The sequence below is a fragment of the Gymnoscopelus braueri genome, assembly GCF_963280865.1.
Source record: "Gymnoscopelus braueri genome assembly, chromosome: 9".
Taxonomy (NCBI): domain Eukaryota; kingdom Metazoa; phylum Chordata; class Actinopteri; order Myctophiformes; family Myctophidae; genus Gymnoscopelus; species Gymnoscopelus braueri.
Genome location: NC_137610.1, coordinates 15,636,310 through 15,761,220, shown reverse-complemented (window position 1 = coordinate 15,761,220; position 124,911 = coordinate 15,636,310). Strand labels below are relative to the sequence as shown.

The 124,911-nt window shown below is 41.3% G+C and overlaps 3 protein-coding genes and 1 long non-coding RNA gene across 5 annotated transcripts in view; 3 read left to right on the top strand and 1 right to left on the bottom strand.

Annotated features, from left to right (window-relative positions):
• Window positions 1-20,358: 20,358 nt before the first annotated feature.
• Window positions 20,359-21,482, bottom strand: LOC308091526 (ras-related and estrogen-regulated growth inhibitor-like protein; the record flags this gene model as incomplete). Its single annotated transcript, XM_080437188.1, has 4 exons — window positions 21,348-21,482; window positions 21,173-21,226; window positions 20,990-21,066; window positions 20,359-20,784 (listed from the first exon to the last, which is right to left on the bottom strand). The coding sequence occupies exons 1-4, from the start codon at window positions 21,475-21,477 to the stop codon at window positions 20,359-20,361; spliced, it is 687 nt and encodes a 228-aa protein (XP_080293314.1). The 5' UTR covers window positions 21,478-21,482.
• Window positions 21,483-48,080: 26,598 nt separating this feature from the next.
• Window positions 48,081-96,260, top strand: slco3a1a (solute carrier organic anion transporter family member 3A1a). 2 transcript variants are annotated; one of them, XM_080438699.1, is made up of 10 exons: window positions 48,081-48,800; window positions 57,159-57,621; window positions 89,242-89,340; window positions 89,437-89,712; window positions 90,478-90,642; window positions 91,300-91,501; window positions 92,155-92,290; window positions 93,237-93,409; window positions 93,576-93,640; window positions 94,068-96,260. In XM_080438699.1, the coding sequence occupies exons 1-10, from the start codon at window positions 48,636-48,638 to the stop codon at window positions 94,424-94,426; spliced, it is 2,103 nt and encodes a 700-aa protein (XP_080294825.1). In that variant the 5' UTR covers window positions 48,081-48,635; the 3' UTR covers window positions 94,427-96,260. The 2 variants fall into 2 exon arrangements, with proteins under 2 accessions (XP_080294825.1, XP_080294824.1); XM_080438698.1 differs by having other exon boundaries at window positions 92,155-92,323.
• Window positions 96,261-103,681: 7,421 nt separating this feature from the next.
• Window positions 103,682-116,340, top strand: st8sia2 (ST8 alpha-N-acetyl-neuraminide alpha-2,8-sialyltransferase 2). The gene is made up of 6 exons (XM_080437480.1): window positions 103,682-104,012; window positions 107,738-107,794; window positions 109,733-109,876; window positions 110,010-110,267; window positions 112,276-112,569; window positions 114,179-116,340. The coding sequence occupies exons 1-6, from the start codon at window positions 103,918-103,920 to the stop codon at window positions 114,474-114,476; spliced, it is 1,146 nt and encodes a 381-aa protein (XP_080293606.1). The 5' UTR covers window positions 103,682-103,917; the 3' UTR covers window positions 114,477-116,340.
• A 5,368-nt stretch (window positions 116,341-121,708) lies between these two features.
• LOC308091885 overlaps window positions 121,709-124,911 on the top strand; it is a 19,539-nt gene continuing 16,336 nt past the window's right edge. The window contains exon 1 of the long non-coding RNA XR_013933753.1: window positions 121,709-121,838. This is a non-coding gene — a long non-coding RNA (uncharacterized lncRNA). The remainder of the gene's footprint in view (window positions 121,839-124,911) is intronic.

The following is a 124,911-nucleotide window of genomic DNA, read 5'->3' as shown; positions in this document are numbered from 1 at the left end:
CTACCTAGCAAACAGGTCATTTTCTGTTTCACTAGGTGATGCCTCCTCCTCTTCTTCTCCTCTGTTTTGCGGAGTTCCCCAAGGTTCGATCCTGGGTCCCATTTTATTTATTATATATATGCTACCCTTGGGGCAAATTATGCATAAACATAAAATATCTTTCCATTGCTATGCAGACGACACTCAATGGTATGTCCCCATAAAACCTGGCTACACTGATGTCGCATGCATTGAGTCCTGTTTCAATGACCTCAAACAATGGATGTCAAAGAACTTCCTTCAATTAAATGAATCAAAATCAGAAGTAATTACTATATTCACCCCCTCCTGCCCCAACACAGATATTGTTGATAACCTCACTTCAAGTCTCGGTTCCCTCTCCAAAGCTGTTAAAAAGAAGGCCCGTAACCTGGGTGTCATGTTTGACCCAGAGCTGTCTTTTGACATGCAGGTAGCAAAAGTAGTTCAGTCCTGCTTTGTCCAGCTGAGACAATTAGCAAGGGTCAGGCCTGTCCTTACAACTGCAGACCTAGAAAAGGTCATCTACGTTTTTATTTCCTCCAGACTTGACTATTGCAATGCACTTTATTCAGGGGTCAGTAAGAAAAATATTCATAGATTGCAACTGATACAAAATTCAGCTGCTAGGCTCCTGACCCGCACAACGAGAGGTGACCATACACCAGTCCTTGCGGCCCTTCATTGGTTACCTGTGAGTTTTAGAATTGATTTTAAGATTTTACTGCTTGTTTTTAAGGCCCTAAATGGTCAGGCTCCTGTGTATATATGTGATCTTTTAAATCCTTATAGTCCAGGCCACTGCCTGAGATCATCCAACAGGGCCTTGTTGACGGCACCAAAGTCTCGTCTTGTCACAAAGGGCGACCAGGCTTTTGCCGTTCGGGCCCCTCGGCTGTGGAACTCACTGCCTGGGGACCTCAGGCAGGCAAACTCAGTGTCCTCTTTTAATTCTCTTCTAAAAACTCACCTCTATTGCACAGCTTTTTCTTAGAGTATGAACTGTTGTACTATTTATGCAATTTAATGTGATTTGTACATTTGAACTGTTGTTATTGTAAAGCACTTTGTAACTTGTTTTTGAAAGGTGCTATATAAATAAGTTATTATAATAATGAACAATTTGTAAAGTGATATAGGCTACTGCAGTGACCAGTGTTGCCAGATGTACGATAATTATCGTATTTGTACGATAGTTGTACCCTCTGTACGATCAATAATTCAAAAAATGCCCAAATGTACGATAATTTCACCATATCACAAAAAATCACACCCAGTGTGAAGAGAGTGGTGCCTTTCATGAGTTCATTTCATTAAGCTATTATTAGCCTAAGACTGCTTTAAAATAACTTTATATTGGCAGAAACATCTTTAAATATTTTAACTCACTTAAGTTACCTTTAAATACTTAAAGTACGTTTACTCAAGTTGTAGATCGGTCGTTTTAGTGTGTGTGCGCGCGAATGTGCGTGCACATGTATTTTTACTCAATTTAGTAACTTTCAAGTGCTTTGACTTAAATTAGTTACTTTTTACAGACTTTGATGACTTTAAAGTATTTTTACTCATTTTAAGTACTTTAAAATGTTTTTACTGACTTTTACGTGTTTTTACTCATTTTAACATCTATTAAGTATTTTTACTCATTTTGAGTATTTGTACTAATATTAAGTATTTTTTACTCAGTTTAGGAACTTTAAAGTATTTTTACTCATATTTAAGTATTTTTACTCATATTTAAGTATTTTTACTCATATTTAAGAATTTTTACTCATTTTATGTATTTTTACTCAAAAGTGTGTGCGTGCGACGTGCGTGCGTGCGTGCGTGCGTTGCACTCCTATTTGTGTATAATTAGTGTAACTGGTTGCATCTTTGTGTTGCAATCAGCTGCAGCTGTTGAGGCCAGACACAAACATATTGAGGCCGTCCGCAAACATACGGACAGACATACACACAAATTCAGTCCTTGGAGTGGCTAGCACCACTCAAAAAGTGTGTGAATTTACTTAATTCCCTGACTGCTGATTCGGGATCCGATTGGGCTTTTCAAAATAAGTCAGGAAATCAGTAAATCTGACCCTAGATCTTGGAGGCATTAAAAACACTGGTCGTGTCTTTCCAGTCCAGTTCCAGGAAGGTCCAGGAAGTTGCCTGCTTCCACGCAGCATATGTGATGCATTTTTGTCACAGACACAGGAGTCTCAAACAAGGTTGTTTCTTACACTAAATACAATGTATTGTTTGTGAAATTACATACTTACACGTGTGATTTATCTTTTTTGGCTGTACGATAATTTGAAGCCTCCGGTACGATAATTCAACATTTCCTATCTGGCAACACTGGCAGTGACTGAGACAACAGTCTGAAAAATAAAGCCAAGTGAACGCACGTGAGCGAGTCTGCACGTCTGCAACTGATCGCGGCCCTCATCAAGTTGCCTTTCGCCCAAAGCGGCCCTTACCCCGAATTTGCTGCAGTGTCTCTATGTATTCTAGCGCAAGGGTGAGTAACATGTCTCATGAATGTCGTTTTACTCATGCTTCATTCTGTATCTAAACTATCTGTTGTAATCATGCAGGTTGATGATCATTCATGTGCCCTGTGCCCACCTCTTTCATGTGGCAGGAGGGAATGTATGAGCACAAACGGACAATTTAAGGTACGCAAACAAAATAACTTGATGAGATATAATTTGTGTTTGTATAGTGTACAGCGTTGCCTACTAAGTGTTTGTCATATATTCCTCCCTAAGATCTAGCCACTGCTGCTGCTTTTATGTTGATTTTAGTATTAGATTATTTGAGCTATTTATTACTGTGTATAATTCATGTTTTTGTCTTTTGTTTGTTCGCCCCCAATACTGAGTGTGCTGTCCATCCAGAGTCAGAGAGAGCCAAGTGGTTCAGCCAACCAGCTGAAGGGGTTCACAATAGTCCACACTCAGCCCAGGTTTGTTAATTAGTTTGGATGTGTGCACCTCTTTCCATGGTGGCACTCCTTCATCTTTTTGTTTGTTGTGTGTGCTGTGCTCCTGGGTTACATGGTTATAGTGTGTAGCCTATTCTGTAGCTTAGCTCCCCCCTAAAGGGGTTGTAGCCCACTGGCCAGCACATTTTCCCTTTTGTTTTTGTCTCATTCCTAAGACAATAATTTGATGACCGGCAGCGGTTCCGGTAGGAGACACAACGAGTCTCCGTTGTGTCTCCTACCGGAACCGCTGCCTACCGGTCCGCTGGTCATCAAATTATTGTCTTAGGAATGAGACAAAAACTAAAAAATATCCATGAATTCAAGTCTCCATGGGGTGACTAATCCATTGAAACAAAGTTTTTTTTGGGTGAAGTGTCCCTTTAACTGTGTTGCCACAGTAAATGAGGGGACTTTACTTCAATTATATACCATTTAGATACCATTTATTAGTGTAAAACTCAGTTAAAATGTACTATTTTCAAAGCAATCTGTAATTCAGCATCTCAAAGGTGATGGTGCTTACTTCGTTCCTCGTCAGGGGTGCATTTCAACCATCATCTCATGTATTTGTTAGATGATGGTACTTCTCCCCTCGTCGGCTTCCTAGGCTATATCTGAGGTGCCTCTTGTGTATTGCCTTGTGGTTCTAAGAAACCTAACAAATGATGCCATATTTGGCTGCTTAAATTCAAACAAACGATATTTATCTGCCAGGAGGCTAGTTCCCTTTGGATTCCAGAACCAAACAGTGCGCTGTTGAATTATTCATGTAAAGAGCGCACAAAGCATTTATTTGAAAATAGCATATCTACCAGCTCACAGCAACGCATCGTGATGTGACACGCTGTGAGCTTGTAGAGTGGCTATTTTCAAATGCCCCCCTCGTCAGGTGCACATTTCAAAGGTGGCGGTGCTTACTTTGCTCCTCGTCAGGTGCTCATTTCATCTTGCATTGACTGACAAAAGATGACCATCTGAGTAGCCATGTTCAAAGCAATCTGTTATTCAGCATCTCAAAGGAGATGGTACTTAAAGGTTTAATGACATTCACTTTTACACCACATTCAAAGTCTTTGTCCTGGTCCTTCAAAAGTGTACAAAAAGTTTAAAGTGAAAATTCCATTCCAGTGATCCATGGCAGGTGTTTTTCTCTCATATTTCTAAAGCCTTTTCAACTGCAATGAAAAAAGAAATCTTTGCCTGCGGGTGTCGCTGGTGAGGGATTTTGCCTGTCAATCATCGCCTCTGCTCCGCCCCCCCCAAAGGAAAGGATAGGGGAGGGGAGGGGCGAGGAGGAGAGTGGGCGGGATTAATCGACTGTGACCTCACTGTCGAAGGGCCAAGCTCAGATTACTTTTCAGCCTAATTATTCAGAAAACCCCAGACCACAGAAAATCCACTGAATGTTCTAAGTTCAGGTTTTTTGGGTGTAATTGAGGTCATAAAACCCCAAATAAAACATTGAAAATAAAAAAAGTGAAAATGAATGTCATGATACCTTTAAGTTACTGCGCTCCTCGTCAGGTGCTCATTTTAACTTGCATCTCATGTATTTGTTAAATCAAGTTTCCCTGATATACACTCTCTCTCTCTGTCTCTCTGTCTCTCTGTCTCTCTCTCTCTCTCTCTCTCTCTCTAAGAAAACTAACACTTATGCTGATTTAACGTTAGTACATGTGTTTTATTGTTGGGTTATATTATGGGCTTTTGACAACATTGCTTTCCCCTCTTCTTCCCGGTATGGCGGACTTGAACGCCGTACCGGCCCGTTCCGACCCACTTTCACCTCTGACCTGCCAGGCGAGTAGTAGAGGTGATGGCCCCATGAAGACAAAGCCACACATTTGCATTTAAATGGGCGAGGGACGATTCACTCAACGTGAATGGACTTGGTAGAGATTGGATGTGTGTCGCGATGGACGATGAGCCAATGGCTCAAGGCAGCGGCAGCCCACGACGTCACGTATCTATTGTTCCTGGGGGGGAGGGGGGTTGATTTCTTTCTTTTCATTCGAAATTTTACATGGCACACCTAGCAATGTCCAACGGAACACTAAAGGTCCGCGGCACGGTGGTTGGGAAACGCTTTGTTAGATGATGGTACTTCTCCTCCTCAGCTTCCCAGACTATGTCTGAGGTGCCTCTTACATATTACCTTGTGGTTCTAAGAAACCTCATTTACTGTGTTACCACAGTAAATGAGGGGACATTACTTCAATTATGATACCCTTTATTAATGTAAAACAAAATGTACTACATAATATACATTACGTTCATGAAAAACTCACAGTAAAAATGAATGTGCAGTTACAACTGGTGATACCAAAAGGGCAGTGTAGTAGTCAGTAAAGTGGCAGTAAAGAAGCAGTAGCATCAAACGTGCAAAAGGAGCAGATAGCACACCTAATATAAATTATATATTAGGTGTGAGTCTGTGTTCGGCTTCTCTCTGTATGGTATATATCTCTGCCACGCATTGCCCGATCCATCTTCTGTCCTTTACCAATAAATCCGTTGTAGTGTATGCGTTCAGTTCACGTTGTGAGTAACTGTCAATGTTGTTGTGGGCTACTTCCTTATTTAGACTGGAAAATAGCGACCGGAACTACGTCATTCTGAGCGAGTCTCCGCCCTACGCCTGTTCCCTATAATAACAGAAATTTAATATCCAGGAATTCACACCCCCAAAGACTATATACCAGGTTCTGGCCCAGTCTTGTGGGTAGCAGGGTCTGCCTGCTCCTGAGTGTTAATTTGACTCAGAGTTAAATTAATTGTGCTGTGTACATCTTCTGCTGCTTCAATTTAGGGCGGCGAGGGCAACATGTGAGTCATAAGAGATGCTTATTAATGCAGGCAAGCTTCAGGGACAGCAGCGGGGACTGGAGTCACCCCTGAGATTTAAGGCAAGATCTTAAATCTGCTTGTTTTTTAGTTTTTGTTATTATTCCTACTCCATGTACACATTATAACCTGTTTACTCCGTTCTTATCATTGTTTCTTACTCTTGAAGTTTAGATGTATCTTACTACCCCTATCTTTATCTATACTGTGTTTTCTATAGGCGGTGCTGCTATGACAACTGTATTTCCCTCTCGGGAATCGGGATCAATAATGGTCTGTCTACGTGTGTAATGTATCTATCATTAGTTACTTGCAGCTTACGGTTTGAGCACTCAGGTTCACACATCATTTTCATAATGATGTTGTCATCAGCATAAATGTTAAAGGTTCACAGGAGAGTAAATTAATTAATCATTCTGTGGTCTAAAGTGAATGTGTCCTACACCCACCCTGCCCACACACTGCATGCACACAATCCACGCACGCTCGCACACACATACACATACACATACACATTCACAAGTAAACCTGTGGGATTTTTCTCATTCCATAAGTAAACCTGTGGGATTTTTCACATTCCATATGGAGTTGTTAACAACAATTATTTTTAGACTGTTATTGCTGCTCCTTTGAACTTATTGAGTTTGTGGTAAAAATAAAACAAAAAAGCTGTGAGTGATTGTTGTTGAACAACAAAAAACAAAACAAACCAAAACACAACCAGATCTACACACTGACAAACCGTCAAAACGTTCCTTTGACCTGTGTTTGAATGGAAGCAATTATTTTGTTTTCACATTGGGCCGATTATGCTTAGAACACTGTGTGCCATAGAAAACGTTTCATTCCACACTTGACACTGGCACAACATTTGCAGCTATTTCTGTGAGTCAGTTGGACCAGGACAATTGTGTTAGCCGACAAGGACGTATAGTAGCCTACTGTAGCAACCTGGATATTAAAGTAGCCTTAATGCGTAGTTGTCATCTAGGGCTCCGATTGTCATACGAGAGAACCCCATATAAGTCTACGCTAAGGGAGTCAACACTATAATCCAAGGTGTGGATATACAGTAAGATTTATGTTTGGACTGAGAGAGCTCAGAGTCTAATTAGCTTGACTCAGGCCAGGTATCTCCACATATGGGCATAAAAGCTAATAATATTAATAATAAAGTTAATGATTATTATAATAATGTTAATATTACTGCTACTACCTCTACAAGGGGTAGCCATAGCTGAATGGTTAGTGAGCCCTAGAGGGAAGCCCTGGGAAGCCAAAGGTCCCAGGTTCTATTCTGGGCCTCAGCAATGTGTCAAATTGTCCCTTGACCCCTAACCTAATTGACCCTAAGACACTTACCCCCCTAACTGCTCCCTGAGGCGCTGCCCCAGTAGCGCCCACCGCTCCTGTTACTTAGGATGGTTTAAATGCAGATTCCTCATTTCACTGTATATGCAAATATACAGTGACAAATACCAAAATGGACTGTGGACTATATTAGATTATATTACTACTACTACTTATTATTATGACTTATTTATTTATGTATTTATATTATTGACATTTTTATTCAGAGCTGCGTTTCAATGTGGAGTGTAAAATATAAGGAGTCAACTAACCAGCTAATCATCTCTTCTGCTCTTTGGGTCTGACACAATTTGCTTAATCAGTAATTACTGTAGCAATTAGTTCAATTCATTTTTAAATTTAAATTTAAATATTCTGGTATTACACAATTCCAATTTTCAGCTAGAGCTAGAAAATCAATTGCCTCAATATGAATGTCCTGTAAATCATTAATATCATGGACACACCTGCCCCCCAGTGGGGATATACTGTACAAAACCTCACCAGCCTTCTGCCTGCCTAGAGGGCTTTGAAAGAGAAATGTTATAACTAATCATAAGTGAACGTTTTTTGGAAATATTGTGGCACTGGCAAGCAAGTATCCCTCCATGTGTTGCCAGTATTTTCTTCAAGGTCAGTTCGTTGAGCCATTGATGAGAGGTTAACAGAATTATTATGCACAAATAAATATATTCTTTGATTCCTGGTAAACTCCTATATGTGTGTGTGGGTGGGGGATTCATATCAGTGCGGTCGGTGATACAGTGAGTTTCTCTTACATGACACATAGGCCTAAAGCACTTGAGAAATTATGGTTGAAGGTCAGGTCAGGAAACATTGCACAAACTTTACTTGAACTTCAGCTAAGGCAGTTATGATACAGTATACAGTAAATACTGTATTTCACACTTAAATCATATTGTAATTACGGCTCATTATTCATTATTATTGTGATTTTTGTTCATGCTAAAGTAATTTCTCTCTGTTAAGATAGTTACTAGTTACTGTTGCGACCAATTGACGTCACGTTCCAGTTGAATGTTTGAACTTTGAACTTTCTTCTTGAAAGTAAACAAATGTTGTCTGTGTCACTCTGATGACTGGTGCAACTTCTTCTCCTCTTATACCCGTTTGACCAAGTAATTTGATTGGACAAGAGGAATTCCATGAGTGCTGATATAGCACTGCGACTTTTCACTCAGCTCCAGGTGATCTAATAAATAACCATTAATTTAGTGACAGTCAGGTGACAGTTGTTATCCATCTTAGCTACATTGTAACAAATGTTGCACTGCAAAGATGGAAATGTTTCCCCAAATAACTTTGAGCACAATTATAAGTGGTTGTCAGAACAGAAGAACGAAGGGAGTTGTCTTTGGCAGTGTCCTGCTTGTCTCATCGGTATCACACATGCCACCACTATGACAGCTGTTCTAATACTGCTTAATTAACCCATGTTAAATCTGCTCCACACAGTTGCAGTTCCATGACATTTATTCCCCCAAGCATTTCTCCTTTATTTCAGTTGAGACAATAATTACAGAGACGGGAAATGAGAGAGGGGGGGGGATGACATATGCAGGGGTCTTCAACAGGGGGTTCATGGCCCCTAGGGGGTCCTCAGAGTTACTACAGGGGGGCTGCCAAATCTTTGTGTAATAGGAATGTCACCTCCAGTCATTCCGTCTCTCCATACATCTGGCCAGCTTGTCAGTACTTTGCGCTCCTGCATCTTTCTTGAGTAGGTCCACATATGTTAATGTGGGACATCCTCATGACCGGTGACCTTGTGTTGGTTCTCACAGCACCAATTTGCTGGCTGGCAGTTCTTGATGTCTTTGGCAGTGTCCTGCTAGTCTCATTCTCCTGGCTGCGATTTTCTCGCTCACCCTTGGTATTCCCCCATACAGATTCTTGTTGGTAACATGTTCACTCTTGCTGATGTTAAGTACTGCATGCAACATTCTGGTGTTGCACCCGTCTAGAGACTTCTGCAGGGTTGGTTTCAGGGTCCAGCATTCGCTGCCATATAGGAGAACAGACTATAGGCTACCGTTGCAACGGCCATGCCGTTCAGGGCCCTCCATGCAAGTGCCTTCATCACTTTCATATTTTGCTCAGTTGAGTTGGCCCATGAGCCCAGGTATTGAAGTCCTTGACTTCCTTCAGAGCAGTACCTCCAGTTGTTGTTATAGGTGGATGTTCCAATAGGATGTTATAGGTGATAGCCTATACAGGAGCACCTGTGCTTGTTCCACGTGGTCAGAGAGCAGGCTGATGTCGTTCGCATAGTCCAGGTCTGTCAGGACTACTGTGGGGTGTCGTCTCGACCTTCTTGGTGTTAGAGTGAAGCCAAGATCCTGCTCTCGTCCACTGTACTGTTGGCCTTCCTGAACACATAGTCCTTGGCCTGAAAACGTTGAAGACCGCTGACATACAACAATGAGCCTTGGGTCAGATTTTAACCTGGACCGGCTGCGGGACTACCCCTGCAAACCACCCCTGCAAACTTTAGATGCCAATCTGAAGACGGTGGTGGCACTATAATAGGCCAATGTGAAAAGGGGGGCATTTCTTCCTCGGCCTGGTGGGAATGTGTTTCACTCATGATTTAAGGCATTTTGTTCAAAAGGAGCCACTCGTGCAAACTTTAGATGCCAATCTTAGCCAATCAGGATGGAATATGAAAAATCGGACAGATCCGTGGTGATCACATTACTGTAGAGATAATGTGTACCGATTTTTTTTGAATGGCTGTGGCAAGCACTACTACTAAAGATAAGATACGTAATGTTTTATAAGATAACATTATACAATGAGCATAACTAATTATGTAAATAATGAGATACTGACCTTTTCGAAATAGCTTATAAATAATAGTTATTGCATTTTCTTTATCTGTCTCCATATACAATGGAATTATTGCTGTGTTGCCTCTTGTGTTGGAACAAATCTGTAAGGAACATTCATAAGTGAACCTTGAACACCATTTTGATTAATTCCTTTGCCAATTTTTATCACTTTGTTTACACTCAGTTTTTCCATGCCTGATAAGGCACGCTACACTATATCTTTCTATTCTTGCGTGTTGGTTTTCTTAATTGTCATGAGAGGGGAGGCCATGCTCTTCAGTGTTTTCACCTGGTAATCTACAGATGATCAGATATTCATACTTCAATAACACAGTCTTGTGAAAGAACATGCCGTAAATGATTATTTACAGCATTTACATTAACTATACAATTATTATTTCTTAGGGAATTTCACTTGCGGGATTTTTCAAGGACCACGTAACAACAAAAACTCAAGACAATTTTAATGTACAACATTTAGATATTTGCATTAACAGAATTTCACATGGCAGATGACTATGAAGCTTAACTTACATTACTTACATAACGCATATTATTCCCCCACTCCATCAAACAAATTGGCATATATGTAGGCTGACATTAGCAATCTGTCTAACACCTATAACACCTGTGATCAGGAACTCAGCAGCCCAAGGAGGTGTCTGATCAAAATATTCCTGTTTTCGATTGCTTGAGAATCTAGCTTCAAGACACATTTTCATGGCTCTTGGATGGAATCTCCATCTATCATCATTAAAGTGAGCTAGGTAATATGTTTTATGTAACAACTAAAGAATGGAGGTCTGGTCTCCAAAAACGGTTGCATAACAGTGTTTGTTATGAGATGTTCAATTATCCATCATCAACTGTTGGAAGGTAGCTGGAAGGCAGACATGCCCTTAAATTCATTTTCCTTCCAGCAGCTGAGAGCTTGCCCTATGTTTCCACCAGAACTGGTCCATGGGAATAGTCATTTAATGTCAGTGTTCCTGGGCTACAGTCCAGCTCAAGAAGGATTTGAGGCCCTGTCCAGCACTGTGCAGAGTGGTACCAATTATCAGACAAGTAATCCAGTTCAAACACATGTCAGGACCCATTGTGTGTCACTCGTCGTCACTAGCAATAGACTCGAGAATGAAGAGGGGTTCATTTGTCATTCATACATACAGGTAGGCATACAGGCAGCGAAACCGGATAGGAGAATGTGCAAGAAGGCAGAAGGCATACATAGTATTTGACAGTAGTCTCAACTCAAATCCTTGGAAGTACGACATCTGTTGCTTTATTGCTCATATACGGTAACTTTATTAGTTTGCTGACATCTCATATAACATCACAGGAAATCACACATGATGTTAAATTGAAGATGGCACAAATCTTGATCATTCCACCACATAAAGTAGGCATGCATATAACCTGCATGAGTTACATTTTGGTAATATCCTAATTCAAATTGAATTATGACAGTTTCATGTTGTGTCAGTGCAATTCATTTCATAGTATTTGATTATATATACCCTAATTATTTATTTTCTACATATTTATTGCTGATGTATTATCTACTTTAATTTAAGAGGATATGGTCAAAATACTTGAACATTCCTGACCAACACTTGGTCAGGAATACTTGAACCAGCGACAATAAAACCTGCTAATCGTGACAAATGACAATAAAATATGTAGAGGTATCATTACAGTCATGGTATTTTAGTAGGAAAATAGTATGCTACTTTACTGTTGATGTACTGGCTGCGTGCCAGGAAGAATCTTGTGTCTTTGGGAAGCCTTGTCTGGTTTAGTGAGGAAAAGTGATGGTTAAATAAACGTCATTGTCTCTCAAGGTGTATCAGGGTGCTTGTACTTGTCTCCAGACATTTTGTCTTGTCACCAAAGGCTGTCAGATAGTCTCTTGGCATGAAGTTACCTCTCAGAGATGTTTTAAGAAAATGCAATCAATGGCATTCTTCACATTCAGCACGCATTCCCTTCAACTCCCTCTCCCTCATACAGAGGTTGGATATCGGACAAAGAGATTGAATGGGGATTGTTACACAACACTGCGCCCTGCGGTCGGGTCAGTCTGGCTTGTAGATGTACATTATGCATGCTGTGAAGAGTATGTGGTATATATGCACTCCACTGCAAAGTGGATTCAATGTTCAGCCGCTCAGGTTGTCCAGTGTTATGGGCACAATCCACCCTGACACCCATTGAGACTTGAAGCCGATTCTACATGTCTCCTAAATCTCAACAGTATTCTGAAAAACGTATGTTTCTATATCAGTCGTGCTCAATCTTTTTCATGTCAAGGACCCCCAAAATTATATGTATTTGGCCGCCGACCCCTATCAAAATATTTTGTTCCAGGGACCCCCAGAAGCAAAGATTTGAGTTAAAAATGTTCGCTTAAAAAATATATATATTCAAAGATTTGCACACATTTTCACGAATTTTAAAAAATAGCGAGTGCCGCGCTACAAGCTTGTATATCTGCTATTTTTGAATAGCTCAAAGTGTAAAATAATGCTTTTTAGCTCAAATCAAAAAATTACACAGTTCCAGGTCTTAATGGGTTAAATCGCTTGTTACTCCTTTGACATTTGAATCAATATTTGTGACAATGAAGTAACATTCCCATTTAATCAGAGACTGCATTTCTTTTTGAAGATTTACATCCAAATGAGCTCAGTTTGTAACGCTGACACATGATCCCTGTAAAATCAACTGGCCTCATAGTGGCAATTGTGTGCAATATGTTTACATGCACACAATACTACACTCAATAAACAGTTATGGTGATACAGTAGCCTGTATAACTACCGGTAATGATATCGCCAAGTAACCAAGTAGTCTGAAGAGGATGTTAAAGGAGTAACGAGGATGTTAAAGGTTTCATGACGTTCAGTTTTACCATACATTAAAAGTCTTTGTCATGGTCCTTCAAACGTGTATAGAAAGTTTTAACAAAAAATTCCACTCCATTGATCCATGGCAGGTGTTTTTCTCTCACATTTCTAAAGCCTTTTCAACTGCAATGAAAAAAGAAATCTTTGCGGGTGTCGCTGGTGAGGGATTTTGCCTGTCAATCATCGCCTCTGCTCCGCCCCCCCCCCCCCAAAGGAAAGGATAGGGGAGGGGAGGGGCGAGGAGGAGAGTGGGCGGGATTAATCGGCTGTGACCTCACTGCCGAAGGGCCAAGCTCAGATTACTTTGCAGCCTAATTATTCAGAAAACCCCAGACCACAGAAAATCCACTGAATGTTCAAAGTTCAGATTTTTTGGGGGTAATTGAGGTCATAAAACCCCAAAAAAAACATTTTAAAAAAAAGTGAAATGAATGTCATAGAACCTTTAAAGGGAGCTACAGTGTGCGGTTCTCTGCCTTTGATCCTTCTTTTTGGGACCAGCACCTGCCTTTTTAAAAGGTTTTTGGATGTGTGCAACCTTTTGATCTGTTTGGAATACTAATGACATCACCAAGTAACCTTTAAATTGATTTTTTTTAATGAAGATGATTCCTCCCAGCACCATCTTAACATCACAATGATTTTAATGGTATTCTTTAGTCGAAAACAAATTTCAGTCACCCCACCCCAGAAATTAGAGACCTGTGCAAAACTATTAATCATCAATCAATCCATGTTGTTTACATGGCCAAATATCAGTACATAGAAACACAGCAGAAATCTTCGTTAAAGGTTATTAGATATGACAAGTTATCAGCACTATGCTTGCAGCTAAGTAGGGAAGGAATTTAAAATATATATACGTTTCCCTTCCACTTTAAGAACTGTTTCTCCCGCCTTAGCTGAGTGGATTCAAACGGCCCTTATGCTAGGCAGGAGACTGGTGGTCAGGGCCTGGAAGGACCCATCTGCACCGGTTCCTTCTCTGTGGTTTACTTCCTTGGGTCAACTGGCCGCATACGAAAGATTGTCTTATAGATTGCTCAACAGGATGGATAAATAAAAAATGGGGACATTATCATCTACATGCTATGGGTCTAGGATGACGTTTCCGGCTCAGTGCGAGCTTCAATAACCAGAAAGTAACTTGGGTTAGATTTGTCTGGGGTAGGACTGGGGTAGACTGCGGGTGGTATGCTTTAGTGCAGTGTATTTTAGATTTTTCTTTTCTTTGATGTCTTTATGTCTTTATGTTTTCAAGGTTTGTTTATTTGTATTTTGAGTATGGTATGTCTTGTCTCGTTTAATTACCAGCAATGTCGCTATTTGAATATGATTGTTATTGTGTTGTTTATTGTATGTCTTGTCTAAATATCCTTGCATCAATGTGGAAAAAATTCTGTATGTTTGTCAAAAAAGAAGAAAAATAAAGTACAAATCGTAAAATAAAAATAAAAATATATATATACGTTTTATGTTTTTAAAGTTTTGGAAATTCCGAAAACACACTGGGTTATTCACATCCGTTGGTTATTCACATCCGTTGCACTAGGTTGGTTTCAGTTTATTGTTTTGAAAGGAACAAAATCTTGATCCTGTGTCCTTCTGAGGTAAAGTCAGATGAACTGTCACATACTGTATATCAATCTGTCTGTCCTTGGTTTGAAATGTGATTGATCTATGGACTGAGCGGATGAATAGACTTGTGTCAGAGGTGTTCAATTTGAAGAGAGGCCCTTTGGCCAAGAAATACAGAAATTAGGATGTTGGCTGTGACTGCGCGTAGCCAGGTAGTCACCTGGGAGCTGCCCCACAGAACAAACACCATCAATGGTTCGATGAATCACTCTCACTCATCTACTGCACCAGATTCAATTTACCAGACCACGTGCAGAGATCTGTCCCACTCACGTGAACCCCACATGTGAGGGAAAACTACTTACGGTCTCCCCAACACAATTACCCATTATGTCTGAGATCAAAGGCAGTATCAGCTCTGCCCTCAAGACAATCTGCCAATCTGCTTCAGTGGTAGAAGGGAAGCAAGGGCACATTTAAAGGAAATCGATTCCATGTTAAAGTCCAAAGAAATGCTTTTTTCATTTGTTATTCATTGTTTTATAAATGGGAGTTAAACATCTCTGTTTGACTAGTTACAATATACAGTATACTGCCCAGATCCAACAGGCCTACAGTATGATTTCACTCATAAACTAAAAGTAACATACATGTCTATGTTACAGGGAAATTGGCATTCCAGGGAAATTGAAAAAGGAGCGCTTGTTTTTACTACCCACCCAGGCAATTCTGTATAAACAACGCTAGAGGGCAATGAATGCAAGCTTTGCATTCATTGTGTGCATTCATTGTGTGCGTGTGCATGTGTGCGCACGCGTGTGCGTGTGTGCATGCGCACACATGCACACGCACACATGTGTGTCGTCGTGGACACTGGATAGTAACCATAGACTGTAACCCATGAAAAGATCTATTCTCCCCCTATCGGTTCACAACTCGGACGGCGCTGATTCGACTAGCAGACCTTCGGCCAGTCGGCGCGGGCACTCGCGCCTGGGCCTCAAGCTCTGCTGAGTCGGCGCGCTTCCGTCATGGACAATAACTATTATCACATGTGCGTGTGAACGGGGGTTCAGTGTTCCCCTAGCGTAGCTTCCTGGTTGCTGTGCAACAACAAAAACAACAAAAGCCAGGTCGGCCTCGCATCAAAGCCCCGCCTCGCGCCTCCTCCTCCTCCTCGTCTTCACGCCGCCTCGTATCAAAGCCCCGCTTCGCGCCGCCTCCTATCAAAGCCCCGCCTCGCGCCTCCTCCTCCTCCTCGCGAGCCTCGCGTTAAAAACCCTGTCTCGAAAAGCCCCTCCTCGCGCCGAAGCCCTGCGCCTAAAAGCGAGCGCTCCTCTTTCAATTTCCCTGGAATGCCAATTTCCCTGTGACATCTATACTACACACAACGCTATGCTGGCATTAACTCCTTGTACTAGCTTATGGAAGTTATTGTGTACATGATGTGTATCAAAATGAAACATTTTGAACTGAAACCAGCCAATTGTTATGTTTGATGTATAGTCAGTGTAAATGCATGGTTTCCATAATTGTCAGCATTTCTCTGAGATGTTGTGGTTCACACAATGAAGTCTCGGGTCAAGCCCTTAGCCCTGTCATTGTCCCCTTTCCCCCATTTCCTGGTCAGAATGTAACATTGCATCACACAGCTCTCACTGACAAACAGTTCAAAGTTCAAAGGATCTGTCCTCTCTCACAGAGCTGCAAAAATGTACAGTATAATGACAAAGAAAGGCTGATGATCAGTGTAACATTCATTTTCTCTTGAATGATGTGGATATGACAAAGCAATGTTTCTTGAGCATGGAAAAATCTTTTGTTGAACAAATTGAAGGCTTTAGATATGAAGCATAATACTATGAAGTGTTGATAGATCACATGACCACAAAACATGAGTTATGAACAATGACATTCTAATGGAAATAAAAAGCCCAACTGCTGTGTTGCGAGCGCCAAACGTGCACTATGCCCTGTGAGCTTCCACTGCTCTCTCTACTGGGGGTGAATTATAGTTATTGTGTGTGCAAAAGTGAGCCATATTGGGAGAGCACTCCAGCAGAACTGCTCTGCAGGGGGCTGTTAATTCTCCACTTGGAGTTTAGGAATGGCTAGGGCAAAAGGATACAGCCCAAGAGATGGCTGGCATTTTTGAACAGTTAACACATTTCTTAGTTAGACCTTCGTTTTTCCACATTTCACACATTCCAGACCCCCTGCAGAGCAGTATAAATCCTATATTGGTAGTTTGAAGGTCAATGTCAGCGTCAATGGTAGTCTACAATGTCACAAGTTACCATAGGATCAAACAAGAAACATCTGGTTTATTATACAACATTTTATTTACTTTTCAAAGTGATTGTTTATTGCAGTAGCAATATTAAAGTGTACCTGATTGAACACAATTATGATTGAGTTTGAAATGTGAAAAAGCTGCTGTCAGAACATAGGCAGCTAAATATTTCCCCCCTACAAAGAAATCCAGGGGTAAAAATGTGTGAAATGGTTTTCCTACTCATATTCAACAAGCCTATCGAAGTAGTACACCAACAATAATTCCAATACTGACTGGAAGCCAATACATCACCGTTTTTCATACAAAACTGAAGGGAACTGAACTGACTACAAAACTGAAAGGATGAATATTTTATGTCATAGGCCTACTTTAAATGATTAAGCTGATTAAGCATGTTTTGGAACTGTTGAGTCGATAACGGAGAGTTCTGAATGGGTTGTTTTGATTGTGACTGTCTTCATCTACAACCGTCAAAACAGGGGAGCATATGATTCAGCACAAGTTTGGTCAATCTTCTACTTGCCTCTACTAAAGTAATGTGATCCAGAGCCGGTCATGTAGAACAGGACTGTGTGTGTGTGTATCTATTTATTTACTTCATTCTGCCCACTGGTATAGACAGTAGACACCAGATACAGTGACAGATCTCATACATCTCATGCTTAAATGGAGCACTATACAGTAAATGTCCAGGTATTCATTTATGCATTATTAAACCCTAGACCTACAAGGTTACATTTTTGTCTAGTGTACCAGCGTTTTATTAATATTAATTTGAGTTTTTCTGGCTTGAAAATGGAAGCAGTCAAGCAGATACTGTAAATAATAATGGCTTGAGTAAAGCAGTGAGCATTTCTATTCTTGCAGGTAAAACTTTGTCTTTGTCTTGGTCAGGCTGGTGTTTAGCTGAGTCTTGCTGTGTCTGGCCCTGTGGGGTCAGAGAATGTAACGAAGAGCTGAGGGGGCCATAGACTGACTCGGTTTTTACATTGTTGACCCACGTGCCATGTTCCTGTCAGAAAGACTCACACACATGAAGACAAAGGGGGGGAGAGTCTGGCTGTCTGGCACCAGCTTACCTGACATCTACACACTGCAAAATCCTGAGTGTTAAAGGGTGTATACGTGTCATTGTTCGTTAAAATAAGCCCTATATTCTGATAGCAATCATTCCAGTCAGGAGAGAGCTACAAGATACAGGATAAACAAGTTGTAATTGTAAGTGATGAAACAAAACAAAAAATGAGCAGACAAAATTGGAACTGTAACACTATAAGTAGTAATGGTGAAACTCTTTATGGAGTTCTCTCTCCTGATTGGATAACATTGGTACCCCGACCTGACATTTAATATTTTGTTTACTAAAGACCTGGAGAGATGGGGGTGTTCAAATGTAATCAAATCATTACATTGTGTACACTCCCAGAGTTACAAATGGGGGCAATTAACAAAGGGATTCTACCGTTGCGCCTCAAGCCTTAGACGGCCGGTCCGGTGCGTCACAGGAGTAGGGACAGTAGATGCAGAAGAGAGAACACTGGAGCAACACGGACAGTTTAGGCCTTTTATTTAGATCGGTGCAAGTACAACAGAATGACTGACGTTTTGGTCTTTCGACCTTCCTCAGAGTCATGGGGGCAATTAACACTGAGAATGTTCTTTTTCTTTTTGTGTAACCTCCCAAGCTGCTACCCCTATTTCCCACTGAGATGGCCATCGTCCAGAGAGCTGTGGAAGTGCTCTGCCTGGTGAGGAGGCAAAGGCCAGGGAAGAAGTGAAAAAGAGGAGCGAGGCATGATGTCTGCCTCCACATCATGGAGGTCAATCCAAGTTCACTGGAGCAGGCCAGTGTCAATGAGGAGGAATTCTTTCAGTGGATATGGTGTCCTAGTAGCAGAGAGGAATTCCACCTCGAAGATGGGCAGTGGTGGAAAAAGTACTCAAATGTTTTACTTAAGTAAATGTATCAATACTGCAATGTAGATATACTCTGTTACAAGTAAAAGTCCGCAATTCAAAATCTACTTGAGTAAAAGTACAAAAGTATTGGTATCAAAATGTACTTCAAGTACCAAAAGTAGGAAGCACTCATTATGCCGAATGTCCCATTTCACAAGTTTTCAAATCTTTTGAAAATAGCAGATCTACAAGCTCACAACCCGTCGCAAAACGATGCATTGTGACCTTGTAGATCGGCTATTTTCCAATGGCCGAAATGTATATAGGGCTGAAGTGGTTAATGTATGTTTTGTAATAATCAAAATCTACAAAGTAAATAGTAACTAAACCTTTCAAATAATTATAGTAAAAGTAAAAGTACAATATTTGCCTTTGAGATGTAGTGGAGTAGAAGTAAAAGTATTGAAAATTGGAAATACTCCAGTCAAGTACAAATACCTAAAAAGTGTACTTAAGTAAATGTACTTAGTTACTTTCCACCACTGAAGATGGGCACTAACTTAAGGCATTCTAAAACAAGGAGAGAGCAAAACCACAAAGCAAAAGACTGCAAAATTGCCAAAGTGAAGTTAGTCAGCAACATTTCATCTTCACCTCTCTTTACTTGCAAACCATCATATAAATGCATTATTGAATGCAAACACTGAGTAAATCATATTTATATTCATGATTCATCACAATCAGCCATATAGAAAACAGGACATTAGACGTGATCTTGGGATCTCTATAAGTGGTAAGATACATTTGAATGCAAACATTGGATTGTACACATACATTGAAGAACTGGCAGGTTTATAAATATACAAAGCAATTAGCTAGCTCACTTTGATCTCTGCAGTGCTTGTACTTGAATAAATACATATTTTTCATTTCCCAGTGGACAAGCTGGTCTTTAACAAGTTAATTGCATCAACTTAATAGTGGAACATAGAAACGGTATTTATTCTTTTTCTGTCTTAACACATAAGTGTACTTTGGTGTATGAATCAGAAGGCACGCTTAGTTTGTGAGTAGAACAATATACCATCTAAATATGAATATATTATGATTATGTATAATTATACACAGCACAAGAAAGAGCAAATTAAATTTGCAATTTAATTGGGTTGCAGTTTAAAGACACTGTTATTTAATTTTCTACATACATTAAAGCACATGTCTAGCACAATTACCATGAATGTTTGCATCTTGTCCATCGTTCATGTACATGGCTACTTTGCATTTTTATGGAAATCTCACAATCCAGCATAGCTGCACGTGCAAGTCGCTCTTTGTAAAGCTTTAAAAATGGCTTTATGACATCACACAGCCTGAATAACCACTCTGTTCTCTTGCTCTTTTGGCTTTTAAAGTGGCACTTGGTCTGTCACAAGTCCCAGTCTCTCGACATCTTTAGTGCAAAGTAGCCCCCCCAACTTGCTGATGTTAAAGCCACAAAGCACTTCAAAGATCCCTGCAGCACAAACCGCATGACAACGCATGGACAGAACATGACATCCATTCAGTGGATTAGACACGATGTGTCCTATCCATTCTGTAGCTTCACAGACACTTTTCCTCTAAACCCCTTGTGTGATCCCGTTATAAGGAATCGGTCCGTCTTCTGCTGAACACCGCAGACATGCTTTTCACTATGCCCTTGAATCCCAGGGGCCTCTTTGTGGCACATTTCGAATCCCTCAACCTGTCCACAAGCCCATGGAACACCATCAGCACGCTGTGGTAGTTCTCAGCCGCTGACACCTCGCAGAAGTGACAGTCTGTGGCCAGCGCCAGGAGCCTGCCCTCCTCGCTTAGAACCGTCCGTCTGTGATCCAGATCTCTCTTGTTGCCCACAATCACTATGGGCACCTTGTCTATGTTTAGATAGTCCTTGGAGGCTTTAATGGCCTGGATGAGCCTGGTGACAGTGTTGAAACTGGCCCTGTCACAGATGCTATACACAAGAATAAAGCCATTCGCCCACTGGACCTGCTTCTCAAACAGTGATGTCTCCACAGAAAGGTCCTGGAATACAGTATGAAGTGTTGATTTAACTTGGTGTAAAAATAGACCGGAATGGACCCCTAAGGGTCCGTCCGTGTTCATTTATTCTCTATAGTGTAAAAATTGATCCATAAGGGTACATTTTTACACTAGAGTTAAATTCATACATTCTAACAGTATTAAAAAGAAAGCAGTCATTTGGAAAGCCACATTTATATTATCTTACTTGAGAATGAGGCGAATCCCAAATATTTAGGCCAATTTCTCTTCCATCTGCCACAATGTTGTGACTGTAGATGGATTCTGTAATACATTAGACAGGAGGTTAATGAAGGATCGATAGCACAGTTGTAGTTAATATACATTATTCAGGGTTAGTAAAAACTTACGGAAAGATATGGCTACTTACCAATTTCACCATATTCTCCAATAAATCTTCGTGTTAGGAGGCGCACTGTGAGTGCTGGGAGAAAAAAAAACATGACCTGCACAATTATTATCATCATCTTTGTTCATAAATGTAATAAATGTAGATGCTAATTCATGACCTGAATAGAAATTAATATGTTTATTTATTTTTTTACCTGATTTACCAACATTTTCTGTCCCCAGCACAACAATGTTGGCATCCATTTTCACCTGAAGAGCTGTCATGTCTCTGGAGCTGTTCTGGTTGTTGTGTTGGCTCTGTGCTGCTGACCCTCTCAGCTCCATCAGGCGTATAACCACAGACTTTAGACCAACACAGACATAGCAGAAACACTTCTGATCCCTCCCTATGCCCATGAGCTCAAGCATCAAGCATCAAGCCTACAACATCATTGGTAGAGTCTACATCCCATCGCCCGGAGGAACTGTAGCGCTGTGATTAGCTACTTTCTTGATTAGGCTACTTCGTTGCCAAGGAGACCAGCCTGAGCCCACCCTCACATGGAAATATGAAACTCAAGACACGAGCATCCACGGACACGAGGAGGCAACATTGTCCAAACAACGCCATATTGATACTACAATATTGGCCTGCACCCCCTAGTGCGTCCTGCACTTTCACCAGTAAGGCCCGTACTTCTCCGTAGATGTACAAAATAAATATATAAGGTGCTTACCCGGTTGCCCCAAATGTTAACTCGCGCGTCGGGGTCTTTGTGCATTGTATTAGTCAAATCTTTCAATAGATATGTGTTTTAATCCCGTCTGTGTCGGGTTCTGTCGGAAGTTCCCTGTATTCCTCAATTGGCGGTAGTGACGGGGCGCATCCGGTGAAAGCCGGAATTACACTCAATATAAACCGGAAGTAAACGAGAAGGGGAAATGGCGTTCGGCCACAAACGGGATTAAAACACTTATTTATTGAAATATATGGACTAATACATTGCACAAAGACTCCGAAGCGTGAGGTAACATTTGGGGCAAATGGGTAAGCACCTTATATAATTGTTTTGTACATGTACGGGCTTTACTGGTGAAAGTGCGGGACGCACTGGGGAGTGCTAGCCAAGACTATCGTAGATAGGAAAGTAAAAGTCAGACTCGATAAAAGTATCTATGCTCCAAGGCTACTACAATATCGTGGAGAGTGAGGTTCCAAACGGGGCTTATACTGCGTGGACAGCAACCACACTGACAGGTGTTTATAAACATATTTTATCAGAGATGTTTGATACAACTAGTTTAGATAGCTAAACTGTTACCTGAGAAACTCTGAGTTTTACGACCGATTTGCACCAAATAAAATATCCCCTCTAAACAAAATTGACTCAATTAGCTAAAAGTTCAGATACACTGTTTCATTCATATGTTCTTCAGTGAAACTGAAGCCGTTGGAAACGTTAACTGTAGAGAATTTCGCCCGTTCTACTTAGTTTAATAATCTGATTGTATGCATCCTCCTAGTTTTCATGCTACTACCCTTGACACCCCACCCCCAAATTATTGGTTGCGATATTATTGCTGACCACGAGGGGGGAGTAGAGTCCAAGGAAAGGCTTGATGTACCTCTAGTAAATCAGCAACACCCGCCCTGACACTGCCTACTGTTCCTTAGGAACCTGTCTATTATGGTCTATAGCATTGGTTCTCAAAGTAGGGTCTGGGGACCCCAGGGGTCCTTGAGGAGGTTCCAGGGGGTCCCCAGCTAAATATGTTAATACATTTAACCCCTTTAATCCATATTTTATATTATTGTATTATGTATATATTGTCTATTCAAAAATAGCAGATATACAAGCTTGCACCACTTCACTTCGTGCCACGCTGCAAGCTTGTACATCTGCTATTTTAGAAAATATTTTCAGAAATAGGGGTCCGCCGGCATATCAATTTGGGGGTCCTTGACATGAAAAAGTTTGAGAACCACTGGTCTATAGCGTTTTTTTCCTTTTTTTTAACTACACATTTCTTCTATATTTTTTCTTGTCTATGTTGTAGAGGTATTGTGGTTTTAAACCAACTTTGGAACTCATGGATAGATGACCAGATTAAAACTCTAGTCAACCTTACATTTTCAGATTCTTTGCAACATTTTGCTGGCATGTTCAAAATGTGTCCCAGACAGAATGTATCATGTGCTAAATGTGTAGCAGAAGACACAATTCATTAATATCTATGAATCCATCCACATGCATCTTCTACCTGTTATCCAGAGTTGGGTCTCAGTTCCAGGCAGCAGAGGATCCCAGACTTACCTTTTCTGGGCCATATTAGCTACTTGCTTCTAACTGGGGGAACCCGAGGCGTTCCAAGATGAGCGTGGAGCGATAATCTCCCCATCTGGCCCTTGCTCTGCCTTGTTGTCTCCTTCCAGCTAGATGTGGGTTCATAAGTGGTTAATAATATATATATATTTTGTTTTTAAAGTTCCTATCACACAAAGATTTGGCTACCCCCTATGTAGTAACTCTGAGGACCCCTTAGGGGCCCCTGGACCCCCTGTTGAAGACTTCTCAACCTTTTCAGGCCGTGACCCCCCAAAATAATCATATTTGAACTGGGGACCCCCCACCCTGACAACCAATGTAGGAGTTGAGGCATTACATTTAGTTTGACTCGGTTCCACAGATAAATAATGTGAAAACAGCCGATCTACAGGCTCACAACACCTGGCAATGCGAGGTCGTTGTGAGCTTGTAGATCGGCAATTTTCCCTTAGTTTTTGCCTCTGTCATAGATAATATTTGACAATTTGACCAATGTTTGGAATTTTTATAGTATAGTTTGTTAATTACTTTTGATGCAGTAATGGTCTCTTTAGAGGTATTACATTGTCACTTTAGAAATGAGCAGATACCCTTATAGTTCATGTTGGTTGGTTTACTGTTGAGAACTTGAGTGAGAAAACAATGTTGCACATTAAGCAAATCATCTGGAGAGCCACAGGTCTGTGCAATGGTATTGCACAGGCTTATGAAACTTATTTTTTCAGATGAGATAATAAAAAAATTAGAAGTATGACTAAGTTACGGAAGTGGTCAATTTGATCACCAACTTCTTGTCATGGGTGGACTGGAAACAAAAGTCAGCCTGGGAATATTAATTACAGCGGCCCTCATATTTGCCCTGTGGGCCCTGACTCCCAACCCACAGGTTGAGAACCACTGTTCTAAAGTAAGCCCGCCTCCACAGCATAACAGAGCCACCTTCACTGTAGGTGTCATGAGATCTTACATATCTCATGCACGAGCATCACAGTCAATTTGTAATACCCAGTATCGTCGCTGTCTGGCAGAAACCAGCTAACTAAATTTTTTCATAAGTAAGTGCTATTGAACACCCTTTTATGTCTGTGTGTTGGTTAAAACAATATTGAACCAATGAAAAGTATTAAAAAGCGCTTCTGACAAAACCAGCTAATTCCATTGGATGCTCAAACTGTCTGCTAAACCAGCTAACTCCTCCAAGTAAACTGGTATATTAGTACTAGGCAGAGTAGTGTGACACGAGGCTGGGAATATACTGAGGCTAATCATGAAATGGAAATGTGTGGAGACACGGTTTCATGTGTGAGCGTGACAAATTAGAGCTACCATTCCTCTGCTTCACTGTCTCAGCTTCAGCGGACCTGTGAGTGAGAGTTTAAAAAGAAATAAAGACCATTTCATAATAGTAGGGGGAATTAAGCTCAACAAATGGTCAAATCGTTACACGGTGGCTACAAGTACCACATTTGGTACACACATTCTTTATGGTGTATCTCACCATTTCAGAAGGGGTGCCCAACAATTCAGACCCATTAAAGGCTTTTTAAAAGGTGTGTGTGTGTGTGTGTGTGTGTGTGTGTGTGTGTGTGTGTGTGTGTGTGTGTGTGTGTGTGTGTGTGTGTGTGTGTGTGTGTGTGTGTGTGTGTGTGTGTGTGTGTGTGTGTGTGTGTGTGTGTGTGTGTGTGTGTGTGTGTGTGTGTGTGTGTGTGTGTGTGTGTGTGTGTGTGTGTGTGTGAGAATTTACCACTTCTGTAACTTGGTCACTTCTCTCTTATTTTATCTTTTTGTAAACTGTTTCCTCCCATAACGTGGGAAGTAGTGTCAAGATATGAGAATAGTTTCATAAGCCAAGGGCAGTACAATACTGGTTTGTAAAACAGACCGTAGGGGTCTTGCCCTATAGGTTATCATGCTGGGGCCCTTTAATTTGTATTTATTTTACTGTATTATTTGATCGCATTGCCAGGCGTTGTGAGCCTGTAGATCGTCTATTTTCACATTATTTATCTGTGGAACAGAGTCAAACAAAATGTAAGGCCTCAACTCCTACATTGCTTGTCCGGGTGGGGGGGAAAAGACAGGAAGATCAAAGTAGGCCTAGGCCTGTGAAAACAGAGGTATTTGTATAAGGAGGTTCAAGTGTAATTAATTGTAAACGCCTAATAGTCTCATAATAATCTTGCAGTAATGTACTACTGTGTCTTCATACCGCTATAGACCAGTGGTTCTCAAACTTTTTCATGTCAAAATTGATATGTATTTGGCCGCGGACCCCTATTTCTGAAAATGTTGTGCCAGGGACCCATATTATTTTCTCTTTAAAAAAAAAAACTAATATGAGGGCCGCTGTAATTAATATTCCCAGGCTGACTTTTGTTTCCAGTCCACCAAATTGACCACTTCTGTAACTTAGTCATACTTCTCTTTTTTTTCTTCTCGTCTTCAGCTTTCTCCAACAAAGTGAAAAAAGAAGTTGCATAAGCCTGTGCAGTACCATACTGTATGGTTTGCAAAACAGACCTACAATTTACAAATTTCCAGAGTGACTTAAGCAAGGTAAACACATACTGTACAATAGAGACAGTGCAGTGCGTCTGTAATCTACGATCACAGGTAAACCAAGAACCTAGCATCAATCTAAACAGTACAATATTTTTTAAAGAAGAAGATCTATACATTGAGACTAAACAAACTATAGGATGCCAGGTCAACAAATGAATCTGGCATCTATCTAAATAATATGCTATCTAAATTACATTTTAACCTTTGCATAAGACTGCATGATTGTCAAGGCTAGGTCAAGTGCTACTGGCTAAAGTGGAGTCTGAAGAGGTGGGTCTTCAGATTACGGCAGTGAGTGAGGCTGGGGAGTTTGTTCCACAGTTTGAGAGCCAGAAGTGAGAAGAGTTTTCTATTACTGTAATGTTAATACCACAAAAATTGACTGAAATACCAAATTCATTTGAGCTACGATAACCTTTTACAGTTTATAGATTAGATGCCGGTAGTTGCTGGAAGTACATCACATTGTCCTTTGGGCGGCCGTAGCTTAGTGGGTAGAGAGGCGGTCTAGTGAGAACATCACTGATACCAAATGGCACTCATGACTCAATACTAGACAGTAACAGTAAAATAAATAATATGTAGAAAGTAAAATAGATAAGAATATGCAGAGAGTAAGGTAAATAAGAAGATGCAGAGTGCAAATTAGTATGGATATGCAGACTGCAAACTGTTTAAACAGCCATTTGGAATTTCTTCAACAGGTCCCTTCCTTACTTCCTGTTTAATATGGGCACCCCTTATAGGATATCATTTATAATTATAAATTGTTATGATGTCCTTTGTGTGCTTTATGTTAATAGCTAAAGTGGCCATTTTGAATTTATTCTGCATTTCACTACCTGTTGTAAGATTTTTGTGTACCCCAATTTGGAAGGGACATTTGTGCCAAATTATTGAGCTGGGCAAGACCTACAGTAGTCTGTTGAGTTGAGTGTCTAAACGTAAGTACTGAAATTGGGTGGAAGTACCGCCCAAGGAAATGATACTGAGGCTTTACATTCCCGTGCATTAAACCAGTGCTGGAAAGAGACAACTACTGGGGGAATTGGATACATCCTGCCTTACAGACACTCTCTGCATTAGGTCCTTATACCAGGCTTTTCTCCAGGGGGATGAGAACAGGCTGGCCTGGGAATGAGGCTATGCTTTTATGAGATTCTTTGTGTCTTTTGAATCAACCGCTTTAAGACTTTTTGAGCACCCCTTCTTGGATGTGTTAAGATCACCCAAAGGACATTTGTGCCAAATTGCATCATTTTATGAGATTCTTTAGGTGTCTTTTGTTTTGAGTCACTCGCCAATACTGTAGCTAGGTGGCCATTTTGAATTTCTTCAATAACTCACTTCCTGTTTAGGATTTTTTGGGGGCACCCTTCTAGGATGTCTTAGGATCACCCAAGGGACCTGTGTGCCAAATGTCATGCTTGTATCCACCGCGTAAAGATTGTTCACATAATTCCCGCTACTATTTGAGATGCATTATCAGCTATTAAATGCTGTTAATAGCTAATTATTTGCAGATATGGCAAATGTATGAATGAGTATTCAGTAGCTAATCATCCTTTAAATATTGTGAATAAATACAAAAACAAAATGTATTCTAGGACAGGTAGGAATACATTAAAATGGATGCTTATTAAAGCTAGAATTGGCTAGCTTTAATTGGCAAGCTTTATGTCCGTTGTCTCCCTCTCCCGAACGAGAGAGGTAATTGCAATGATATCCAAACTAAATTACTATATCTGTTTCAAATAACTTCACTGATATTGTCAACCATTGGTGTCTTACCAGACAGCAGGGAGATGTCTCCAGGGAAGAGTAGGGAGATCACCTCCAACCACTGCAGATGTGTAAGTATAAGTAACACACTCTGCCACATTGAAGCCTCTCGAAGCAGTGTACCACAGTGCTTGCTTTACGTTTCATTACTGGTGATGGCTTTCATACTCATCATTGTATTTTTTATGAAAAACTGGGCTGGCCTTCTCTCGCCATTCGTAGAGAGCAACATTGTGTTTTATCCTCTATTAAAATGGGCCTGCCGCCCCAACCTCTAGTAACTAAAGGTCTACTTTAGACTAGTTTATTATAAGGCCCTGTGTGGCAAGCTCCCGCCCATTTAATTATCTTCATTTTAAAATTCAAACACTTTGGGATATCAAACAGTATCACAGACACACATTAGACTTCCCTGAATAAATAAAGGTTAATAATATAATAATTATAACATTTTATTCATTAAAATAACACTATTTTAGTTGTACAGTATCTATGACTGCCCTGATAAGCATCAAATAATAAGGCTTCATAAATCATAGACAAAATGCCTTTGAAATACTTCCTGCTGCAAACTGTTCAGAATCGATATCACATTGTTGCACCTCTTTGTGAAATACTACACAGATGTCAAAGCTTCTTTAGGGTTTAGTGTCAGTGAAGTGCCATATTCTTAGAAGTTAACCATCAAGTGCAGATCATATACAACAGTGAAAAACTATGGGATTTCAGTATACAGTAGCACTTTTTGTGTGATGTCCAAACAATGCATTTTAACCATCAAGTGCAGATCATATACAACAGTGAGAAACTATGGGGTTTCAGTATACAGTAGCACTTTTTGTGTGATGTTCAAACAATGCATTTTGGCACTGCCAAGAGATTTATAAGCACATTTTGTGTGCATATAATATAAACACACTTTAAATGTTTGACAACACTATACCAAGGCTCAAGGCTGTAGTAAACAAACAGTAAAACATTTTCTGGATGAAAGACATGATTTGGTGGCAGTCTTTTATCCAAATTTCCAGAATTCCAGTCCCTTAAAGATGTTGTACAGATGAATCAAATGTCACGGTTACACAGTTATTGAAAAACATACATGTAGACCAGCTACAGCTAAGTTGTGGATAATTCTAAAACTGTAAATAAAATTAAGAGTATAGGCTATGGTATAATATACAGTACATGCTTACTTTTAGTGAGAATTAAGTGAGTATAGGGAGCAGTATAGGGAGCCTTGATTTATGAGAACTTTCACACCCTTCCCAAACATTCTACATCTCTCTGAGAATAGAGAAGGAGAAGACTGATACAGGATTCTGTGTCCGTCTCTCACACAAATCAACCCACATGTATGGCAGCGACCATTGACCACGTTGTTTAATGGCTGCCGTGTGAATGGCCAATGTGTTTGCCTACCTATATTTACACAGAGATTGTTCCGTAACCAATCGTTACTAGTTACCACGGCACCATTGGACCTGCTTTGTGTCATGACAAGCCAAGACAAAGTGACCCTGGTTTTGCATTACACCTAGAGACCTTATCGATGTTACACATGTGTTCCCATTCACAGCCATAAACCAGCTTAACTACAGTACAGTGTCCTCCTTATCAGTATTGCCATGGTCCCATCTGTCTTGTGACATCGTGTTGCTGTCTTACACACATAGAAAACAGTCAATAATAGGCCTGCATACACAATACTACAAGCTCTAGTATCTCCAGGAGCTTGGTTTTAAACTCTTAAGTACATTTTTTAAGTCACATTTGAAAATTAGTTTATTTGACCATATATAGTAAAAGCTATGGTATAATAAATGATGTGAAGGCATGCGCCATCATACTGTATAATTAGTCTCGCAAGCCAGACTGTTGCCTCCCACAATTTTCAAATGCTTTCGTCATACATTCGGAGATTTGGAATAGTTGTCTGGCTACGCAAGTCTATGTATATATTGCATGTCAGGATACAGAGCAACAGGGAGGCTTGACTTGTTTATCCGATGCGCATGGGAATGTTTCCCCACAGCATTCTGCGAGTTTCGGTCCATCTCTTAAAGACCTACAGTATGCCTGACGAGGTGATCAGCCAATAAAGAGAAGAGATTCATATATTTCTCACCTTGCTGATTTCAAGCTGATCTCACTCAAGAGCAACAATCAGCACAACACGTTTCTCACTATGGGCTACTTCAGCAGAGAGCGAAATAATAATATTGGACCCTCACCAAAAAATAAATCGGTGTTATATCATAATCATCGCACACAGCTGGTGTGTCATGAATCGAAAGCACACTTGACAAACTGAACAAGTCTGTCTAAGAGATGTCCTGTATGTTCATCATCAACAGCACACATAGTTTATATTATGTAGGATAATATGTTCGTTAAAATAAAAATGTTCCATTACTTTGGAGGGTCATTTGCAACAATTGATAAAACATTTACACTAATGTCAAAACATCATTTATTTATATCACTTAGTGGCCGTGGTTAACACTGAAGGCGTCCCTCATCAACAGCCATTTATAAGCTGATGCACTCATCAGACAGCTGTGATGTGAGACTGTAAAAGAGGGACGAGCAGGCCATTAGCATGTAATTTCACGGGCAGGAAGGAAGCTTTCAAACTGGCAGCTTTGGAATTACAGGATGAGGACAAAAGACAGCAGCACCCCTTCTATAGTCTCAGACTAAAGATTCCTCTGGCTGATAATAGAGGAGGAAGGAGGCCCTCTCCAGCCAAAAACAAAACAAAAGTAATGTTGGTTTTCTCAGAGAACCCAAAACTGCATCCAAGCAGGTTGCCTGTCTCCTGGGGTGTCAATGCTGTGAGTAAACAATGCAGCTTTAGTCACAACAATATCTCCTGCTAAACTCAGTGCATGCCTTTATTGTGCTAATGTTTGAGTTATTCAGGGGTTTCTTTAATCCATCCAACATTACAATTATTATAGACAGGAGATGGCACAAGCTAAAACAATTTTGACTACTTTTTTTTCCTAGATAATTATTATGGCACTATTATCCTTAGGTAGTTATTGTTGACCAACATAATACCCAATGTAAAAATTATATTTATCATTGATCATTGGGGGATTTGAGATGAGAGGTAGGTCAAAGTCAAGGTCATCCATAGAACACACTCAGCGTACAGGTATATGGGAGCACATTATAATTTTCCCCATTGTGACATACATGAAAACAAAGACATCATTAAAACATCACTAACAGTTAAAAAGGTGTCATTAAAAAGCACTATAAAAGAGAGAGCGAATATAATAGATGATCACATGTAAAACTAGAAAAAGTGCTCCTCGGAGCACAGGTCTCCGCCAGGTCAGGTACGTTATTGTGGCCTCCTGGTGGCGCTATAATAGGCCAATGTGAAAAGGGTGCCATTTATTCTTAGGTCGTTCACGGCAATCGGACACTGCATTCATGATTTGAGGCATTTTGTTCCAAAAATTTGTTTTGCTAAATTAGACCTGCTGGTGGCGCTATAACAGGCCAATGTGAAAAAGGGTGGCATTTCTTCCTTGGCCTAGTGGGAATGTGTTTGTGAAATTTCACGGAAATCGCAAGCTGCGTTCATGATTTGAGGCATTTTGTTTAAAATGGACCACTCCTGCAAATTTTGGAAGCCAACCTTAGCCTATGAGGATGGAATATGGAAAATCGGACAGATCTGTGTTGATCACATGACTATAGAGATACTGTGTACCGATTTGCATGACGTTTGGATACAATCTGTAGGAGTAATATTTAAAAATGGGTTTTGCACAAATCGGCCTCCAGGTGGCGCTATAACAGGCCCATGTGAAAAACTTGAGGCAGAGGTTCTGAATTGGCATCCAGGGAGTGTGTGTGCACAGTTTCGCAGCGACCGGGCCAACGGTGCCGAAGATTAGCTGTTCACAGACGGACACACACACGGACACACGGACGGACGGACGGAGGGTAAAACATACTCTCTCGCCATGCCTTTCGGCCTGGTGGAGACAACAACATAAATATATACTGTCCAACATATGCTATACAATAACGTGCCATATTATTGCACTTTGCATATATTATTGCACTTTGCATGTGGCATGAGAGAGACAGAGGAAGCAAGAAGGTTAATTTCAGCAGATACCACCATTACAGTGCCAGCATATTCAGCTCCATAATTGAGTGGTGGCTTCCTGTTCATTTGCATATCCATTTAGTAAATTGGTTTTGAAATTGATTTTGTTGACAATTCTCTGGAGTTTTTTCTGATCTTGTGGAAAGAAAGAGACAAACAGATAAAAGAGAGACATAAAACAGCATTGCAGTAGGCAAGGTTTTAAAACACTTTCTCCACCAAGTCATGCGTAACCCTGGGACAGATAAACAGCCACTTCAGTCTCATATTATCTGAGCTGTGAATCTACAGAACTGAAGTAGCCCATAGTGAGAAACGTGTTGTGCTGATTGTTGCTCTTGAGTGAGATCAGCTTGAAATCAGCAAGGTGAGAAATATATGAATCTCTTCTCTTCTGTGTAAACCTCACATAGAAATCAGAGCATAAGACAGCCTCCAGTGACACTGAGCCTTTTGGTTCCAATTAGTCATCTTTTCAGCAAGAATTAATTGCACACCACATGCCAAACACACAGTCATAAATGTCACAGACTGAAATATCTCTGCTTCCCCTACAGTGCATTATCTCTCCAAAAGGTATGGTGAGAGCTGCCGAGATAAATGCGCGCCAGAACGCATGAATAGAAACCCGAAAAAGAATTGCCCCTCATTTCACAATTTGTATGCTGGATTTAGGTAAACTAATATAGAAACCAAAAGTAAAGCACTCCTTGTTTTTTTCACTATTTGATGATGACAAAGGAATGTGGACTGTGGTCCATGTTGACTGAATAAACATTTTGTCATTAAAACAAGACAGGTGTACCGACAGGAGTAGCCTTGAGGCCACCTGTGCAAGCAAGGTGCCCGCCCCGAGCGAGCAGTGTGATGGCTGTACTTTTGACTCAACGACTATCCGAGATGCATAACGATAGAATTAGTTATCATGTATTTTGACATCGCAAATGGTTAGTTTCCACGTGGAGTCAACATGGTTCACGAAAGGGTACGCTCAATGTTAGCACATGGATGTCGGAATTCCTGGCCAAGCAGCGAAATGACGTCTATAAGGGTATAATAATAACTATAAAAGTGTGCTAGGCAGAGCGCAGATCTCCGCCAGCCGTTGCTTTCAAAGCAAGCTTGTAAATTAATTGTACCACGGTGCTTGAAAACGTATTTGTAGTTGAAATGGGCTGTAGCACATTGTACATATAACATTCTATATTACAAACTTATTATAAAAAATATTATCTTGTTGTTATATTGTAATTGTTATTATTAGCAAAGTCTGCTGAGCATGCCACGCCAATTAGGCTGTGTGTACCTACAGTATGAGTGAGCGACAAATTAACTCTTGAATCTTGAATCTTGGCATTCTCTCGCTGGTTTAAAACTCCTGGCATGTGCACTTGTAGTTCACCTTCACCTATTATTGTTTCCTCTATATGCATTCACCAATGGCGCCCCGCTGCTACTGATATATGACCGCCGCTGCTGAATCTTTAGGATTTATGTTTAATGTCATTTTTTGTTTGCATTACATTACATTACATTACAGTCATTTAGCAGACGCTTTTATCCAAAGCGACTTACAACTAGAAAAAGTGCTCCTCGGAGCACAGGTCTCCGCCAGGTCAGGTAAGTTATTGTGGCCTCCTGGTGGCGCTATAATAGGCCAATGTGAAAAGGGTGGCATTTCTTCCTCGGCCTAGTGGGAATGTGCGTGCAAATTTTCACGGAAATCGCACGCCGCGTTCATGATTTCAGACATTTTGTTCAAAACGGACCAATCCTGCAAACTTTGGAAGTCAACCTTAGTCAATCAGGATGGAATATGAAATATCGGACAGATGCGTCTTGATCACATGACTATAGAGATACTGTGTACCGATTTGTGTGATGTTTGGATAAAATGTGAAGGATTAATATCCAAAAATGTATTTGACATAAGTCGGCCTCCTGGTGGCGCTGTAAAAAGCAGATGTGAAAAATGCAGTGCAGATGTTTTTCCTTGGCCTCTAGGGAGTAGGCGTGCAAAGTTTCACGCAGATCGGTGCAGTTATAGTTAAAAATGCAAATCGGCCTGTTATAGCGCCACCATGAGGCTGAAAGTTTTAAGTGCCATTTCTTCCTCGGCCTAGTGGGAATGTGCGTGTGCAATTTTATGCAAATGGCAAGCTGCGTTCATGATTTGAGGCAGTTTGTTCAAAACGGACCAATCCTGCAAACTTTGGATGGTAACCTTAGCCAATGAGGATGGAATATGGTAAATCGGACAGATCAGGGTTGATCACATGACTATAGAGATACTGTGTACCGATTTGCATGAGGTTTGGTTAAAAACTGTAGGAGTAATGGAAAAAAATGGGTTTTGCACAAATCGGCCTCCTGGTGGCGCTATAACAGGCCCATGTGAAACATTTGAGGCAGAGGTTCTGAATTGGCATCCAGGGAGTGTGTGTGCACAGTTTCGCAGCGACCGGGCCAACGGTGCCGGAGATTTGGTGCTAACACACAGACAGGACACACGGACGGACGGACGGACACACGGACACACGGACGGACGGACGGACAGGGGCGAAAACATACTCTCTCGCCATGCCTTTCGGCCTGGCGGAGACAATAAGTGCATTCAACATAGGTAGGGAACGAAAACTACTAATCACCAGAAGTCTTAAGTGCATTTTCTGCAAAAACAAGCAACCAAGAGTATACCTAGCGCTAAGGTAAAAGTGCAATATATCAGCTACCTACTTTCTTAACAGATGAGACAAAATAGCAAAATCAAATGAGCAAGAGCTAAAACAAATGAGTGCATCGACTAAACAAGATCCAATAAAACAATACAACAATAAAACAAATGTTCGTACAACTAGTTAACAACAAGTAGGCCAGGTAAAGAGGAAGGGTAGTGTTTCCTGAAGAGGTGGGTTTTCAGCCTGCGGCGAAAGATGGGCAGTGACTCTGCTGTCCTGACATCAGTGGGAAGTTCATTCCACCACTGTGGGGCCAGAACAGAAAAAAGTCGTGACCGTGTGGATCGGCCAGAAGGACCCTTGAGTGACGAGGCAATCAGTCGCCCCGAGGTGGCAGACCGAAGTGGTCGGGCAGGGGTGTAGGCATCGACCATAGCCCGGAGGTAAGAAGGAGCTGTTCCTTTCACTGCCCTATAGGCTAGCACCAGGGTTTTAAACTGGATGCGAGCCGCTACGGGGAGCCAGTGTAGAGAACGGAGAAGGATAGTTGTGTGGGAGAACTTGGGGCGGTTGAACACCAGACGAGCCGCAGCTTTCTGAACAAGCTCCAGAGGTCTGAAGGCAGATGCCGGAGCACCAGCAAGGAGGGAGTTGCAGTAGTCCAGGCGGGAGATGACAAGAGCCTGGATGAGCACCTGGGCTGCCTTCTCCGTGAGGAAGGGGCGAATCCTCCTGATGTTGTAGAGGAGGAATCTGCAGGACTGTGTCACTGATGCGATGTTTGCCGAGAACGACAGTTGATCGTCCAGGGTCACACCCAGATTCTTCGCATCAATAGTGATGGCCATGTCTCGGTGCGGACAGCCCTTCCCCGGGAGGAACATCAGCTCGGTCTTGTCCAGGTTGAGCTTCAGGTGGTGCGTCGACATCCACTCCGAGATGTTAGCCAGACAAGCAGCAATGCGTGCCTCCACTTGTGTGTCAGAGGGGGGGAATGAGAGGATCAGCTGGGTGTCATCGGCATAGCAGTGGTAGGAAAAGCCATGGGAGTGGATGACAGCACCAAGAGATGTAGTGTAGAGAGAGAAAAGAAGAGGACCCAGAACCGAGCCTTGGGGAACCCCAGTAGTGAGCCTGTGTGGTTCTGACACAGACCCTCTCCAGCATCACCTGGTAGGAGCAACCCGTCAGGTAGGATGCAAACAGGGAGAGTGCAGAGCCTGAGACACCCATCCCCTCAAGGGTGGAGAGGAGGATCTGATGGTTCACTGTGTCGAACGCTGCAGACAGGTCCAGGAGTATCAGGACTGAGGAGAGAGAGTTCGCTCTAGCGGCATGGAGTGACTCCGTCACTGCCAGGAGGGCAGTCTCGGTCGAGTGACCCACTTTGAACCCAGACTGGTGGGAGTCCAGGAGGTTGTAAATGCATGGTATCATTATGTTTTTTTTTAAAAATCATTATGACAGAACCGCATTGGTTGTTGCAGCAGGGAAACGGTGGCCACCTCTCTCCATGCTTTAAGGAGGTTGAGATGCCGGTAGAGCTGTGCTGCCCTGCCCTGGTCCGAGTGCACCACTTAATAGTTCTCGTGTGACCATGAAGGGCCCTTGCCACTAGACGAGTAATTTGGAGATAGAGGATAGAAACTACACGTGAAAGTGAAATCTTGCGTTGAAACAGTTTTCATCTCCTAGTCTTAGTCAGCCGCTCTATCGTACAGGCACTGCTGCACGAGGCACTGACATGGGAAGGTCAAATCCTGAGGGGGAAATCCTCCAGGGGAGCATCCCCTCTCCCCCCCCTTTCCCTGAAGGCCGTTGCCTAGCCGGGCAAGTCAGGGAAACAAGAGTTGACTGACTCCTCTCTCCCCGCCTGCTACCAGTGCTGACCACACCCCACTGCCACAAGCCCCTTTTTCCTCTGAACGGGTGTCAAATCCCACCCAGTGGATAATTCCATCCAGCTCACACAAGGCTTAGCTTTACGTCCCCCTTTAAGTACAGGATGGCGACATTTGATTTATGAGTCTATTGCTCCTATAGTGGTGACTTCTTCCTGAGGGATAACAGGAAGCCTTTAATTAGAGGGATTATCAGCCTGATGAAGTTCTAATTTAGGGAAGTGTCCTTGATCCATTTTGAAGAAATGTAAAAGCTTTCTATATCCCTCCTAATCGTTTTATCTATACCACCGCAGCACCAATCTGATGTTTGATTATGGTGGCCATACGATAAAGTGATAATGATAAGTGAAACTGACTGAAAATATGAAATGTGGCTGAAGGGAAGTTTGTCTTTTTCTTTTTTCCTCCATTAGCAGCAAGTTATTTCTGAAGAAACATTCAAGTCAATCTGCATGGTGCTGTATAACTTTGAAGATCATTGTTTTGAAAGAACGTGATAAGGAGAGTTTACTTCACCAGTTTTTGGTAATCTGTTGCAGCTTTGCACTCAAGCTCGACATTTGTGAATTTTGTATCTTCAACAGTGAAGCCAACTGTGGAATTGCGCAAGTATTGAGCATATGTTGACGAGGCAGTGTGCAATCAACATATTTCAATTTCTACGTAATGTAAACGGTGAGGTACTCGCATAAGCCCCCCTAGGGTTTCTTACCTCACCGTCACAACAACTAATACTGTAAACTTTCCCTATGGAAAGAACTATCATGTTATGCGTATGTATATAACTGTTGTGCAAATCAAATAAATCAAATCAAATAATGTAAAATCAAATTAAAGTTACTTTTTCATCAGTAGCAAATGCATCAGAATCAGAATCAGCTGTATTGTCACATCACAGGTTTACAGACGTAAAAAAGTGGGTGAAATTAGTTTTCGTGCATAGTTCCCATTGTATCGTTACTTATTTCCATAGAAAAAAAGAAAGGGAAGAAGAAGAGGGGGGGGGCAAGGGGGAAAGGAGAACAAACAAGAGAACAAAAAAAACAAACAAGTTATCTACATAATGTTTACACATGGTACCTGAGATAAGATATAAAGGTGCGTGAGCATAGCAGCAGATGCTATACTGTCCATGATATACTTATGGACGTTAGTTAAGGTGCTAGAAAAAACACACAAAAGACAAAAGTCAGTGCGTTGTACATGGGATTAAGGTGCAAAATGTCAGTGCATGTCGACCGCATAATCCACATAAGGTAGACTGACACTGGTATAATCCACAAGTAGGTCCATGAGGAAGAGCAAAGAAAGAAAAGTCAAGTCACTTGTCCTGCTTTACATTTGCATGCTTTTGTACGTAAGGGTCGGGAATGTTGGTTAACCATTTTATAGTTCATCATCTGAAGGTGGCGAAAGCATGTTCACAATGCGTCGGGATGAGACGCATTGTGAACATTGTGAGCTTTCACCACCTTCACATGATGTAGATGGGCTGTTTTTGCAATTCTTTGAAGATTCTTGCAATGTTTTGAACATTTCTAAAACTCTTTATGACATGCCCAAAATACGGACGTCTGTTTGAAAGTGGTTAAAATCACCTTTATTGTTAAAACACAGCCGGAGAAGAAATGGATCCAGTCACCACGTTGAAAGAGTTGTGCCCACAACCTACTGACTTGTCATACTGTATTTGGATATTCACTTGCACAGTTAGCACAAGTAGGTACTATTCTTATATGCCATTCATTGCCAAAACATTGTCTGTGGTGAGTGAGGGGGGGCATTGCATATTAGTGATGAATTAAATATATTTTCCTGTGCCCTGGGAAAGTTTGTATTAGTGGTAATTTAGAGAGGATTTGCCCTGACAGTGAATCTGTGATTTTCATCACAGATTGAGAATGAGTCGGAAAGTATGACTTTAAGAGTAGTCACGGGGATACAAGGACAGGGATACAGTATATTTTCCAGTTCAACTTGCTGGGATAAAACGAAGCTCACATGGGTGTGAAATGGATTTTATGAGTCGACAAGGTTAGCTTGCCAGTTTCAATGTCTTGATGACATCAGAGAGACAGTCAGTCAGAGATTATTTTGGACCATGGTTCACTCCCTTTGGGAGTTATCTATCTACACCAAATAAATAGGAGGAAATAGCCGAGGAAACAAGTGAGTGTCAACAGCTGAAATGTTCTATGAACAGCTCCCCTGGGCTAACTCTGTTGACATGAGCATTGTCTGTGATCTGGCTCATCTTGTAACTTAAGACTTTATGAGCAGCTTTTCCCCATGCCAAACCATTCTGTAGTAGGCCTACAGGCAGCCCAACTGGCCTTTCTGGTTTCAGTGCTTTGCATTTTGTTTTCTTTCTCATTTTAAATGCAAGGTGAGCTCACTGTCACCTCTCCATGTCATTCCAATAAAGAAGGTTGGGCCTGCGTCTAGAAGGCACAGTTCTCTAACCACAAAGCCGTGACTCTGTGCCAATGCATTTTGTTCACCAACTTTATGGCATTGTACAACAATACTCTTGGGTGGAGCAGTGGATGCTGTAAAACCAAGGTGGCTTTGACTATGGCCTGACATCAGAGGTGCCAGATAAGAGTCGGGCAAGAGCATTTGGAGCAAAGCTGAGTGAATAGAATGCTCTCCATCACCATGGGACAAGGTTGCATCTGGAAATACTAACACTCTTATCCCATAGCTTTATTTAACCATGGGAAAAGCCAGAGCACATTGCTTCATATGTGCTATGTTTGAAACACTCTCCCCAGCAGACGATATAGGCTATTTTAAAATCACTTGCTGCCACTCTATTGATACCAGTGTAAAAATAGATGGCAAGAGCTCCAGCAATGCAATGGTTTGAAAACAGAACAGACTGACATACTATTTTTAGACAGGCCACGGTCACACAGCAAAAAGTGCTTGCTGACATTTTTAGTCCCATTGAAGCTGCAAATGCCATTTGACTGTCCGTAGAATCTTGCAGTATTAATGTGCCCTTAGGAACTGCAATCCTGCCAGAAGAAAAGACACATCTGTATCTATCTTCAGTTTTGGCCACTGTGCAGTATACAGTAATTGCTTATGACCCGAATGTGGCGTCAGATATTCATAAGCATTGATTCTGATCACACATCAGCTTTCCTATTATGTTGTATGCTTTGTATGTTTTATGCTGTAGCAAAGAATGGATACATTGTGATCTCTGACTGAGTGACATACCACTCAAAACCATTTAGAAAGCATTAGTTCATCAAAATCAAGCCATATGTAAATACCTAAAATCTAATTAACCAGAGATTGCTCTTAATCATAAGATTAGAGTGGTTGTAGAGTATAAAAATGTCTCAGGTTGGCACAAAGACAACTAGAAAAGTGTGCTACTCGGAGTGCAGATCTCTGCCAGGCCGGGTTTGCTACCTACAGTAGAGCCCTCAGACGTTGGAAGTCAATCATAGCCAATTGGAATGGAATATGCAAAATCTGCCTGTTATTGCACCATCATGAGGCCGATTTGAAAATTTGGGTCAGAGGTTCTTCCTTCGCCTACTGCGAGTGTGCGTGCAAAGTTTCATGCTGATCGGTCCAGCAGTGTCCAAGATTCGCTGTTCGCAGTCAGAATAACGGACAGACAGACGAACAGACGGATGGACAGACTCAACGAGTCACGGGACCGAAAACATAATCTCCGGCCTTCGGCCGTCCGGCCTGACGGACATAATAATGTTGCAGTTATGGCTGCAGAGTGGTTCATCCACTTGAAGATTTCTGCATTGTCAATGAGGCAGGTTAGCGCTGTGCGTGTGCGAGCTTTGACATACTGAGAGGCCTCAAGGTAAAATTCCAGCTCAGTGGTAGAGCGCTTGATGATGTAGCGCCTGAAGCCAGATTGGCCAGGCATCTGTCTGACAGACACCAAATAGAAGGGGAAGCTGCATGCCATTGCCTGAACATGCAATGGAATTCACAAAGAGCACATTTACAGTATATACTGTACTGTATCTGCTTTAGCCCTTAGATTGAAAGAACGTACAATCTTTTATTTGTTTCTATAATGCACGCACGTGGTACAGTACCTACCTATCCATTTAATTTATTAATATGAGCCTGATTGAATGGTGTATTGATTGTTCTAAGGCTATGTCGTTCCGTCCACCACTTTGGTCCCAAACAACATATCTTTAAAGTTACTGGCTGGATTGGCATGGAATTGTCAGTGCTCCTTTATGAATGATTTTGGTGACCGATATGGCCTTGGTGTTAAGTTTAAGTTTCAAGTAAAGAGCAACATGGACTCTAGGGGCTGCTAGTACAGCATTTAGCCTTGCTGTATTCAATTTCCATCACCGTTCACAAGATATGGTGAACATAGGACTGTATAGTCTGTGTTATTGCCATACACCAATAAGTAATTCCAGACTCATTGCAATGTCTAGGAAGTCAAAACAGGTATTGTAGTTGTACTACTGTAGCATGGACCATAGCAACACTATCAGAACACATGCCGTGCATGTAAGTGCTGTTCGTTCCTTTTTGGAGTGTCAAAGTCCATTAAGGTGACTGTTGCTTTCTTTCTACTGTATGCATACTTGCACACTATCTTAATTATGAATGTGCAGTGGCTGTCAAACTGCTGAGACCTATCAGCCTGCTCTTATCTAATGGCAGGTTGTCAGCCATGTGTTCGTTTGTGCCACCATGGTAACCACACACACAAATTCCAACATGACATGTGCATGGCAAACATCTGGCTTCTTATCTATCTCTGTATTGCTGCTAATTCCGCTCACTGTGATTATTTGTGAAATAACTGATCTCAGAGCTATAGAGCAATCTGTGCATTAAGATATTTAATAGAGAAATGGATGTTAGTTTCATCATTCTCATTTGCAGGTTCTACTCCTGGCCCTACTCTAATGCTGTAGCAGTTGCCATGGAGATAACTCCTAGAGTGCATGGACAGTAGCATACAGAGTCAGACATACTTTTTTTCTGTGCTTGAGGACACTGTTTAAACACTCAGCATACTATAACATTTCCTGAATTTAGCATGCATCTCACGTACAGTATTATTACTAGTATAGCTACTAAGCTTTCAGACATGAAAAAGTCTCACATACTAATTTGGCACACTAAATAGTATGATATGTGATTTCGGACAGGCAGAGGCAGACAGACAGATACAGAGATCTCTGTAGGAGCATAAAAGGGACAGACAGACAGACAGACAGGTACAGTACAACGGCTATTGCATAACTGGGTGGGGCATGCATTCCCAACTTGCACTAGCCTAGTGCTAATATGGAGTGTGTTGTCTAACCTCAATGTGTCGTCATGGCATCAGGTGCAAACAAATCAGTCAGCTCCATATATGGCCACAAAAGGGGCAAGAACCGCCGATCCTACCAATAGGCCCATATATGGCCATGGCAATATATATATGCTATGGGCATATGCTAATGACATCAGGGATATATGGGCATAAAAGGGACACAGGTAGACGGGTACAACGGGTACTCTGACGAAGCCCCCGACACTATGACTCAGACATATCGGTCGGATCGGTATAACGTAGGGGTGAGGAACTCTAGGTTTCTCTAGTATAACATAATCTCTCTTGATTTATGTAATATGGTTTTCCACCTATACTTTGTATCCTTACAAAGCAATGATGTAGATCAGTGGTTCTCAAAGTGGAATCCAGGGACACCCAGGGGTCCTTGAGAGGGTTCCAGAGGGTCCGTTGCAAAATGAAGAACAGTTTGATTTCACTATTACTTCACTGGCTAGAAGTAATAGTGAGGTTTCTCAGTGAGAAAATGTATAAGAATGACTATTCATGATCAAAGGTTTTCACTCTCACCAGCTATCTCCCCACCTACAGTATAGATATAGACAGAACTCTGTATTAATTTAATCTAAGAACAAAAATCTTCTCTTATGGGGGCTCCTAACACAAATATCTTTTCAAATAGGAGTCCACAGCCTAACCTCTGATTTAGATCGGAACACTTTAAAAAGTAGTAGTTCAAACAGACAATTCTTGGATTGAAATACAAAATATTTATTGAGCATAAATATATTTGAGCATAACGTGTACCGAATTTAGCGTCTTGAATCAGTCCCTGTAAGGGTGAACATTTTTATAAAAAATGAAAAATAATCTTTAAGAGATTTTCTTTTTTACTGAAAGGGAAACAAATAGAGGAAATGTCTGCTGTATTGTTTTCATACTGTACCTGTTTTTTCTTCCTGCGTTTCCTCTCATTTCCTAATGATTCCCAGCAGAAGGGTTGGGCTTCTGTTCAGGCCGTTTGTTTCAAAGAAGCTGTTGCTCATTTGAAGAACTTAAATGCAAAAGTGAAAACACTTTCACCATTTTAGCACCACTCATAAAACACTCTGCAACCTCACTGCTTTCTAAACTCTGAATTTTGCCCCATCCATAATGCATAATGCCTTGTATAAGTACCCGTGCTGAATATTTAATATTTTTCTCAAAATGCTACTAAGCAATAAGTGGAAGGGTACATCCAGTTTCACAGTCATGGATGGAAATCTATGTGACAGACTCCAGAACATTTCATGACATGTCCTGAAACACAGTTCTTGTGATTATTTTAGTACAAATGTATAACTATCCCAACATTTTGTCGCTCACTTTGTTTTCAGATATGTCACACAGGTAAGCTGACATAAGCAGGATGCTTTTTTGTACTTTTTACCCCCCTTTTCTCCCCAATTTAGTCGTTATGCCAATTGATTCCTCCCCAGTCCCACACACATTTCTGTGTGTTGTCACTGTGTGATGTCACTGCTGTTGTAACCTACTGGCTCACCTGCCAGAGAGGAGCCCCCACCGGGAGGACATAGAGCCTTCGTCCCACTCCTCCCGCCCAACACTCCCCCCGCTGACAGGTGCCACCCCAGCCCGTAGGAGTATGTGTAGTGAGTGAGTGACAAATATCACCCTCCCCGTCCGCCGGTTTCCGTACCCCCGAACACGAATCAATTGTGTTCGTATGGATGCTCAACAAAGCTGGATGCAGCACGGTGGATTCGAACCCCCAGACTCCACAGTGGTGGACAGCTACTTTACCACAGCGCCACCTGAGCGCCCGTACGAACAGGATCCCCAAATCACATGGCTTGTCCTTTGCCTGCAGCATGCTGTTTTTTGGACTTTTCTTTTTGACCCGGATCTATTGCTGTGTCTTGAGAATTAGGGCAGAGCTAATGAGAGTTACCCATCTCAGCCAAAAACATAGGCCTACAAATTGGGCGCCAACCCCATGCAACATTTAATACTAGAGTTTTATTCATGTCAATTCGAGGTGTTATGTTAAGATTGTCACATTCCATCTTAGATTACAATATCAGGTGTTTCTGGTTGCTACGAGACTGTAGACATGTTGTTGACGGACAGTTTTTACTACTAGAGGTTTGGGCCGCTACGTGGCCCTCACATCTAGAGTTCTGGCCGCTATACGCAACCCTCACACCTACGTCGCACTGCCGATCCGACCGTATGGCTGAGTCATAGTGTCGGAGTACCCGTTGTATCTGTCTGTCTGTGTCCCTTTTGTGCCCATATATGGAGAAGGAGATGTCTGTTTCTGTCTGTCTACATGAGTCCCTTTTATGGCCATGGAGATCCCTGATGTCATCACTATATGCCCATATATTTGAATGCTCATATATGGGCATGTTGTTTGAATCGGCGGTCCTGGACAACTGGATATCAGAGCTACTCGACAGCGGGCACCACACTCCCTCGAGTCCTGGCCGCTGTGTGTGCCAAGTTTGAAGTCGGTCGGCCTCATATATGGGCAATGGGCATAGTGGTCGGATCTGTGGCTCTGGACAACCGGATCTCTGTATCTGTCGGTACTTGTCCCTTTTATGCCCATATATGGAGATCGCTGATGTCATCAGTATATGCCCATATATGGGCATGCCCCCTTTTGTGCCCATATATAGACGAATCCACAGGCGCGCTGCCTGTAGCTGCCTGTAGGCGGCCATTGCTGCGGTGTCGCGTCCGCAGAGCGTTGACACCGCAGCAATGGCTGCGCGCAGGGCAGCGCTCCTTGGATTCGTGTATATATACAGTATATAGAGCGGACTGATTTGTTTGCGCCTGATACCATGACGACACATTGAGGTTAGAAAACACACTCCATATTTGGGCGTAGCTGCATTGGGAACTCTTTATATGGTTATGGATGAGTCATAGTGACATGAGCGTGATGACGTAGTCCGCCGGCCGGCCAGCCGGTCGGTCCTCCCTTAAGCCAATTTTAATATACTAGAGTTAATAATTACCCCCCCCCACTCCCAACCTGTCAGCCCTTATTGACACTGACATCATTTGCAGAGTACAGACCATGGCACACAAACCCTGCCACCCGTCTGGGCATAATCTAACAGATGGTATTGTGATATTGTGATCTTGTCTTGACTATACACTGTTCTTTAGATTACCTGTTTTGAGTGTTTAATTGCATACACACCATGAAAACAAATGTCCTCTGTGGGCATTAAGGAATGTATCTGAATCTGAATCTGAATCTAATCCAGACATTTCTGACTCAATATAACCAATAACAGGAAATTTCTGCTGTATTGTTTGCATCCCTGCTTTTTCCTCCTGCTTTTCAGCCAATTTCCTAATGATTCCCAGAAGAAGGGTTGGGCTTCAATTCCATGCTCCAACCCTTTCAAATCCTATAAATAACTGAGACTTCAGAGGATAGAACAGTTATACTCTGTATTAGATGTTTCCATTCATAGACTACATTCCTGGCGTAGGTCTGATCCATTTCCACCCACCAACTTGTTCAACGTGATTCATGCCTAAACAAGTCTACAGTATGTATGTACAGTAGTAGTAAGTGCATACAGACACAGGCACACATTTTCACATTCAGACCATATAGATTCAGACATACAAACCCAGCGAAAGGCACTTCTCCTATCAGTTGCTTGGATGTGGTCCATATCCCAGGCAGTGCACTCGGCAGTTGACCTTCACCTCTCATTTGTTTTAAATGAGTGACTTTTTCCTCTGAAATGTCCTAATCTGTCAGTTTGGTAACTGAATATGCTGCATTTTGATTAGACTGGGTTAATCCTTAATCTGTGTTTGGCTATAAAATGAAAAAATGCTGGTTATAAAATCACTTATTATGTATCTCCAGCATATTAAAGCAGAATTGAAGCACCACATTTTCTAATAGTCTAGGCAAGGCTGTAGTCATTAGCTATGGGCAGGGGCAAATAACATATTTTTTCTTGTCAGCTCAATAATGTAGGTGGAGAAAGAGGGAAGTCGTGAGTGAGGAGAGAACGACAGAGACATACAATTTATAACCTTTGCTGACTCCTTTTCTAAAGGTTGGAGAATTATTATTCAGGAATGGAATGCACTTGAAGCACTAGAGCTGCCGCTATAGAATAATAACCAACCATATTCATTCACAAGCACGCACGTGTGCACTCGCACACAGACACACACCTGTAAATGTGTAAGTCAACAGTACAGCTTTGCACCATCAGTCTTTGCTTCAAACAAACATTTTGAAACCAACACTTGATTAGATTTACATTTACTCATAACCTCCCAGATAGGTTTGGATATTTAAATAAAACCTTTTCAGTTTTGTCACACATAATATGTCACTTCCTTCAGATGTTCAATGTAGCACGTAAACAAGTGTACTTGATTGGAGATTCTTACCCAAACTGTGTCCTTTTTATGCTCATATATGGAGTTCCATGATGTCATCAGTACTGTATATGCCCATAGGCCTATATGGCCATCTATGGTCCGATCGGCGGTTCTGGACAACTAACAGTATATGTCTATGGGCAGGGCAGGAAGGGTTTGGCCTTCTGCCCTTCAAAAAAAATTATATGCCCTGGCCCCTGAGGCTACAGTGGCCTTGATGCCCTGTCCTATGCTGCCCCAGCTGATTTCACATTTCTCTCCTCTGTCTCTTTCTTGTAGTCTTCACAGACTACATCCTGCTTCTGTAGAACAGGACGTGAACCATTTGTGGTCAGAGAAGGACACGTACCCCTGAACTAGGCCCTTACAAGAGCGTAGAATTGCCAAAAAGGAAATTAAAAGGATGATCAAAAATAGCTACATCTAATGTCATCTGCTGAGGTGCAAATGCAACTCAGACAGTCTATGTGACTTCTGAGACACTGCGTACGTGACTGAACAGAACGAAAAAAGAAGGGGAAAAAAAGAACAGACATAAGTGTTAGCCTACTTGAACACTAGGTCCTACCTATAAGTAACATTTAAGCTGATACATTATCTTTGTGGGGTTTACTCTCCTGATTGGATAAACATTTTCAGTATCCTGAAAATGTTCTGTTAACTAAAGAGCTGGAGTGATGGAACAACAAGACTGTACTTAATTACTTTAACTTTTTTAACATAGCATTTTTTCAAAAACGTAGTGCCTTTAATGTCGCAAACATTATTAGAAAAAAAACGGCTGGAAAGGAGCTAAATACAGCTACAGATAGGTATACGAGTATTGCTGGCTTATGCATGTTTGTGCGTGTCATCCATCTTCATAGACTTTTCACATCATAATCATAATCATCATCAGCAGCAGCAGCATAATAATAATAATCATCATGATCGTCATCGGTATTCTTGGTTTTGTTTATGAAGAAGTACTCTCATAATGTATTGGCATCATTTAATTAGGCCCATCAAGGCAAAGGTAAATCGCATAGACTTTTTTGGTGCATGCTGCTGCACTGCACAGCGCCACAAGCCACTGTCTAGTGAAGTCTATATCCCATAGCCTAAAGAGACTTCCGCTCTGTGACTGGGTAGTTGGTTGTCAGGGCAACCGCGGATGCAAGGAGACAAAACATTTTGTTCAAATCAAATGTGTAGAAAATATAGATGTATGTAATAATATTACCAATAATTACAGGAATAATTAACTGGTTAGTCAACATAATCTAGCTCTAGTTTAAATTCATTAGGATCATTTTGTTACATTAACCACTTTAACCCTACAGCATCCTCAAGAACTTTACAGACAAAAACGTGAGGCATTGTGAGCTTGTAGATCGGCTATTTTTGGCGAAGAAATGGGGAAAAAGAGCAGACTAAGTACAGAGTGAAAGGTCAAGTTTTCTAAGTATTTACGTTTTAAGTGGTTAGATGTCTAAAAAATACACATAACATGAATCTAACATAGCCTACACTGATGATAGTGCTGTCAAACAAGTCTTATGGAGCTATCTATGAAATCTGTGAAAAGGTTTAATCCGCAACAGAATTGTATACAATATAGTGGGGGTCCCTGCTTCATCTCTCTCTCAGAGAGGGGGTCCTTGGCCTGAAAAACGTTGAAGACCCCTGCATTATGGAGTTTACGCAGACAGACAGTCGTTGCTTGACAACCAACCAGCCAATCCCTGGCGCCGCTGCTCATCAAACCACCCCCCCGGGCAATGGGAGCTAAACCCCTACCTTATCGAAGAGAAATCTGGAGCTCACACACTAGGCAGTCGTTCACACACACAGTGTGCGTGTACAACCATTGCCCCATGGCGGTGCAGAGCAGTGGCGCCGTGGCGAGAAGCGTCTCCTCGGAATAATCGGGAATTTGAGCTAGAATCAACCATCTACCAAGGGGAAAAGGCCGGGTTAAAAAAATAATGCGTTTTGACAGAAAATCCGGCGCCTGTCATGATTCACTCGTGCCTTTGAGATTGAGGAGAAGAAGAACATCGTCAGGGAGTCTACTAACATCGTCAGGGAGTTCACACGTCCCTGTGCGTCGACGAGGGACGAGCAATGTTTATTCTTTCCAAGTCGTAGTTTGTCATATGTAAAAAAAAAAGAGGGAAAAAGAGGGTGTGACGGACAAAATACCAGCGACAGCGATAGAAGCGACGCCAAGGGCACCCGATCGATGCAGTCTGCGGGGAGGAGAGAGCCGCGGTAACACTGACTGTCTTCCAGCAGCCGGCCGGGTCATCATCTTCTCTCTGGAGGAGGTTTTTTTTTTTCGCAGCAGTGCTTCATTCAATCTGAAGTGCTGGAGCAGCAGCAGCAGCAGCTGCAAGGATGCAGGTGAAGAAGCACCGGGACTCGGACAACAGGAGCAGCGGAGACAACATACTGCAGCCCGATGACCCCCACAACAAGAAGTCATGCTTCTCCAACATCAAGATATTCCTGATAGCGGAATGCGCGCTGATGTTGGCACAGGGCACGGTGGGAGCATACCTGGTGAGTAGATTATTACATACTAGACTGGCTGGGGGGAAGGGGGGGGGGGTGCAGACTAGAGTCTGCAGACCCAAGTGGGCTGTATAGGCAACTGCTCGCGAGACGTCGTTTTTTTTTTTAATAAATCAAGTGGTGGGTAATGATCATTACATACATACATACATACATACATACATACATGAAATGATCACTTCCCCCTTAGAAAGGTGATCACCCCCCCCCCTTCCCTCTTTACCCCCCTCCCTTTTCCCCCCTACTCTGTACATATAGGGTTTTATATTTGTGATGATGATATTGATTTTTTTTTGTGTTATTTGTATGCTATGTCGATGAATTGCATACGTAGGACCTCAATGGAAACAAGTCCACTAGGGACTTTTTTTTGTGTAAATCCTTTTAGACCCAAGTGTATGACGTGCTGTTTGCATTTCTGTCTAATAAAGTATTCAATCAATCAATCAATCAATATAGCCTACAATGCAAAGTCATACGCAGCTTTATTGGATTTGGATTCTGCTTGCATGATAGTTGCTTGATGCACTACAGTAGCCTAATCAAAGTACTGTCAAACGTGACACAGACACAGACAGTACAGTATGTGTGACATAATGACATAAGTAACCGGCTAGGTGGGCTTGTTGTGCTGCTGCCTGCTTCTATACGGCTATGCTATGGCCTGGCTCTCCCCAATCCAACAGACAGCAGAGCTGTTCTATCGTTTGAATGAATGGCCCATTCTAATGTAATTACACGTGCAGTGATTCTGCAGCCTGCCTGCCATTAGCATCATTTGAACATTATTTATTTATTTATTTTTTACTGCGGTATTATAGACCAACAATGAACGGGTAACCTAGATGCTGCATGCATGGTATTGGTGTTGAAGTAGTAAAATGATAATAATTATAGGCTAATAATTATAATAGATAATAATAGTTACGTGCCATGTTGCCTTTTGGAAGAAGTAGTCTATTGTAATTTAAGGTTGTTTATTTAATGTTAACATAGGAATATAGCCTACTGAAATGAAATGTGTGAATATTTACAGTAGCATATCCATAATATAAAAGGTGAAAGCACAAGATAGGCTACATATACAAGTGTAGCCTAAACATGTATTGTACTAAAACATGTCCAACATTTTGGAGATCAAGTTCATGCCACCTTTTATATAGGCCAATTTAATAGTTATACAGTGTTAACCATCACCAAGGTCAAGGGACCATACATTGCAATTTATAATGAAGAATTTAAGACTTTATCATTCTATTATAATTCCTTCCATTGTTTTATTCTTTTCAAGTTAGTTTTTCTGTATTAGCTGCAAGAATCATTGTCAATGACACGTCTGATGAACATGTCATTATTGATACAAAACATTTTGTCCCTTAGTAGCCTGCGTTTATGGATCGTATCTTAATAACCATTAGTACAACAATGCATGCAGTCAAACATACAATTAATACATTCATATCTTTTTTATAAATTAATTTGAAAGTCTCCTCATATTTATATGCACAATTTCAGGAACAACCCTCAATATGACTTTTTACAGTTCAAGTTACAACTCATGCAAAACTTCTTTGTTGTTCTGGTTTATTTGTTCTGTGACTGTTAACTTTCTAAGAAACATTTTCTTAGAGACTTTCTGTCTACATTTCTGTCTCCATCAAATAGCCTGAAGTGAAATGTTGCAATACTTGGAATGCCCAACACTATCCATTCTGTATGGAGCCTCAAGCTCTACCTTGCACATTACATTGAGAGAGGCAGGGCTGCCAGGGCAGCATTTTACAGTCAGAATGTCATCCTGCTGGAAGAGAGACTTGTTCGTGAGAATCTATCATTTATGTCTTGTACACAGAAAAGGGACAGCAGCTGTGTTGTTCATAGCAACCCTCCAATTTTGGCCACCTGCTCAAACATGGCAATTTGAAAAAGTAAACCCGGGGCATGAGGTGAGGATTGCAAAATGATGGCCTTGGGTGTGAGAGGAACAACACGATTTACCTTGGACAAACACATGAGGCTATTTGTTATGCTTTATTATCGTAAACACAACAGTGTTACCGTCAATGGAGCTGAAGCTGCCGCGCTACATGAGCTATTGTTGTATCCATGATTGGATTGATGGGACTTACAGTAAGAGTGTGCAGGCCGTTAAGGGCCAAAACCCAAGTGCCACGGGGCGTGCTCTCCATTAGTGGCTTACAGCAGCACAACTTACTCATCTTAGCAACACAACAATCTTGTTGTTCTTGTTATTACTGGAAATGTAGTCGAATTGCCCTCAGAAGAACCAGTTTAACCCGATTCTACAAATGTCTTCTAAATCCCAACAGTATTCTGAAAAACATATGTTACTATATCAGAGGTGCTCAAACTTTTTCATGTCAAGGACCCCCAAAATTATATGTATTTGTCTGCCGACCCCCATCTCACAATATTTTGTTCCAGGGACCCCCAGAAGCAAAGATTTTAGTTAAAAATGTTCGCTTTAAAAGAATATATATTCAATGATTTGCACACATTTTCACGATTTTTCAAAATGAGCAGATCTACAAGCTCGTAGCGCGGCACTCGGTGCCGCGCTATGAGCTTGTATATCTGCTATTTTTGAATAGCCAAAGTGTAAAATAATGCTTTTTTAGCTCAAATAAATAAAAAGTGACACAGATGCGTTCCAGGTCTTAATGGTTTAATGCATGGCATTGTTGATTGAGTGCTGATTTGCGTTGTGTAATGTAAAAAGGGTCTTTCTTCATAAGCACTCTCACAGTTAAGATTAACACAGAGGCAAAATCCTCTGTGTTAATTTAACCACTTCCCAAATTCTGGGCATGTCATAATAGGTGAACATTTAGCAAGAATAGTCAAACATTCCACGAAATTAGCATAAAAAAAAATATATATATATATATATTTTTTTTTTTCTGCCTTTATTGATAGTAGTATAGTGAAGATAGGACAGGAAACAGGGAGAGAGAGAGAGGAGAGTGACACGCAGCAAAGGTTGTTACAATGGGATTCGAACCTGTGACGTGCTGTTTCGCAACTTTTCGCATTTCGCATATTTCGCATATTGCCTCATATTTCACAACTTTCCGCATATTTTGCAACTTCCCGCAATTTTAGCCCGCATAATAAAGGATTTTTGCCCGCGTTTTTCTGGAGGGTCTAATATAGGGTGTAAAGGTCCTTACACACGGGGCGATTTTTTTCATGTGAATAATACGTTTTTTTTAAAAACCTTATAAAGTCAATGCAAGCTTCCACACCAGTTTCGCGGAGCGAAAAAAGCGTCTTTTAATTATTCGGAACGAGTCCGAATTTTGCGTATATTCGCCGGTGTGTAACCGCCTTTAGTGGTTAACTCTTGTGAGTGTACAAATGGAACCACAGGTACATTTGTTTAGATTTGTACACTCTCAAGAGTTAAATAACACTGAGGATTTTCTGTGTATTTGCTAATGGGTGTTTAAATGATAATGTGCGTTTATGTTTTCCATTCCACTACACATTAACCTTTAATTCAAATACATTTCTTTCAACTTTTGTACATTTGTCATAGAAACTGAATTAGCATTTACACATTTCTTATAAGTCCAGGCTAATGCACAGTACAATCCTCACTGTTAATTAAACTCTTATGAAAGTGTAAACTCTAAGAATGTTTACAATTTCGGAATTAGATTAACACAGGACTTTGTACTGGGGCAATGTATAGTGACGTGGACTTTGTGTCTCACAGAACACTACTTAACAGCTAAATCTTTGTTTTATTCATCCACTATTGTCCCTCAGAGAACTATCTTATTCTTTGACTGTCACGGTGTGACTATCAGATTATAAGCCCTTGCACAAAGCAGGAAAGAACCTGAGGTGGATGTGGACTTTTGTTTGGAAAAAGTCTGTATTTATATCTCAGGAAACTGGAGTTCAATGTGCTTATACAGGAGGCATGCTCCTGTTTACAGAAAGTATTTTGGAATGTATTTCGATTGCCAGTGAAGGTGGTCTTATCTTGAGGCCACACATTGTTAATGAAAACAACTGGAAAAAATATTTTACTGGTTACGTAAGCACGCAGTAAATCTAACAGTTGAGAAAGTATTTTCTCAAATGACTGTTTAGACCTGGATGGGTTCGTATTGGCAGTGGCACCGGTTTAATCTAACTGTACTTGCCTGTATAAGTCTGTAAAGCTTGCATTCTCTTATTGTGTTGTAGTCTTCTGCTGTTTAGACTAAAAAACTATGTGATTACAATCTGGATAGGCCAAAAATCTGATCTGGGCTGCCGGTCTAAACATAGCCTAAGACAGTGGTTCTCAAATCTTTTCATGTCAAGGACCCCCCAAATAATGTATTATTTTGGCCACAGACCCCCATCTGAAAATATTTTGTGGCGGGGAGCCGGGGGGACCCCCATACATATAAGTTTTGTGTGGAAAATATTTTCAAAATATTCAAAATAGTTAAGATAGAGCTTGTAGATGGATATTTAGCTTGTAGATATAAAAAAAAACATTCTATAGGGTTAAAGTGGTCAAACTGATTCTAATGAAATATTAACTAATTTAGCTGGGGAACCCCCTCAAGGACCCCTGGGGGTCCTCGAACCGCTCTTTGAGAACCACTGGCCTAAGAGCAGAGGTACAAACATGCTTAATGTGGGAAAAGGGGGCTTGGCCCCCACAAATTAATTACACCGCTGAGCTGAGAGAAGTAGCTGACTACTGTGCGTCACACTGTCTGAGACCTGGGATAATGGAATTGGATCGGATTGGGTGGTAGCTCCCATCCCTCTACTGTACTTTGGTGCACTCTTCAACAGCGAGTGTTATGCCTATAATTTATGCTTCATCGCGTGCCAAAATAGCCAATCTACAAGCTCACGATGCGTCGCATCCGCATTGCGAATCTGCTATTTAAGTATAAATCATGCTTTAGGTTTAGGGGCCGGTCGCTCTGGGGCGGCGCGGCGGTAAAGTAGCTGCCCCACCACTGCGGAGTCTAAGGGTTCGAATCCACTGCGGTGCGTGTTTGTCGAGCGTATATACTATATACACAGTTGGCCCGTGTTCAGCGGAGGGAAGCCGGGCAGGGAGGGTGATATTTGTCACTCACTGCACATACTGTACTCCTACGGGCTGGGGTGGCACCTGTCAGCGGGGAGTGTTGGGTGGGAGGAGTAGGACGACGGCTCTCTACGTCCTCCCGGTGGGGGCTCCTCACTGTCAGGTGAGCCAGTAGGTTAAAACGGCAGTGGCGACAGACAGAAATGTGTGGGGAGAAATCAATTGGCACTATAACTAAATTGGGGGGGAAAAGGGGTAAAAAGCAACAAACAAACGAAAAGAGTTGGGGCCAGTGTTTGAAACGGGACACTTAAGTTCTGAACTTCAATCTGTTCTTCTCCTAGTGGCTGTTTGATAGATGATGAAACATTGTAACTATGAGTATCAATTTTCTCAAAAAATAATTATATTCTCAATATTAATATCAAAATGTTAACCACTTGAACCCTAGCATCCCTATTCTGGGGGAGAACATTCTGCAAAAACAGCCGATCTGCAAGCTTACAAACACATGTAGATCCTCTACTTTCAGTGAATACATTTGGTGTAGAGGAAAATACTGCTAGAGGATCTGGTAGGCCTTGGGGGACTCTGCTCAATGAAGTATATACAGTAGGGTTTAATGTTTTCACTTGTTTGTAAATTGTTCCTCATTTTCTGCTCTGTGTTTTATTAGTTGCATGTTTTTTTGCTCCAAACAGAAGGGTTGCTAGGTAAAGATGCACCCTACCTACCCCTCGATGCGCTGGCAGTCTGTGTTCTAGTCGGAAGTAAAAAAGTTCTGTGCACAATTTGCAAACTGTCGCCTGACAGCACATTGTTGTGCGCATGCGTCAGAGGAGATCACATGTAATAACTCTGCAGTAGTCTGCAGAAGCCTGCGGCACTCAGGGGCACGGAAGCTACTACAGTAAGGCAGCATCTTGACCAAAACAAAAACAAACAACAAGACAGAGCATTGTTGCGCAGCGCTAGTCGTAGACGAGACGTAGTAATGCTTTGCTTTGGAGTTGATCGGTATAGGAGTTGAGAGTTGAGAATATGGTATCTAGTTCAAAAGTGACGGGCAATGTCTCTGGCTTATCTAGGCGTGCTCGCGCACCAGAGGCAGACGAGATGTAAAAAAAACAAGCTAACGAGCCAATCAGGGTGCTCTACGGAGCCTTTACCCCCCTCTCTCCCCCCTCTTCACCACCCCGCGGCTCTAGCTGTCGGAACCCGACCGAGCATGTTCGGCCGGCGTTCGACGCTATCCTACAAGTCCCGACCCGACGACACGGCAACATCTACAACAGATTTTCGGCTGCAGACGCTTTCCAACGCCTTCCGCGGGACATCTTACCCTACCGGGTAGGGCCAAGTGGTAGGGTGAGAAGGGGGGGGTGGCCCTTAGTCTCTGCACAGAGCTCAAGCCTTAGTATGGTGTCAACCGGTTGCTTATGGTTGGCATTTGTTCTGAGGATGGTAGGGATATGAGAGGGTTTCAAGGCCAACTCTCCATGGTTCCAGGAATGTTTGGACTGCGAAGCCACATTGTCTACAGGAGATGCTGCTGTAGAAGCTTGGATTGAACTCTCTTTCTTTTCCCCCTCTTGCATGGATGTTTGATTAATAGCATTATTGAATAAAAAATAAAAATAAAGTACTGCCGAATGAAGTCATTTGCATACAAAACCTCTAAACATTCCGTGAGTCGGCATAATCAATCTCCCATTCGCTTTCTGCTGAGCGACTCAAGATTTAACATTTTGATGACAATGGCATTTGTGAGATGGGAGACAGAAATGGGATAAAGCTCAAAGGTGCATTCAAAACTGTGGATTCACAAATGCACAGATACCCTTTTTTATGACCAATCACCTCACTATAAGACCCACCATTATCACAAACGTATGTAGTCGTAAAAAAAAAAACATGTTTTTATTTATGTCCTATAAATCCGTGTCTGTCATGGGGGTCCGTGGTAATCAGTACATGGGCTCTGTGTCTCCAGAGGATCCCACATTAACAGACCTCAGTTAGAGTGGGATCCTATGGGGACTTGGGGAGACACAAAACCCCCCCACGCCCCGAGGTACCATGGGTATCTGGGGGGCTCCTGGGGTAGGCAGCTCAAAACAAGAGTCAGTAGCAACAGCAGATGTTCAGCATTGGCAGAGATTTGTCATATGTTTCATAAGCGAAACCCTCTTGTGCATGTTCCTTACAAATGGGGCACCATTTAAAAGGCCAATAAACAGGTTTTCCAACGGTATAAAAGTTATTGCCAAAAGCATTGTTACAACAGAGAAATAATCTACCACACACACATTTCTGAACTTTTTGTTTCATGTAAAAAATATACAATATCAAAGCAGTAACGCAGAAAAGTAGTAAACTGCACAAAAAACGCGGCACAGTGCCTACAAAACACGTCCTGTCTGATCGGGGCCCAAGCCAACCAACCAAGCCCAACATAGCCTGGTGGGAATTGCCAGGGTAATGGTCATGGAAAATAGTCATGCCCTTCCCAGGGCAGTTTGGGAATTGGGACTGATCTGAAAATAGTATGAGAATTGTTCAAATGTGACATTGTGGTTCACATGGGGCAGCAGTTTGTTCCCAGATATCATATCACACACGACACACGTCACATGTTTAATCACGTCTAACTATAGCTGATCACCATCCGGAACACCCAAATGAGGTGATATAGTATTCGTGTTCTCCGTTTAAGTCAGAAGTTGTGGTGCCCCCACCTATTTCAAAGAACGGAACAGGAAAAAGAGAGTGCTTGCGGTAGGCAGTTCAGTAAAGAGCTGTGGGAGTAAATGTCGCAGTGCCTTGGTTAATCAGAAACAGAGCAGTGGATCCTGAAGGGGAATGCCTCTTGGCAGGGTGGAGGTTTTAACTCGACCACAATGTGGAACATTTGAATAGCGCTGTGAGTCAGTATGTTCCAAAGGAAGAAAAAAAAAGTGAGGGCTTGTTCTCAATATTGTGGTATTTTCATGCAATGTGAAGCTCATCTCCTCAGGTCGAAACTTATTCACATCATGCCACCAGATGTGAAATTCCATTTGTGAGGAAAAAAACGAAAAGTTATACTTTACCTTACCTTACTTTACCTGCAGTGTGTAAAAGTTCATTATTTAACTGATTCTAAAATGAAGGGAAATCTTTGGGTTTCTGTGCCCTGTTTTCTCTTGGTTTTGCATCTCTTGGTTGCACTTTCACTCCATTGAACATCCCATGACCCCGAATAACTGCATCATTATTGTTTTGTTTTTTTCTTCTAGGTGAGCGTTCTGACCACCCTGGAGCGAAGGTTCAACCTCAAGAGTGCCGACATCGGGGTGATCGCCAGCAGCTTTGAGATCGGTAACCTGGCTCTCATCCTGTTTGTCAGTTACTTCGGGGCCAAAGCCCATCGGCCGCGGCTGATTGGCTGCGGGGGCATCGTCATGGCCCTCGGCGCCCTCCTCTCGGCTCTGCCGGAGTTCCTAACGAAGCAGTATGAGTATACGGAGATCATGTGGCGGACTGAGTCTCTGAGCCGCGATGTCTGCTCCAACACCAGCAGCCAAGCGGCGCAGCAGGCAGAGAACAAACTTTGTGCCAACAAGGCCAACACCAACATGATGTACCTCCTGCTTATTGGAGCCCAGGTACTGCTGGGGATCGGGGCCACCCCGGTACAGCCCCTGGGCGTGTCTTACATCGACGATCATGTGAAGAAGAAAGACTCGTCACTCTATATAGGTGAGCATTTCATTACAGGCCAGATAAAGTATGAAAAATAAAAAAGCCAAGGCAAATAGATGGCTATCACACTGGCATTTAACCCATTAAGACCTGGAACGCATCTGTGTCATTTATTGATTTGAGCTAAAAAGCGTTATTTTACACTTTGGCTATTCAAAAATAGCAGATCTACAAGCTCATAGCGAGCTTGTAGATCTGCTATTTTTTGAAAAATCGTGAAAATGTGTGCAAATCTTTGAATATATATATATTCTTCTCCCTGGAACAAAATATTTTGAGATGGGGGTCAGCGGCCAAATAAATTTTGGGGGTCCTTGACATGAAAAGGTTTGAGCACCACTGATATAGAAAGCATACGTTTTTCAGAATACTGTTGGGATTTAGAAGACATTTGTAGAATCGGCTTCAGGTCTTAATGGGTTAGAAATCGATTTGTTACAGCACACTTATCTCCTAAGGTAGTTGCAACAAACAGAAACATCACAGCCATGGATGTGCATCGAAATCCTCAGTGTTCATTTAACTCTGGACCCATTTGGGTGCATTACACTCTTAAAGTGTTTACACACTGAGAGCGTTTATATCGTGCGATTAATTCACATAAACTGAAACTGCTGTTTTGACATGAGGACATCCACACAGAACATGAATGTAACGAGGTGATAAAGCAATGCAATAACTTTTCAAAGCGAGGTCTTTTTACCGCGAATAAGCATCAACCTGTATGAAAAAGGCAAAACCAAATGAATAGTTTGATATGAAATATTTGTATATTTCGTCAAACTCCGAGTTACCGGTCTATTTGGATCAATCTGATTCTTTATACTCTCCGAGTTAAATTAACACTGCAGATTTTACTGCGTTTTTATGCTGTCCATTCACTGCCAGCAGGTGCAGTGCATGCCGCCCAGCCTTTGTGTCAATACTGTGTGTGTGTGTGTGTGTGTGTGTGTGTGTGTGTGTATGGGGTGCTCTTGTATTGTAATTGTACAGTACTCTGCTTCCCTTTGTCTCCACACTTTTTGTCCATGTGACTGCCAGGTGAGCAGATCTAGCAGCTTTTTAATCTCCATTACGATGCTTCTGTTGGCAAGCGGGATAGATAGGGGTTAAATATCTCTACTCCCCTCAATCCCCTCTCAAAGGCAAGATGCTGCTGATGTGGCTTTTCAGGGCTTAAAGGTGCATTCAAAGCACTTTCTGGCCAGATTCAAATATTATACTGTGATTGCTGGGGATATGTCTATGGTTTGCTGTCGTTGGCTGAATCTTGGAGCCTCTTTTGATATTTATATCCCATTTTGTAAGTAGTTCTACTAAATCACTTGGATCAGCTACAGTGGTTCTCCTTCGCTTCATCCACAAATGTCGCATGAAGGCTTAATTTCTTCCAAAACATCAAACTACACCCCTGTAAGAGAATTACCGTGCCATTAAGCCACACACCATATGCATAACATTACGTGATAGAAACTTGCTTTGAAGATCTGTCGTCAAGGTGACACAAGGATCATATCCAACGCATAAATGGCTTGTGCAGCCTTTATTCTTCCTTCCATTTTTCTTGTTAACGAGAGGGCTGTTACCCGGGAAGCAAGCCTCAGCCACAATTCCATATAATAGCTTTGCTTGTGTGTGTCTGTGGGGAACCTGGCTGCAATTTGTTGTCCAAACCATAGTGCACCTGCCTTTTGATGGGAAGAGACAAGGTGTGTCAGACAGTGTTGTGTGCGCTGTCCGATTGCAGTGCATAAATAGACAATGAGTACAGAGACAGATTAAAGCCTTATACTTATACAGTAGGTACACAGTAGGTATGTTGTATGGCTGCATTGCAATGCTTGCCAAAATGTTCAATGCCGAAGCAACGCAAAGTATACGTTTAATTTAACACACATACATACACACACACACCCCCCCACACACACACACACACACACACACACACACACACACACACACACACACACACACACACACACACACACACATAGCTTTTGAGTTTTGATTCACATTTCACACAGCTACATACAGCATGGCTGTCAGTTGTCAGTCAAATACAGATGTGACCTGGCGACAAAGTCAGCGGTGTTGTTGTCTTATTATCACAGGGCCAAATCTGATCGCTTTTAAAATATTTTTTTATTTTTAAGCTACAACAGCACGCTCCGCTTTGCATAAACCTTTGGCACCACCCACCACGGTGGCTTGTAAATCGTGTACAGTAGAATGCTGACTCGCGCCGATTGAAGTTTGGCAAGGGGGGGAGATTTGGTCCTGTCCTCCTCTGATAAGCTACAAGGAGAGAGCTAGAGGAACAAACAACCGGTGAGGAGTGACAAACAATGTGGTATTGAGTTGTGCTCAGCTGATCGTTCTAATCCCCATGCTGCAGGCGTGTCATGTGCCCACTGCGGCCATGAATGGAGTAGATTGTCTGAATTTCTGTAAGATTTCTTTTCACTCCGACCGATAATGTATTCTGATTATTCGTCCCTGCGCAACACACACCCGGTTCCACATTGTTGCAGCTTTGGGGCCAAGTTGTGTTTGTGCAAGCGTGGTCAATTGTTTGCTTGTTTCCTGTTTCCAGCTTTCTCTTAGGTCTGCAGGGCATGACACCGGGTTTTATTTCCATTCATTATTCATGTAAAAGAAAACAATGCTGAAAATAAGGAGGTGTTATCGTTTTGATTTGGCACTGATCTTAACCAAAGTCGGGCTAAACCCTGCATCATTATGGGTATTTCGAAAGGCCCATGATATATTAAAGTTATTATCACAGTGATTTTTGCCCCCAGAGACCATGATCCTCCTTTAGATGCCCTACAGCCTAGAAAGCTCTTCTCATTTCCATCTCTGTTTATATTCGTCAGATGATTGGAGAGGGCTTGACAGGGAATGCTGACTTGTTGGAAGAGGCATAGTAAGAAAGAAATGAGAGAGGGGATGACTGGCAGAATCAGAATGGGTGAAATTGAACCGTAGCACATGATACTCAGGAAAGGGAGAAGACAGACGTGAAGACGAACGTGTTAAGGAAAGCTTCCTCTGCGATGTGTCACTATGAGCCATCTCCTACTGTGACATTGCCGGATTATGACTGCGGCGCTACTGTACGTGTTGCTCGAAGCATGAATATTCAGCCACAGCTCAGAGGAACACTTATGCACAGCGTTTTGGGAGCCCAGGTTTTTGAAGTGAAGACACGGTTTATTTTAATTAAATGGGTGATGGTATCGTGTCGTTTTTTGGGAGATCAAAGTGGAGATCAAAAACATCAGCATTGCTTTCCCATTACAATTCTTGTCCTGGGAATAGTTGATGTCGCCTCCCCCCCTTATATATATATTATATTGTAGCAAGATGTTGGCTGCTGCTGCTGATGTCAGTGTATATTTCCCCCCCAGCCAAGTGTTATTGTTATAATTAGTCAGTGAGCTAAATGTGCAGGTAATGGGCGCATGACATCAGAGGAGGCATGGCCCGCCCTGTTACAGTATTGTGTGGTGAGAGAGAGAGCAGGAGAGCCTTGGAGAAGAGCCATAATTACAGAGTAGGGCAGGAATGCCAACCAGCCAGCCAAGAGAGGTGGGCTGGAGTGGCCATGCATACCACACACAGCACTGTGAAAAACAACTCACTTCTTCTCCACATAGTAGAATTCTTAGTCTTAATTTAACTCTGTACATTTTGCCATACATGTCTGTACACTCTGCTATACATGTCTGTACACTCTCAGAGTTTACAAATGGATAAATGAATACCGAGGAGTTTACTGTGCAGAGGCCCAGGGGCTGTATCTGTCTGCCTCTGTCTCCGCCGATTTATTGAGCATGCATGTACAGTATCACCAGACGCGCCTTGCTGCTGTTTAAACAGTAGGAAGACAGGTTTAAACAGTGTCTTTTTCAACCCGCGTCCTCTTCGCGTGTGAAGACATTTTGTAGAAACGATTTCCACGTACCATATGTTTATATTACAGAACAATGTAATTGACATGTTCTGCATGTTTTGACTTTTGTGTGAAATTTGTTCATGTTTTTAGCAGTAGATATTTAGATCTCCTGTACGCAAAGTCGCGTGTTTACTAGAAATAGGCTAAAATGTCATGATCATTTATCACCATCAGCAATGCTTCATACTGAAAGCAATGCCAGATTTAAGCAACACAACTGCATGCGATCATGTTGTTTTGATGTGTTTCCTACGTCTAGACGTAGGCACTAGGCAGTCGTGTAGGGCCAAAGGAAACAAACCATTGGTGAGTTTGCGTCAACAGGATTTCCACGCCCACTCCCAGTTCGTGACCTTTCAAATAGCCAAAAGCTAAATATGTCCCCTTCCCACAGGGCCCGGGCTTGCAAAAAAATATACTGCACAGGACATGCATGCACAGAGCAGAGCTTTAGAAGTGACGTCGCACACGTACGGTAGAAATCCCGCCCCCGCTAGTCTCAGCAAGTCCCATGGCCTTGGGCCTCCAGCGTTTTGAAAGATCAATAGAGACGTCATTTAGGCCTAGAGTATGGTATACACTATACAGTCTTCACCATGTACATACATTTCTGACGGAAGGGATTTTTGGGAATACATAAGCTTTTCCAAAGCAGCTCACTTTATTTAACCCATTAACACATCCACCGCCAGAGGTTAATCTCATAATGTACTCACCAGTGCCAAGGTGTTTTTGTTGTTTTTTTGTTTTTTTCATGTCGCCATAGATCTTGTTAAAATCCTTAAGATTGAGCCGTGAACGGTCTGTTTACATCCGCGAGATCTCCCTGTATCTCCCAGTGAAGACCGCGTGTCAAACGGACTTCCATGACTGTAGTTAGAGCGGATTACGTTAAACAGTGAAATGCGAGGAGAAAAAACTACAGGAAGAGAATTGAGTTTCAGTTTCGTCTGTAGAATGGGAGCGGGCGTGATCGTCGAAACCGGATCCCAAATAATTCTATTTCCTGTCATCAAACCGGAAACGGAAGTGGATCAAAAAAATTCCGAAAGTGCACCCGGACCGCGCATGCGCGAAAAGACCGCAGCCCGTAGGACTACGGGCTCGGCGCTTAACCGTTGGATTTAACGGCCCGTAGAACTACGGGCCCGGCGGTAAAGGTGTTAAAGACCTGGAACGCATCTGTGTCACTTTTTGATTTGAGCTAAAAAGCATTATTTTACACTTTGGCTAATCAAAAACAGCAGATATATAAGCTCATAGCGCGGCACCGAGTGCCGGGCTACGAGCTTGTAGATCTGCAATTTTTGAAAAATCTTGAAAATGTGTGCGAATCTTTGAATATATATTGTTTTAAAGTGAACATTTTTAACTCAAATCTTTGCTTCTGGGGGTCCCTGGAACAACATATTTTGAGATGGGGGTCGGCGGACAAATACATTTTCATCATTTTGGGGGTCATTGACATGAAAAAGTTTGAGCACCACTGATATAGAAACATACGTTATAAATACTGTTGGGATTTAGAAGACATTTGTAGAATCGGCTTCAGGTCTTAATGGGTTAACCACTTTCAACCTGGTGTCCCTATTTTGGGTCATGTCATTATAGGCGACCATTTATTGAAAACTTTCGAAAATGGCAAAACAACAAGCTACGAGCTTGGAGATTTTCGCCGTGCAACACAGTTGTACAAAAAAGTATAAAATAGGGCTTAAGTGATTAAAGGCCAAAAAAAACAGACACACCTCTGTTGGTGTTGTACACTCTTTGAGGCCTAGCCGTACCAATGACAGCTGTCTCAGGCCTCAATAAAGCAGCAGCTCTGAAGAATGCACTGTCTGTTCCAGGCGATGGAGTGCCATAGAGTTTCACTGGCCAATACAAAGCAGCAGCTGACACACACACTCGCGCAGGCATTTGCATTTGCACATACGCATATGCTAGCACGCATACACTTATGCACGCACACTTACACTGACACAATCCATTCCACCCATGCAAAAGCGCACACACACACACACACACACACACACGCACACACATTATTGCAAAGTGTACAGCCAAAGTAGGAATGACAGGCTCGCTGTGGAAAAACAAAGATACTTCTTCTCATTGTGGGCTGGAAGATAAGTGCCCATAGAGAATTAAAAGACTCTAATGTGGCTTTCACTTATTTATTGTTTTAGGATCTAAACAATATGATGTCACAGTAAAATAAATTATTCAGAGATTCTGCAACGTACGGTGTAACCTAGCGTCTGAAGACAGTTTTGCACTTTGTAAGCCCCATTGCTGGATCTTTAGACCACACCGTGTACTGCATTGGACCTTTTTGAATTATAGCAAAAATGTAATTGTGTATTTGATCAAGTTATGCTCGGTAATCTCGTTGAGGAATGTGACTCGAGCATCGGGGTCGATTTTGATAAAGCGATGGCAATAGTTTGCCATGGCTGGCAAAGGCCTCAGAGCCATTCTTGAGGGACTTGTCAGCATTCCTGTTAAAATGCCCACGACTCCAAACAGTCGCTGCAGTTGGGGCGTGTTTATATAAGCTACTTAAACTCAGCGCATGTTAATGTCATCTTGAAGGATTAGACTCTAAATGGGTTTTTCCATCCCTGCCATAAGCTGCATGCTGAGTGTGCCTAGCAACACCCAGTTAGTTTTTATTTCAAGACAATCAACGACATCATCACATCTCTATAATGAACTGTGTGTGTGTGTGTGTGCGTGTGTGCGTGTGTGTGTGTGTGGAGGCGTGTCGCTCCGCAGTAGTATTCTATACCACTCCCAGATTGGCCCACAGACACTTAACAGTGTGGGGCTTGTATGGTGGCTTGAACACAGTGGATGCTCTCAGCCAGGCTGGCTCCCCGTGCTATTGTAGGACGTTGGTGTTGTTGGTACTGCAGGAGACAGAGGGCGGGTAACTGGTGATTAGCTCGTATCCCGACTGGTCATTGTGGTCAACAACATGGCACCGCCGTCTCTGAGGCTAATTAGCAATTATCCCCCAAATACTCTGAGAATAAAATCATGTAAAACAAATCAGACAGGGAAGTGATCCAACAGAGGCCTAATGCTAAGCCAAGGTAAAGACGTGGTGATTGATGAATGGCTCCTCGAAATGAGAGAGCGTGCATTCAATTTGGGTGGAGAGAGTCATTATAGATGGCTGGTGCCTAATTCGTGCCCCGTCGTACTGTACAGCCAGTGGTGGAAAAAAGTACTCGAATGTTTTACTTAAGTGAAAGTACAGTATCAACGCTGCAACTCTGTTACAAGTAAAAGTCTGGAATTCAAAATGTATATGAGTAAAAGTGCAAAAATATTGGTTTCAAAATGTACTTAAAGTACCAAAAGTAAAAGTACTAAAATGTTTGAAAATAGCAGATCTACATAGATCGGCTATTTTCAAATAGCCTAGGTATAAATATAGGGCTAAAGTGGTTAATTTGTGTTTTATAATGTAATAATTGATATCTGCAAAGTAACTAGTAATTTTAAGTTTTCAAATAATTGTAGTGGAGTAAAAGTACAATATTTTCCTCTAAGATGTAGTGGAATTGAAGTAAAAGTATAGACAATTGGAAATACTCCAGTAAATAGCGGATCCACAGGCTCACAACAACAACGTTGCATCCGCGACGCGCCGTGAGCTTGTAGATTGGCTATTTTGGTGTGTGACACTGTCACACAACGAAGGATAAATCAGGATTAAGTTGTTGTTACTTTGCCTTCAATAATGTCATCTGTCTCATCTCCAGGCTGCTAGTCATCCTCCTGGTGGAATATTATTGGCTAAGTGAAGCACCTGCCTCGTACTCCCCCAGTACATCTGCTGTTTAAGAAATTAGAATTGGATGTATGCTTGCATTTATGCTCATACTGCAAGACATGGTTTGCTGTCGGCTGCTTACAAGCTGTCCAGGTCTGTCTGTAAGATTTCCGGTTGGCCTGACCCAAGTTGAAAGTGTGACAGATTGTGGCTTTCAACTAGTTTGAAGAGTGTGCTTGTATTTCATTTCACATTATTTTGTGAAATGTGTCCGCTTTTGATTATCTTATAAACATTTTATTTTTTTTCATGCCTCATTTTTCTTTCTTTCTAATATACTCTTTTTATTGGATTTTTTTGTAACATGACAATCACATCAGAGTATAAACAACAACTATAAAATATAAAACAAGAAAAGACAGATAAAATAAGAATAAAATATACAACAAAAAAAAGAACTACAACAAACAGTTATGCAGATACAAACATCTTATAAACATTTAATGATTTTTTTGATACAGGTGTGGTGCAGAAATTATTTGCCTAATTAAACTGTATGGGTGCCACTATTTGCTTAGTAAATGAAGTCTCATTGGAGCGCTATAGCTGGTGTAGCAGAGCCTTTGGAGCAGCTGACAATAAACCAACTTTATTATCACATCACACGATTACAGGTTTAATAGAGTGGCTGAAATTCTTTTTTGTATGTGTGCAAGCTCTCAATATCGCAGTTACAGGACGAACAGGGAATGAGAGAATAGAGAAGAAAGGAGCAGGGACACAGAACATAGCTGATCTACAAGCTCACAACGTGTCATGATTTGACACGTTGTGAGCTTGTAGATCTGCTATTTTCACCGTATTTAAAAAATAAAATTGTCGTAATCGTGAAATAATCGTGATATTTATTTTGTAGTCATATTGCCCAGCCCTAGCAATAACACCACGGTTTAAAAACAAGGAAGTTGACTGCGTGTTTAATTGCTCTGTACATAGTAAAGATGTTCCTCATTTGCAACTGTAAAATCCTGGTTGTTAATCTACCTTTCCTACCTAAATCTTTTATTTGAGGTATTAAATTAATATTAATTACCCTGTTACTGTGTTTTTACTTTTATTGGGACTTATTTTGTGAGATTAATGTTAGGTTTGTGCAATTGTTTTGCAACTAACTTGAAATTTCAATGATTCCCACAAAAAAAACAGCTTTCATAGCTTTTTATTTACTTATTTATTTATATTTATTTATGGAAACTACTGCAGATTCAGTCATTTGGGAGTATGATCATCACAAAGACATGCTGCAAAATCCTGGTGCAGTATGTAGGACCTGTAGCATACTGTATATATACGATGGGACCTAGCCAACAGTCTGTAGTTTGAGCAGGTCACAGAAGAGAGTAGCTTTAGCCAAGCCACTTACCATGTGACCGGCTCATCCCTTATCTCTGGAGAATCTGGATGTTTAACAGACCTCCCCCATCAATGCTGAAGGCCGGTGGCCCTCTGTTGTTGTACCTGTCAGAGAGGGGTCTGTGGAGGTTGATTTTGGACGGCAGTAAATAGGCCAGAACTCCGAAATAAAATGGGTCAGTGTTGAACAGACGTGGGCCGTGAGCGACCCACCGGACCGGCTCTCACCAGAGCATGCAGAGCCGTCCGTATGTTGAAGCTTCTGACTGTTTGCCGTGAGCCCGTCGCCCCCCAGCTCACCATCTGCAGCAGTGGAGACCTGTCCCAGTAACCTAAACCTTGAGCTCCCCGCAGTGTGTCCTGCTGCATGCCTTGCCTGCTTGCCTTCCAAGACGTGGTTGAAGCATCAGTCTTTGTCCTGTCACTGTGACTACAGTGTATATGGCCATGGACATTTGTCTGAGCCTTGGAGCTTGCTGGCTCAGGGAAAGGTGCGGTGGTTACTGGGATCAGAGCGTGGAGGCAATAGCCTCATCATTTCCCCTCTGTGTCTCCAATCCCTGTGGTCTCAGTAAAGCCCTGCCACCATGCGGCCTTCTCGGGCAATCTGGGTCAGGCCCTGTCGCTACTGATTAAAAAGGGGATTTTTTTTTGTAGTACAGCAGGGGGGAGGGGGAGGAGTGTGTGTGGATAGCAGAGGGGGGGGGGAGGAGGTAGATCGTAAACACAACACAACATCAAGCCGTTGCCACAGAGATGCCTGTTAGTGGCGTACGCTTTGTTCCACTATTGGATTGAGATGCTCAGTCCTTCTGCACTGACGCCTGCCCGCTTTCCCGCTGGCTGGCCCGGCGCCTGCTTGCAGAGGATGCAGCTGTCAGAGTGCCGGCCGTATGTTGAGAGACACGGCACCAGTGCTGGACAGTAACTAAGTACATTTACTTGAGTATGGTACTAAATTAAGTATTTTGTTTTCTTTTTTTTTTGCAAGCACAGGATTTTCACTCCACTACATTTCTAGGAAGGGACTCTTGGGACCCAAACTTAAAAAAATATATATATTTGAATTGACCACTTATGCCCTATTTCAAATATAGTGAAAATAGCCGATCTACAAGCTCAAAACGCGCCACACAGTACAATGCTATTTTCCCTATTTAAAAAAAGAACATTTTGTACATTTTAAGACAGCAGTGCACTGATATTAGCCCATTAAGACCTGGAACGCATCTGTGTCATTTATTGATTTGAGCTAAAAAGCTTTATTTTACACTTTAGCTAGCTTGTATATCTTCTATTTTAGAAAAATCGTGTAAATGTGTGCAAATCCTTGAATACATATTATTTTAAAGCGAACATTTTTAACTCAAATCTTTGCATCTGGAGGTCCCTGGAACAAAATATTTTGAGATGGGGGTCGGCGGCCAAATACATCGTTTTGGGGGTCCTTGACATGAAAAGGTTTGAGAACCACTGATATAGAAACATACGTTTTTTTCAGAGAACTGTTAGGATTTAGAAGACATTTTGTAGAATCGGCTTCAGGTCTTATTGGGTTAAAAAGAAAATGCACTTTGTAATTTGTACTCGAGTATAATACTTTGTCCGCCACTGCAAGGCACGTCAGCGGTGGGCGAAGAACTTGGAATGCAGTTTAGAAATCACAGTGGGCTGAGCGTTCCCGGCCCATCCTGCCCATTTATAACGGACTGGAAGGCTCAAGCTGGAGAGCTAGCTCATTTCCTAGACATTACCTCTGCCTAGCATGCAGTGGCTGCTCTTTTCTTTTTTCTCCTCAAGAGTTTAAGCTGACCTTGAGCAAGGTCTTTCCTCAAAATCTACAGATTCACTCACATGGCTTTACCGCAAATCCCCAGCCTCGGTGATGGACTGGTTGCGCTGTAAGGTTCCTAGGATTAGCCAGTAGTAGCATGTTCAGCACTTTATCCCCCGTATCAATGCTGACTTGGAGTGGAGGATAACATTGCCTAATTAAATGGACTTGGATCAATAGGTAGCCAGTCATTATTACAAATGATGTGTTCTTGGATTCAGTGGACTTTATTTACTCAATGTCCCAGACACAAGTGAATCTTTTTTTTCTCCCCTAGGTGAGGTCTCACCTTACATACTGTCATCACTGGATTGCACTCCATTATTATCTGAAAACACAGCACATCACCATATTTTTGGTGGGACGTTAATATAGACTGTCATTTTTAACTGCAACTCGAGATGTTATTCAGTACCTTCTGTAAGTATCTCCAGGTCAAATATGCTTATTAGAAAGGTGGAGCGCACATCTCCGCTAGAGAATCATATTGGTGTCCAAATATGGAGTTCCGTATGAAAAAGGTAGTGCACGCACATCCGTGGCCCAGGTGCTAGACAAACAAAGTATCATGAAAAAAAGAATAGAGTCTGCACACTGGTAAAGTTGCAAAAAGCTCCACTTGGTAATTTATTGCTCGTCAACGTTTCGGCCTGTTTAGACCTTCATCAGGACATAACATATATGTCCTGACCAAGTGGAGCTTTTTGCAACTTTACCAGTGTGCAGACTCTATTATTTTTTTCAAATATGGAGTTCCACATGGTTCCATATTTGGGCAAGACTGATCGGTGGTTGGTTGGGTCGGGGTGAATCCGAGATTATGAATTTACAAAATGTTAACGTAATCTCCCCCCTGGCTTCGGCCTTGCGGAGATAATGTGTGTGTGTAGGCTTTCTGATTACATTTCCTGAATGTCCAGCAACGCACCCACCAAGCCCCTATCCTCACCGTTTCTCTTCCTCAGCATACAGCGTATTTAATGTGCCATTGTAATTGGTGGCAGCAGACGTAACATCGCGTATGCAATTGACTTAATTATCTGCGCCTGCGTCTCCCCTGATCACGGAGGAAGGGGAACACACACGTGCAGGCCCTGGCATCTCTGTCCTGGTAATTGGGCCAGGACACCTGCTGGAAGAAGCTGTTAACAGCTTCCGTCAATGAGCCCTGAACCCCTCCGTGCTCCTCTTCTTCAATAGGGCAGCTGTGGGCACTCAAACCCGAGAGCAGTGCAAATGGCCTGCTGGATGTGACCCTGGTCTTGTGGCTTACATTTCTTCCTTCCTGCCACCCCAACGAGCTCTGAGAGTGTGAAAATGAACCTGAAATGTACCCGACGGCGGGGTCCGTTTTCACACACTCAGAGTTAAGCGGATAACACAGATAGATGCGTTATCCGGGAACGCATCTGTGTCATTTTATATTTGAGCTATAACCATTATTTTATACTTTGGCTATTCAAAAATAGCAGATACGAGCTTGTAGATCTGCTATTTTTGAAAAATCTTGAGCATTTGTGCAAATCTTTGAATACATTATTTTTTAGAAACAACTCAAATCTTTGGGTCCCTGGAACAACATATTTTGATGGGTAAAACCATCATACCCAAAATGATATGCCGCCGACCCCCATCTCATAATAATTTGTTCCAGGGAGCCCCAGAAGAAAAAAGTTAAAAATGTTGTTTTAAAAATATATATACAATATATTGAAAGATTTGCAAAAAAAAATCACGATTAAAATACAATATATCTTCTATTTTTTTATATACAAAGTATACATTTTTTATAGCTAAAAATCGAAAATGACACAGATGTGTTCCTGGATTGAATGGGTTAAATGAACACTCAGAGATTTTACAGTGTACCTCCCTCCTCTTCTCCATCAGCCTGTCTCCTCTTTCTTCTAGCTCTCTCTCTCTGTCGTCTTCACTTGCTGACCTCATGCTGACATACTAGATGGCAGTCTGGCAGAGTGAGAATCCAACTGAGTTTCCAGGTCCCCATCGCTGAAAACATGCCCAGTCTGTTTATGCAATCTCGTGGCATGGAAAGACTATCATTACTATTGTTAATGGGAGTTGAAGCTAACATTAGTGTAATAATTGAAAATCGCTAGCTGTGCAGAGGAAAATATCTCTTAATTTGCCAGCAGGGACTCGCTCTGGCAGCATTGTCTCACAGAGTTTAAAAGCCTGTAATCATGATAATGGCATGGCATCTACTGAATTGTTTCCTTAGTTACAGAGAAGTGAGTTTGAAGCAAATATTTAGTTTTTGAACATTTCATATATTTTATGTGATGATGAAAATAAGACCAGATACTGTTAGACACTGTTGTTGTTGTTGTTGTCGTTAAGATCCAGGCTAATATTCAAAAAGAGACCATTAGGCAGTGGTGTAAAGTAACTAAGTACATTTACTCAAGTACTGTACTTAAGTAAAAAAAAATAGGTACTCTTACTTTGCTGGAGTATTTCCAATTGTCTATACTTTTACTTCTACTCCACTACATCTCAGAGGCAAATATTGTACTTTTACTCCACTACAATTATTTGAAAACTTTAGTTACTAGTTACTTTGCAGATATAAATGATTACTTTATAAAACATACATTAACCACTTTAGCCCTATTTTATACCTAGGCTATTTGAAAAATAACGCGTCGCATCGCGACGTGTTGTGAGCTTGTAGATCTGCTATTTTCAAATATTTTAGTACTTTTACTTTTGGTACTTTAAGTACATTTTGATGCCAATACTTCTGTACTTTTACTCAAGTAAATTTTGAATTCTGGACTTTTACTTGTAACAGAGTATTTTTATATTGCAGTATTGGTACTTTAACTTTTTCCACCACCGCCATTAGGCCAAACTAAGGCAGACAAGAGTCAAGACAAGATATAGGTTAATGAGGGTTTTCTTAATTCTCTCGTACTTAGAATAGTACGATTGTGTGTGAGGTTAAACAGACTCAAAGATTACGTTACTATCTAGGTTAAGTAGCCTTAATGTCATTGACCCGCTCAACAGGAATAGAAGATGAACAAGACGGGCTCACCGCAAACACAGACAACAGACTGACCGCGTCTGTAGTTACACAACATATGCTCATCGTGGTCAGAGCTCTCCACTAGGCTGCTAAGTCCAGTGGTTGAGAAAAGCACCGCTTAACGCATTCAAACCGGGAACGCATCCCGTGTAACCACTTCATCCATATTTTATACTTTGGGCTATTCAAAAATAGCAGATAGCTATTAGAATAGAATAGCAGAAGCTATTAGAATAGAATAGCAGAAGCTCATAGCGTGGCACCGAGTGCCGCGCTATGAGCTTGTAGAGCTGCTATTTTTTTTTAATCGTGATATTTTTTTTACAAATCTTTGAATATATGTATATTTTTTTTAAAGGGAAGCTTTTTAACTCAAATCTTTCTGGGGGGGGGGGGGGGTCCCTTGAACAAAATAGTTTGAGATGGGGGGTCGGCGGCCAAATACATTTTGGGGGTCCTTGACATGAAAAAGTTTGAGCACCACTGATATTATAGCAACATACGTTTTTCAGAAACCTGTTTTACCTGATTTAGAAGACATTTATAGATGCGTTCCCGCATTGAATGGGTTAAACTAGCTATGTCATTCAAGTGTGGTATCGTTCCATTATGAAACTGCCACTTATGGAGCTGTCAGGGTGCTTGTTTTTGTGTGTGTGTGTGTGGGGGTGTGTTCGTGTGTTCTTGCCTGCATGCATGCATTCGTGCACGCATGTCTTGTGTGAGGCTGTGTATGGGAAAGAAATGACAGTGCACTGTGTTGTCTCACTGCTGTGGAGTCAAATTAGCATGCAGTACATAAGGCATAGATACAGTACTGCTGAGTGACAAAAACAAATGCCTGAAGGGTCACTTTTGTGCCAAAGAAATCAGCAGCCAATCATCAAATTGATTGATTGAATACTTTATCAACACGTTGAAAACGGTTCGACAAGACAAGTACAATTTAACAAGCTATGCTAAAAGGAAAAAAAACACAAAGTATTCTACCATAGAGCACCGAAGTCTGACGTAATTTACACATCCTAGGTTTGTCTACCTGGTTCGCGGTTTTCCACCCCCATTCTGAATCCCCATAGACGTATTTAATATCGCGTCAAATAAGAACTGTGTTCCAAAAATAAACAAATGACCCTGGCGGTTTTACTCTTATGGATATGAAGCATCAACTGACGGTGAGAAAACACTAATGTTACTTCCGCCGAATTAGTAAAATTTTCGCCAGAAACAGACCGTATCAAATATAAGTGACTGACTACTATCATAAACGATACAGAACCTCCTCCCTGACAATATCGCAGAGACAGTTTGTTTATTTTTGGACCACAATTCTTATATGAGACGATTCTATGATGACCCAATGTTATTCTCCATAGCGAAATTACTTTACGAACCTGGGGATGAACGAGTGACGTCAGGACTTCTGTACTCTATATGCTTGCCGAAAAAGGCCGATGTGACGCGTTGTGAGCTTGTAAATCTGCATTTTTTTTGTGAGCGACAAACCATTGTATGATGAAGAACAATATATATCAGGTTTCAATGTCCAAGTGTCCAGTCTGAGACACATCTTTAGACATTTTTAATGGCATTTAAAAACAATTTGATTCCAATCTGGATAGGCCAGAAATCGGATTTGGGCTGCCAGTCTGAACACAGCCTTAAACCCCTGGCTGGTTGTAAAGGTGTTGGACTTGATATGATATGATAAACGGCACAGAAATAGGAATACGATTTCTTAACATCACAGGCATCCTGTTTTTATCACTGCCATCATCATTTCTGCCATCATAATATGACTGCTCTCAAGAATACTGTATTGATGATATGATGTGATTGCCTCATTTGGGTAGAGATGTGAGTTACGAGGTGACGGATGAAACAGAGACTTCACTTGAAGCAGCAGTGTGCCCTTGTTCCGAGAAAATGAAACTTCCAACAGAGTCAGCCTGTTCAGTGTTGGCAAGGCAAGTCTTGGCACAGTTACAACACAAAGTGGAGCGTTTGTGCACAGTCATTTCCCTGTTTACTTGGACTCGGACGTTATCGGGTTGGCATCTTGGCCTTGTTATTGTACATATTACGATGCCTCGGATCTAAATACAGCTGTTCTAACCTCCCTCAATCTCATTTGTAGACAGAATTAATGCAGAGAAGGGACGTTTTTGGTGAGCATTTATTACCATGGCAACATTAAAATCTTCCAACTAAGCCATGAGTCCCACTCAACACTTTTCTTCTCTCCCCACCCTGCCGCAGTGTCTTAAAGCTGCAGTCCGTAACCGTCAAGTCCTTCGATTCGAAACGAGCGCCGACATTTCTACTGCTGAGCTAATAGGCCTACAGAAAGTCTGTTTTGGGGGGCAGAGGATAAACTGCGTTTTGAGCTTCATGAAATACCACTTTGTAACCAGTAGTGGTCCTCCTACCCAATCATGGGAGTCACTAGTGCAACAACAGAGATATATCCCTCCCTCTATAGTCCATGTTCGCAGGTGGGAAGACGACGGGCTTCCCACTTGTGAACATGGACATCTCAGAAGCAAATATTGTACTTTTATTCCACTACAATTATTTGAAAACTTTAGTTACTAGTTACTTTGCAGATATAAATTATTATATTATTAAAGCTACGTTAACCACTTCAGCCCTATTTTATACATAGACTATTTGAAAATAGCCGATCTACAAGCTCGCAACGTGTTGTGAGCTTGTAGATCTGCTATTTTCAAATATTTTAGTACTTTTACTTTTGGTACTTTAAGTAAATTTTGATACCAATACGTTTGTAAGCAATTTTTTTATTCCGGACATTTACTTGTAACGGAGTACTTCTACATTGCAGTATTGATACTTTTACTTAAGTAAAACATTTGAGTACTTTTTCCACCACTGAGAATACATATGAATGAATGAAAGAATGAAATATGAATGAGTATTTTACCATATTAACTATAGCTGGAAAAAGTGATATTAGGGAATGCATTTATTGGAAATACAAACATTTCTGTCCCAAGTCTTCTACGATCACAGACAATCTCCAAAATTAGACTCTCTCGTGGCCGCTCCACGGGAATGTCAACCCTCATGTGGCCAGCAGTAAGGAAATAAACATTGGAGTTGCTACTCTAAAAGGATTTTGTTTCATGGTTATTAGCACACAGTAGTGTAGTCTGATGCACACACTGTATGATAATAATACAAAGGCTCAGCCAAAAATACCTGATTGCTGTTTAAAGCTGCAGTCTAGAACTTATTTGAAAGAATAAAATATTTTTAACCAATATGGTAGAGTATGTTATAGCAATATAACTAGTACAACTGTAGTAGTTGGAGATGGTCTCCCTACCTCACCTAAGCAGGCATCCCATATTAACTCGGTGGTAGAGATTGGTTTAAAATATAATAATATATTACGGATTACAGCTTTAAATGGCTATGCCACTGCCTATGTTAAGAGATTAAAATAGCTGATGGTTTGAACTGTTGATCTCTTGGACAAATTGTAATTTTTTGGGGTTGTATCTAGATCAGAATTGCTATACTAGTTCACCACATAATATTATATTTTACAATATGTATACTTTGGTCATCCTGCTGCATGTACAAATCATATGAATCATATACAGAATGTATATTCTGTATATGATTCATTCTCTCATTTGTATTCTGCATATCCTATATATTTTCCTTTGGCTGCAACGTAGAGTATCCTGCCTCAGTAAGCCTAGGAATATGAAATTCTAAATTCTGTCTATGGTCTATTGATGCCGTTTTTTCACACCTATAAGGTTACCTATAACGTTAGTTAAATGTTGTACATTTTGCACACTTACTTTACACACTTCACACTTTATTAGCCTACTTATTACTACGTAGTACCTTTTGTATTATAACCTTATTACCTGCAACGATTGCACAGTCTGGCGGATTATGCCACCAACAGTTCAATACAACAGAACAAAACCGCTTGAATCTCGATATGATGCTTTACAGCAGGGGTTTTCAATGTTTTCAGGCCAAGGACCCCCTAGCTGAGAGAGAGATGAAGCAGGGACCCCCTCTATATTGTATAAAATTGTGTTTCAGATTCAACTTTTTTTGTTTACTTGGTCTGCTCTTTTTTCCCTCTACACCAAACACCTCTTTGCCAAAAATAGCAGATCTACAAGCTACAATCTAGATCTACAAGCTACAATCTACAAGCAGATCACAATGTAGATCTGCTATTTTTTGGCTAAAGTTCTCCTCAGAATAGGGATGCTAGGGTTCAAGTGGTTAAGGTAAAAAAAAAAAATCATATCACACAAAGATTTGGCGGACCCCCTGTTGTAACTCTGAGGACCCCCTAGGGGTCCCGGACCCACTGTTGAAAGACCCCTGCTTTATACAGCCTTCACCCAGGTCTGACACTGTTCTTCCAGTTAGGGTCATGACCACTTACAGGCTTAACTCCTCCCCCAGTACCCACTGCAGAGCTCAGCGTGTCAAGGTGACAGAAACAGAGCTGCTGTGAAGAGGTATTAGACAAGAACCGATGCATGGCAGGCCAGGTTAGTCTGTACTGTAAGGCCAGCTGCAGCCTTTGGCTGACAGCTCAACAGTAACCCAGTACTTAGGCATCACAGGGTCAAAATGCTAATAGTTTTAGTCGTGTCGTTAAGCTCTACGTTCTTTTTTATTACAACCATATGGCGTCGGTGAAACAATACAAACAGTGGTAGCTTTGGGAAAATACGAGAACAAAAGTCGGCTGTAACCTGGGTAAATTACATTTTGTTTATAGAATGGGACTTGTAGGCCTGTTTTTTTGTTTTTGTTTTTGATGATTTGACGTAGGTGGAAGTTAAAGAAGGATGATCCTGGTATAATGGCATTTGAAAGAGAGTTGAGAGCCTACTTTAAGCTTTGGCTTGTTATTTAGGTCATGGCTGTGTAGCGCCAACCAGGTTACTATAGGATAGAACAAGTGAGCCCTACCTATTAGGGTGAAACAAAGTTTATTTGAATGCCAAAAACGAAATATTACGTTTTTGCAAATACACGTCGTGGACTGCCATAAATGTAATATTATTATTTTTTAAAACGCAACTTAGGAATTATCCTTGGACCCTTTAAAAGGGAATGGACGGATGTGCATCCGCCCCCAATGATGGGATCTTGAGAAAAAGGTCCATATCTTCCATATCTTTATTTTTTTGTGGTCAAAACAAGTCATTTTCGACGGGCGATCTCTCTGCAATGGCGGATCGCGGTAGAAATGTTATTGATCCAGACGTTAGACGGGACCCTTGGCCATCGCCCAGACACCGTTTGTTTACATCCAGGTCCTCGTTGTGGCTTCTGCAGCTCTAAAAAAGATCGCCAATAAACGGTAAAAAACGCTGGCACTGGCTGTACCCTGTTTTAAAAAACCTCTGGCACTCAATGTGTTAAAGGTAGGGTAAGCGATTTTCTTTGGTTTAAATAGTTCTATATTCTATACTGATAGTACTCATTGCTATAGAGTGTTTGTTCAGTAACAGGAGTCTCCATGTCTCTCGAGCTCTTTATTAAACAGAAAATGCATTTTTAGGTCCAAGGATACCAATTTGATCCAATCAGGATAGAGAACTCGGACAGGATACAGATTAAACAAGTGAAAGTGGACAGACATAAATAAATGAGCAGTCAAAATTGGAACTGGAACACTATAAAAAATGAAGCTGATAAATGGGTACTCTCTCCTGATTGGCTGAAATGTTGTCACCTACCTGAAAATGTATTTTCTGTTTATTAATGAGCTGGAGAGACGGGGAGACTGCTGTAACTGAACAAACGCTCTATAGCAATGATTGCTATCAGAATAGTGCTTTTATACCTTTTAACAAAAAAACGTTTTGTTTTAACCAAAAAAATTCACTTACCCTACCTTTTTAAGTACTAAGAGTGTTTATTTTACAGCGTAATGTCTGTTCCAAGGGTTAGGGGTGTTTCAATTGATACTGAGAGCCAACGTGGTGGGTTTAGGCTTTAACAGGACCCTATCTAATGCTGTTAGTAATGACTTGTGGATCACTGCAGATTTGGCATCCTCTCTTTCCTTAAAGGGTGTGCCTCATCAAGATAGACTTCACTTTAGACTTCCTCAGCCCACTCTCTGTGTGATAATACGATGTTTGATCCTGTTGGCCAGTGTGAACTTCATGAACGACAACAACCCCCCACCACCACCACTATGATTCTACCATTTCCTTTTTTTCTTGTATAGATGTTTAATTTAATCTCTGAGGTTGTACAAGTTGTTCATTTCCTGTGTAGATTTTTTTTTCTTCTCCCTCGCAAATTCAAATTCAGGTGTAGGGTGTGACTCAATGTGAACAGTCAGAATAGCAGACGGTAGAGTCACAAATATTCCACTAGTGTGACTCAGAAGAGGAAGTGACTACCTCTGATGTCTTTTGGAGAGAAGCCCCTGACGAGAGCCCCTCTTACAGTGACTAACGGAAAATGAATGTCACAGAATGTGAGGTTGACTTAACATGTGTAATACAGATTGGACAAGCTCTTGAAATGTCTGTCTTTTGTACAGAGTTTCTGTATTGCCCTTGGAAAGTGTTGTATTAAAGGAAATTCAATTATTTGTTTCTAAACAGATTATTATACATGTTAAATAGTCATGGCTGAGGAAAATTACAAATTCTGGGAACTAGAATTTTATTTATCATATCCAAGTTATGATTTTATGGGTGGGGTTGAAATCTCACACCTGATGACGCACCACAGTCTTACTGTGACGTGCTAATTGTACCTGCAGTGCCTTAAATGATGATTTCAGCGCTGCCCAATAACACATAGGATGTGAGTTACATAGCAGCAGCTATCTTTGTTTATGCAGCATTGCAATGACTCCTTTAAGCTTGGTTTTACAACACAAAACAACACAAATCACCAAATTAACACCATGACAGGACCCATAACATAATCTCCGAATCTCCTAACGCATTACCATATTGAAATAACTAGATGAACAACTCTCTGACTCATTGAACAAATATCCTGAGACATGTGCAAATAGAGCGAGCTTCAGCGGACAGCGTCCAAAGCAGAGAGAACAGACAGAATACTGCGTGTATTTTCAAAAAAGAATTTACAGAATTTCCGAAACTTTTATCCTTCAAATTTGGCTGGTTGGTTAATAATACATAATTCTGTGGTGTGACAAACCAAACAAACTATTTTTTACTTATTATTACTGCTTTACAGCCATTTTAAATGTTGAGATCTTTCATTAACAGATTATCGAAGATTACATCTAAATTAGCATCAGTTTTATGAATATATAGGCCAGATTTCAGCACACTTAGGCCACATGATATGCATATTAGCCACACATGACCGTCCATATGGATTATCAGTTATGATGACCATGTGCTATGTCATCTCATGCTCTAAAATCATCTTACTAATGAATGACCAGCTCAGGAATTATTGAGTGTACATCCGCTAAGATCATCAAAAATAAGAAATCAATTTTCATATAAAACCTGTGCAAACGGCAGCATCTTGTGAATTATGTAACATCAGGCAGATGCTGAGGTTTATTGGCTGTGCTCAAACATTAATTGTGCTGACTTTGAGAATCTCTGTCTAAGCAGGCAGATAGGACGACATGTCGACCTGCTACAATGGGCTAAAAGAAGGTAGCCCAGCCAGGTCAAGAAGAGACAGGATTCATTTGAATGGTATTTTAAATGGATGTTGGATTAGATCCAGCTTGAAGCAGCACAGGTGCTGCATGCATCCTGCAGTTTTTACATGTCACGTAAAGCCAAACATTTACAGGTAGCGGGTCGACAGCAATGAAAGTAGCAAGGATTCATTCAATACCATAATGAAAAGCTATTTTTCTGAAAACACACATACATACATATAAGACGGTACACAACAAAGTATAAGTTAAGCATTACTCATGCCTATTACGTTGCGTCGTTACCACAGCAACCAATGCAGATAGGTTGACGGTGTCTGAATGCACAAATCTGATGTGATCACTCACAAATAACAGTGTGAACATTCAGATTCGAGAAACGAACGGGATTAGCCTGCTGTCTGAACAAAGCCATTGAGTGCTGCTGTGGTACTCTGTTGCGTGATGGACTCTTGACCTTAAGCGTTCCCTGCATCAAGGTTATGTCTAATACTTTACGCAACTGTCAGAGTGAGTGATACTGGTTGTCGGCTTGCTCCTTGTACCGAGTTTGACGCCTCTCTCCGTCTTGCCTTTTTAGGGCTTTTTTCTTTGGATCCTTCTCTTCAGACTTTGTGATGTCAAAGTCTTTAGTCTGTATGATTTAGACTGACTGGTGAGAGACAGAGAGGTTGTTGGGGCACGGCTTATATTAGAAGAGGAAGGGGAGGCTTTGTTTGAAAGCTCTTTGGATTCATAGCCCACAGCTTGTTCTAGTCGGCCTCTGGGTGTTTATGGTTGGGGAATGTCACATCTCCGTCCACAAATTAGATTTACATTTCCGCCATCATTTTATACAGTTTGCATCCAAGGTAACTGTGACTGCATGTGCACAAATGCAGGTCCCTTCACTGTGATATCCTGAGTGTTCATGTGTTCAAATTGGTTACATGAGCATTCAGGATTTTACAGTGTTCCAACACCACTAACCCTCTTATTCTGTGCTGCTCTGAACTTCAGCATTGGCGATTATGATGTCATGCCTAAATCCTTGAAGGAAAAAAAAGTATGAACATGACAGCGTCTAGTTTGAGGGCATTAATGTTATTGTTTATCGGCAGCGCAATTGATGGGTTCCGAAGTTTGACGCACAGTAGCGGAATCGGTTGGTGCTAAAGAACTAAAAAGGTGCATCTAATTGAAAGTAAGTAGGGGTGCCTGGTGGCTCAGCCAGTTAGTGCACAGACCATATTATGCTCCTTGTCTGAGCACAAGGACCTGGGTTCAAATCCAGTCCCTGTCTTGTCTAGTATGTCTTTCATCTCTCTCTCTGCTCTTGGTTTCCTGTCTCTCTACACTGACCTATCTGAAATAAAGCCAAAAATCCCCTCCCCCCCCCCCAAAAAAAAAAGAAAAAAAGTAATTAGCCTTGGGCGGTTGGTGTCAGGCTGCACGTTCCCTTTAATGTCTGATTTATACTTAGTTGCATGCCGGTGTCGTGCAGTGAAAATAGTCAATCTGCAAGCTTACAACGGTTTGTGCAGTGACGGGTTGTGAACTTGTAGATCGGCTATTTTCGGAATACGACACCTGACCTTAACTAGGTATAACATAGGCTTGAGAGTCACAAAGATAATTTGGCATTTTGCCATAATATTGCAGGACTGAAAAATGTTCCAAGATATTCTGGCCACAGTGCTGCTCAGGATGAGCTGGAATTAACCTGCTTGAAGAGCTGCTGTGATCATTTTGGGAACAGACAGCGTAATATGTGGGGCATTGTTAATATCCTGGAAGGTTCTATCTCCGTTGACATTTTCACACCTGCAGGGCAGAATGTCCCCCGACGGGACAGTTTAGTTTCTTCCCCTGAAGAGAGAGATGTGTTGTCCATAATGGTGTTCTCTATGGATATTTCCCATGTTCTGAAGAGGGATGACCATTATTGTTGTTATCACAGGTGACATATTCATTGTAGTCACTTTTGACTTTATATTTATGTAAAACACTGGAACTTCAACTGGCCCGCTTGTACCTCTAAAGGGGACGAGGTTGCACCCAACAAGCTGTGATGCATAATTCATAGTATTCTCATGACATGTTTTGCCATACAATATATCTAATTGGTGTAGATCGGCTATTTTCACTATTAAATAGCGCTTAAGTGATTCATTCATAATGTGTATTTTTTTTGTTCTGGGGAAACACCAAATGTAACTTTTTGGTCTCAGCTGATAAAGTTCGGGAACCACTGTGCTAGCGGAATGATCATGGGGTCACCAATATCAGCAGGGGTCTGCTTCGGGGAGCATGGTGGTGCACAGAAAATGCCATGGCAATTTAACCAGTAGTTTTCGAGATGTTGTTCAACTTAAGAGACTTCGCACCCATAGATGAATGCAATCAAATGTATTCATATGAATACAGATGATATTTGAGAGCCGTCTGATAGCAGGGATAACAAATGCCAGTAGATTTTTCAGAAGTTGTTTGGGACCAAAATCCATCCACAATAAGCAGCTAGCAGGCTAAAAATTGGTAAATGGCCACAGCTTGTGGATGAGCCACACAGTTGAGTCTGAAACTGGCCCCCTTGTGAAAGTGGCACGAGCTCTTGTTTGGCCTCCCACATTGCTCAGTGTCCCCATGCTCTTGTTTAGCACAGAGGATTACGGAGCGAAGTTGAACAGGATTAATGAAGGGGAACAAGGAATTCCCTTTGCACAGTGAGACCAGAAAATGACCTGAGGCTGGTGCAGCCACATCTCCCATGTAGTTGCCTCTAGCCTTTCACCGCATAGGCTAGCCTACTACGTCTGGCTCATGATGGTAATTAATTGACAACGCTCATCTGAAGAAACTCAATTTCGTAACCATGAGCTTTTAAAAGGGTCCATTAAGGCCATGTAGTCACTTGTATCTGTGTGGAGACCGGTAGCTGTTTTGTCATGGGGTTTCACCGGGCTCCAGAAGCTTCTCAGGAGAGATCTTAAGAACAGAATGGCCCAGCAGTCGCACGTTTTATGGAGTGTATTATGGTTTAATCTTTACATTGTGCTTTGCTGGGGCCATTATCAGAGTCACCATAAAATGGAGCTGCCTTTAAGTGGTCCCCGGCTCCAGAATGAACACTGCCGGAGTGAAAATGCTATCCTTGTGTTAAGATTAAGGGTGCACTGTTGAACAGCCTCCTTTTATAACTGCTAAACCGTACTTTTTCAAAATCTTGAAGTAGACCCATTTTTGCCACAGATGCTGAGCCAGCACAAAGTTCATCCGTCTCATCTTTGCCTTTGTACCAAGGGTGAATATGCCTGTAACTTCTTTTAACCCATTAAAACCGGGAAAGCATGTGTCATTTAAGATTTGTACGTTGGCTATGTATTTAAAAAATAGCAGATACACAAGCTCACAGCTTTGTGCCGCACTGCGAGCTTGTATATCTGCTATTTTTGAACTTTTCTGAAACATTTTGAAAGTGTTTGAAAGTTTTAGTTTAGAAGGCATTTGTAAAATCAGTCTCAGGTCGTGTGTATTTGGCAACTTTGTATTCAATTCACTTCAAGAGAGTTTTCTTTTTTCTTTTTTCAGTCACACTGACAAATACATTGCATAGGTCAGTGGTTCTCAATCTTTTTTTGAGCTCTGGCCCACTAGCATATTTCAAACAATGCTCAAGGACCACCCCAACTCTACGAAACAATATATACTGTTGAAGTACAGTATATCAAGCACTGATTATTTCATTTCAACTTCTTCACCACACTACTACACTAGTTCAATGAACTTCTGAAATCTTATTTAAACATATTTTTAACATATTCACGTTTCCTAGACTGTGTGTTTTCCACTTCCTGTCGATTTCATTGGATATCATTGGTCATCTGACCAGTTTCATTGGATCAAATCGACAGGAAGTGGAAAACAGGTGAATAGATAGATCATTTTATTTCCGTGTCCTGCACACAAAGTGCCCAACCCTCGTGGGTTTATAAGACACCATTTTACGCTTACAGCATGTTAACAATATATTCACATAATACATTCAATTACAACTAGGAATTATACAGATACAGAGTGTTCTGTCTTCTCTCCCAACCTTGACAAATGAAATCTGCCACAACAAAAGCTCCTTTAACAAAACATATCTCAAGTTTTTCATAATCATCTAACTCAAGGAAATCACCACGAATAGAAGACATCTTACAAACAAATACCCATCATATTTAGAGCTATAATACAAAAAGTTAACCTCATTTTCAATTTCACCAAGTTCACAAAACAAACAGTATCTCTCTTCCTCTGGAGTGGCATTAAACCTGCCAGTCTCCAGAGCTAATGGTAATGTTCCTGACCGTATTTGTGCACAGAGAGATTGCTGTCTTTTGCTTAAATTATACAGTACTTCACATAAGGTTCTACAGTGTACCTGTCTTTATGAGACAATAAGTTCGCAACTTAGGTTTATACCATATATCACTACACTATGTTTTTTATACATTGAAAACATTGTACTTCTAATTTCATGAACGTCACATAGTAACTTATTAAAAAAACAAAAACATTAGAATAAAACAGATCTCAATTAAAGATCTTTTTTGTGAGTCTCTGGTCAGACATCTTCACAAGCCTATTCCATAGCCGAACCATTTCATATTCAAGAAATGCCATGGGCCACCAGTTCATCCTGTGACCTATGCCACCGTTTCTCAACCAGTGGTCCCGTGGACCACTGGTTGAGAAACGGTGGCATAGGTCACAGGATGAACCTGTGGGTTAATTAATATCTGGGAATCACATGGCTTATGGACAGCAGTTAGCGGGGCCTGTTCCGCTGCACACTAAATAAATTAGTCGGAGACAAAAACACTACAGCCCAGCTTTGTTATTGAATTATATCTGACATGCTCCACAGAGGGCATAATTCACAGGATACTAAAAGGGTTGGGTGAAATACAACAGCAACAAATTGGTTTGTTTTGTACTTAGTCTATAATGGGACTGCTGGAAGGGAGAGGATATTTAGGGGTGGTTTGGGATGTGGGTGCATTACAAATCGCTATGTGTGAATGCTGATATTTTGTCCTTCACAGAGATCAAATTGGCTCAACAGTAGATTGCTGTGTTATATTTTAGCTTATTAATGTCAAGAAAAACATGAATTATATATATACGTTTTCTTTTTTTCTTTCATCCTTTATATCAAGGAGCAAAGAGCAAATCCATATTCCATCACAGCCATATCAGATTCAGCTGAAATTAGATTAAGAGAGCAAAAAATAACTTTGGCTCATGTTGCGTATCTGAGATGGATGGGGATATAGAAGGCTGCAATAAAGCTAACCATGCTTGTCAGTGGGGGCCACAGGAAAAGGAAGCATACCAAATCACTTCTCCTTCATGACTGCATGCCATTCATCACCTTGCCCTGTAATTTGGTTTTACCTGTGCGACTCGCACAAATGGAAGGGTCTTGAGATACAGTCACATGCGCCTATTTTAAGATGGCCTAACAACTGAGACAAAATTGAGATGGGAAAATGTGCTAATTTTTTTGTTGTTTGAGTGGAGAAACATCGTTTCAGGGTAGCATCAGCAAAGTAGAAAATCTTGTTTTTGCCATTTATTCTCCAGTTGACAGTCAGGGAGACGGCAGATTGAGTAACCCCAGAGGAAAGAGAAGAGGGGACATATGGATCATTATTATTATTATTTTTAATATTGAGTGTTTATGCTGTGACAACAGCACAAACAAAGTGGATTCTTTATATCATTACGATACCCGACACGGCATTTTTAGTTTTATAAAATGTCAACTTCCTATTGATTTCACTATTTGAAGATCCTGATCCGCGGAGCCAGCCGGGGTCTTCTTCCTAATTCAAATAATAAAATCAACACAAAGCAGCTTTTTTTTTAATGCCGTGTCGGGTTTTGTAATGTCATACATCCGGAGGCAGAATATGCTTTGTTTGTGTTTGTTAATGTGCTAAAAGTGTGACATGAGACCTGCTTCACTGTGCAATGTTATGTAACTCAATAGGGAGACTATTTTGGAATATCAATTTCTAATCAACGAAGCAAATATTGAAGATATCTTGCCAATATTTGGCATATTTGTAAGATAACTACACAAACCAAAGTTAAACTTTGCTTTAAGTAATGCCTGCATCCCATAAGGTCACAGTACCCGTACACTGTGACATTTGCGTACTTCTTACGGTCGTACGCTTATAATGTACCTATGTACACATTGCTTATAAAGTTTTGCAGCTGAACTGAGCCACAGACAGCCAATTTCATCATTTCCTAATTCAGAAATGATATTTAGTCCTGCAGCCAGGACGTGTTTGAAAGGGGTGAGCAGTTATTGCATAGGAAGAGAATTTATTGACGGTAATTAAAGAGGCAAAGGAGATTACATGTGTTTGTTTAGTAGTCATTCTAACTCCCTCCTCAGCAGCACCAAAGATAGTGATCTGAAGTCATGGATCCAGAGTCAATTTGAATATCTCCCAATATCTATTCCACCAAGCTGGAGCATGGGGGCATCTGTCATAGATATCAGAGAGGTTTGGGTAAATCTTCGACAATCTAGCTTTACTAAAATAGATCCTCTGAAATACTTTGAATTGAATTATGCTAATCCTTGCACGCCACGTTACTTTTGAATAGCTCTGTTATCTCTTTTGAAGAAATATTCGTTTTTTCAGCAAATTATTAAACTAATTTATGATAAAAGTTCATCACCGAAGAAAAACGCCCCTCCATTTCTTGCCCAGTAGCCTGCAGTAGATACTGACAAATAAAAATCACAATCTCTCATAGATTGGAGATTTATTCACACATGCAAAGCTTGCAGGATCGTACAGTGCTATCACCAAGGAGACAGTGTTTCTACAAGTAGTCGAGGGCAGAGAGAGAGCTTGGTGGAAACATCTTATCAGTGTGTGGACTGAGCATTAACTGTCATCTGTTGGCGGTTGATTTCGCTAACTGAGTTTCCTATTCAAGGTTTCCTGTGGTGAAACCAATTGCGGTGTTGTTGCTATGGGGAGACAACACTCATCGTTTCTAAGGAAACACATTGTAACCGAGACCACACAGCCCTAATTTGATGCACCACAGGCGAGTTTAGTTAGTCAAATGGAAACTGCAACCATTTGAAAACCCTTGTGAATCTGCACAAGTTTGTCGGCGTACACTTGTGCCCTCGCACCACACCTCCCTGTGTGTGTATGTGAAGGGGGTGGGGGCTGTTTGTGAGTAGTGTCTTGAACTCTGGATGGACTCGCTAGCCTCTCTAGCTAGCCCATCCAACACAACTAAGCTCAAAATAGCCACACTCTAGCGGCTAGAGTGTGGCTATTTTGAGCTTAGTTTTGTTGTTTGTCTGTTTGATTGTTTGATTGTTTTGGGCTGCTTAAAGCTGACTAACCCTGACTTTGACTTCAAAGCGGAAAATGGCTGTACCCTAAATCAGTGGTGGCCCTGTAAGTGCCTCTTTTGTTATGTTACAAAACCCTTTCAACCAGCAACGGCAAGAGGTAAAGAAGCTGTAATACAAATGGAATACAACAGTGCTTCAGGCATGCTGCTTCTGTATTTGCCAATAAACCAGTAAGGTTTGCTGTGGTGGCTAGTGTCAACATCTGCACAGTACATTCCATAGTGTCAGTGTTAAAAATGAGGTCCGTCTGGTTATATTTGTACACTCAGAGTTAAATGAACACTCATGGCTTTATTGTGTGTATGATGCTTGTGGACTGACTTACTAGCTGTAGGCAGAGGTAAACGATATATTCCCAACATGAAAGCCTTTTGCTGACTCTGCGTTTTGTGTGAATGTAGTAGGGATAAGCCATGTTAGGGTAAGTAGCAACTAATCAGATAATGTGCTCTCTCTTAATGAAACATTTCATAATTTCTGGCCTGGGAGGTATAATAAGCTATTGTGTAATTGAGGCTATAACTTCCAGTGAACACATTGATTTCCAAATGATATGTGTATGATCAGCCTGGGAAGTGGACCATGCATGCTATCTCAGCACTAACTCATATAGCATAGAATAGCTTTCAGCTGAACCGCCGTTGTGCTAGTGAATGCTGAATGTTAAGTCACTTTTTCCATGCACACTCTTTAATTGGCCGCTCTGAGCATTTGAATAAACATCTGTCAAGCCTACCAGAGGCCCCTCATTGTAAGCAGTGATGTTCAGGCCAGCATGCAGCCGGCAAAGGGCTAGTGTGGGTGGCTGTCAGGCCTCAGCATGGCTGCTGTACTCTGCATTAGCCTCTACGCCAACTGCAGAACACATGAGATGGGGAACAGGCCAGAGTGATGTAGCTTTCAGAATATGTATTGGAATAAGGATGAGGCCGCACAGCTCTTAGCCGCGATGCAAAAGTTTATTAAAAGAAACCAACGTTTCGACAACCCTGAGGAAGACTTCTTTGTCGAGAACGTTGGTTTCTTTTAATAAACTTTTGCATCGTGGCTAAGAGCTGTGCAGCCTCATCCTTTTTCAATACTATATTACCTGCCGTGCTCAGCACCTCATCAACACAGGTGTGCGCTCCTTCCTCTGTGTTTGGCTTTCAGAATATGTGAAATCGTGTCAGCAACACAGAAGGACACACCTCAAGGTCGCACCTTCTCGTGTTGTCAAAATAACGGCATATCGACTGATATTGATACCGATTATGCAATCCAGTTTTCACCAGTAAGGTTTACCGTACACCAGTTATTATACTGTAAATTTGATGCTGGGTGCATATGCAGAAAAAAACACTACTTTGTGACATGATTTATTAGGCTTACTGAACACTACACTCTTTTTCCAAGGGCTGGAATTAAACAAGCTGTGATATAAAAGTGCGGTGCCTCAGATATGACCGCAATATGCTTTTGCTATCGCTCCCTGAAATACAGTGCTAAGTGCTCCTTCACACCACGGAGATGAGTCGGATCTTCAGGTGGCTTTACATTTGGTATTAAGCGTATCTTGCTCCCTCCTTGCATGATATATAATATATTTGTTGTCAATTAATTGGAATTCCACATCGGGATAGTATACCGTTTTATATCTGTCAGATACCGATAATCAATTTTTAAGTAATTATCGGCCAATAATACTCATATGATGATGACCAATATACGGTGCACCCCTCCTTACTGGAAATTATATGAGTTGTCGCTATGTGCCAGGAATAGTCCAATGTTAAACTCAGTACTTAGCCTATAATACCAGAGATCAATGGATATTTAGCCAGGGAGATACTTTAGTTTCCCCAAATAAAGCTTTGTGTCTTCATTATCTGTGTGTCTGTCCAACGTCTGTGCCAGACTGTCACCCTCTGGCAGCACTCTAATTAGGATTTGGGAATGTGCTACATTTCTGCTCCATCTAGCCACTGCAATGGAGAAGATACAGACGAGGCAACTGGTTGTGTTGTCAGCTTCCACTTAGTGAATCTATTTATATAATGGGCTTCTAATGGTGTTACTATACTTACTGTGCCTGTGATCTGATGTATGATAGAAGATAGGTGAGCCATGCGCTCGTAACTGGCAGTGGCACCAACATACTTGTTTGTGAGATTCCTTGTCTGTTCTTGGTTTATTTGAACTGCATGCTTGCTGTCGTGCCTGACGATGATAAAAGTGGTAATGTTGCTCTATTTGACTTATTGCTCCTTAAAAAAAACACACACAGACAGCCGTGAACAAAAGGTGCCCCCCAGTGGCTGAGTAAGGCATTGCAGTAGATGTACACGTTACAAAGTTTGTTACATTGTGTTGACATTATAATGCTATTTCTTAGCCATATGTTAACCTGAACAGTTTTAAGTTATTATGGTATTTTAACTGAAGTACTGAATCCCTCTTTTTGCTTCTGTTCTACAGGAATTCTCTTTTCTACTCTGGTGTTTGGGCCGGCGTGTGGCTTCATCTTGGGATCCGTCTGCACCAAGTTCTATGTGGACGCTATCTTCATTGACACCAGTGAGTCACTGCGTTACATTCTTTCCCATCGCTGACTCATGTGTGTGTTCTGTCTGTTTGTTTTTGGTGGCTTTGTGACACTGTGCCTCCCCACAGGTAAGCTGGACATCACCCCTGATGACCCCCGGTGGATCGGGGCCTGGTGGCTAGGTTTTCTCCTGTGCGGTGCCTTACTTTTTTTCTCTGCGATCGTCATGTTTGGCTTCCCCCAGTCCCTGCCATCAGGGGATGGGGGGGAGAGCGGGCCAGAAAGTGAGCAGGCCATGCTTCCTCCAACCCTAAGTCCAGACAGTGAGACGCCCAAACCCAGCAATGGGGTGGTGCGCAGCCATGAGCCGGCCAACAGCCCCACCTGCTGTCAGCAGCTTAGAGGTGAGAGGGCAGAATTCCGTAACTAATATAATGCATGTCTTTTACGACAGTGAACTGCTATTATTTTGAATACCACCAGTTTATTAGTTTCACTATATATTTTAAATGATCTCTCGGTTATAGATACTAATGTACATTGTTGTTATTTTAAATCTGATTTGTAAAAAATGTAGTAACCCTCAGATAAACAGTAGAGGTTTAATCAGCTGTTGTTCCATGGATGGAAGGAAGAAAGAAAGAAAGAGTATATTCAGTTATACACTTAATTTATTTTACATTCTTTTTAGATTTTGTTGTATCCTCTCATTTGCTCATCCAGTCCTTCAGCAAAAAAGAATTGAACAATCTGTAATTAGGTGCTTGTACTAAAACAGCACAACAACAGCAACAAGGAAAGCTTTAGATGTCATCTCCCTAATCACCTACACGGCAAAATCCACCAGTCCATGTTTACATTCCCTGATTTATGCCCATTTTGGGCGGGAACCCCTGTTTGTAACTACACCTTTCAGGACGGGAACCCCTTTTGGGGTTGTTGTTGTTGTTGCTATGTACAGTATATAGCAACATACATTTGTTGTAATTTTTTTTAATATGAAGTTTTTCAGAAAACTTAGGTCAGGATTTAGAAGGTGTTTTTTAAGAATCTGCCTCTAGGTCTAAATGGGTTAATACTGAGGATTTAGCTGTGTGGAGATCAGGCTCGCCAGTCTCTATAGCTCCTCAAATAACACGCCCCCCCCCCAACTTTTACCCTTCTTCCAGTGATCCCCAAAGTGACCAAGCACCTGCTCTCCAACCCAGTCTTCACTTGCATCATCCTGGCTGCTTGCATGGAGATCGGGGTGGTGGCTGGCTTCGCCGCGTTTCTGGGGAAATACCTGGAGCAACAGTTCAACCTCACCACCAGCTCTGCCAATCAGCTCTTAGGTTTGTATCAGAACACACGGTTTTTCAACCTAGGGCCCCGTGGTATATGGAACAAGAAGCAATGTGCAGTGGTGGAAAAAGTACTCAAATGTTTTTACCTAAGTAAAAGTATCAATACTGCAATGTAGAAGTACTCTGTTACAAATAAAAGTCTGGAATTCAAGATTTACTTGAGTAAAAGTACAAAAGTATTGGTGTAAAAATGCACTTAAAGTACCAAAATTAAAAGTAGTAAAATGTTTGAAAATAGCAGATCTACAAGCTCACAACACGTCGCGATGCGACGCGTTGTGAACTTGTAGATCGGCTATTTTCAAATAGCCTAGGTATAAAATAGGGCTAAAGTGGTTAATGTATGTTTTATAATGTAATAATTTATATCTGCAAAATAACTAGTAACTAAAGTTTTCAAATAATTGTAGTTGAGTAAAAGTACAATATTTGCCTCTGAGATGTAGTGGAGTAGGAGTAAAAGTATTGGAAATCGGAAATACTCAAGTAAAGTACAAATGCCTCAACATTTGACTTAAGTGCAGTACTTGAGTACATGTAATTAGATACTTTCCACCACTGGGCAAATGTGCTCGCTGATCCGCCACCTTTACCCATCTCTGTTCCTGTCTGATAAGCAGTGCCTTGGCCCCACTCTCTCTGCAGGCATGACAGCTATTCCGTGTGCGTGCCTGGGGATCTTCATGGGTGGCCTCCTGGTGAAGAAGTTGAACCTGTCCGCCCTGGGAGCCATCCGCATGGCAATGCTCGTCAACCTCATCTCCACCGCCTGCTACGTCTCTTTCCTCTTCCTGGGCTGCGACACGGGCCCTGTCGCCGGGGTGACCGTTAGATATAGCAAGAACGAGTAAGGACACGCTGCACTGACTACAATGACATTTTGAAGCTGGCCACATGGCTCTAGATGATCATTGGCTCTATTTAGGCTTAATGATCGGGGCGAGCATGTTCCTGTCTGCACAGATAACTATGGTTGGTCCTGATGAGCTTGAAGTGTAGATTACCGCTGCCTTCTGATGCAACCGCAGACTATTTGTTGCTAGCACAATTATTTTACTTTCATGGCTCCAAGCTGGACTGATTGCTGTAGGGTGACAACATGTGCAGCTGCAGAATCACAATTGAGTCTGGGAAAAGCCAAGTGTTAAGCATTTGACAAGCATTAGGTAAAAGAGACCTGTGCAGAAGATTCCATGATAAATGTATGAATTGCTTCAGTAACAGTGATTTTATTCAAAGTACTGTAATTGTAATGTGTAAGGCTTTTCTTCTTCTTTTTTAGCTGTAAATATGTGTCAAAGCTAGTTGAGATCAGTAAAAAAAATATATATATATAATCTTATAATTCCTACCCAGTGAACATGCTCGACACGGTTTGGTTGTGAAATTACAGGTTTAAACCCACTTCATGAGCTCTGTTAATGGCATATTCATTCTTATTTATTCACTGCTGGCAGTATGTGCATGACAAACATCTCAATTACTCCTGCCTTTGTCCAGGACGCTGCAGGTGGGCCAGAAACCAGCAGCTCAGTGCATCAGTCATTGTAATTGCTTCACATCCTCCATCAGTCCTGTGTGTGGTTCCAACGGTGTCACCTACCTGTCTGCCTGCTTCGCCGGCTGCACCACTACGGTGAGCCCAAGAGGGACATCAAACACCTCTCAGGTCATTACCCTCTCCTTCAAATGTCCTGAAATAGTCACAGACGGCAGTTTACCTCACACTAGGCAGGTTGGAAATAGCGTCTCCTGGATACGATTATCCATTTGTTGTGCCGTGACGGTCAAGTGTTACTTAAGACCTCAGGAAGCTGGATGGTTAATGACTCTCCCAGTGATGCAGTGCTGGCCTTATACTGATTTATTCAGGATTCAATAAGATTTGTCACTCTGTCATACCATTGTTTCTAGTGAAATGTTGGTATGGCATGCTCCACCAGACCAACAACATGTATAATAAAAACAAAAACAAAAAGATTAATAAAAGAAAGGTATAATAGGGGTAAAAACAGTGTAATAAAGTGTATCAAGTGTGTAAATGTGTAATATATCCCATCCATAACACCTGCTTAATTCAAAGTTAGAACGCACTAGAGGTACTGTGTTAGTCAGTTTTGCTGTCAGTTATCTTGTACTGGGTAGCCAAGCGTTGCTGTGGTTCCTCGAGACCAGATGCTGACTGTGCATTAATCCTCTCTATATTCAAATCGCATGCGGGGAGCAGTGCACTGAGCTCAGCTCTGTAGTGTAAATCATTACTGTTACCTCCGTCTCCGTCCTGCAGTCAGACCAGTAACCTTTTCACAGATATAATAATGCACCATTCGTTGCCACGGTGCTCTTAATAAGTGCTGCTTTTCCTCAAAATATTTGCCCAAATGCTCAAATGGGGAACAAAGGGACCATGACGTATTTTCACATTAACTCGTAACATCCTGAGCGTACACATTTAACCAAATGGACCTGTAACGGTCCATTTAGGTTACATGTGTACACTCTCAGAGTTACAAAATAGATAAATGAACACTGAGGGTTTTACTGTGTCACTTATTGTTGCTTTGTGCCAAACGTCTTCTCAGAACCTGACAGGGTGCTCGTGTATATTGAGCGACGGCGAGCCTGCCACTGCGGTCCCGGGGAAATGCCCCAGCCCCGGTTGCCAGGAGGCATTCCTTATCTTCCTGTGTGTGATCTGTGCCTGCAGCATGATCGGCGCCATGGCCCAGACTCCTTCTGTCATCATACTAATCAGGTAACACCAGCCCTCACACTTCTCACTATACTTCAACACCCAGCACGAGTTAGTGTGCGTATTTGCATTCCTTTGCATATATGTTTTTTTTGTGCATATGTTCAGTATAATAGGTGTGCGTTCACATGGAAACTCTCATTAAGATGTCTCTCCTCTCTTTTTAAAGGACTGTGAGCCCTGAGTTAAAGTCCTATGCTCTTGGGGTGTTGTTTCTCTTGCTCAGACTCCTTGGTAAGACAACTTTTATGCATTTAAACAAAAATGTTTTTAGATTCCTACAGATTTGCATGTGTGTTTCTAACTGGTCTTCCATAATGTGTTCTTGTTAAGAATGGTGTGAATATTGGGGTACCTGGTGGCTCAGCCAGTTAGTGCACAGACCATAATATTCTCCTTGGAGTTTGATTCCAATTCCCGTTTTTGCTAGCAAACAGCAAATCTGACAAAATTACAGTATATCACACAATTGTTTTAGAAAAAGGGGAAAATGGGTAGCCTCCTGATCAGTGATGATACTGACCAGGAGCCGATACAATCTTTCATATTTGTATTAACCTTTTCTATGCAGGGGATGTAAACTAAAAATTAAAAATTACTTTCTTACCTTTAAAGCGTTGATGTGTTCAGTCAATCAAACTGATCACTTTCCATTTTGCAGGTTTCATTCCCCCTCCCCTGATCTTCGGTGCCGGGATCGACTCTACATGCCTTTTCTGGAGTTCGGAGTGTGGCGATAGGGGTGCTTGCTTGCTGTACGACAACGTTGCTTACAGACATCTGTATGTGAGCCTTGCCATTATTTTGAAGGGCGTCGCCTTCCTCCTTTACTCCACCACCTGGTATTGCTTACGCAGGAACTATAGAAAGTACATCAAAAGTCATGAGGGCCACATGACGCCAACTGAATTCTACCCCTCGCTCACGGACATGGATGGTCCCAAACTAGTGGACAGGACAAAGTTTATATATAACTTAGAGGACCATGAAGTTTGTGAGAATATGGAGTCCGTTTTATAGTGTATATGACAAGAGAAGGACAAAGTACAATATCCAAATTCTCTTGAAGGAATATCTTCTGAAATTATTCTTTATTTTGAAAGGATAAAAAAATGGTTTTTGATAAAGGTAAATCTATTTAAAGGCGCATTCAGGTCTTGGGAGACTGTTGCTGCTCTCTGCTTCACATCCTTGGTAACTTTAGAAAGGGTCCACTTTAATTGTTAACTTATCAGCCAGATGTTGTCCAGTGCCAGTGAATTCCTGTGGTGATTTGGTGGTAGAAAAATGAGATAAATCTGTCTGGCTCAGTCCTAATTCAAGTCCTTGTTGATTATTAGAGGGTTGATACATTGCTACAACTATAGTTGCCATATTCTTTCTAGGGCTGTCATGATTCCATTTACATATTTGTGAAGAATGGCAGGCTCCTTTCACTTACTGTAGAGCACTGTGCATTCTGTCTTGTCCTCTCAGAGACGAGACTGTAATAAATTAGGTGGTTTTTCATTTGTTCATACATAAAGGTTGCCAAGTGTTTACAAACTCCAAAGGTCATTCTTTAATACATTTTATGTCAGTGAAACAGAAAGCTATTGTTTTGGAGCTGTTACAAAGAGGAGAAATGTTATTAAAGCTACAATCCGGGACTTATATTTTAAGGCATAAAACGCTCTTTTAATCAATATGTATGGTAATGTTAATACAATATAACTATCACATCTGCAGTGGTTGGAGGTGGTCTCCCTTCTCTTCCATTGAGACATTTCGACCCTGGTGTCAGGTAGTACACCTACTGGTTGACAAATAAGTTGTTGCAGACGGCGCATTGGAATCGACACTAGATGCGCCGTCATCTTTCTTGTACTGTAGTTCGGACATCATTGCAATTGCCTCTCTTCATCGGGAGAGGGAGACAACTGACATAACACTTACGGATTATAGCTTTAATGGGCCTATTAGATGCTTTTATTGTCAGAAAATCAAATCTAATAATAGTAAATGAGATGGTGTTTTAGGTCATTGTGCACTGTTTGAATTCTTTTTCTCTTGCTGGATCATAGACACTGTTTTTGATACTGCTTAGACTACACAAGTCTGTCTTTTATAGGTGCAAAAGAACTTGTGCAATTCATATCTAATGCTATAGTCTTTATTGTTAGACTTGTTGTCAGACTTCAGGTTGATTTTTCATCACAGCGGTTTTCTTGCATTTCCATGTTTTTGTTTTGTTTTGTTTTTTCACCTGCAGAGTTGATTCAACCTAATATGTCTTAATGAGGGATTGTCCAAATAAGATTGTTATTTATATTCTTTTGACTTTTGCACCTAGTGGAAAAAGCAAGAATGTTGAGTTGTGTTTGAGTGTTTTGACATTCAAGTAAAACAGGTTTGGAGTAATATATTTTGTTTTGTTAGCTTCAGAATGTTAATTAGATTGTATTTGAGAGGACAATATAAAAATACAGTATATAATATAATTACCAGTATATGAAAATGTTTTCTGATATGTCAAAGATGATTTGGGACAATTCATAGCAGTGAAATTAGTATGTTGTATTATTACAAGAAATAATTTGTTGCTTCAAGCTAGGCCTGTAAAACCTTGAATGGAAGCTACAAAAGGGTACAGGAGGCAATGTGTTTGCAATGGCAGTAAAGATAAACTTTGTCAACATACTATGAACTTATTACTGGATATGGGCTCTTTAATGCTTCTTGGCATATACAGTATGACTTATGTTACTGGTCTCTCTACAGTTACAGTTTTGACATTGTCCCTTTTCTTACACTTTTTGTATGGCAACATATCATTTATTTTACTCTGGAAATAAATTATTTTTCAGAAAATGAACTGCCTTTTGGAATTGTTATTTAAGTTAATTTTCAGAGACCATAATATCACATAATGTGAAATTATGAACTGTTTGTAGAAATACCCTGCTCTTCTATTAGAATATTGTAATGAAAGTGTCTCTTTGCAGGCTTAGAGACACAATATCTCATATAATTACATGGGTTTTTGTTCTCCAACTCCCTGCATAGTAGGCTTTAATCATGCTGCCTCAAAAGTTCTCATTAAACTGTTGAGGATCAGAGAGCTAAAAGCTTATAGATTGGAATTTTCATTTGCTTTTCATTGCTCATTTCCCCCAATTGCCCCCAGGACTTCCCTCCTTTCCTCATCCACTGCTAATACAATACCTTGTGACAGATTGACCAGAGAAAATAATGGGGTAAGCACCATTGATTTATCATTCTTTGATTTGCACAGCAGCCTAAGAGCCTCATGTCTGATAACTACATATGTTGTGGAAAGTGAGGTAAACAGTTTTACAAGCTATACAAACAGGAGATGTTAGATATAACTTAAAGTAAACATAGGCCCTATTTTATACTTTGGCTGTTTGAAAATAGCCAATCTACGCATTGTGATGTGAGCGTGGCTATTTTTTAAACGTTTTGAACATTTTGGGGAAAATAGCATTTGGACGGACGGAAAAAGGACGCCAGATTTAACCAAATTAACATGTAGTTAAATCAAAATATTATTAATTTATTCAAAGGTCTGTCTGGTTATGGTTTTCTACAGCAGGAGACAAAACACTAATTAGCATTTTACAATGTTCCATTGTGTGTTCCATAGATTCTGAAGCTCTCCTTGATGTTTTGTTGTCTTCAGAAACACTGAGCAGACAACTGCATCTCTTCTCTTTGCAAAAACAGATTAGGATTCTAATTGATATGGCTCAGTTTCCCTGTACATCCACGGATAAACAGCTAAATGTGCTGTCGGAGAGAGGACAAAATAAACAGTTTTGGGAGAACCTACACAGTAGCTCATCCCCACACAAGACAGCAATAATGTATGTGTTCACCATACTGCAGACAAGACCTATCGCGTTCAACAGTCAAAAAGCAAGGTCATATCTACAGGTATACATGTACAGATTTTTTAAGTAGCCAAGCTGCAAAATATTAAGGGCAATGGTTCTTGGCAGTCATTTTTAGTTCAATGATAGAAAACTGAAATGCATTAAATTCAAGCCATGTGGGACGCAACCAGATAAATCAGAGCAGCGATGAAAAGTAAGGAATAACATTTTAACCAGTCTCCTAAATTCTCGTTGAAGCATAATTTTGAAAGGTCACTCTAGACTTTACCATTACCAGCGAGGGCATATTGGCCACCAAGCGCATTTGCCCCTCCAGGTAGCCCCCTTAATGCATGAAATACTCCCTTTGTGAAATGTTGGGGGAAAAACGTCACCCAAAGGTAAGGGCCAAGTTTGCTTTTATAGCAGTTGATCAAGAAAGCAGTTCTAAGCAGTTTTGTTTTATTTGCTGGACAAGATATGTGTGAATTTGCATTCATATTGGTGTAATTTCATAGTGAGTTAGGAAAATAGCAACTTAACAATTATTTGAGAAATTATTCAAACATACAGTCCAAAGAACTGCATGTAGAAAAAATAACTTTCATAGGTTTTGATAATGTAATACTGTTGGATATGCAGTATTTTATTTCCCCTATTTTAGTTTCTAGTTTAACTCACTGTTTCTTCTACTTTCACAAAACAATGTAAATAGGCCATGTATTGAGAAAAACACAATGCATGGGCTATTTTTATACAAAGGGAGCATGTATATAAATCTTGTGCACCTTTAACTTCCCCTCTGATTTGCCTTACACCTACAGTACGTATATAAGCTGTGGAGCAACTTCTTTATTTATTGTTATGTGAGTGCCTTAACTGTCTTTTAATCATGTGTACTAGGCTATGTACCAGTACCTGGTAGTGTAGGACATGTATTGTTATGAGAACAGCTTGCGACTAAGACATAAGGTTCTTATTTATGTGTATAACCATGGTCTGATCTCTGAATATGGCAGAGAACTACTTGACCACCAAACCTGTGTGTTTCATGTACTTCTTCTTTAATACTTCTCATGCAATAAACTTCTATCTTAGAAATACCCAAGTGTCTCTGACTCTTATCTATCTCAGTATCTTGATTGAACCTGAATTCGTCAACACGTGGTATTTGTGGAAGCATTGTATGCATTCATTTCACTGTGTCTGTAGTTGTGTACACATTTGAAATGAATCAAAGTTGTGCCTTGGACTGTGACAAATGTTCCCATCTAACCTCATGTTTAATGTAAAAGCCTAAGGCCTATATCCCAGGCTTGTGTAAAACCAACAAACACACAAAAGCATATTCATTGTTCTAAAACAATATCACACATATTTATCATGTTAAAATTATAAAATACAACAGAGGCTGCTAACACATTACACATTGTTGTAAAATGGCAAATTGTTAAAATAATGAATACTTAATGATTTTCAAATCAAATTGGTTGACGTTGTGAACAGTAGCCTAATGTATCGTATCTTTCCACAACGACATACTGTCCATTATGTGCTCTTGTGAAAACAACATGGCCTAATTACTATTGGACCTTGTAAATTAAAACTACACTCCAATCATGCACTCAGGAAGGCAAGGTGTGAGAATATCTCCTACAGTGCGAGTACAAGTCTCTAAATAGAAATAGAGAGACTCTTTATCAACATAAATAAGCTACAGTACATACTAGCTGAGCTGGAGTATCACTGACCTCAGTTAGGAATACATTAACATGTACTTTCATCAGGATGCATGTCACACCAAAGCACTACAAATGTAATTATGGCTCTTTTGAAAAATGTCCTTGTTCAAAGTCAAACACAAGATAGGCCTCCAGGCTTGAAATAGAACATGCTGCAGGCTAGGGTTATTTTCTTTCATCAAGTAACGTGATTTAATGAATGCATTAAGAAGTAAAAACAAAGTGTTAACAGTGAAATACTAAAAGTAATCCCTGATCGAACAATTTCTTATTTTCTCACAAAGATATGTTTTTTAACTAGAAAATGCACTCTTCGGAGCGCAGGTCTTTGCCAGGCTGGGTGGCTTACCCAGGGCTGTGTCAGTCATTTGCAGCTGGCAGGTTGCGAGGAAGCTGCAGTGGTAAATAGTGTTTCGACAATACGGTTCAACTTTTAACATGCGATTCCAATTCGTTTTTTTTTTTCGGAAATAGGCCCCACCCACACATTTTTAAGGCACTTACAGGCAAACAGTATGGAATATCCAAAAAATGTTTGACACTCCTTGTCACATGACTCACAAGATCATTTGTACCTGATTTGGTGAGGGGACAAAATCCAGTTTTTGCAACTAACCGTGACATTTGTTGCATTTTTCCCCTTTGGCCTGGGGAGATATTAGGCTTTTTTTTGGTCATGAGGCAGATGCTCTGAGCCACTACTGCTACATGTTCATCACATGACTCCTGAGATAATGTGCACCAATTTGTGTGTATGAGCTTAAGTGTGTATTGAAGGAAATACAAAATGGCATATAAATCTAGTTGGCTGAAATGGGTGTAGCCTATAGGGAGTTGTGCCATGATCCAAGGAATCCAGAGGAGAAAATTATTGTACGACCTATGGTTCAAAATGTAAAGCCGATTTGATAAATGTTCGAGTGGATTATCTTCTTTGGCCCTACTGGGGGTGAGCATAGAAAGTTTCACACTGATTGGTCCAGCGGTACCCAAGATTAGCTGGACACGTGGACATAAAGACAGACACACTGACATGGACAGGGGAGAAAACATAGTCTGTTGGCCATGGCAAAGACAGTGATATCTACACTTTTTTTAGACCATGGGAAATAGGCACCTGTTGTCCTATAATAAAGCCATAAACTGGATTATACAGATGCTAATCCAAGATGATGTAGATGTGAGCTGAAGATAAAATACAATTTGCTATTACCTAGGGTATATACATAATATCTATTTGCATAATTCGTTTTTAGTCCAACCAGTTGGTGGAGTGTATAAAATGCATGACTGATAGCCTTAATAATTAAAGGTATAACAGAAGACACTGCAAATGTTTCTACATTGCCTATGAATGATTATGAGCCTCAGGTGAAGTATCTGTGCTCTGTACAGCTGCAAGTTGTACTTCTTGCAAAATACACTGTTGGCTTTTTAGCCATAGTTCTTGAAAATGTGTGAAATGGAATGAAATGCAAAGAGACCCAGAAGGAGCAATTAGGTGCATTTTCCGGCAGCGGCAAGTAGATAGAGGCTAGTTCCTATTTTACACAGGAATCACAATAAAGAGTCAATGCACTGGACGCTCTTTTGTGTCTTGTGTGAGATATACTGTAAATGAATTGTAGAACAATGATGGCGATCTCTAATTGTTTGAGTTTTGGTTTACTGGAATGAAATATAGGGGTGCACACTGCACAGTAACATGCCTAATAACTGAAGCATAAAATACTGATCTGTATCATCAAAAGAGTAAAGTATCAAAGTTATAGAGTCAAAGGTAATGGCAAAATATGGACACAATGTTTCAATATATTGCATACTGTATACACAGTGAATATGCCACTGTTTCTTACCTGGAGGTGGTTACATCAGCCTACTTTCCACATCATACTGTCACTCTGGCAGTTTTCCCAAGTGATATGCCAGCAATTAGCTTTCCTCTATTAATATGAATGGGTTCCTCAGGCTACATTCATGAAACATTACTCACTAACTAGTATACTACGAACTAAATGTTCAATTACAAGGTTGGTTGGTCCCACAAAGTCATATAATGGAATTATGGAATTGTCTATAAAAAACGGAAAGGTGTTTCAAAACTTGGCTAGTGGCAAAACTACTGCTGTCTCCCCTCAGTTCTCTAGTCTAGACAGACACACACACACACGCACGCACACGCACACACACTCTCTGCTCTCCAGAGTCTAGAGAGCAGTGGAAGTGTGTGTGTGTGTGTGTGTGTGTGTGTGTGTGTGTGTGTGTGTGTGTGTGTGTGTGTGTGTGTGTGTGTGTGTGTGTGTGTGTGTGTGTGTGTGTGTGTGTGTGTGTGTGTGTGTGTGTGTGTGTGTGCGTGTGCGTGCGTGCGTGCGTGCGTGCGTGCGTGCGTGCGTGCGTGTGTGTGTGCATGCACGCTATGTGTGGCGAGTGTAAGAGGAATCCTCAGACAGTGTTAGTCTGGTAGGTGCAAGTTGTTTATCATACTTAAATGGGTCTTCTGAGCTCCCATAGAAACGACCACACAGTCAAAACCAAAACCACAAAAGAGACGTTCATTGTTATATTTTCAACCTCCATATACCCTAAGGACTCTCCAAGCCTAGAGTATTTAGATTTATTTCCCCTCTCTGTCATCTAAAATTCTGAGATAGTCAGTTCCATTGATGGGCACACAACATTTTGGCTTTCCTGAGAGGACATGTAACAGTCCTTATAGATTTCCCACTACATTGTGAACATTAACTATATGTAGGACACAATGTCCTATAACATTTACACTTGAGAAAAGCTTGTACTATAAAATATCTAGAGGATCAGACCTTTCCTCACACAAAGGAATCTTATCACCCTGTTCCTGTTCCAAGCTTTAGTCATACAATGCTTGGCTACTGCAATTTTCCCCAAGCTGGGCTGCCTGCATAGTGCATACTCTCTCAAAACTCATCCAAAGTGCTGCAGTCCTCAGAATGTCCTTACATCTCTCCACTTCTGGTGCTTCTCTGAATTGGACGCTGCTTGCATCCATTTCAAAGCACTGGCGATGACCTACAAAGCAGCACAAGGGTATGGCACCCCCCTACCTGCAGGCTATGATCCAAGCCATACACCCCATCCTGTGATCAGTGACTGCAGGCTGCCTATCTCTCTCTCTCACCTATAAGACAACCTTGCCTCCACATCAAACTCTGCTCCCCACCTGCATGGCTACCAAGCTGTGGAATGACCTCCCTCCTTCGGGTCAGTACCGCAGTGTTAATTCCCATTTTCCTCCCTATACAGCCTCATACTCCGTCTCCATATCCATCCTCAACACAGTCCTCACAGACCGTGTACCTTTTCAAGTCTGGATAAGAGTGTTTGCTCAATGCCTAAAATGTAAATTGATAAGCAGAGGCATGCTTGACTGTATCTAGGTCAGAGAACCATGCTGGTTTGTAAACAGTAAGTTACACTCCTCCATCCTCTAACCTCAAGTTAAGGATTGGGTCAAGGTTTGGGTGATTTATGGTTAATAATGAATGAATAAAAAAAGCTAATTTGTTTTAATAGTAGCCTAACCACTCTGAGAAATGTCACGTTTTTTTATTTGGTCATTTTGTTTTTTGTGTTTTGTGACATGATCATTCATTTCGAAAAGTAGTTTAGTGCAAATTCAGGAAAACGAGCAAAATAAGTCCCCTGTAATAAGTTCATGATATTTCATTGATTTTACTACAGCACCACTGGGGTGAAATAATGATACATTAGTCTATTCATTTTATGAAAGCACAGGTGTAAATTACACCTGTACTTTCATTAAATGAATAGACTCACCATGTAATGTGATCTCAATTGTAAAAAACGGTTCAATTTCGCTCTTTTCCAAGGTAACCATATAGCTCTGTGCCATATCATTTCTCCCGGGACACAACGACAGCCCTCAGAACAGAACACATTATTTAATTGAATGCAAGGCTTTGTTTGATAGCGGGGAGGGACGTTTTGTTGCTATTGGCCAAGAAGAGAAGACTATGGGACATCATGGAACAACGGACAACGAGGTCGACGCGGAGATACCGGCTGTAATAGTGTTGCCATGTCCACTTATTATAAGCAAATTTGGGCTTGTTTTTCCTGTAAAGTTGCTTGTAAATATTGGTTAGTTGTGGGCGGGTTGCGGCTTTTGGGGCTTGTTTCTTAACTTAAGTGTAGTTGCTTATTTAGGCTTGCTTCCAAAAGTTTTAAATTATTATTCTAACCAGTTGATCCCAAATATAGTCATGGTTTGGACCCCCAAATTAATATGTATTTGTCCCTAACCCCATCTGAAGATATTGTTGTGCCATATTTGTGCTGTTAAAATGTTTCAAAAATCTTCCAAATATTCAAATAAAATTATTTCAATCTTTTTTTTAAAACCGCAGGTGCGAGGCGTTGTGAGCTTGCAGATCAGCTATTTTCAAAAAGCCAATGTATATTATCTACACTGTAGGTGCTGTGGCCTAGTTGCTTCTTATATGGGCTTGTTTTCATAGACCCGGTTGCTTATTTCTCCCGAATATTTGGCAACACTGGCCGTATACCTTTAAGACTGTGCTCCTCATTGCGCTCCCATGGCAATCTGCAGGCACACGCTTTGAAAGTTTGACTGGGGAATAGAATAGAGGTAATATCTAACGGTACCACGCGTTACGAACAGGAACACGGCGATCTATTCGGAACGGGACCTCGGCCATCCTTCCTGTGATCGACACACTTCGTGCTCTAACAGAACAATGGTGATCGCGGGGCTGTGTTTCAGAGGGACTTATAGATGAGAAACAGAGGGCCAATGTAACATTGCAAGGAGAGAGAGGGAGCCTTGGCTGGCTGCAGTTATAGCCAGCCGGCGGCGGGCAGACGTTTTTCTGTGACCATGCCGATCGAATTTCGCACCTTGCTGTTCGGCGTAGTAACACTGCTGGTTGTGTTTCTCATCATCTCAGATATTACTGAAGTGGAGGAGGCTGTGTAAGTATCGTTATTACGTCTATGTAGGCTACTGTTTACTGCGTGTGTGTGTGTGTGTGTGTGTGTGTGTGTGTGTGTGTGTGTGTGTGTGTGTGTGTGTGTGTGTGTGTGTGTGTGTGCGCGTGTGTTGTGTAATATGAGATCCATGTCAATTATGTTTTCTTCAATTATGACAAAACATCCTGAATCCTAAAACACAGCCAGTCATTTTACTATAACATATGCACACAGAAGAAATGTATTTCCTACAAAGTGCACCATGTGCTCTTATTATAATCACCATGGCCATAAACATGTTTTGATTGACACATAGCTTTTGACTTGTTCAGTAATGCATCCATCCAATAACTTGTGTGCGTGTGTGTGTGTGTGTGTGTGTGTGCACTGTGCATGTTGTGTAACATGATCCATGTCCATTTTCAGTCAATTGTATTTTCTTCAATGATAATAAAAGATCCTAAATGGTAAATGTATCTGAAGTATAAAATAAAACACAGTAAAATGCATTGAAATCATCTATTTTACAAGTCAAAGTTTGGGTCTGAATATAGAATATAAAGCCTCTAATAGTCTCCTCCCATCTTGACACTGGGGTCCAGCAGGAACAGCTGTTCTACTGGCTGTGGCCTGTATGGCAGCATGGGTCTCTAAGGACCTTAGTCTGCAGTGTAGCCTGCCCTGCATGCATGTGCATCAGACCCGTGCTTTTGTCTGTGTACACACACACACACACACACACACACACACACACACACACACACACACACACACACACACACACACACACACACACACACACACACACACACACACACACACACACAACGTGCGCGTGCATGTGATTGTGCTGGTGTGTGTTTTAAAGAGAGAGAGAAGGCAACAAAGACAACAAAAGGCTATGAGACAATGGGAACGCTTTGCTTCTGAAATCCTATTAATCCTATATGCTCTTAAAGATTCATTGTCTACTCCACAGCCCACGGTGTGCACCCCTGGAGTTTGCAATAATCCTCGCTGCATGGCTTGGTTAGAAGGGTGTTTTGTGGGTGACTTCAGTTGAAAATTATAGTTTGATTTGTTTCTTTGGTTTAGAGTTTGAGGACAAAGAAGAGTCTTCTGCTTTTACAGACTTTAAAAGCGAAATGCAGCATAATTGCATAAGCCTATTTCTGCAAATGTGATACTCCAAGGAAATGCACTCAATCGTTTTAGCATCCGGTTGATAAGTCTTATCACTGACAGAACACAGCCAGTCCTTTTACTACCGGTATATAGTATTCACAAACAAGAAAATCATTTCCTACAAAGTGCACCATGATGTGCTCTCTTATTATAATCACCACATAAACATGTTTTCATTGACAAATCGCTTTTGACTTATTCAATTACGCATCCACCCAATAACTTTGGTTCTGGTGAGTGGTGGTGAGTGGTGACCCCAGCATCAAATCCCCTTTACAGCACACATCGTGGGCTACCTTTGGTTTGGTTATTAGAGTGACATTTATGCATGTAAAGCTCTGCTCACCTGGCATGAGATAAGAGGGAGTTGCATTTCCCAGCAGGTAGAACAGCAGGCTGGTGAGGAATGCATCCACCATATCATCCACCCTATTTTGAATATTGTAGGTTATCTTATATTTAACAGACAGCTTGCCCGGTGTTGCCGGGGGTTATCGTGCTGTCGTGCATGTTCAGCACGTTCCCACAACTTCCCAGCATTGGTTATTGAGTGGGTGAAATAGGCTCCCTCTCTGGGTAAAACAAGACCAGGAGACCTGGTTCTGCCAGACCCCTAGTGGTTGAAATCTGAATGGCTGGGTAGGAAAAGAGGGACAGACCAACCGACAGACCGACCGACCGACAGACCGACCGACAAAGCCTCCTGTAGGCCGACCCCCTGGGTCTGGCAATTACATGGGTGAAATACACCCCCCCCCCTCTCTCTCTCACTCAGCTTGTTGGGATTTTGTACCCAGCATTGCCCGGGTTATCGCATGGGTGAAATAGGCTTTCTCTCCCTTTCCCCCTCTCCCCCCCTCCTTCACCCTCTCCTGATTTGTGCGGATCTCCATGTATTGCCATGTGATGTGACGTCAGACAAATCAGAAACCGTCGCATAACAGGGCCGATTCGCGCTGACATCCCACTCCCTCTCCTTCTCTCTCTGGCTGATCGAGCTCTTGTCAACAATGGCAATTTGCGCTGACGTCAGGGCTCTCCATCATAAAGGGCATACAGTATGGGCATGTGACATCAAACACAACAGAAACCATTGCCTTAGTTTTGCACACTTGTAGGCCAACTTAGAACCTCCACGCATTTGTTTGATAATTTTGAATTATGTAACTTTTAATTTTTATAATGGAAGTCAATGGGGCTCATATCGGGATGAAAGATTGCCCGAATTTCAATCATACCTCAGACTGGCCACAGAGCTCCATATGAAGCCACGCCATTCTGGATCCATATGATTTGACTTGGAAAACATAGACCCCTCTCACTAATTGTGGAAGGCAATTACAGGCAAACAGTATGGAATATCAAAAAGATGTTTGACAGTCATTGTCACATGACTACCGACCAGATCATGTGTACCGGGTGAAGATTGGTAAAAACAAACAAAAAAACATACTTCTGCAACAAATGTGGCAACACCTATGGGTCTTAATGAAATTGCTTTTGCCTCTGTGTGTGAGACCACTCAATATGCGATTCAAATTTGGGTTACATATTTTTTTGTAAAATAGTATACTCCGGCAAACTTTGGAAGCCAAATGTAGCCAATTTGTATATAAAAAGAAATCTTTATGATACATGTTTATCACATGACAGAGACTGTGTAACAATTTGTGTTAAGAAAGAATGAGTTCAGGTTCCAGGTGATTCCTCTGATATTACCGTGATGATTATATTATGGAGTAATATGATCACAGTTTTTGGAACTGTGATCTGTCCATCACAGAATGCCTCAAATCCAACAAAAAAAGAACACATTGAAGGTGCTGTAAGTGATATTCTTTGGTTAAAACAAATGTTCAACTTCTGTACTCTCAGGGACAATAATAAATGGATGGATTAGCATGCATCTGTCATTGTCCTTTGTTGAGAGCCTGCAGCGTTACCTAAACCTCTGTGGCTACATTTATTATTAACCCACACAATTGAACAATGCAGATCTGTACTGATGTCAGGCATTTCCATATTTGGGCATAATCTGCCTGCCGCAGGCAGACACACAACTTCAACTTTATCTAGAAGATGTGTGACCAAGATGGATTTTCTTTTTGTCATAGCTGATGAAAAATGATGCTCAAAATACAAACAGTACTTGGTGTCCCAGTTTTCCAGTGGGCTGACAGACATAATCAACACGATGGTGAAAGAAATAGCCACGTCCTCTGTGGAGAAGAGTACAGACTAACGCTTCTGAATAATACTGCTTGCCTAGAGATTCACTTTGTAACGCTACATTCCAAGATGGTCCCAGTATGTAGTAAATATCTAACTGTACAAATGCATGCTTTTCTCCATCAGGTCATCCTGAATAAACAGGTCATGAACACACAACAAACCATTGATATACATTACTGCCTGAGTTTGATCAAGGGAACTTTACCAGCGCTCATACCCCCACCCTATCACCTTGATATCCTTCATAAGGCTGAGAACATGTGTCAAGTGATTTTTGATGGAAGCTATAATAATAATAATCATTTGTCTAGGAATATTGGAGATTCAAGAAAAATGGCCTTGCACAGACTCATCCCTAAGCCCAACAGGTAGGACACTCTCTTTTATTTTGACATCTTTGTAGGTCCTGGTAACATTCATGAACACGTGGTAAAAAAAAATCACTTCACTCTCCCACCCCAAGACAAAGAAGGTGCCTACATAATATGTATGTTTCCATAAAGCACTGAAAAGCATTATAGTTTGGAAATTAATAATTGATTACAAACTTATTTTGCACTATTTTGGAATAACAATGTGTTCAATGTGGTTTAACTTGTAAATGAACATTTACAAAGTAACCGCTCACCACCGTGGAGAGGGGAGACTGAGGTTTCAGTCCTCTGTGTGCTCCAACGAACACGGGTGAAGCCAGCAGTGGATTATGGTTACTGCACTAGCGACTCCTACTGGTTGGTCGCCTGTTGGGTGCCTGTTCAGCAGGGAGCGGAACAGAGAGCTTACATGTTATCGAACCCATATAGGTAGGAACCAGATTAGAGAGCTCAACTGGCTCCCAGTAGAATCCAGGGTTACCATGGCCAGGTTAATCTCTCAAGAACAGATTCTGCTCTGCGTTTGAATCTGTCGGGGGGGTTCGTCATATCGCGTACGCACTGGCCTACAAGTGGGCGTGCCTTCAGATCAGGAAGCAGGCCGCGGCCTAATCAAATGTAGTCGGCGGGATTTACGTGTCTGCCGATCCTTCCCCACTAGAAACAAACCGAAGCTCATTTAACAATAGCGTCCTCGGAGCAGACAAAACCACGGAAAGATATTCACATTTTAACTTGCTCTTTCATCATAGAAACAAGTGGGCTTATAACCAAAACGATCCATGTTCTCTGGGAGAAGTGGTGTTAGTGTTCCCTGTAGAAATATTGTTAGTGGGAATGAAAACATAGTCGCACCACCGGAAGTGAAAGGCTGAAGGCAGACCAAAACCCCGGTTTCCTTGCGCACGTGTGCTACGTCGACTTCCTCCCAGAGCCAAGTGAGATAGTAAAAAACAGCAGAGGGCGCTATTTTTCCTTTTCATTTGGCGATGGGTTCCCAGATTGTGGCCAGGTTGACCATGCTTCATAAGATCATATATGGCGAGGCCCCCATATTTTTAAGGAAATGTTTTACTCAGGTAAACGAAGTACACACATTTTTCACCAGAGCCAGTGTAGCAAATGCCATCCTGCTTTTAAAAGTAAAGTGGGCAAGGTATCATTTACTTGCATAGGAGCCACACAGTGGAACTGCCTCGAAACCAGTGTCTGACAACCAATCTGAGGTCTTTTAGGCAGCAGACAAAAGCATGTCTATTAGAAAAGGTTCCCCTGTCCCGGACGGTTGGCGTAACCGTCTGGGCACCTAGGCTGGTAATCCAGCCTGACTGCGTGTCGCGCGTTCGGCTCCCAATCCCGATGGCCTTATCTCTCTCCCCATTTCCTGTTGGCCTAAATAAAAGCATAAAAGCCACAAAAAAAATATTTTAAAAAAAGAAACTGTTCCCCTATAGAGGGTCATTAGTCTAGGGATGTTATGTATGTACTGTATATGTTACTGTCATGTGTTTTTGTATTGTAATGTATTTTTTGCTTAACTGTTGATTGTGAGAGGACCTCAATAGACCATATTCACACGGCGCCCATGTTGCTATTAAGTCAATGAAGTGCCACCCCGTTGCCATGGCAACAGGGTGGCACTTTCAATCTTAAATTCCAATATGGCCGCCGTGTGAATATGGTCTATGGAAATAAGTCTCAGGACTTTATTGTGTTATCCTCGAACTGCTGTAACCATGTGGTTTTATTGCATTTCAAATAAATCAAATCAAATCAAAAACCCCACACGCTTGGAGCACCTACCTAGCTGTAGGTTAGCTGTTAATTGTTCAAAGGGAATTGGCAGATTGGCTAAATTGGTAAGAAAAAGCGAAAAACAGCATTATGTGCTAACTACTTGAATCTCAAGGTACTGTGATTTCTCCTCACTAGGTATGCTGCAGCAAAGGCGGATCCCACACCTTTGCCAAGCCAGAGACAACATCAATTCCACGGTCCTTCGCCAATCTTGAATAATACTGCCAACGTGTCGTCAAATACCTGGGCCTTCAACAAGACACTCTCTAAGCTCATTAGGTATAATCATAATACCTCAGCAGCATATATCTCACCATGAATTCGCAGATCACTGAATGGGTCCTTTCATGTTCTGTTGATTTCTTTTATCCCCCCCCCCAATTATTTTTAACATATTTCTCCCCTTACGCAGGAAAAACATTCTAAGATTCCTCGATCCGGAGAGGGACATTTCTATTCTGAAGGGTGCTTTGAAGCCAGGAGATGTGATCCATTATGTGTTCGACCGCCAAAGCACCACTAACATTTCAGAAAACCTCTACCGTCTTCTGCCGTCTGTATCGCCCATGAAAAACCAGCATCACAGACGCTGTGCCATTGTCGGCAACTCTGGGATTCTGCTGAACAGCAGTTGTGGAAGAGAGATTGACTCCCATGACTTTGTCATCAGGTTAGCCTTCCACAGCAGTTGTCAGAGGCGTTTGATGCTTCACGGCTTCCACTGAAGTAAAAGTATGAAAGATTTCAAAGTGGATCATTGCCGGAATACATGATCTAATTTGTTTTCATTTCACTGACGACAGTTCAGTCACCAGTTTAATCAGGGAACGCATTTAAACCCCTTTTTAATTTGTCCTCATGAGTCAATGCTCATACTGGCGAATATTTATTAGAAAACAGCTGTCAGAGCTGTTTGTCATCTTGGAGGTTTTGTGTTCTAATGATTTAAAGTTAGAAATGAGCAGACATGCTGGGAGCATATGTGCTGACTACACTTGACATTTTGAAAAGTTACAGCTATCCTCCGGAAATATAATGAGCTGCTCGGAGTGGTGCTGCCTTTCTAAGGATGCATACTCTCATTTACTGGGAATTCTTTCTCTAAAATATCAGTCAGTTCTTCTTTGTGCCCAACTGTCAGCATCAGGGTTTCTGAGTTGGGCTTGCATCGCACATAACAATTGCAATAATCAACGACAGAAAAGGAAAGCCTTGCGCACAACACTTTAGAGCGAGTGTGTGCTATTGTTTGTCTGATAAAGAACGTCATATCAGCTAAATCAAAGATTTTAAAATCAAAACAATAAAAATGGAGTACTCATCGAGCTGATATGTCTGCTTCTGTTGCAGACAGTATAGTAGGTCTGAAATCCTAGTGTGTCCCAATTATTCTGACAGTCATTGTTTTTTATTGATTTTCTTCTCTCTTGGATATGCTGGAATCTCCTTTCATTCAGTAGCAGTCAAAATCCACATCATCCAGCATGGCCAGGGAAGATCTACAGTATATTGCTTTACGTTGTTTATTTGATAGGACGACAGCATATAAATGAACATCTATTAAAAAATATATAAGATACAAACATGCCAGAGTTACAAATGACAATATGCAAAACAAATATACAAATACACAAAGAGAAAACAAACCAAAGAAATGTAAAAATAAATTGTACATGTCAGGTTAAAAATGATCACAGTTCTGTTTGTGATGGGTCTCAAAACAGGCAATTTAGGAACCCGTCAGCAAAAATGTCCGTTGAATTCTGCTGCGGTGCTCCGAATCTATCTTGAGAGATTACAAAACAGGATATGCAAGGCATTGCCTTATTGGAAGTAGTAGGCCATTCCAGCATGTTGCCTTAACTGACAGATTTTGTCCAAACATGGTGCGTCATGGCACCTCACAGTCCCTTCAAGTGATAACCATAGTGCCAATGCCACTGTATACCTCCTTTTGATAAACTCCTCAAGAGGGTGGGGCAAGCCCATGCAGACAAAACCTTATACACGAATTAAGCATATTTAAAATGATAAAACATTCTCAAAACTCAATAAATACTCTTTTACACAATGTTACAATAAAGAAATGAATGGAATTAAATCAAAAACGTTTGGGGCCTTCTTGGAGAGTAATTCAATATTGGCATACAGGTAGTGTGGGATTTTAAGGGGCTGAGGAATTTGTGCTGGCCTTTAGACTTCTCATGGGAATATAATGTTTCAGCTAACTATTTGTTCCCATACCATGGCCTCACATTCCTTTACAAGCCATTTGAGGTGTTCGGCTCATTTCAGATTTTACTTCACCCCACATAGTTTCATCATAATTTTAGAGGGTATTTTGGTTTAGTATCCTAACATACTGGATCATTTAAACATGATAGTAACTGATGGTTACTGTTAAAATATTTGGCATGTTTTCAGTTATCATACAACCCATGTGCATACTATGTTTGGTATGGGGATATTGGCTAGGTACAGTATGTGGAAGTTGAGTGTTGCTAATGTGCTCTGAGAAGTGCAGTGAGAGTGTTTTTGTGCCAGGTTAGAAGGGCTTAAATGTACAAGTACCGGTAAACCAATTTGAACTTGATTCCACAGGGAATAAGGAGTAATGTGGATCTACAAAGCACTGGATGAAATGTGAACTGAGTGACCTGTGGCTGCTTATCCTGCAGGTGTAACCTGGCACCGGTGGAGGAATACTCAGGAGATGTGGGGAGGTGCACCAGCCTGGTGACCATGAACCCCTCAGTGGTACAGCGGGCATTCCAGGATCTGGCCACCGACGAGTGGCGGGATCGCTTCCTGCGGCGTTTGCAGAGTCTCAGTGGCAGTGTGCTGTGGATTCCTGCCTTCATGGCAAAGGGGGGAGAGGAGCGTGTAGAGTGGGCCATTCGTCTTATTCTGCTGCACACAGTGAATGTACGCACTGCCTTTCCCTCACTGCGCCTTCTCCATGCTGTCAGAGGGTAAGCAGTTTATTCGCACATTCTCATTGACACATGGGGGGGGGGCATGTACAGTTACAGTGCTCAAAATCACAGCACACCTGTGTGCAGAGTAATCTAGAGGTTGACGAATTCTAATCTAGCAGCACTGATGGCTATTTTTAAACGGAGCATTACAGCTGATCACCACAGGCAGCCAGTGTAAGACTTACACTCAGTAAGTTCCCCTCCCAACTAGATTCTCTAAGTCTACTTATAATAACCTCCCCAGTTAAAAATGTCTGTCTTACATTATGGAAAGGGTGTTCAAGGCTAACTCAAGTGTTCAGGTCGTTCAGTTTAATTTACTCATGGTTTAGGACCAGTTCATGTTTCAGGCATTGGTCCTGCAATGGAGTAGCCCTACAGTAGTAACAGGACAGGCCTCTTCTTATCAGTTGTTGCTTTATTGAACAGTCAGTAAAGCAACACATTCTTTTGAAACTTGTTTTAAATGGACAAAATATACAAATATTGTTCTAAGGACATTCTATAAAAAGACAAATATCCACAGCCAATTTACTGAATATTGTACAGCCTAACAAGGTTGCAAAAGGGTAGCTCAATGGTCTTTTGATGTTATTTATTAGCCGCTAAATGCAGTGTTTCTCAAAGGAAAATAATTAATCTGAATAGCTCTTGCATGCAGGTGTCTATAACCTTTTTATAGTGTTGCCTGATAAATGCTCAGCATGCCAAACGAATTATCTATGGTTAGAATTCTGCTCAGCTTGTCTGCTGGCTGCCCTTTAAATAGAATAGCCTTTGCCTCTGGGCATGACCTTACTGTTAACTGGTAAGGGCATACTGAATGGCCTGCCAGATTGCTGCCAGTGGTAGCCTTAAGAAGAGAGTAGTTGGGTAGTATCCAGATGGTCATGGGTATGCATCCATGGGAATGTGAGGTTGGGTGAAGTAAATTACTAAAGCTCTTCGCCTCCTTAATAATTACCACCGAAGTGCCCCTCAGGAAGAAACATAACCTCAAACTGTAGTCTAGACTAGAGTACAAGAATGTGTGACTGTTACTGATCAGGTTGCAGGTCTGAATGTGTAACTCTGCAAGAGTACCATTGTGGACAAATAAGATATTTGCTTAGCAAACAGTCCCTGTGTAAATACAAACTTTAAAAAGGTCACTTATTGAGCCTCCCTAAGCATACAGAGGGCCTGAAAGGCAATTCCGAGGAGCCAGAGAGGGGGCTTTGTTCATGCAAGTAGTAAATCCTGACTTTTTTCAGGATTCTACTTCCGCTTAATGCACCCACTACCCCCCACTGACTTAATACCGCAAGGGTGAGGATATTGTCACTGTTTGAAGCTGATTGCTTTTTAATGGATCCTGGATCTTGGCCTCAGTGTGCTCTGCATGAGCAAACTGAAGACAACCATGGAGACCTCACACAGAGCATTGTGGCAACGTGTGATAGGATATCAGAGCTTAGTATTTGTGCTGTGCATTATGTCAAGAGATTGTGTGTGAGAATTAACAGTATGAGTTATTCTACCCCAAGGGTTTTCTTGTCATGCAATTTGATCGTTAATATTGTTTTTGTTGCTATTATGTAATTACTTCATCCTTTGTCAACAGGTATTGGTTGACCAACAATGTCCAGATCAAGCGTCCCACTACTGGACTGCTGATGTATACTATGGCCACGCGCTTCTGTGAAGAGATCCACCTATATGGCTTCTGGCCCTTCCCTCTTGATCCCCAGGGCAAACCAGTCAAGTACCACTACTATGATGCTCTGACATACGAGTATACCTCTCATTCTAGCCCACACACCATGCCACTGGAGTTCAGGACCTTAAGCAGATTGCACAGACAGGGGGCACTCCGGCTCCACACTGGGTCTTGTGATGCAGAAAAGCTATCGCCGACATAGCTTCAAGGAATGTTTTCAGGGAAATTTCCCCCATATTTTTCGGGAAATACCTCTTGCTTGACTGAACACTCTTTTAGCAGTTTGCAGAGGATTTGCTATTTGTGTGAACGAATGTTCTTGTACAATGTACTTTTATGAAACTTGTATCACTTTAATGTATTATTAGGTCATGGTGATGAACTTTGGTTACATGGAGCTCTCTTTGATAGAAATATGCACTGACTTATTGTAATTTACCACCTTTTACATTTTTTGCAACTTTTCAAGTGGCTTGCTGGTCATTGATTGGACTAGGTTATTGCTGCTGATATCCCTTCGACAAAGATTGTGATGAGTCTGTGAAATCACCTTTGACTTTAATTTGGAGGGTAGAATGTGTTTACAAACTTTATCAATGTAGCAGTTATGGATATGATATTTACAAGAATAATGAAATGAACTAGGCATTGACATTTTCTGATTGTATTATTGAATATTTTTAAATACCACTATATGGTATATGGCTCTAGCCACTGTTGAAATCTTTGCCAGAATATAACCGACAACTCAGTATAGGTTTTTGCAAGGCACTGGTTGGGCCACAAGATGGAGGCACTTAATTACAAGGGAGCATGGTTTTGATCCCCCCCACCCCCTTTTTTAAAACTTCAGGCTAAACAAAGCACTGGCTGAATGAAAAATATTTTTGACAAATCTCTTAACTTGGAAAGTTAAACTGAGATTTTAACTGAAGTTATATGAGCACATCTTTGATCAGTAATACCCAACACTTAGCTCATTTGTATGTATGTACAGTATATAACTTCAAATATTCTGAAAGGTCAGGAACCAGCGTCACTACCTAGTGAATGATCAGCCTACACGTAGCAAGCAACAAGGACTTTTAGGATCAAGCTCAAATGAAAAAGCTGTAAACCAAATGGAAATTCTCCACCCTTAGAACATGGGCAGACATTTGATATTAAGGGTTTACCTAGAGAACAAAATGGTCATGGAACCGGCTTAAATTGTATTCCACCTCTAGAGAGATTAAGGGCAAGGAATGCACCAGCTGTTCACACAAGACGGTTTACACAGGCCCAGCCAACAGCAAACTCGCTTTGCAAATGTTTCTCCAGGAACATCAGGGCTATTTGTCTGCACTGGACTTAGTGGTGATCTCAGATTGTATGTTTGTAGTGCTACTCAACTAACTCTGGTGACCTTTTTAAATGAATGTACTGTTAACACTAGAATACGAGCCTCCCAGTGTCTTCTAAAATGTACAGAACTATTCCCTGATCAGCTTGTTGCGGTTAACAATTGATTGCAGATGTACTAAAAAGTGTAAATACCCAGTGTTTTGTTTATCAATGTATATGAGTATGTTTGTAGTTTGGATTACAATTAGCTTGTTTCTACCTGAAACTCTGAACTGAGGTGCTTAGTGAGTTGGGAGTAATTGTAATAAAGTAATTGAAAATGTAGCTTCCAAAAAATGTCTATAGAAGTTAGCAGAAACATTTAAGTGAATGCCAGTCAGACAAGGGGCCTCTCATGTGCTTTCAGCCATGTGATTGCTCTATAAAAAGTGTTTTGACAGGATGCTCCTGTTGACTTAAATGTTGGTCTTATTATGCTGCCAATTAAGTGGAGAATAGACATGAAAGTTGTACTACAGACGTCAGCAGGACATCTGAAGTCATGAAAGGCACGGTTGTCTGTGTTTGGCAAAAATAGATGCGGCCTGTGACCAATACTACTAAGCTAATTAGCCCGAGAATCTGCCATGGGGCCACAGTTTAGATTCTCCAGTTTGGATTCTTCAGAAATGTACATCCTGCTGTCCAACTGTGTACATGTTTACAGTATTATCCAATTTTCTTCTTAATGTCATGTACAGTGACTAGGACTCCTTGATGCTTACAGCTTGTATGTGAAAAGTTGTCAAATACTCAATACTTGGATAAAAAAAGTGACATCGTGGTACTATAACAGAATTGGTGTGTTCTTCTGTGAATGTAGATACAGCAGATTAGACATGACTGCATCAGAATATAAATGAACAAGAAACACTTCAAATTATTCAGTTACTATGAGTCACACACACAATGAAGAGGGTTTATTTCAGTATGTCATCAAGAAAATGGAAACTGCAGAACCAGCCATGGGTTGATTAAGTATGACTACAATAAATTGCACTCTTTCAGAGAACATAAATGGAGATGTCTCCAAAATACTTCAAAAACTGTTGGAACATTGAACTTAATTTGGCTTAAATGAACAAATAAGTACATTCTACAAATAGCTACCACAATGACTTTGAATCATTTTATGAGAGGAAAACATTTGACGCAATTCAAATAAAAGTTCCTAAGAGGCCTATAAATGATTTACATTCAAACACAGGAGGTGGGATAAGACATAACCTTCATCTCTAGATGATGTTGAAAACAAATGGCAGACACTGAGGATTACAAAAAATATATATATATACAAGTTTCCAGAATCTACAAAATAACAACTCGGATGCATAATGAAGCTGCAGTGTAACGGTGTTAAAAATCGGACTTTAAACGCAACACACCAAACAGCCTTCCGCACAATATGCTGAGAGGATCATTGGCTATTTCAAACCCCATTTTAAAAGTGTGCTCAAAGGCAAATTTAGCTATATATTATAAATGATATTCTTTTAAATACTTGAAATAATGAACAAGCGAAATATTACAACTTAAACATTGAATGTGATTAAAATTGTCCAACACAAATATATTACTATCAGGCATAGATGTCATTTGGATGTCTTGGTACAGTAAGCTTTCACGTGTCAACAGCATATTCCGGAGTGTTAATTCACTCTGAATTTCAATGTGTAGTAAGGGTGCCTTATCAAATAACAGGCTTGATTAAACCACAAGGTCACCCACAACACAAAGTATGCTTTGTTTAAAAGTATCACACTCAAGGTAGAGTGGAAACTTGTGAAACTCCCTTTGGTCTATTTCCTGTTTCCTTTTATGATTCAAAAGTATTTTTTTTTAAAATCATTATACCTTCTTTTTATATGTAGTATATTCTTTGAGCACAAAATAAAATGTACTTTGATGGAAATTACTAAATAATGATATAGCCTCCCTTTCGAAGGACTATACCTGCACAGTAAAATCCAGAGTGTTAAATTATCTCAAAGTTAAATTGACACTTTTGCTGTGTGCTTTTGACAGATGGATCGGTGTAGTAGGATTCAATACTCATGTCTGGCGTTTATTTCTGTCACTTTGATATATCTTGATTCATCACTGCCATACGCTTCCACTGTACAGTATATGAAAAGCACCTTTAACACCCTGAAGATTAAAGATGATCACTTAGTTTGATGGTGCTACCTGTGAAGTGTCACTTTTTGAGGGGTTTCTTTCATTTAGCCTTAACCTCTTAAGCCCTATTTTATACTACGGTAAGTCATATAACAGTGTTGCACAAAAATAGCAAATCTTAAAGATCACAACGCATCACAATGTAATGAGAAGTGCTGTGAGCTTGTAGATCTACTTTTTGCCTATAATGATATGCCCAAAATATGCCAGGATGAAAGTGGTTAACAGAGAATCTAAAAATAGGAGATTCACTACTTTTATCAGTGCATAACAGCATGGCGTTCAGTAGAAAAAGTGATATTGTATGAATATGACATTGTGACCAATAGATTCACCTTTAATGTGAATACTTTACTTTACAACATGTTAAATTGAATGTTAATTGTTTAGATCAATTGTTTATTTTCTCCACATTATCTGTTTTTAATTTGATCTAAAATAAGTTTTACTTTTACAGATGTTACTTCAGTGCACTGACAAGAACACACCTGATCAAATTCTCTGACATTTGATAGCAAATGACTGTCTTCCAAAAATATTTTATAAAACTTAGAAACCGGTTAGGGGAGTCTAGTTAGAGAGATTGCGCCCTAAGTCATAAACAGATACACGTTCAATCTCTCAGCCAAAAAGGCAAGTAAAGCACTGCTTACTTCCTCATTCTAAACAGCCCTGGATGAACTTCAGCTAAACGTCTTAGGAAAGAAAAGAAAGAAAACTGTGAGTTGACTGTGAGCCAACTTTTATCATATGGAGGGAATAGATAAAATATAAGTTCCACATTCCATTAACTCACAAGTACAATGATTGCCTGATACTTGTTTGGCATACCAACATGCTCCAGCAAGGACTGATTCCTGACATTCTATACTTCAAATCAAACATGTGCAGTTAACAAACCCCAGCTGAGCTAGCAGCACAATAGAAATCTCTCATAGAACTAACAGTAAAAAAATATACACTTACTTCAAATCAGGAGGACAGAAAGCCTCATACAGTATATATGCACAATAAAGTGGTTAGCAGATGGTTAATATTTGGTACAACAGAAAGGTAACAATGAAAAAATATTTATATTGTGCAAACTATACATTTGAATGAACAGTTCTTTGTGGAATGTACTTTACAATGCACAATTTAAGCGATAAATGTTGGCCTGCAGCAGCCACCAAATTTCCTGTATGCATTTATCATTCAAGGATATGAATCAACTCCAATCACATGGCATGTAATGGGTGAACATTGTGCACTGTGCAACACATAGTGTTATAGCAGGTATTGATTCTTATTACATATTCCTCAATCCAAGATACAGCCCAAGTTTTACATTCAGTGTAACAATGCAATATAAATTACTATTACTGTTAAGACGATGCAATATTACTTTCTAATGCTAAATTGTTAATGTATGAGACTGAACTCAAAGAATCCTACAGCCTGGTTATTTGAAGGGTTTTGGAGGAGAAGTTCCACTTCCAACATTACTAAGTTCAGCTACTTGATAGACACCTCACTAAAGCAGCAAATAATGATTAACATATGAGTCATACTTTCACACAAGGATGGAGGTATTGTGTATATGTAGTGTCTGTTAGGCAAGTATTAGGAACACAAAATGTTGGAATATACTTAGAAAAAATATTCACTTTGGATTGCCTGGGTGACCATGCTTACTTCCATGCTGCATGGCATTCACCTGAAAAGCAAGTGAAAAGGCATAATTACTTTCTATACATTTTAACGGTGAGTTTATTCTTTCAGTAGGCTACAATCCCCATGGCGTTGGAGGAAATAAGCAATGGCATGTCTAGTCCTTTGTGAAGTCAAGAATGTCAGGTAAACAGGAGGTCACATATCTTCCTTTGAGGAAGTGGTTCTGTGTTAAAGAACAATTGAAAGAACGGAAGGGAGAAACCCAGTGTCAACATTTGATTTTGAGTAAAATGTTAAACAGTTTCTTGAACAAGCATGACGGTGTATTTTTTTTAGTCTGCAAACCTACAGTTGGGGACATAATTTTAAAGGAAAAGAAAGGTTAATATACATAATGTTAATATAACATGTATGATATAACACACAGTAGCCTATATAAAGATAGTAGTGTAGGTGATAGATATGGCTTAGTAACAGTACATACAAAAACTGTTCAAACATTTTAAAAACAGGATTCCGAAGTTATGATTGGTTTGATTAAACTAAACTTCTTACTGATGGATATTTTACAAAAACCAACCTGTACTTTATGTCAAAGAGGGTCGAGTCATCTTCGTCATCGTTTTCTTCATTGAGGGGGGCCATTTCTACACGCTCTGCTGGCGTAGTTATGATGTCATATTTTCGTGTTTTTCTAATTCTTCTTCCAGATCTGTGTGGGGGGGAAATATATGTGTCAAGTCTACTCATTAACATAAATGATAGGCTACAAAACCAGATAAAGATGTAGCCATGGATCACACGACGGTCGTCTGTCACGGCCGTCATGGATTAACTTCACCTGGTGTTTGCTTTGTCTCGCTTTACGGCCCGTACATCTACATAAACCTTCAAATTTCAAATATAAAGTGCTTACCCTATGGCCACGGATGTTAAAATTATGTACGGGCCCTCAGAAGTACCCGTATCTTCCGTATTGTTCAATAAAAAGCATTTTAATCCGATCGGTGGCCATTTTCTCATAGAGTTAATGTATCAGAGTGCAATACACCTCCCAACCGATAGGGTCGCGTAGTTGAAAGTATATGGCAAAAATACGGAAAAAATGGCCACCGATCGGATTAAAATGCCTTTTATTGAACAAAACGGAAGATACGGGTACTTCTGAAGGCCCGTACATAATTGTAACATTCATGGCCATGGGGCAAGTACTTTATATTTGAAATCTGAACGTTTATGTAGATGTGGGGCCAAAAGGGGAGAAAGTGCAAACACCAGGAACATGCTAATAGAAATGTAGTGTAGCCTATAACAGACTTTTCTTGTCATAACGTTGTTTGCCAGAATTGCCACAGGGAAATTAAACCGTGAACTCTGAAGTTGTGCCAACCAGGTCTCCCAGGTGCAATAAAATAGTTTAAAAATACATAAAAAACAAAATACTTTTCCACCTTTTAGTGTCGGACGTTGGCAGTAGGAGTCTGTACCAACCTCTAACACAATGGTACCCAAACTTTTTAGCTCAAGAGCCAGAAGAGAAATGCAATGTTTCCCCGTAGCCGCGTTGTGAGCTTGTAGATCAGCTATTTTCACTACTTCTTCAATTTTGTTTTCGAATTTATAGAATTTCTTGATTTTTGGCATTTATTTATGAATTTATTTTGGAAAATGTCTGAATTTGTTTTAAATTCATGAAGAAAAAAAAAGATTTGAATTTGAAAAAAAAATAAAAATATTTAGGAAATGAAAAAAATAAAGGGGATATTTTCTCACGACCCATAAAAATGGGACCCGCGACCAACAAATGGATCCCGACCCACTGTTTGGGAATCACTGGCCTAGAGACCTTAATAGCATATAATAATCGAATGTATAGTGAGCTTCACAAAAGGGCACATATGTTGAGATGTCAAAGATCAGTCAAAGATCACTGAGATATTGTAATAATTGTGACAGTAGCAGTATGTTTGTTCAAATCTGCAAAGTGTATAGGCCTATTATAGTTGGCCTGTTATCTGACTGAGAAACAACCTACCTGATCACTTTGATGACCAAACATGTGATGAGAACAGCTGTTAACACGCAGACACAAATTACGATGTTCTTCAGAGCTGGAAGATGCGTCAGTATGGACGACATCCTGGACTCGGTAGTGGCATCATGTGTGACATTATGTGTCGATCCAGCTTCAAGGATGGGTGATGATGAATTTAACGGCGTCGCGGGTGAAGGAACAGTTTGATCACTGAGTCTGGCAGTGACTTTCCAGGCCGCCGCAATAATACACGATAAAATGATATTAGAGGCGACCATTATACTGAACTCTCAAATGCAAGCAGGCAGAAATACGGTAGGTACCCTTGTGTTGAGTTCTCTCGGATCAGCTTCCAGATTGTATGCGACAGCACTGTCACATAGTAGTCAGATAGTCAGATGTTATTCAAAAAGAGAGTCGTAAATCCATGCGTACACATGCGATCTTCCGAACGACACAGACTCGTTGCTCGCAGGTTGTATTTGTGTTTCTCTTGGATCGGGTATGTTTGCTGCTCCAGGTTGCGGCGCTATTCCTTCCTCCTGGTTGCATTTGGAATGCGTGGAGATCTGAGGATTATCTGCCACCGGAAGAGGTCTCAGCCAGGCCTCTGTGTGTGCGTGATGATGCCGTCTATTCATTCAAAGTTAACGCACATTTACAAGGGGGATAGCCACGGCGGTCATGGCAGAGAGAGGAGCCCACTTATAACAAAGAAAAAGCTTGACCAAACAACCTCATGATGCAATGATTTCTCAAATAGCTTAACAAAAAAAGACTAATTCTGAAAATGAACACTTGACACCACTCCTGCAAGGAGTGCAGTGTTCAGTCAGCAAATATAACGGAGCAAATATAAGACTTCCGGTGGACGATCTCTTCAGAATAAGAGTACCCTCTAGAGTAAAAAGAAACCATTGAAAACCATTGAAAAACGGTTCATTTGCACATTAAAACTATAAATTAAGCATTTAAACGAAGCTATATATCACATATTATGTTTCTGTGTAACAAAAACGGATTTAAAACATTAATTATTTATCTAAATTGATAGATGCTGTTCAAAGGAGTGCATAGCCTATACAAATTGGACACTGGACAGGAGACGGTGCTTAGTGCCGGAACTTCTGAGGTACGCACGCGTTCGGGGAGACCCCCTCTACACAGCCACACTCTCCGCTAAGCGGCACTAAGGTGTAAAAAAAAGTGGCGGGCCGTCCAGTGAGGTCAAGGGTCAGAAAAGGGCCCTTTTCAGTGCATAGCCTATACAAATTGGACACTGGACAGGAGACGGTGCTTAGTGCCGGAACTTCTGAGGTACGCACGCGTTCGGGGAGACCCCCTCTACACAGCCACACTCTCCGCTAAGCGGCACTAAGGTGTAAAAAAAAGTGGCGGGCCGTCCAGTGAGGTCAAGGGTCAGAAAAGGGCCCTTTTCAGTGCATAGCCTATACAAATTGGACACTGGACAGGAGACGGTGCTTAGTGCCGGAACTTCTGAGGTACGCACGCGTTCGGGGAGACCCCCTCTACACAGCCACACTCTCCGCTAAGCGGCACTAAGGTGTAAAAAAAAGTGGCGGGCCGTCCAGTGAGGTCAAGGGTCAGAAAAGGGCCCTTTTCAGTGCATAGCCTATACAAATTGGACACTGGACAGGAGACGGTGCTTAGTGCCGGAACTTCTGAGGTACGCACGCGTTCAGGGAGACCCCCTCTACACAGCCACACTCTCCGCTAAGCGGCACTAAGGTGTAAAAAAAGTGGCGGGCCGTCCAGTGAGGTCAAGGGTCAGAAAAGGGCCCTTTTCAGTGCATAGCCTATACAAATTGGACACTGGACAGGAGACGGTGCTTAGTGCCGGAACTTCTGAGGTACGCACGCGTTCGGGGAGACCCCCTCTACACAGCCACACTCTCCGCTAAGCGGCACTAAGGTGTAAAAAAAAGTGGCGGGCCGTCCAGTGAGGTCAAGGGTCAGAAAAGGGCCCTTTTCAGTGCATAGCCTATACAAATTGGACACTGGACAGGAGACGGTGCTTAGTGCCGGAACTTCTGAGGTACGCACGCGTTCGGGGAGACCCCCTCTACACAGCCACACTCTCCGCTAAGCGGCACTAAGGTGTAAAAAAAAGTGGCGGGCCGTCCAGTGAGGTCAAGGGTCAGAAAAGGGCCCTTTTCAGTGCATAGCCTATACAAATTGGACACTGGACAGGAGACGGTGCTTAGTGCCGGAACTTCTGAGGTACGCACGCGTTCGGGGAGACCCCCTCTACACAGCCACACTCTCCGCTAAGCGGCACTAAGGTGTAAAAAAAAGTGGCGGGCCGTCCAGTGAGGTCAAGGGTCAGAAAAGGGCCCTTTTCAGTGCATAGCCTATACAAATTGGACACTGGACAGGAGACGGTGCTTAGTGCCGGAACTTCTGAGGTACGCACGCGTTCGGGGAGACCCCCTCTACACAGCCACACTCTCCGCTAAGCGGCACTAAGGTGTAAAAAAAAGTGGCTAGCCGTCCAGTGCGGTCAAGGGTCAGAAAAGGGCCCTTTTCAGTGCATAGCCTATACAAATTGGACACTGGACAGGAGACGGTGCTTAGTGCCGGAACTTCTGAGGTACGCACGCGTTCGGGGAGACCCCCTCTACACAGCCACACTCTCCGCTAAGCGGCACTAAGGTGTAAAAAAAAGTGGCGGGCCGTCCAGTGAGGTCAAGGGTCAGAAAAGGGCCCTTTTCAGTGCATAGCCTATACAAATTGGACACTGGACAGGAGACGGTGCTTAGTGCCGGAACTTCTGAGGTACGCACGCGTTCGGGGAGACCCCCTCTACACAGCCACACTCTCCGCTAAGCGGCACTAAGGTGTAAAAAAAAGTGGCGGGCCGTCCAGTGAGGTCAAGGGTCAGAAAAGGGCCCTTTTCAGTGCATAGCCTATACAAATTGGACACTGGACAGGAGACGGTGCTTAGTGCCGGAACTTCTGAGGTACGCACGCGTTCGGGGAGACCCCCTCTACACAGCCACACTCTCCGCTAAGCGGCACTAAGGTGTAAAAAAAAGTGGCGGGCCGTCCAGTGAGGTCAAGGGTCAGAAAAGGGCCCTTTTCAGTGCATAGCCTATACAAATTGGACACTGGACAGGAGACGGTGCTTAGTGCCGGAACTTCTGAGGTACGCACGCGTTCGGGGAGACCCCCTCTACACAGCCACACTCTCCGCTAAGCGGCACTAAGGTGTAAAAAAAAGTGGCTAGCCGTCCAGTGCGGTCAAGGGTCAGAAAAGGGCCCTTTTCAGTGCATAGCCTATACAAATTGGACACTGGACAGGAGACGGTGCTTAGTGCCGGAACTTCTGAGGTACGCACGCGTTCGGGGAGACCCCCTCTACACAGCC

Bases quoted from the DNA above. Each gene is read 5' to 3' on its own strand.
- st8sia2 (XM_080437480.1), top strand. From the start codon at position 103,918: ATGCCGATCGAATTTCGCACCTTGCTGTTCGGCGTAGTAACACTGCTG. The intron at 104,013-107,737 runs GTAAGTATCGTT...TCATTTGTCTAG, and splicing joins ACTGAAGTGGAGGAGGCTGT to GAATATTGGAGATTCAAGAA. The intron at 109,877-110,009 runs GTATAATCATAA...CCCCTTACGCAG, and splicing joins ACACTCTCTAAGCTCATTAG to GAAAAACATTCTAAGATTCC.
- slco3a1a (XM_080438698.1), top strand. From the start codon at position 48,636: ATGCAGGTGAAGAAGCACCGGGACTCGGACAACAGGAGCAGCGGAGAC. The intron at 90,643-91,299 runs GTTTGTATCAGA...CTCTCTCTGCAG, and splicing joins CTCTGCCAATCAGCTCTTAG to GCATGACAGCTATTCCGTGT. The intron at 91,502-92,154 runs GTAAGGACACGC...GCCTTTGTCCAG, and splicing joins GTTAGATATAGCAAGAACGA to GACGCTGCAGGTGGGCCAGA.